Source organism: Falco cherrug, chromosome 7 (genome assembly GCF_023634085.1).
Source record: "Falco cherrug isolate bFalChe1 chromosome 7, bFalChe1.pri, whole genome shotgun sequence".
Taxonomy (NCBI): domain Eukaryota; kingdom Metazoa; phylum Chordata; class Aves; order Falconiformes; family Falconidae; genus Falco; species Falco cherrug.
Genome location: NC_073703.1, coordinates 51431702 through 51552108, shown reverse-complemented (window position 1 = coordinate 51552108; position 120407 = coordinate 51431702). Strand labels below are relative to the sequence as shown.

The following is a 120407-nucleotide window of genomic DNA, read 5'->3' as shown; positions in this document are numbered from 1 at the left end:
CGCTGCCTGCACAGGGGAGCCGCACCCCGCTGGTACCCCCCAACTGGGGAACCTTCCAGGCATCAGAGAGTGTCCACCCATTTTTCAGCAGCATGTGGGAAAACCTGGATCAGGAAAGTCAAAGCCCCCGCGCGCTGGTGCCAGGGCAGCAGATGGGCCTGGCTGTCACTGCCCTGATGCAGAGGGCACGGTGGGTTTGCTCGCCCGGCAGTACGGGTACCCACAGCCCCGCACCCCGGCGGGCCCTGGGCTGGTGCAGGTCGGGAGCGGCTACTGGTGGGGTCCGGGAGAGGCCAGGGCAGAGGAGAACCTGGAGTGAGGAGGGGGAGAGGAGGAGATGGGGTCCCAACCCGAGGACAGGGGGCATGAGAGCGCGAGGCGCAGGAGGGGAAGGGACCCGGCTACCGGGGGCCGGGGGGAGCCCAGTCGCGGGGGCCGGGCGTCGGGCTGGCCAGTGTGGCGAGCAGGGGTCCGGGCACGCACTCGCCCCTCGCCGGGCCAGCGCGGCGAGCGGGAGCGGAGCGGCGCGTCCCCGCACCCCGGGCTCGCCCCCGCCGCCCCTTGCCGCGCCGTGCGGGGCGGGGGTCGCGGCGGGCGGGGACGGCGGTGCCCGCGGCGGGCGGCGGGGGCGGGCGGGGGCGGGCACCCCGCGGGCTGCGGGCGGGGGAGGAGGAGCGGCGGCCGCCGGAGGATGGGAGCGAGCGGCGGAGCCGGGGAGCGGCGCGGGGGCAAGGCCGGCAGCGCGGCGGCGGGCGCCGCGGCATCGCCCGCGTAGGGCGGCGCGGGAGCCGGGCGGCGCCGCGGCCATGGAGCGGGCGAGCCCGGCGGCGGGGAAGCTGAACGCCGGCGGCCGCGGGGCGGGCGATGGGCACGGCCCCGCGGGGGGAGCCCAGCCGCGGGCGGCGGCAGCGGCGGGCAGCGCGGAGCCGGGCGAGCTCATCGGGCGGGCGCTGGATTTCAAGAGCGAAGGGGCGCAGTGCTACAAGGACAAGAAATTCCGGGAGGCCATCGGCAAGTACCACCGCGCCTTGCTGGAGCTCAAGGCGCTGCTGCTGCTGCTGAGCCAGGAGCCGGCCGGGCAGCGCCCTCCCGCCGCCGCCGCCGCCGCCGGGCTCAGCGAGGAGCAGCGGCAGGCGGTGGAGGCCATCGAGGTCGACTGCTACAACAGCCTGGCAGGTCAGCGGGGCCGCGGGGCGTGGGGCGGCGGGTCCCCCCTCGACCGCACACACCTCCCTTCCCCTCCGCAGAACAGCGCTGCATCGCTTCTCCGCTCGTTTCGTCGCCCTCCCTTCCGCCGCCTTCCATTTTTATTTTCGGTCTCACGCTCGGCACAGCAGCGCGGCCGGGCACGGCTGGGCGCCCGGCTGCCTCGGGGAGCGCTGGGGAGGGGGCGCCCGGCCAGGCCGCCCCTTGCGCGGGCTTCGGCTGCGGCCCCCGCCCTGCCCGGCCGCCCCGGCCGCTCCCCCGGGAGGCAGGTGATGGGCGTGGGGCGCGCGGGGCGCACTTGGGGAGATGTGGCTCGTCAGCCGGCCGGGATTGCATGCTGCGCTTCCCCTCAGCCCCAGATGTGTCCTTCAGCCCCTCCGCCACAGCTGCCGTTCTGGTGCCTGTAATTACCAGTAGCACAGAGGGAGAGACTCCTGCTGCCACATCTCGTGTAAGCAAGGGGAAGGGTTTGGGCGCTGCTGCAGTAGCTCCAAATAGTACTGGATACAAAAAAAATGTTGGCCTCTTAGCAAGGAAAGTTGAAAGCGAATGCAGCGCTGGCTTCCCACTAACTGCCGGTCACCACGGCGGTCAGCAGGGGAGCACGCCCTTTGCTCCCTGCCAGCTGGTAGCAAGTGCTGCAGGAGGACGGAGGGGAGGGCTGGGGGGGGGGTTAACTACTTTGTTAGTCTGATTCTGAAGTCCTTACGGAGCCAGAACTCCCGTTGACTTCAAGGAACTTCACCCAAGCGAGAACTGCAGGATCAGAGGTTATTTTTGGTTCCTAGCAGCGCATGGATTTTTTTTCTTTCCAAGCCTGAAAGCGCACCTCTAAACCAAAAACTTGTGCCTGGGTACATACAGGGAAGAGCACGTTCATAACCTGGACAAGGTGCACAAACTAACAACGTTAATAAAGTTCTGCTGTTTTCCAGAAGGATGAAGGGTCACTCGTTGGCCTTTCTGTCCTTGAGGGGGAAAATGGCAAAAATCAGGACATTAGTGTGTCAGCTGTCACCATCACTTGGCTTTGGGCTTTCCAGACAGAGTTGGTTAGATTTGTTTCCTGTTGCCTAGCGCTAAAAAAGAGGCAGAATAAAGCGAATGGTTTGAAACACCAAGCCAGCATTTCCTCTTGTCTTAATATATGCCAGTCTGTTATACCTGACATGCCTTTTGGGATGTAATGGGGGGCACAACTTAGCCCCCTTTTCATCTTGTTTTCAAATACTCTTCCCTCAAAAGCCTGTTGAAATTGCATAGAGGGAGAGGCAGGTGAGATTCCTGAGCAGTACCACAATTGCACAGCTGTAATTTTGTCTCTCCAAATTTCTGTTCACAGGTTTATTAAAACCTATTGTATTTGGCAAGGATCATTTAGATTGGCAGGGTTATATACAAAGAGCCCATAATACTCTGAACAGTATAGCTTGGTGAGTTCCTGGGCTTGAAAAAGTACTGATGAGCAGTATCTCTGCTAGGCACCGATGAGATGTGGTAGGTAGAAGGTAAATGAAGTGGGAGGGTTGGATGGGATTTGCTTCTGTGGCACTTTCTGCTGAGTACACAAGTTCCACTTGCTAGAAATGTGTCTGCTCCTGCTGACGGAGTTGGCCTGTGTAATGGTCATCGTCCAGCTCATTTATTTACCATTTGGGGTTTGTGGGGGGAATTTTTTTCACGGTTGTTTATATTTGATCTTGTCAGCAGGATCAATCAGTGTGAGAAACATGCTCCATCTTTAACCTAGATTTGAACAGATTTTTTCCTAAATTTAACCAGCGTGAACACAGGAGGAGATGAGTATAATTAACCCTGGAGTTGCAAGCAGTGCTTTTCCTGAGATAACCTCACAGCAGGTCAAGCTGTCATTTTACACAGACAGTTGTCACGTGTTTTCAGTAGATGGCACGCACAGAGCAGAGAACAGCATTTTTCTCGGAAATGTGTGGCTTCATGTGTGTCTGCAGAGCTGTCTGCAAGCAATTTTAAAGAAATGCCCTGCACGTTGGAGAGGGGAGTGTGCAGTTAAACTGAAATTGCAGCATTGCTACTCCTAGCCCAGTCTCAGAGCTCCCATTCTAGCAGGAGGATCTGTGAATTCGTGTCTGAAGAGAAGGGAAGAGGGGGGATGAGTTTCCCCAGCAATGCCATAATAATTGGTATACCTTTCTAATAGCAACTTGAAGAGGTGGAGCAGTGGGGCTCTATTTTCTAAGTGTGGTGCAGCGGAAGCCACCAGTTTCTTTACACAGTGGGTGCTAGCGGAGGCACCAGCACATGCTGTTAGAGCTGAGGTCAGTGTTACTTGACATGGGGAGGACAGGAGATGCATGGAGTTCTGCTTCTACACACTGAATGAGTGCCTAGAGCTATTTTTAAAATAAATAAATCTGCATAGTGCAGAAAGCATAACAGGAGTACATGTTAATTCTAGAGAAAGCAGTTTTTCACTTAGCTCTGATATATACCCGGTAGCATTAGCAGCTGTCATCTGAGTGTCCTTATTAGCAAGTTCTTTTAGCACCTCCGCTTACTCTCTAAGCTTGGCATTTATGAAGCCCACCTTGCTTTTGCACTGTCATTTTGCATGTGGCCACCACACAACCACCTGTCAGAGATGTTTTGCATCACAAATATAGATGCACACACACACAATTTCTTGTTTATTTGCAGCACACCAGTCAGGGGAGAGCATCCACTATAGGTAAATAACGCACTAAGCCAAGTAAGTAGGTGAGAAATATACACCCAAAGGGGATTTTGGGCAATCTCATGGGCGAAGGCTGGGGTTGTTTGGTTGGTTTTTTGAATCTGACTGATTACATGAGTAAGAACATGTGGGCAAACACTAAACTGTTCAGTGCCTTTATTGCTTTGCAGAATGTAAATTTAGGCACAGCCATGCACACAGATTCTTGTTTAGCTCCGCTTCTTTTGTAGAGTATGTTCAGCAGGCAATTCTCATACTGTGAGGTGGGGTGGCCAGCTCTTGTATTTAATCAGAGCCCCAAAATATTCGGTGTGTTTTCTAAGGTAGAACTGTGTAGCACCCCCACAACCTGAACTATTTAGCCCATTTCAAAGGATCCCAGATCTGCTGGGTTTTAAATTCTTGTGATTTTTTTTTTTAAATATTTGAAATCGGCCTAGGATTTTCACCACTTGCCATTGGCAGTGCTGTGCACATTTCTTTCGCTAAGCTGCTAGCTAAGCTTCAGTTTAAGCTCCAAGAGTTTTGCCTTAAAGGGACTCCTCCTCACATCTGCAGAATCCAGTGCCACCATGTTCTTACACAGGCCTGCTGATACCTCTCTGCATTTTACCACAAGTCTCTGGTAAATGTCACCAGACGCAAGGGCAGCAGCATGGTCAAGGCTCCCAGAAATTGCTAGGGTAGGCAAAGAAAAAGCCTACCAGCAGCATAGAGCCTTGCAGAATGAATGCAGGGTTGTAAGGCAAACAGTCCGTTCTTTATGACTCACTGACGGTCTCTGACCTTGAGGAAGCCACTTGACCTCTTTTTGCCTCTCTCAGCTCTATTGAAAAAGAAAGAACAGGGACCACAATCTCATCCTGATGGTGCATCCAACTGAGTTTCCCCCAAGTCAGTGGTCTGCGTTCTTTTAAAAAAAGGTGAATGTATGAAGAATGCCTGTGGAAAAGCAACCTGGCCAAATATCCCTCAGATCTTAGCCTCCTTTCCCGTTCCTACAGCATCCTTGATCTGGAAGAAGCTTATATGCTTTATGTACTGCATGCAGGTAGGGATCATTTACCTACTGCAAATGCAATCATTACCCTCATTAAACACAATTATTATTTTATTCCAGCATTACTGCCTAAAAGTTTACAGGATCAAAAGGACTATGTCTGCTCTGCAGAGAGAAACAAGTCCTAGTCGTTCCAAAGTAGCGAAATACCAAGGGTAAGCATAGTTTTAAGCTCTTCTGGTGAGGGAGTGTTGCAGTGTGATAAGCAAACCTTTGTTGGTTTTCCGAAACACGCGGAAATGCTAGAGCTAATCCTGGCAGGAGAAACAGAACCAGAGGGAGAAGTGGGTATACGAGGAGTGGCACTGGGGGATCTGGGTTTCCAGTTCCTCTTCCGTGAGCTAACCAGTTGTGTTACCTTCACCAAATCTTTCCATTCATTGAACCTCCGTTTATCCATCTGCGTTTATGATGTCTTGGCAGTACTGTAAGGCTTTGTTAATTACATGAATGTAAATTAAATGTAATGTGTTTATATCCCCTTTCAGGTATGTTTAGTTTACTGTAGGAGTCTTGGCAGAAGGGCACACATACCTGCACAAAGCATTAAAAAATGTAGCCATCCAGGATACATCTCAGCTTGGATGATGAGGTTTGGCCTCCTATGCCGGCAGAAATGTGCACTGGTACCATTCATGACTATGCGAAGGTCATAGCGACAGTCCCACAAAACATGGCACTTCCAGCAGCGTAGGAACCTCCTGGCAGCCTCGGGCTCTAGGCTGGGGCACAGGTACTACCCCCAACCATCACCAATTGCGCAGACTTTGGCGAGTAGTCACACTGAGAAATCCAAGTAAAAATATTTATAATGCTTAATCCAAATAAAAATATAACTAAACATGAGAAAAGCTGGTAAAACTTGTCTCTACTGACCACCCACTAGGACTCCTCACAAGGAGTCTCTGCTAAAATCCCACCCCAGTATATAGCCATTAACAAGCACAGACTCTACCAGGACACATGGTGCTGTGGGTGTTAAAACAGTTTTGGATTGTTGCTTGATGTGAAGTTTTTTTTATGCGCTGCATCAACAAAAAACACCCTCTGTGAGGATGCCGTGTGGTGGGAAAGACAGCAGCACAAACAGAGCAGGATGTGGTCTGCACTTTCGTGGTTTGAGGGTGGAGTTACCCAGCACTCTTGGTTTAGATACATCTACCCAGCCAGGGTGCATGGGAATATCTTGTTTTACAAGCCTGATGCACTTACTGCTCCAGGTAGGTGCAGCTGCAGCAGAGAATAAACACAGATGACTATGTGTGGGGTTTTAGTGATAGACCCAAACCCTGACATGTATTTAAGAAAGAAATGGGGTTTGAAGCCGTTGTCATGAATTAATCTTTAGAAATACTCAGTATTTACCTATTTCCTTTTAGGAGATTTACCTGTTTCCTTTTGGAGAAAAAAATTCTCCCTCTTCGTGGAGTTTCTTGTGCATTGAAAAGATGGGATGGAAATATATCCAGATGCTGGGGGGTGGGAGGGAGGAAGGGAAAGGATGGCAAGGTGCCACCAAACTTGGTTTAAGTGATGCACGTCTGACAGCATCTCTCTTGCTGAGGCAGGAGATGCATTTTGCTCTATATATGTCACTGTCCTTCCCAAGCCTTTTCAAAACTTGAGGCTTTGGGGGGGGGGGGGGGTGGTGTTCTTTGCAGCCACTTCTACCACCTGTTTAATTCCCATTGCATGAGGAGAAGCCTGTCCCAGCTGACCTTGTCATCATTTGCCTGAAAAAGAGTACTGAGAAAGCATAGATCCCCTGGCCAAACTGCGCAGAGGAGCTGCAGTCTTGGTGAATTCAGATACATCCAAGTCTAGCTACTGCTTACCATGGGAGATGAAGCAAAAGACATCAAAAATCACAAAGCTTCTTCAAGAACAGAGCAGTGGTTGATTTGTTTACCTAAAGAGTACTGATTGTTCTCTACCTTGACAACACTGGTATATTTTCTGAGAGTTCTGTAGTAGCACATCCTGTCAGCTTTACTCCATCCTCTTCTGAAATGCTTTCCTAGAGTTTCCTCCAGCAAAAGTCACAATGAGTCACACCCTCTTAGACCTCCACAGGAGGACTCCTCAATTCATGGAAATGAGTCAGGCACAGCACATTTTCTTTCTCTGATAACCCATGGCAGAAGCAACAGCTGGGAGCAATGATCTTTATCCGTCATAGCTTGATGTGCCAGAGCTCTCATCTGTTACTGTCCATAGGCAACAGCTAATGTCATGATCTTTACTTCAAAATCCACTCCATTCTCCCCACTCTCCAGTATTCTTGACATGCCGTTGCCCTGAGGCTTATAGGCTGGATCGCACCATCTGCTTCTCCTTGGCTTTGTCCCGTGCACCCGGTTCTCCCATCACGTTTCTCAGCTCAGGAGTCAGGGCTGCTTATGCAGTCTGTGTCTTTACCCTTCGAATTCCTCACTCTCCCAGATGCAACACAGCTACGTTAGACTTTCTGACCTCCCAGACAAAGTCTGTCCCTTCCCAGGCTTCCGCCATCTCTCCATTCTGCCAGTGAGGCCCTCTCATCCCCTTTGTTCTCATACTCTGCTGCACAGCGCCTTGTGCCTGATTCCTTTGAGGTGATTTTTCCTGCAGTATATTAGTGCAGGTTGGACCTTCTTGCCCTTCCTGGCTCTCTTCAAGGTCCATCTCTGCTGTGACACCTTTTGGAAGCCAGTCAGTTGGTGCTGGTTACCTATTTATGTATAAAAAGGAGGAGCACCTTTCTGCAATGGTGTGTACATGTGCAAGCACATGACTATATTCTGTATCTTCACATCCTTTGTCATTCACAGTGATAAAATTACCAACTCTTCAGATCAGGGGCACGAATTGTAATACATGCCTGTCCTGCGCAGCCATGATCACAACTTTGCTCATCACAGCAGCACATACTCATCTTGAAAGCCTTGGGCTGTGTAAGTCACCACCCCTGAATGGTTCTGCAACAGCCTCCCAGCCAACAGGAGTCATGGGAAAAAAGGCAATCTTGTGCTGTTTGCACCTCTAGCAGTTGTGGATCTGTTTGCCAAAGAATCCAGAATTGTCTGACAAGCTCCTGACTATCACAACATCTCAGTCCTATTCACTCAGATACACCGTGAACAAGGCATGAACTGCAACTCTGTACGTGTTCCTAGGTGCAGAGAATAACCACCCTTACATTGCTGCCTAAGCCCTTCAGGATACAGGACACTGTTGGTTGCAAGGCATTGTCATGAATTAATCTTTAGAAATACTCAGTATTTTTCTTTCTCCAGCACATCCATGTTTGACAGGTCAAGTCTGCCCTACTAAAGCGAGTACTTTCCTAGCCACTGCTCAGTATTCCCTTTCTTTCTTCAGTAGGCGCACTGCCCATTGCATTTACTTGCTGCCAGTTTAGGGGGCTGTCATGTAGATTGTTCTGCATCGATGGCAACAGCAACTCCTTTCGTATCAGAGTGGCAGGCAGCAAAACTCTGCTAATCTGGCCGTTGATCTAGTTGCCTGGGAGCTGCTGGAAAGGAGCAGCTGGGTCAGCTACCAGAGCCGCCAAACCAGTGTTCCTCAAATTTTGATTCCAAAGATCCTGTGATGCCCCGATTGCAACTGTCAGTTTTCACACCTTGGGTGTTACTTTAACATGGACACATCAGAGACATGTAAACAGCTCATTACCTACCTGAGGAAACTCAAGTGAGGTATCTATCTTGCTATAAGTCATCTTATTCTGTAAAGCAAGGGGGTTTAGGGCCCTCTCGGTAGAAATTCGCTACCCATCTGATGCATCTGTAAGGCTTAGCCTGACATGCAAAAACTGATTTCAAATCAGCCCAGCTGGACGCTGCTTATCTGAGGTCTTTCCCAACTTGAAAGACTTCAGTCTTGACTCCAGCCAGCAGAGCTGTTTACTACTACCTGAAGCAGGTGGAGAGGAGAATACAAAACAAGCAGTGGGGTATCCTTGCCCTGCACGTTCCCCAGTGTAGCATGTGAGGGAGGAAATTTACTCCTGGAAGCAAATAAAAAGCAGAGGAAGTGTCTGGGACTTAAAAATTTATGTCAGACCTTTAGTGCTTCCTTTGGCTATTCCTGGGCTGATGTGACTAACAAATGTCTGCCTCCAGTGCGCTGTGCTGTTCCTACAGTCGCCATCTAATGCACAAATTCACCCTGATATGAAAAGCATCTTTATGATACAAAGAAGGATCTTTCAAGCAGGAAAGAGGCTGTGAGAATTCACATTGCTCTGCCCTGTGCCCGCTTCCAGAGAGGGAGAGGGCAGAAAGATTGTGTTTCATCCACACTTTCAGGGAATAAGTCTGTGGAATGGCCACAGCCTCTCCCAAACAGGAGCTGTCCAGGGAGGTCATCACCCCATCCAGAAGCAGAATGATGAGGGAAGGAGTCTGTTATGACGCTCTGGAAAATCATTGTAAGTCAGCCCTAGCCATTTTTCTGTAAAGGCGCCTTTTTTCTTGTGTAGCGTTTCAAAATGAATCAGATCAGAATATCTGCCCCATGCTGTAGCAACGATTCGCTCATCAAACAGCATGGTGCAAAGTTAAGCCTCAACTCCTTTAGTCACCATATTTTTTTAATACTAGCATAATTCAAATCCTAGATTACTATGCTCTTAAATGCTTTGCAGTGATTAATTGCTTAAGACATGTTAGTGCATTCATGTTGCAAGGAAACCAGAGCAGCATAAGATCCTCACCTATACTGGAAGTACAAAGAAAATGTAGTAATTTTCCTTTTTACATTCTCTGACTACTGTGATGGAGTTCAAACTGAGGCAGCTCAGGAGCTTTGCTCATGGGGTGGGGTTGGGTAAATTAAATTCATAGTTTAATACAAAATAATTTTTAAAACCCAGGGCTGATTAACTTGGACTACAGTGCCAGAAGGTATCATGGAGTTAAAGAACCTAATAAGGTTAGAAAAGAAGGCTTAGACACATAACTAATCAGAACATTCACTGCTGTATTAGGATAAAAACTGTAAAGCAAGTATTCCATTTTCATGCTTGAGAACCACTGCTAACTGGTTTGGATTTACGAATAAATTTCTCTGAGATTTCCATTTCCCTGTCCACAGCCATGTCACATAAATGACTCAGTCATCCTGTGATCATCTAGCATATTCACATCCTTTTCCTCTTTATAGTTTCCAGCTCATGAGCTCACAAATTCTAGCAAAACTTCTTTGTAGTCCCAAAGAGCACGGTTTTACATTTTGTATTGCCAACTTCCACCCCAAATAAATTTACTGCTGTGTTCTTTTTATGTCACATTGTCACCCTTGTGCCTTTTGACAGTACCTTAGAACTTCACAGTCAGTAGGGCGCTCCTACTTTTACAAAGGGGCATTAACAAAACACTAAACAAGCTCAACTCTGAAATTAATTCCTGAGGTATTCTACTGGTGATTTCTACTTACAGACCGATACTCTTGTCAACAGAACCCATTTCGGCTTCTTTAGCCACGACATAATTATTCCACTACATCTTCACCTTCCCTAGCTTAACCAAAAAGACACAGTCAAGACAGAGAATTGTATTATTGGCCTGATTCAGTACAATGATTCCGGTGTTCCTGGTGCCTGAAAACAAGTTTTCTACTTGGGGTGGAAGTTACCCTCCACGTGCTCCTGATCAGACACACAGACTCCTACCTCCTTCTTCCACTGCCAGCAATGCATTGCACACGCATGGTTTGTGAAGGGGGTGGGAATGATCTGAGACCTTTATCTGAGACACTTTACCACAGCTTATATTAAAGAGAAGACATCTTATTAGAGGACTGGCTTATGCTCCTGCACAGTTCATACCCTGACTTTTTCAAGCAAATAATACACTGAATTGTCCCTCTGGTCCTTTGTTTTCAGCCCGATTTCCAAAGGAAATGAGTCATAAGCATGTATGTTTTCCATCAGTCCCCTCTCAATAACTGTCAGACCTGTTGGCCAGCTAGATTTGATGGAGAAACAGATGTCTCAGTGGTGCTAAGTTTATACAGTATAAAGGGAGGGCAGGCAAGAGGCAAAGACACGAAAGGCCCAGCTGCACGAAAGGGTGACATTGAAGTTCACTTTACATCGCCTACCAAAGCTCAGCCAGCTGCCACAGCCAGGGTTAGTTGGCTGTGTCGCTGACAAACCGCTCTCCTCTGTAAGTTTGTTTAGAGCATTCTTTAAAGGAAAACAAGGTTGAGAGCTTTGTTTTATACCTGTCTGTCTTCGGTTAGAAAACAGTTGACTTGGGCATCCTCTGCCTATTTGATTCTGTCAGCTGTTCTCTCCATCGCTCCCACAGAGACAGTAAAGGTTTTTCTGTATTTCAAACCGTTATTAAAATGGAAAGGCTTTGGGCTACACTGGACCTAGATAAAACATGTGAATGGGTTATCATTTTAATGAAGGAAATGTTCTTCCCTATTTGACCTCTCCATCTTGCCAAATGAGTCTTTTCAGCCAGGGAGAGTTCAAGGAAAAACCAAAAGCATTTCAGTCCCTATCAATTATAGATGGTATGAATACGCAAGGAGGTGGCCCCAGAGACAGCCTGCTTAGCAGACTCTGCAGCTGTCAGCTCTTTCAGGTGTCCTGGAGGTGAACTGTGAGCCACCACAGGGCACAGCACACAGATGTTGTGGAGCCACGTCATTGTGCCTTGTTTGTGGTGCAGGATAAAGTGCTAGCTTTCAGCCTAAATTGAACATGCTGCAGTAAGCCAGGCTTGAGGCAATGCACAACTGTCAGTGACTTCATTTGAGAGCCTTCAAGCTGTTCCAGCTGCATTTCACAGTACTGCTGTCAGTTATCTGAACCACTATGAGCAAAGGATACTTTACCCTTCAGTAGAGAAGGCAGCTTGAAATCCATCGCTTCCTCCAAAATGTCTCCGTACTTTAACAAATCTCCTCCTTGTCTCAGATGGGTTTAAGAAAAAAAACAACATTCCCTTAAGACCTTAATTTCACTGTGTAATATATTCTGGTAAGAATAATAAAATATTTGATAGCACTTGTTAGAGTTGGACTGCTGCTGAATTCTAGGCACTTACCAGATAGTTGTCACCATCTGATGTTCCTGATCTCTGATAAAATTCTATGTACTTTTGCCTTGTGAAAATGGCTCAAGAGATGAGATTCCCCCAGTGGGTGGCAATAGCAACAGGGAGCCAGACGAAAGGGTACGATGCAGAGAAGGTGCCATAGTGAGAGAGTAAAGCAACACAAGGTGAACAAAAGCAAACCATGAGGAAGAGGCGATGGACCAAACAACAGCTGGAAGAGTAGATCTGAAGGCCAAACTTATCCCAAGTCATATCGACTAGGTGGATGAGTACTGATTTTAAAAGATAATGACAGATCAAAGATTACTAGATAAAGAGGAGGAGGAAACCTCTAGGGGATTTAACCTGGCAGATTAACAGTAACAGCCTTGGCAAAAACAAACAGGGATGTCCACCTCTTCTAATGTGGCTGCAGGAAGAGCTAGTATTTATAGCTATTATAAAATCAAAATGATCTAGTAGTTAAAAGTTGACTAAAGCTTTTGCTCTACCAGTGCTTTGCTCAGACTTTGCTCCTACTTCTCCTGGCTGGGAAAATCAAAGGCATAGAGATTAGAAGATGCAATATGAAGATCATTTTCACCTTAAGCGCTTTATTTTGGTGGGATAAAGATTTGCTGTTACTCAACTGAGAGCAGATTTTGGCTTGAACAAAAAAACCCAAAAAACAAGAACAAAATTCTTGTTTGCTTGACATCTAGGTTTTAGCTACTTCTTTAATATTATCATAGCTAGGAATTTTCAGTAGAGCCTTTGGTTTTGATTTGAAGGACCAGTAACTATTGGAACTGGTAGGTCACAATACTTTTTCAAAACAGAAGCTATGAGGATCATATGAAAAATTTGCTAAAATTCCTTGTTTCTCAAAGCTTTGATCCTTTGAAGGAAAACTGCAGTGTTGTATCACTGGATTTGTGACAAAAAAAGAAGCATAAATCACTACAAACTTGCCTTAGAGTAGCTTAAGAATCATTTCAAGATAACACTTCTAAAGAACTTTGTTTTTGAAAATTAGAAAGTCTGAAATAGGGGAACATAAACACACAGAAAAGGCAGAAATCATTCATGCCTGCTGTTACTTACATATTCACATCTGGCTAGGATGTTGCTCTGACAGGGCCTTCCGACAGGGATTAGCACTAAATGGCAGCCATCAAGGAGAACTGAAGACCGTTCATGCTCTGCGTGTTACAGAGCAATTAATAACAGGACTGCAGATCTGAACAGCAATTCCAGAGTCTTCTGCCCATACCCATGCATGGTACAAGGGTACAGATAAGACATATCCTAGGTAATATTTGCTTAGGCTGCTCTTAAACACTTGCAGAGCTAGGATCCTTCCCAAGTAGTCTCTTTCAGTGCGTCACTCTCCACTGCTAGAAAGTTCTTCTAGCTGAGATGTAAGCTCTCTTCTTAGTTCCCAAGTACACGAACAACAAGTTGTATCCTGGTTATACCCTTCTTTGCATTACAGGTGGGTTTTTTTCTTTTTACATGTATGAATGCTGTTAACTTACCTTCCCTCACTGTCATCTTGAAGGCTTATATTCTGACTTCTCTGAACCACTTGTTACTGTCAGGGTCCTCCCATGGATTACATCCGCAATTTATTTCAAGATTGGCTTCCAAAATGAGACACTGTACTCTCACGTGTCTGCCAATGGCTTTTCGTACATGCCAGTGTGCTTTTTTTTTTTTTTCATTAACAGTATAGCCTTGTTGACTTGAGCCGGTGATCCTCATCACTCTTCAGATCCTTTCCAGCAGAATTCTCCACCCAGCTGTTCCCCTGCTGGACTTACACAGTGGGGTTTTTTCCTGCCTAACTGTAGGACCTTTAACTTGCCCCTGTCAAATCGCATCCTGTTTTTATTAGGACACCACCAGTTTGTGGGGATCGTTTGCAATTCTGCCCATGTCTTCCAACTGAGGCCAGCTCCTCACATCTTGGTGTTTTCTGTGGATTGATGAGGCAGTCTGCAGTCTGTCATTTAGGCTTTTATTGACAATACCAAATACCATGGGGCATAGGACAGATCAGTGCAGAACTCTACTTAATATTGTCTTTCACTTTGTTAACAGAGTTAAGTCTATTCATTTAGACTGTGCTCCTTCAATCTGCTAAAGAAAATGTCACTTAAGTTTGTCATTTGACTAGAGTAAAAGCCAACATACGTAACATCTACTGCTTCTCCTTTAACTTCAAGATTGATTACTCTATTGCAGACTGAAGTGACACTGATTTGTTCTGACAGCTCACATTAGCTGTTACTCATCTCCTTGTTATCAGCCCTGTGCCCTCCAAGGGATGGCGATAGGCAGAGTCCTAGGGTGGGCTGCCAGCCACAAAAAGCCTGACAGGCAGGTTCAGCAGATCCTTTAAGAACTGCTAGATACATCTTAAAATGTATGATGGTGGAAGCATCAGCATACTGCAGTCACTACTACTGTCCCTCTCCTAGAAAAGCTAATTGGAACTGTGAAGTCAGGGTCTTTCTTCTGGAAGAGGTACGAAGGGCTCAGGAGCAGCAGAGAACTGAGGGAGACCATGCTATGTGTTGGAAGGAAAGCACGGCCAAGGTGGCAGGGTCAGGAGGAATGGTTGGTATCTGTCTACAAATGGAGAGGCAGGCTGAGAAGAAGGGGAAGGCAACTTGGAAGACGTGGCTTCTCTTTGTGCTCTCCAAACATTTGTGGATCCACACCTCATTTAGCATTAATCCCTCCCTACGGAGAGAGACAACCTGTCATACGGTTTGGATTTTAATTTTCCACACGTTTCTCCTCAAGCAGAAACATACGGGCATGTTTAGGCCTTTTTGGTACCTGGAGAGGAATAAATGAGAGCCACTGGCTGGAAAGTTGTATTGTCATTCTGATATTCCCTTTTCATCCCATTAAGGTTGTCCAGAAACTTGGAGTCAGCTGTTCAGATTATTGCCAGACATTATCAAGCTGTCTATAATTAGCTTTTTATTGGTGAGAAGCCAGAAAATCCTTTTTGTTTGCAAGCTTGGACTATAGAGAAAGAGAAGAAATATTTCATGGAAGAGATTGTTTGGAAACTGCAGATCCTAATTAGTGTCTCAGCCTAGCAGTGAAACTGCATGCAGCTTTTTTCAGGGAAAAAAAAGATGCTTTAAACATCCTCTTTTGAGGAATGCTGGATTGCATTCTTGAAAGGCACAGCACACATGGAGCTTTACCACCTCAGCTCTGTTCCTTGGTGTAGGCTTCTTACATTCCTGCATGTCATATTGGCTCCTTCTAGTGCCAATCTGGATTGAAATTTTAAGACAGGTTAAAACATAGTTTCAAAATTGAGCTGTGCCATCCACACGTAGCCTGTGCAGCCTGCACACTCAGGACCAATAACCAATACTTAAGAGAAATTTGGATAAGCGTTCCAGTAGTCCAGATATTTTTACGCTGTACATGAAAATTACACTAGTTTCAGTCCAAGCTGACACTTAATCCAAGATATCCCTTTACATTTTCAGCACAATCATATGGGACACATTTTAATTGTTTTATTTTAGAAGTTAATTATAATTTAAATTACTAACAGTGGACACCGTAAGCTCCATGCGCTTTCTGTAAACACCATTTACACTGCAGCATGGAGAGATTAAAGATACATCCATTAGTAGCATGGTTAGGAGATTGCTGTCTATTCCAAGACAAACATTATTCCTTTTTCTCCCCTCCTGGTTTTCTTTTTTCTGTTTCTTTTTTTTCCTTTTTTTTTTTTTTTGTTTGTTTCCTTTTGTTATATTCCAATAATTTTTCTTCCCAAACACTTTAATCAAACCAGAACTTACTACTATCATGTTTTATCTTTTCTGAGGAAGAGCATCTCTATGAAGGATGCTAAGCCTTCTGACATAACGGAAGTATGAGACTCTCCTAGCCTGTCCTACTATTTTGAGTCTTAAAGAGATATGAGAACAAAGCCTGTTCAATGATATATAAAGGTCTTAATCAAATGTCTGAATAAAGCCCTGAAGCAGTAATATCAAAGCATCAATCATATGTTTTCCAAAGTAGAACCAGAGCAAGAATACACACCATCTTCCTGCAATTTAAATAGATTGTAAGTGAGCTGTGGGCTGCTATACTTAGGGCAAGATCATATCAGAAAGTGAAGTACCTTGCAGAGTTTAGTTATGGTTATTTCTGGGAATGTCACTGTCAGTTTGTGAAATGCACATTGAATTTGTAGTGGTTAGAGTACCTAGCACTTGCTTAGGAGTAATAATCCACACAGGCTGTTAAACTCCAGTGGTGGAGTCAAGAACAAGTACAGTAAAGAGGGAATATCTACTTCAGGTTTAAGCAGTAATGGGTTTAGCTACTTCTCTCTGCTTTGCAACCAAATCAATCAATACAAGCTGGTTTTTACAGTCTAAAGGGTGGGAAACAAAGGTGGTTTGGATTCAGACCCTTTTGCATGGGTACATGAGTGGTTCAGCCACATGACTTGCTATTAGCTCTTGCACAGGACACATGCTCCAGCCTCCAGGGGGTATTTGCAAGGAGTAGCTTTCAGCGCTGCAGCCCAGTATCCCTTGGTGAGTATATCCAGCAGAGAAAAAGATGATTCAGAGCAGGAATACGATTGTGGTTAAGTGATCTGCTAGAGAGGCTGCTGCCATACACACCTAGGGAGATTAGGTTCTGCTTGGATTTCACGATTATATAAATGCTCCTCTTGGTCCCCAAGCTGGCAGCACTGCGTCTCTATGTCCCGAGCACCTTGTCCCAGACTCTAAACTCCTCTTCTACCCCCAAACTTTGTCTTCTCAACAGACCTCATCTCCCCACCCCAGTGGGTCTGTGCCTCTGTCCCCACGTGGCCCTCAGCTCCAGCCTCCTCCTTGCAAGAAGCATCAGTCTCCCTGCCTTTCTGTCATAACTGAGACAACCCCTCTCAGCTTGGTTTCCACTTTCTGCTCTTCTTTCTTCCTGTGACCAGTGACCCAATAAGAGAATTTTTTTGCTCTCTTAAGTTCCCAAATCCCCACTTTTTCCTAGATCAGATCGTGCCGGGGGTGGACTGAATACTCAGAGGATTTGGGTACCGAATTCTAAAGCACCTCTATGGAGTACTACGTGCAGTACTATACTGGTTTTATTTTCAGAAGGTTATCAGTTGCCAGCTATACATTACCCTGGGGATAACAGAAGGCACCTGCTTGACACAAATGATAACTGCCAGATTACAGTTTGCAAAGTGAAATGATGAGAGGGCATGAGACAAATCCAAGGAGACAGTCACCAGAGATCTTTAACAAGGGAAATATATGTTTTCCTAGCCTGTTTTTCCAAAATACCCGAACAGTCTTGGCTGACATTTTCCAAAAGCAGACATCAAAGGTAGACATTTCACATGGATATTTTAGTCCAAAAACTTAAAAACTAACAAAGTTATGAGCAGCTGACTCCTCCAGTGGAAGGCACAAGGCAGTCTTAAAAGTAGGCAGCACTACCGGCTTACCTGGGTGACGGAGAACTGCGAACAAGACAGGAGTTGTGAAATAGGAGCTTGCAACCCAAGATACTGCTGTAGGGCAAGAACATTTTCAACAACAGCAAATGAATTCCTGTTATGACTAACAGAGTGTGCTGAGCCCAAGGAACTTGCCATGGGGAAGGGATATGCTAACATTGCTTGCGCAGTAATTTGGCTCACTCTCTTAAGTGTTCTATAACATGGAGAGGTCTTGAGCCTTGCCTACAGCGGGAATTTAGCCACCGGTATAAACTGTGTCTGGAGGATTGTTCTGGCTCACAGATTTACCCTTTGGTGAAAATTGCCAGGTGGGCAAGGCTTTAGATATTGTTGTTCCAAATCTCCATGTTAAAACCTGTACATCCTACTTCCAGACCTAGTTCTTAGCTCAACCAAAATTAGCAGCCAGAAGTTTGGGCCAAATGGAGCTATATGCATAACCTGCAGAGGTATTCATACAGAAGAGGCTTCTCTAGTAAGATGCTAACAGACAGCTTCAGTTGAACTTCATTTTGAGGGCTCAAAGAACAGCTATAAAAGTGAGAAAAGCTGAAAACCAGGGGTTTTTTTAGTAAGAGACTCCAGGCACTTCTTTATGCAGGCTGTTAAAGGGAAGATGAAGGAGTGACTTGACCAGAATCTCAGAGTACCAATGCAACAAGGAAACACAAGCTTTTCAGGGTAGCAAAGGTGTGGCTACTAATTGCACCAGTGGCTGGTAATTGCAGCTAAACAAAAAAATCAGTATAGAACCATAGCGATGTTTCTTAAACAATGAAAGTAATTAACCTTTGGGAGAAAAGGGCTGTCATGGATCCTTTCTCACACCTATCAAGCCTAGATATCTTTTTGAAAGACACTCTGGAATTCAAAATTAAGTCAGGGTGCACTAAAGTAGAATCCAAAACCCTCAGCTGTCAGGATTTTAGTTACAACTTCCCCCCATTGCTAACCACCGCTACTGGTTACGATTAAAGGTGTAGATGTGTTTTATCTCTACAGGGGCTTTAATCTTTGTTTTGCCTACCCTTGTGCTGAACAGTGTCACACAAATTAGTTCTATTGGTACAGTTATCTACTGGTACCAAATCTGTACTGCACCTCTCCGATTGTTGCAGCTGATGGAACTGGCTGGCATAGATCGAGTCCACAAATTAAAACTTAAAAATTGTCACCCGATAGTTTAAAATGGCTTATTTTACAGCAGGCAGGGACTCTTCATGACCATGTGACATATATGGTTTCAAAAATTAGGAGTTACTTACTGCTTAAGCTGACACAGTAAATCAGCTGCCAAATTGAGAATGATAAGCAAGTATGATGGATAACCATCACAAGCTGCGGGAAAGCAGGACACCCTGCATTCTAGGCTGGAGACATGTAGCCACCAGATGCTGTATTACAATGACAAGACCTGCAGGGAATGGTTGACTATAGGTTTGCATCTGCATGTAAAGGGTACCCTTCTAATGGCCAGCAAGCTACTAGAGATGGTGCTGTGTGGGATCAAGCCCATTCACTTTCAAGAAAGCAGCAGCAGGAGCTTCATAAACCTCTCGATGCAGTCTGAGTGACGTCTGTTCCTCAGAAGGATTCACTGCGGGTGCATTATGAACTAAGAAGGGGGGTGATGAGGTGTTTGATGTGGTAAACACTCCCAGCCAGAGATGCACATGTCTGTTTAGGAAAACGTTTTCAAAACAATTCTCCCCTGACTGCATTAGGTAGGAAGTACAGGGATTCCATGTCTCTCCCATTTCTGAAAGCTCAATTACTAACGGCCTCAATATTTGCACAGAATCACAGTCCATTAAGATAATTTCAGTCCACCAAGAACTGAAAGCACGCACCTGTAAATATTTATAAGGGAGATACTCCCTCCAGGTTCATTTCCAGCAGCCGCTTCCAACGCTGGCTCTCCAAATGGCCAGCTCTTTTAGCAGAACCGTTTCCTGCACATCCATCTGCTCGCTTTGTTCAGATAAACACGTGTCTCTCCTGCTAGCCATGTGGTACTGACTTCTCTCTGCTTTATGCACGGTTAGTGGGGATGCCCTGCAGAATCTTTACTGTGAGTATGAGTCACAGAAAGAACCCAGCTGGATATCTGGAAGCCCATTTGGATTTATGAATTAGCTGGCTGTGGGAGACTTTTTCTTTTCTTTTAAACCAACCCATGAAGCAAGTCCAATATGGAATTACTGAGTTAATATACATGAATAGACTGCCTGTCATTTTTCACAGTAATTTCTGTGACTCGAACTGGAAATACCAAGTAGTAAATGAACAGAGAGACTGAAATCCAAATCCACGCCCCATCCCCCCGGCTGCACTGAAAGGCAGTTTCTCAGGACGCAAAAGGCTGGATCAGATTGGCAGAGTGCAGAAAGCTACTGCCACTGCTGTACATGCCACTGGTCAGCAGATAAACAAAGCAATCCCATTCCCAGGGCTGTGAAGCCAGCAGTAAATTTACACAACCATCTTTTTAATAGCTTTGAAAAATAAAGGAAAACAAGGCACAATAATTTCAAGCTCCATTAGAAACAGAGTGAGAAAAATCAATGTTTGACAAATAGGAAGGGACAAATTCTGGGTAAGGAAATTCTACTAAGCTTTTAGAAACATATGTGTTTTTTAACTGGCAATCAAATAGCAAGCGACAAGATGCTTTTGAAATACCTATGCACTTTAATAGCAGGAGCAGTTAAAATATATTGAAAGTCCATCATTAAGGCAAATGGAACGAAGCTCTCAGCAATTACTGCATCGCTCAACCAAATGTAGCAGCAGTGGGGCTAGTTCTGCAGTCCTTGCTCAACACATCTGTACCATCAGTTCCCTACTGGTAAAAAAAGCCTGTTTATGATTGTTCCCAGCTAGCTATTTAAGCTTTAAACACATACTTGGGTTAGGAATGTGTTCCATCCATGTTAACTGATGGTTAATATGATGGACATGATGATGACTTGGACCAATTTAGATCAGAAGGAATATGTGGAGGTCACCTAGCCAAACTGCTGCTCATGAAATATAAAGTGAGATACAGAAGGGGTGCACAGCTTACTTCAGGGGTGCAGGGGAATGGGATCCAAAACTGTATCATATGCCTGATGCAGCATTGTATCCTCTCAGGTGCAGGCTGCAGTTACCATGCGAAAAAATGAAGTCTGGCTATTCATTGGTGACACCTGAACCGTGACAACTTGGATTTCCAGGAGCAGTGAGTCTCCTTGCCAGAGACACACTGAGTAACACCACCTGCCATGGGAAATTTCTCTCCATGCCCTGGCACTTACCACTGCCAGCCTCTGAACTGATCCTAGCAGCAGCATCCTGCCTTACTTCCCCCTTCCCCAAATGGTGTCATTCCCAAAGTTGCCTTGGGTTGCAGCATCAGGTGGGCTTGCTGACAGCACAACTTTATGCATTTCCCCAAAGACTGTGGCTGCACCGTGTCCTATTTATGTCAGTGTTCCCAAAACTATTTTTAATGCCCTGTACACCTAGTCAAGTTTAGCCCACCAGAGTGAGCGCTACAGGAAGCCACAAACAGCTGTAGAGCATGCCCCCAGGATCTCCCCCTTTCCTCTTTATTTCTTTCCTAGTTGCGGGAAACTCACTATGGGAATTTTCTTCAGAAACTTGACATTCATGCAACAATTGCTCTTCAGCGTACAGCCCTCAGCATGCTGTTGCTTCACTGTGCTTACCTTTTCCTTTAGGAGGTCCGCAGAACTGACCTCTTGCAATGAGCTTGTGTTGCAACACCTCGCAGGAAGCACGCAGCCTGGCACATGTGCTCTCTCTCCTACAACTCCAGGTGTCTCTGGTTTGCTAGCAGTGCATTCTCTAGCAGAGCGGAGCCCCTTCTTGTTTCATATAGCAGAACTCCATACAGGACCTCTTGAATAAAAGACAATGACATATTATTTGCAAATGTAACAGCCTTAGATTAAGCCAAATACAAAATCTGATCCACTGTAGTCCCTCTTTTCCTTGTCAGGTAGGTGTGACTGCCTTTTTGTACTTTCCTGAGCTCCAGCCCTCAGACGGAGAAGTGATTTTACTACAGATGAAGCCAGTAGCTGCCACAAGACCATTCAGCATTCCCACTCTGTGAAGGGATGTTTATGTTCTCACACTCTCCCCCTCCCTGGAGCAAACACAATCCCTTCATTTTGCAATGCCAAAAATAGAAGCATTGGTATTTCAATTGCGAACAATCGGGTCTGGCAAACAATCCCTATGACCAGACCCTTTCTGAAACACAGGTCTGAGGAATTTCCCTCACCTAAGCTGCTCTTTTCCCCCATGCAGATTTCAGGAGCAGGGAGATAACACAGCACTAACGTTCTCCTGTGTCTGTCTGTCTCCCCATCCTGCCCATCCCCTGCAGCCTGCCTGCTCCAGGCGGAGTTGGTGAATTACGAGCGAGTCAAGGAGTACTGCCTCAAAGTGCTTCAGAAAGAAGGTGAGAACTTCAAGGCACTCTACCGATCAGGAGTGGCATTTTACCACCTGGGTGACTTCAACAAGGCCCTCTACTACCTGAAAGAGGCAAGATCCCGCCAGCCGACAGGTATGGGGAGGGGGAGCGGGGATGTGGCTTTGCATTGAGCACTTTTCATGAGCTTCAGCGTGTCCCTGGACTTGATTGTGTTGATTTCCACAGGGATGAGCATGACCCACTGTATCCTTAGCTGTACCCCTCTTCTACTGCCGAGGCTGCAGCACAACCTGAAGATGACAATATTGCTGGAATGCCATCTGTGTGGAGGGGATCCTGCCTCTCTTTCCCTCCCTAGTTTATTTTTGAAGAAGAAAGCGGGATGGGGAAGAGTGTTATCCCAACCATTACATTTCCTGACTGAGAAAAAGCTTTTTCCCCTTAGCAAAGCCAGGGGACTATTTGTAGACCTCAGTAGCCATGCCTTCCACCATCTCAGTAAAGGGTTAGTATTGTAGTCAGATCAGAGACAGACATTCACTCACAAAGCTTTCATCAGGGTGCTTCAACTTTCACTGTGAAATCAGCCACTTGCCAGTTCAAGTACCTGTCCGTCCATATGTCAAAACCCAAGATTTCATTTTGGGACAGCAAAGAAATTATGTATCCAAACAACTTATCCTTGCCAGAGCAACCAGCTTTACGCTAACCTCCTCAGCCTCAGAACAGGGGGTGGAAGGCCACAATGCAGAGATGGTGCTTTTATTTTTCAAATAGTAATGGGGACATAAAACCACGCTATGGCTTAAAACATTTCTGCTAAAAGAGAATTTTTGTAATACTCAAAGAAAAAATAAAGGAGCACAAGAAACCAAAACAGAAGCCATGTGCAAAGAAAACCTCACAGAGCAGCTCTTCCACCTGGATGTGAGAACTGGTCATGAAGCAGGAGCGAGCCTGGGTCCTGGCAGAGCACAGGAGCTGATGTTCATTGAACTAGAGGACGCAAGGGAGGCTGTCAGAGCTGGCTGTGCTTGATGTCCTACAGGCACTGGCTCTGCAAGGCTCCTGAGGTGGCTGTGCCCTGGAGGAGCACCAGGGAGGGTGTGCTTGGGGATGTGCTGGGATCTCCTTCCTCTTCCACCTCCCCTAAGAGTGCCTGGTCCCATCTGTCACGCTTGGTCATGGGCTCCAGGCAGTCTGACAGCACAGCTGTGCACCCCACACTCCCTGAGCAAATGTGCTTAAAAGCTCAGTTTAGCCTATTTGAGTTTGCAGTGTGCCCTTCTGCTTTCAGCCCTTGCCAGAACCAGGGAAGGGAGAAGCCTATGCAAGAGAAAAATAGTCAGTGGAAAATAAGAAGTTATCCCAACCTTGAGGGTCTGACTAGGCTCAAATTGAAACAGTCCTTCTAGCTGAACCACTTTGCTTCCATTTTTTTTAAATATGTATTTCTATGCTCCCCTCCTGCCCCGATACTATTTATTTGGTATCCCTCACTGCTTCTTGAAATAAATACTAATTTATTCAACAGCAACAGCTTCAAATACCACAGCTTGCTGCAAAAACATACCAGAAAGTGTCTCCAAAGGCCCTTAATGTATACAAAAAAACAGTTCTGGCCTTCAGCTCTGCATCAGAGACTCTTCCCTGTTATTGTTAGACCATTCAGGGCCATTATTCCACTGTTTTATTTATGATTATGGAAAACCTGAAGGGTATTCAGGGGGAAAGAAGTGAATACATACAGTAAGAAAGGATGTGACTGTTAAAACACAGTAGCAGGAATCAGGTAACACTATCAAGAATTATAATAATTATTGATATATATCAAAATATATTATTATTATATATCTTATTTATATAATATATATTATATATATTAACGAATATAACAAAATATATCAAGACAGGAATAAGTCAGTCTCTCCACTTTCAGTGTTTCCATCTGCAAAATCTGATTGTTTTTCTTTATCTGAGTTTTCACAAGGCTCACTGGTAAAAGCACTTGGACATTATTACAGTCATGTTCTGTGTGTTCTTTTTTTTCTAATAAGGATGTTTTTGGCACAAATCACTGGCAGTTACTCTCTTTGGTGGGGGAGATTTTAAATGGTAAAGGGGAATTAGCTAGCAAAGGGTTTTACTTTTCTAAAGGGCTGTCAGCACAGCAAATCCCTTATGGCTATTTACTGTCTGTTAAGGGTGAAAGTTCAGTTTGGCCTGATTTCTTACGCTACCGCCAAACAAAAATCACAAAAGCAGATGGAAATAACACAAGATAATTGTATAACTCTCCTCACCAAGGGAGAGGGAAGCCACAGTTAAGTTGTGCAAAGCATACATGCAGCCCACCCTGAACTCTGTGTCAGAGGCTGGTGCAGCACGGGCAGCCAGATGGACACCTGACCTTCCAGCCTTGCTCAGCTTTTTCCCACTGGTGGGGCCACATCGTCAGGGTAGGTGCTGACTGGGATTGAGGCTGAACCAGCATCTGGCCTGGTAATACCAAACACCCACAGCTGTCTCTGCTGGCCCCGCACTGAAAGCTCACGGTCAGACATCATGCGGGCTGCACGTACAAGCTGGATTTCCCATGCTGCATGGAGCTGGCTCGTGGCTGAGCTCCGCAGCTGCCTTCCTGCATCCCTGTCACTCAGAAGTCCTGGGAACAAAACCCAGGCCACAGTGTCTGCAAAGCAGATGGGCACCTGAGCTGTGAAGCTACAGGGAGGAGCAGAAATTACCTTTAAAATGGCAGAGGGCCACTCTGCACCAAGGACACAGGCACGGTCCTAACAGCCAGGAGACATGTTCCTATTGCAGCTCTGCCGGCATCTCTGTACAGGTCTGACCCCATCTGAGTTGTCCTTGCCTGTTATTTCCACATCAGCAGAAGGGGATCACTTCTTCCTCACTGAAAGATGAAAATCTTCTCTTCATTAACATTTACACGTAGCTTTGAAATACTGCTGCAGGCAGAACTAGTGTGGTGCAATAGTATTTGATGGAAAAGACTTGACAAAGACAGGGGCTCCACTTCTGTAAATGGAGTGCTGCTCTTATTATTCCTCCTTGGTAAGATAGGAAGGAAGGAAGCACAACATCCCCAAACATGCCCAGATTTATAACTGGCTCTCAATGGGAGCATCTCCCACCTTGCTTTGCCCCCAGCTTCCTGGGCGTGTGGCAATCTCCCAGGCAGGTGAGGCTGTGCTGCCAGCAGCTAGCTGCCTTACCCGCAAGCTAGGGGCAGCTGCCAGCCTTTCATAGCCCAGTTATGCACCAAACCCACCGCCACCCCCTCAGCCAGACGCCGAGTCCCTGCAAGCCTGGGCAGGTGGGATTCCCTAATGTGCCCTCCCAGCTACCACTTGCCACCCACGCCAGGCAGACATCCAAAGTGCAAACCGCAGCAGCGGGGACGGGTACCCAGACCACAGCCTGTCAAAGCCTGGAAAGGCACAGAGCAGAGAGATTGCAGGGTTGTGCAGGCAGCACAGCAGGGCTCTGCCCTGGCTACATGCCCTACCCTTACACCACTAGGAGCTGTTAGCCACCTCCCTGCCATGTGCACTGATTTTATTTCAGGGCTAAAATTGAGGGCTATGCCCTCAATTGAATGTCTACTCCCTGAGGCTGCACAACTGAAACCAATTCTGTTTTTAAGAAAGCTGCTTTTAAAATGTGCTGGGCTGGTATGAAATGCTGGTGCACAAACAGCCCAGGATGCTGGTGCACGTTGTCTGACAACAGCAGAAGTCCTTGGCTCATTAAGAATGCCCCAGGTGGGGCAAATAACTTAATCATTGAATCCCACCCTCCAGACTGACTAGGATGATGCAGTTGTACCTGCAGAAGACAGCAGGGAGACCCACCCCGCCAGAGACAGCTTGAGAAGTCACAACAGCATTGCCTCAGCCCATTGCTACCCCATGGCGTGTTTGTGGGGAGTTCTGTGTGAAGGGAAAGAGAACAGTCTGTCTCCCACTGTTTCAGCTGTGGCTGAGAGCACAATAGAGATGTCCCCTTCTCATGTTTAAAGGAAACTGCATCCACAGCTGCTTTGGTGGGTGCAATACCTACACTTGCTAGTGCTGGACAAGTTACTAGTAATTTGTTCATCTCTTTGAAAGCCAGGTGCTTCTCATTTCCCTAGCTGGACTGGAGCACATTGCTGTTTGGGTGAGGAGAAGACAGGATTGCCCTCTGACTGTGGACTGCAGTGTGCTTCAGATTAGTTTCTGAGGATCTAATGGCTTAAATAGACTAAGATGGCCCTGGCTGGCTGAGTAAGGCTGTGAGAAAACAACCATTTTTCAATCAATGCATAAGTGAAAGTGGCTATTTTTTTTCTTGCTTGCTTCTGATACCACATGGCTTTTGCTACTATGTGGGTGGCATGTGTGTGGGAAGTCACCCTCATGATAGTAAACCAATGTGATTTGAGAAAGGATTGACCATGAGTGCAGAATTGTGGGGTCTGTCTGGAGACACGCTTGTTTAGATCAACCTGTGCTTCAGGGTGAGCAGTTTCACTCATTGCTGAGGCCAGGTGGTAAAGCAAAACTCACGTGTGAGTCTCTGTTAAACCATGACACTGTGTCGATGCACTGAAGTACTGGAAGGAAAAAGAGCACTCAGCTTACCACTTGCTCAGTGCTGGGACCTCACAGCTTTCTGCAGGGATGAATTGGTGGTTCCCTGCCCCTAGGAACTTCATTAGACAGGATAGACCAAGGCAGTATGCAGCATATGACCAAAATGCAGATAGAGTGTCATGGTGGAAGGACTTCCAAATATGAAATTTAAGGAAAGCAAGGGTACAAAGAGAACATGAAGGATGCATTTCCCAATTCAACTCATCATAAGAAAATAAGAGGAGAGTGAAATAGGCTGTAAAAGGAATAGGAGGGCAAAAAGGCAGAGGATAACCGTACATAAAATGCCTTTAGGGGCTTGTATGCAGGCACGGAGGGAAGGGAAACCAGTGAAGGTGCTGTTCCAAAAGAACAGGCAGGGATGACCTGGATAGTTTCAACTGTGCAAATTCAATTGTGATGACCCAGAGTAATCAAAGAGAAGATAAAAACTAGCTGAGGCAAGATCATGCGCAACAGGGATGGCGAGCACAAATTGGGTCAGGTTCTCCAAAACCAAAGCTGCAGGGTTTGGTTCAGAGCACCTTTCAAATCATGCTGTTCCTGCAGGCAGTGTGGGAGCCGTGTTGCTCCCCGGGTGATGCACCAGGGATGAAGGTGCAATGTGTCTGTCTTCCACAGGGAGTTGTAACCAATGTGTGCGTACATGTGTGCTCTTTCCCTGCAGATACCAATGTCATACGATATATCCAGCTGACAGAGATGAAGCTCAGCAGGTGTTCCCAGAGAGAGAAAGAAGCCTTGTGAAAATGAAGCCGCTTCAGCTGAAGTGCCCAAGGGGGAACATTTCCTTCCTAGAAACTCATTTGGTGGATTTTCCTGTTTGCTCTGCCTCATCCTCATCTCCTCATCCATCCACTCCCCCTTGCTCTTCATTGAATCCCAGTTTTGAAAAAAAAAAAGAGACTTAGACACTGGATATAGCTGCTTGCCAACAGTGGTAATACCCCTTCCCCGTGGCAGGAGAGCACAATGGCTACAGCCAGCCTTGTTCCAAGACAGTGTCACACACCTGGAGTAGGCAATGCTGGGGGACCTTTCTGGTCCTGAGCTGACTGCCTATTACCTGTTAGGGAAGCAACCCCAGAACAACGACTTCCTGACCAGGCAAGCTGGAGACAGTTTCTGCTCTGAGTGGTCAATGGAGCTTGGAAGAGCTAAGAAACTAAGAGAGCTGCTGGTCATTTCACAGGGGATGGCAAATGCCCTTTTACCATCAGTTCCCTCTGCCTGCTTCTCCAGTGTGTGTTATCAGTCTCCAGTGAGAGCTCACATGCTCCCAGTCTAATGCCAGTGAAAACTGTTTCTAAACATCCTCTTAATGAAAGCACAGAGCACCCTACAAACCCCCTGCAGAGCTGTCCCAGCGCTGGAGAAGAAGGCTGTGGGCTACCACAGAACACTGAACGGACTGTGAAAGCGTGGTGTACAGTATGAGGGAAAAACTGTGAAATAATTCATTAAAGGCAAATAAAAATTATTAATAGGCAACAAGTCTAGGCATTGCTTTTCAAAGGGACCTCTTGGGTTCCCCGTGTCCAGACAGACAACATTGTCTAGTGGGGGGCAGCATGGGGTTGGGAACAAGAGACATCTCCATTCTTATCTTGCCTCTGCTAATGCCTTGCTGTGTGATCTTGGGCAAGTCACTTAGCCTCTCTGTGCCTCAGTTTCCCTATCTGTACACTAGGGATAATACTTCCCTACCTCGCAGGGGTGTTGTGAGGATGTATTAGTTAATGTTTGTAAGTAACAGTACAGTGATGTACAGTGCTAAGTATTATTAGTACACTGGATTGAGGTCTTGATTCTCCCACCTTGTGTTGGTGCTTCGTGTGTCCTGTTTTTTCTTTTGTAGGAGAACACAGTGCTGGCAAACAGGGCAGAGCTTTGGAGCCTATTTCAGCAGCCCATAGGGCCTGTTGAGACCTCCACCAGCAGTCTGATCACTTCTAAGAGCTCAGGCTCCTTGGCTCAAGGGTCCTTTTCTGAAACTGCTAGTAATGGGATCAGTAAGTGCCACAAACACATTTCCAGTGGGACTGCCCCATCAGTGGCCCACAGGAGCCGGCTCCCAGTTGCAGGATGTGCACGAGTGGTCATCCCACAGTGGTCAGTGTGAAGCGAGTTTACTCAGAGATACTTCACCGGCCCTCAGCTGAAACATGGAAACAGAAGCACAGAGAGTTGAACAGACCAAGTTCAGCCAAGCGTTGTGTGCTTCGGTCCCAGCAGATGTGGTGCCTGCAGACAGTTGGCTATGGCATCCCACATTCCAGCTGTGGTATCTTGCCATTTTTCTCTAGCCAAAATTTGAAAGAGTTGATAGAGAAACACGAAATAAAAAGGCAAATCTCTATCATTGTCTCTGAAAAAACTGAAGTCATATTCTTTAGTTCAGGGACACATCCAGCCCGCATTGGGGGTGGGGAAGGGACCATCTTGAAGTGGCATATAAGTCTCTGAGATAGCATGGACCTACATCACTTGGTTGAAACACATTACCTGGGATGGCACCAGAAGTTTGTGTTCCTCAGGCGGGTGGCAGAAAGCAGCTGCTTCCCAAAATTTGGAACACTGTGTGCAGCTACTGTGAAGGAAAGGACTGCATTCTGGAGGCAGCACAGTCACCTTCCTCAGATGGCCTGTGGTTCATACATCTGTGCCTGAAATAGCAAGTGCCTCTGCCCACCACTATGTATGTCTAGGCAATAAATGAGGCTACAGCTATTGCTAGGACAACAATTGAGTTAAAGACAAAGAGGACAAGTGAGGGAAATTCTGTAGGTGGTTGTTAACTAGATCAGAAAAAAAAAATGTTTAGGCAGAGATGTGCTTGTAAGGTGTACCTGGTACTGTATAAAATACAGAGCTATAAGGTTCTGGTTCTCAGAGGCATGCAGTCCTCCATATCCTAAATATATCACAGCATGCAGCAAATTCAAATAGAGGTGACTCCCCGCTACTTCATATTGCTAAAGACACTTCATCCCCACAGCTGCATGTGTTGCTTTGCTAGGAGTAAAATGGGGATTCATCCTGCAGGCCATGTAGGAGGAGAGGACACCACCTACACTAACAGTCTCTGCCCCAGGAAAGCTCAGGCAAGCAGAGGCAGGCTTGTTACTCATGACCTTAATGCAAGAGGAGGGCATTTTCCAGTCACGGGAGATGTATGTAGGTCCACGGACTGTCACTTTGTCTGGAAACAATTTTAGCCCTTGCAGTGGCCTCACTGACATACTGTCACTGCATCAGTCCCATGTATACATTAGCATAGAAAAGGCACAGCGGACTCCAAAGTACAGTCTCCTCAGTTCTCAGCCACTTCCCGCCCAGGAGCACTGCAAAGGGTGGGGGAGAGAGGGAAGTTTGTGAATGTGCGTATGCAAAAGATCTCAGAGAGCCATCAGGTGCTATGCGACATCCAACTTTCTGCAGAAAGTGGTTGTCCTTAAGTACCTTGACATTCAGAGTACCTGCAAGCAGTGCACACTCCCACCAGAGGCTAGAAGAAGGAAGTCACCAAAGAGAAAACAGTCATGGACTGTTTAGCCAGCTATATAGCATCTGTATGTTTCCACAGTGACACAGAGCTTGAGAGAATCATGGACAAAACTCCAGGTGGGGGCCCTCCACATGTCAAGGAGAGAGACAGCAGCAATGCCAGCAAAGCCAACAGAGCTCCTGTGGACTGCGCTCTCCCCACAGTAGCCAGCTCCACCTTGCAGTATCAAACATCCCAGCAGAGTTTGCAGTCCGATTGGAAAGATGTGCAGACACATCGCCACTTCTACTGCATGTGCCAGGGGTGTAAGGAAGAGCCTTGGCAACTTGCTAAAAGGCTTTGTCTTCTGCAGAAAGAGAAGGCATAATTGTCATCCAGCACATCAAAGGGCTCTTCAGCTCTAATAGAGCAAGACCCTAAAAGACCACGGGCAAGTTTCTCTCCTGGCAACTGCTGAACATAGGAACACCCAAAGGGAGAAACTCGTGTTACTGTCCAAGAACTGCCTTAACAGGAAACAGAAGAGAGAAACAAGTATTGGCCATAAAGGGAGAACCTAGTATCAAGCCCTCAAGAAAGAGGTCTTTGTATACAAGAAGACCCTTCAAAGTCCACAGTTTATAAATAGTTAAATAGCTTTTCAAGTGAGTTGGTCCTTAACAGCCAGATGGGGAGGTGTGGGCAGAAGCCACCCAATCCCACCCAAGTTACCCACTCATTGCTGTAGGGAGTTGAAGAGACAGAGAAGGACACCCTGTTGGAGGTGTTCATGTCCACTACAAGTTGGTGGTATTTTTCTGTGAAGCAGTCAAATGGCAACGTGCGAATACACATCCTGGAAGCCAAAACAAGCAAACAAGGCTTTAGCTCAACCAGGTGGTATATGCATATGTCCTCAACATGCGGCACGTAGGGGAATAAACACATGCCCCTCCACATACCCAGCAGGGCTAAAATGTCTCCAGAGCAGTGGGAAGTGGGCCCATTCACCCATCACATGTGAAAACAGCAGGAAGAAAATGGCAGATGCCAGGCAGAACAGTAGGACAGCAAGCAGGAACTGAGGTTGAAATGGGAAAGGGATGAGCTGATCATGGGATGCAAAATACAAGCCAAACCCAGGTTCATGGGCAGAATGAGAATTGAACTAGAAAAAAACACGATGAAAGGCTTAGCCACATTATTTGCAGTTCATAACAAGACCCAGTTTTAATTGGCAGGATACACAGCAGGAAAAAAGGCAGTAAGATTAGAGGTGATTTTCCAGCTAGAGAGGGCAGAAGAGGGGGAGGCTTCCTTCCTCCAGTACAATCGTATTTGAAAGTGTGAAAAGAAGACAAAAACATGCTGGCTGCAGAATTTTTCCGAATATGTGTTAACCATTACAGTCAGCAAAAGTGGCCTGGATGGAGTGGAGAAGTCTTTGGTTAAATTAAGAAGAGGGTATGACTGGTTTCCAGAGCTGGCAGGAAGGCAAAGGTCTGGCTAGTCTTGCTTGCTAGTGAACCCAGGAGTCCGTAAAATGAAGAGTGCAGAGCAACTTCTTTAGCCGGGCATCTCCTCTCTGCTTTCCTAGAATTTCCCTGCAAGTTTCATCTGTGTAAATGTTCTCCCCAGACTACAGCCCGGCAGGCCCAGGAGTGGCTGTGTTCTCATGATGCTTCGCATGAGGTCTCCAGAGGTTTTGTCTGCATTGTGTTCTTTATGCTCAATCCCGTGATGATACCCTTTCTCTTTTCTTTTTCCAAGGGGCAGAAGAAGGGAAAGGGGAGGGTATGCACTAGGCAAAGGGAAAATCAAACCAAATCCACACAGGACCTGCTGACTACCCCTCTTCTCTGCTTGTTTATTCACCTTTCCTCCTGCACCCTGAAACACACTGATGTTCCTCCCAAGTTTCTACTGCAAAACTCTGTGCAGTAGTTTAGAGGCTTGGGCAGGGGTTACTTAAATAAGGAGGAACAGTGGTGGGCCAATGTGCCACCCAGATGGGATGTTTGGGAGGGTACAGTAAATTATCAGGTTCCTTAATACCACCCATGGGTTCCCATAAGCAATTAGTAGGACCTTGTGTTGCTGTAGCTGGTATGAGGTGGTTTCCAGAGATTGTTCTGGGTTGATCTTCTTAGGAGTTCCTCAGTTACTAAGTGCTATACTACTGTGCCAACAACAGCCTTGATGCTGCGTCAGTGAAGGTGATGAAAAGACAAGACACCCTCCCGGCTCCTCTCACATCTACAATTGAAGCAAGGTAAATTCATGGGTACTTCATAAAAACACAAGAGGAAACCTGGGGCAATATGTGACTTTGAGGCAGTCAGCAGCTTGTGAAGTGGAAGAGGGTGTAAGTGGTCCTACAGATCACAGAATCATAGATTCATAGATTCATTTGGGTTGGAAAAGACCTTTAATATCATTAAAGTCCAACTGTTAACCCCGAACTGCCAAGTCCACCACTAAATCCTGTCCCTAAGCACCATATCTATGTGGTTTTTAAACACCTCCAGGGATGGTGATTCCACCACCTCCCTGGGCAGCCTGTTCCAATGCTTGACCATTCTTTCAGTGAAGAAATGCTTCCTAATATCCAATCTAAACCTCCCCTGGCTCAACTTGAGGCCATTTCCTCTTGTCCTGTCCCTCGTTATCTGGGAGAAGAGACTGACCCCCACCTCACTACAGCCTCCTTTCAGGTAGTTGCAGAGAGCAATAAGGTCTCTCCTGAGGCTCCTTTTCTCCAGGCTAAACAACCCCAGTTCCCTCAGCCCCTTTTCACAAGACTTGTGCTCCAGACCCTTCACCAGCTCCATTGCCCTTCTCTGGACACGCTCCAGCACCTCAATGTCCCTCTTGCCGTGAGGGGCCCAAAACTCAACACAGTGTTTGAGGTGCAGCCCCACCAGTGCCCAGTACAGGGGGACAATCACTCCCCTTGCCCTGCTGGCCACACTGCTTTGGACACAAGCCAGGATGCTGTTGGGTTCTTGGCCACCTGGGCACACTGCTGGCCCACGTTCAGCCGGCCGTCAGCCAGCACCCCCAGGCCCTTTTCCCCCAGGCACTTTCCAGCCGCTCTGCCCCCAGCCCGTAGCGCTGTGTGGGGCTGCTGTGACCCACGTGCGGGACCCGGCACTGAGCCTTGTTGAACCTGGTACAACCGGCCTCGGCCCACGGGTCCAGCCTGCCCGGATGCCCCTGCAGAGCCTGCCTGCCCTCCAGCAGGTCAACACTCCCCCCAGCTCGGTGTCGCCTGCAAACTGGCTGAGGGTGCACTCGATCCCCTCGTCCAGATCGTCGATAAAGATACTAAACAGAGCTGGCCCCAGCACTGAGCCCTGGGGAACACCACTTGTGACCGGGCACCAGCTGGGTGTAACTCCATCCACCACCACTCCTTGGGCCCGGCCGTCCAGCAGCTTTTTACCCAGCGCAGGGTGCACCCGCCCAAGCCGTGAGCAGCCAGTGTCTCCAGGGAAAGCTGTGGGAGATGGTGCCAAAGGCTTTCCTAAGGTCCAGGCAGACAACACCCACAGCCTTTCCCTCATCCACTGGGCAGGTCATCTTGTCACAGAAGGAGATCAGGTTCATCAGGCAGGACCTGCCTTTCCTAAACCCACGCTGGCTGGGCCTGACCCCCTGGTTGTCCTGCATGTGCTGTGTGATGGCGCTCAGGATGACCTGCTCCACAACCTTCCCCGGCACTGAGGTCAGGCTGTGACAGGCCTGTAGTTCCCCGGATCCTCCTTCCTGCCCTTCTTGTAGATGGGTGTCACACTGGCTGACCTCCAGGCTGCTGGGACCTCCCCAGTTAGCCCAGACTGCTGATAAATGATGGAGAGCAGCTTGGTGAGCTCCTCTGCCAGCTCTCCCAGTACCCTTGGGTGGATCCCGTCCGGCCCCATAGACTTGTCTGTGTCCAAGGGGAGCAGCAGGTCCCCAACCGTTTCCTCCTGGCCTGTGGGGGCTTCATTCTGCCCCTCGTCCCTGCCTTCCAGCTCAGGGGCTGGGCACCCAGAGGGAAGCTGTTCTTGCTGTTAAAGGCTGAGGCAAAGAAAGCATTAAGTGCCTCAGCCTTTTCCTCATCCTGCATGGCAGCGTTCCCCACCGCACCTGATAAAGGATGCAGGTTCTCCTTGGCTCTCCTTTTGTTTCTAATGTATTTGTAAAAATATTTTTTTGTTACCTTTTACAGCAGTGGCCAGCCCGTTCTAGCTGGGCTTTTGCCTCTCTAATCTTCTCCCTGCATAACCTTGTGACATCCTTACAGCCCTCCAGAGTTGCCTGCCCCTTCTTCCAGAAGTGGTAAACTCTCCCTTTTCCCCTGAGTTCCAGCCAAAGCTCTCTCTGTTCAGCCGAAATTTCTCTGTTCAGGCAAATGACAATGTAGGGATGGGAAAATGCTCCCTCTGTCACAGCAAAGGACCAGCTCAAACCCTGTTCAGCCCAGACAGCTGTGCCAGCAGCTGTTCCCAGTAGCAGTTATGGTGGGGAATCAGGAAACAGACAGACTGTATAGTGCCCAGGGAACTACCTTGTTACCCTGCTTTCATGCTCACTCTTGATCCTATGGAAAGCATCTGTTGTGTTACATGGATGGATAAGGGGGTGTGTATGGCACTATTCAACCATGGTAGTGGCGAATGAAGCTGCTTCTCAAGAGAGACTGACTTCGCAAGCCCTGCCCACAGCCTTTCTCCTTCCTTTATCACCAGCCAAGTTTTATAAATAGCAGCTCTGCAAACTACCACAACTTTTGTTTCCTTCCAGAGGTCTCCTCTTCACTCTGTTTTGCCTGCCAGGGAGTGTGAACCTGTGCCAGCTCATAGCTACTACCTCTGGCAACTGCCCATCGCTGGTGAGGGGATAACCTATAACATAGCCAGGTAGAACCAGCAAAAGCATTAGGAAATCAGAGGAGTTTGGCTGGGGCTTTGGGCCAACACGGATCTTCATACAAGTAGTGCCACCAGATCTGCAGTGATTCCGCATGCCCAGACTCCTGCTATACACAGCACTCACAAGAGCTCCCTGTTCCCCACCACAGCCTACAGAGGTGATAGGAGATTAGCTCAGAGGAAGGGTGAATCACCAGTGTAAGCTCTTCATTATACTATTTTCTCCCCAGAGCTGAGCTAACAGTAGCATATGAGCATATGTTCCCTTGTCTATTGTCAGAGCTACACATCACAACTGTGATTAATCTGGAACTGTATACTTTCTGTATTAGACCCCAGCTTACCTCAGTGCTGTAAAGGTTTGGTGTTAACTACTGTGAAATACTGACATCCAAAATGCAAAATATGAGTGCTGAAGATGACAGAAAAGGTTTTATAAAGATCTCTGCCAAGTAAAAAGAAAACAACAACACTTTGAAATGAAAGGGAAAAGATGTGGTTACTAGTAACAGAAGCTAGATGTATTACTAAATTATCTGAGCCAGCAGCTTTGTTCCCAGCGTTTGTGGAGGCATTCCTCAGCCTACACCTATGTGAGTGTGCGGGTGGGTGGGTGCACAAGGGGGCTGTGGGGTGCAGCCCCAAAGGCAGAAATGCACAAGACAAAGCTGGACCAGACCTCGTCCTGCTATCCAGCCCATCCCACAGCAGGACCTGCTCTGGCTCAACCAGTCCTGACACATTTTTACTGAATACTTGACTCTTGAAATGAGAGCAGGGCAAATATCTAGTTACAGATTAATGCTTTTATGAGTTCCCAGCTCCACAGGCTTTCATCTGCCCATGAATCTGCAGTGAACATAACTGGTTACACATGCTCCCTGTGGAGGGAGAGGAGCGAGAAGATATGCAAAGGGAGCAAGACCTTCATTGAATGTGAAAACCAGCCTGAGTGAAAAGTCTCCTGACAAATCAAAGCAGATCCAGTTCACAGCCTGGGATCCTGTTTGGGTGAGAAAGGAGAATGAGGGTATCTCAAAGGACAGTTTAGGTGGGAAAAGGAACAGAGGAGAAAGAGACACAGATACCCATAGCTGAAAGTGTGAAGGGCCTCTGACTCCAAGGCCAAGGAGGAGTTTTTGGAATGAGAGACACGAGGAGTGAAACACAAGAGAAAGAGGAAATAGAACGTGGTAGAAAAACTAAAAGTTGGAGCTGGTAGCAAGTCTTCCCATCCGTGACACAAGTAGGACTTGTGGCAAGAATGACTTGGGCATCAGGGTGACCAGACCCTACCATGGCTCTGACCCTGGAGGGAGAGGGAGAAAGAGTGAGACCGGTATCTTCCTGAGGAGACTTCAAGCAGTGGCTGTCTGTCACCTTAAGAAAAGGGGCTTCCTCAGACCCTTTATATTTGATCAGCCTGTCAGTTTCCCAGGAAAGATGAGACCCTTATGTCCAACCAGCCTGTTTGCTACCTGCGTTTTGACAGCCCACAGTATCGGAGGGCAATTCAACTAACCTATTCGGAGACCCTCGCTGCTAGCATCACTGAGTCAAATCCCTTACAACAACTACTCAAATCTCCAGAGATTTATACAAAATGAATCTCAGCTGAAGATGTTTATTATACAAAATGCAAGTTTGTGACAGAACAAGGTTCAAAGATTACTGGTGATAATACATTGACTGTGAAACAAGCTTAAAACAATACACCTAACAGCAGCTAGCCTGAGTTAGCCATAGAATAAAGTTCTTACCCAGCAGCCATCCCTATGGGGGAGAACAACAGTGCAGCCCATCAACTGATCCCAGAAGTTGCGATGGAGTCTCCCTTAAATTCTCCCCTCCATTGCTTACTTTTTGTACTTCACAGTACATTCCATATTCATTATCGTACACAGGACTGGTTAGCAGTTTCCCGCTTCTAATGCAAATTAGTACGCATCCTCAGATAACTCTGCTGAAGTTTTTTACTAACTATGCATGCTCCCCAGGCGGGGGTTTGCCCTCTCTTGGGGCAGGGGCTATTTGAGCTGGAAATTGTAATCTCCCATTACCACAGTTACATTTGTCCTACTTTCAACTAATTTTCTGTGGATTGCAACACTTCATCAACTTGTCTCCTCTTGCGGCCAGAACTTTCTCACTTGGAGGCTTCTTTCTGCATAATTTAGATAACAGCCTTCCTTCCCCCATCTGTTCTTTTGTTTCCCAAGACTGACTCCCTTGATTAGAAATCCTTTCATTCATCAGTCTTGACAGTTTTAGAGGGTGGGTCAGTTTGACCTAAACTTTGTGCACATAGACGTTTAACATATAGTTAAAGACTAAATTAGTTTGGTAATTCAGGAGTTTAGACAACAATTGCCCCCTTTTGGCCTTATTTCAGTCCATTTTCTCTACATTTAGGTGAGCTTGAGTGAGTCTAGTCATACATATTCTTGTTACTGATTGGTATCATATGCCCAGTGAGATATGGTAGCACCATGGAGGTGGGTAGCTTTGGGATGGAGGTGTGTGTTGGTATTACAATGAGATTATCTCATCTGAGGAAAGCAATTTCACCACAGTTGTTGGCTCAGCAGCAGACATCTTCTCATCTTATCAGCTGTGTGGTACCATCAAGTTCCCATTCCCACAGGGAGTATGACAGAGCCTGGCCACCATATCGTGTCTCCGTGTCTCCGCTCTGCTCCTCCCTCTGTTACTCCTATCAGCTTGTGCTAAAATAGCAGGGTGCGTTGCTTAAGAAGCCATGGTAATGTAGATTTTGTGCATGCCAACTATCCTGAAAGTGATAACTGTATTTTGCCCTAAAAAGCTTTCTGTAGTACTACCCTTCTATAGGTCCCAGTTTTCTCTAATTCCTCCCCAAAGAAATTTTCCCACACTGTCTGCTGGACCTTTAAATACTGATCCCTTTCTTTTGCCTTTGTATTGCTTTCCATATGGTGAACCAAGAGACAGACTAACTGCCTTGCCTAAATGCCTTTCAACACATGACAGCAGCATTGGGGCAGGGGGGATCAGGACAACAGGGTCAGCATTTTAAGACCTGTATTAGCTGGAAGTGGTAACCCACCTTCATTATGTGTTTTGGAGATAGAATTATTTTGAGACCTGAAACAAAGCAAATGAGGGCTTTTTTCCAAGGCTGGTAAGGGAGTTTGATTTTCTTGATGACTTTAGGTGCCAGCCCTTTTGCCAAAGCTGCCCATAAAGAGGCTGCTGTTCAGTTTGGTGGAGGGGAGCTTTTGCTGCTAATGCCTCTGCTTCAGCGATTCAAAACCAGATGCTTGGTTTTGTTCCTCTTGCAGCAGCATCTTTAACTCTTATTCTAGACAGAAACTGTTGCTGAGCATGTGATACTAAAATTAAAATGTATTTTAATAGTCACTAAAAAAAAAAAAGTATATTCAGATTACCCACAATGAAACAGATGGACTAAGTGTTTCTCTGATTTTGCTTAGCAAAGACAGCTGGGGCATTTACAGTTGGGAACACAAGGATTTTCACTTTCTTAACCAACAAAGGATGGTTTGCAGCCAGTCTGGCTGCCAGTGTTATTCTCATTTTGTGATGGCAGCCCAGAGAAAGCAGCTTAGTATGGCCTGGAACAACCTCAGGGGAAAGTTATATGCTGGAGGGACTGTGGTATCAGCTCATTGAAAAGAGTTGGTGATAAAGCTACAGACCCTGCAGACTTCCTTCACTTCACATAGCAGCAGCACCAGGTTACAGTAAATCTTTCGGCATCAGATAAAGACCAGCTGTTTCACATTACCGCCTACAAACTTCTGGTTATAAAAATGGCCATATGCAAATAGCATATTCCTTCACTTAGAGCTGCTCTTCGGCATCTTGGTGGGGCTGAACTAGATCCAGCCAACAGCTTGCTGAATTCAGCAGGTTATCTTTGAGGCTCTGCTGCCTGTTGGCAAGCTCTGAGCGTTGACTCAGGGAGAGGATATAAGCCCATTCCCTGAAATAAGCTTAGCAAGCCATGATGCAAAAGCCCTTTCATGGGGTCCTTTAGATGGCCTCTGGCTGAGCAAGATACAGAGGCTAAGCCAGGATGCTCACAAAAAGTCAGGTCTTGGCATCGGCCAGGCAGAACAGATGTGTGACCCACTTGTGGTCAGAGGCCAGGCTCTCACATCAGCTCTGCAAGCTGTGAGAGTGGCTCATGAAGCCCGGGCTGACCTCTGACTGGTACATCCCCACTGCCAACAACACTCGCAGGTTTTGACTCCCCTGATCTTTCGTGCTGGGACTGCACTGTCATCCTGAGGTAGAGGTAAGTCCCTGTTTCTAAAACCCCTTTAAAACCCGAGGAGTAAGGACTCCAAAGATCAACAGGCAAACTGTAAAAATCCATGAGGTTTTTTTGAGCTCTCATTTAGAGGGACTCAGCTCATCACTTCTTAATGTTTGCGGCAGGCAATGCTGCCTGCTGATATATCACACAGGCCTGGGCTTTCACATAAGCACAGAAAAATAGTTACCTAGCCAGTGGCCCCACAAAATGGAAAGGCTGAAAAAGAGAAAAGCCTGCCTTGAACATCACCAAACCAACATGTCACAGCAGCACCCCAAACTTAAGTATTCACCTCAACCTGGCAAGCTCAAGTTGCTGTTCAGCAAACTTAAGGCTGTCGGTCGGGGAGATTAGATTGATTTCTGGAAAATTATTTCCATATGAGAGAAGAAGATGAAAAGCTGCACACAGGATAGGGTCTGAATCTGCAGATTACAGGTGACTGCACAGCTTGACACTCAGATCAGTGGCTGGGAATACAACACTGCCAGTTAGGAAAGTCCTAAAATTTATAGCATACACAGTCAGAATTCAAATCAACAGAAAAATGAGGAACCCCACAGCATCATAAGTACAGGTTGCCATTACAAAATGAGCTCCGTTTTATTTCTCAAGCAATGTATCTTCTTCTAAGGCACATGCTATTGTTGAGAGACATCTTTCTTATTTTCAGTGTTCTGGGACAGCCATTTTCTAGTCCACCTGTTATTAGTCTAAAGACTGATACAGAGCTCTAGGGACCCTAAATGTTTGTATCTCTGTGATTCAAGGTCAGATGGACTCAGTTAACTAACGAAAGATGGCTGTCTAATAAAAGATGGGATCTCTCTTTCTCACTCATCACCAGTATAAATACAGGTTCCCTGCAGGGACTTGACAGCTCTGTTCATGATGAGCAAGCCAAGCCAAGTCATCTCATGCCATAAATCTGAGGAAGTACCAACTCTGAAAATAGGACTGGAAAAGATCCTTAAGAGAGTACATCACCCCATTGCCTTGAGGCAATTAGGTCAGATTGAGTTAAACTGCTCCTGAGAGATGTTTATCTAACCTGTTCTTATAAGCCTCCTATGAGAGAATACCACTGCCTTCATAGAAGAAAAGTTAAGAGACTTTTTACTAAAGCTTAAACTAAGTCTCCCTTGCAGTGATTTAAACCAATTACTTCTTGTTTCAGCCTCAGTAGATAAGACCAAAAAATTATTCTCTCACTTTACAGCGATTCCTGACCTTTGTGAAAGGCTCTTCTCTAGAACTCTGATATTTCAGCTCCCATCAACATTTCTGAAACTCAGCAAGTTTTCTGGCTCCTTGCTTGTTCTTCTCACTCTCCTCTGGATTTCGTCCAGGTGGCTTACAACTTTATCAGAACTCGGTGCTGAAAGAAGGACAGTTCTCCAGGTGTGGCCTTCCAGCACAAGACAGAGCAGAAGCATTATTTCAGAAGCTCTATATACAATAGACCTACTTATATATTCTTTGCACTAGCAAGACATCATTGACTCATTTTCAAGCCCCAGACTGCTTTGACTTACCCCAGTTTTTCTTCTGCTTATGCTGCCATCAGTTCCTTTCACTACCTGTGTGGCCAAGCGCTCCTTACCGAGTTGCATTCTATTTGATTGAGAGACAGATTCCAGGAAATCAGATATCACAGTTCTTTTTCCACAGAAAGAACTGATCTGCATGCCTCTGCTTTTTAAAGGGTACATGTGGCCAGATTTTAAGACAAAGCAAAAATAAGATTTGGCATAAAGTACCATAATTTGCGTGGGGGAAAAAATCAATATACCAGTTCCACTTTTCTAGTATTGCTACCAAGTTCTACAGCTGCACAAGCTCTGCAGTGCTTCAGCAGCTAAGGAAAACACTACTTGACAGCTGAGAGTCACAGTCTGTTAGGGGCATCACTTACAGTTGTCTTTCATCAGGCAAAGCAACTCCTTCTGCTTTTTTATATTACCTTGGAGAGTCAGGCACATTCAGATCATCCAAATCAAGTAGGATTAATAATGCCTGAGCAAGATGGGAACACTGAAGAACAGTGGCACAAAAATCAAGAGTTAATGTGTTGTTCATCACACCTTGCATGTTCTTTCCCCAGCATTCCCATCAGACAGAGGAAAGGTGTTTCTTTCATAACCTTCTAAGCAGAGGTCACAGGCAGTGCAGCCCATAGATCTGAATTTCCAGCTTTCCTGGTGTCTTGTGTTTCTTGGCAGCTCATTGACCATGAATAGAAAACCAGAAGATGCTCGGCAGAAATTAAAATTAAGGATGAGAGATGGGGGGTGGGTGGGATGGGACGACGCACATGTTAATGAGTGCTTTTCCAGATTCCAGTGAAGGTTATGGTTTGGATTCTCTTCTTCATAGGTTTTTATTGTGTATTCACAGATAGTGAGTAGCTCAGTGGCATTGAGAAAAATATTCTGGATGTCTGGCTTGCTCTTTGCTCTTTCCCAACAGGAGAAAGCGTGTGCAACAGAGGGCTTGCCTTTGTAGATCATGGGATTTGAATGCACACATTCCAGTGTTTCCTTCTTTCCTTCTTTAACAAACAACAAAGAAATGTGCTGCACACACGCTGCAAGAAAACCTAACAGTTTCTGAAAACCTTGAAGTGGTGTTACTGATCCTCTAACATCACTGAACACCTAATTCCAAGGCAAAGCCTGCTTTGAATTGGATCTGACACTCCATGGGAGACCTGTTGCAAGAGCAGAGTCAGATCTGTAGCTGCTTGGTTACATCAAACCAGGCTAGGACACTGCTAGAACTCCCTACCCATTGTGGGCTCCTTGCCCAGGTTCACATTAAAAGGTGTTAATTGCTGAGAATGGATCATGGCTTGCAGAGCAGGTGAGTCCCTGACTCTCCCAGACTATCAGTGATGGCATAAAGCCTGTGGTGTATGCTGCCATGTGGGATCTTCAGGCCAGCACAGATTCCAAGTGTATCTCTGAGGTGCAGGTGAAGTAGCCAGGCACAAACATGCAGCATCCACCTTCCTTGAACAGTTTGTTGCACACACAAACTCAGTCTGCCCTCATAACCCAGCTTGGTGGGGTTCAGCTTCTGCCCAGAGAAGAAATAATCCAAACACTCACCACTCTCAATGGCAGCAATGAGCTAAAGACATGTAAAAAAATGTTAAGTATCCATAGGAAATCCATGGGAATTTAGCCTGAGAATGTGGGCTGGATCCAGACAAATGCCGGCATCTCCCCAAGGCGTTGAAGGCAATAATGCTAATTAAAGTAGCTGAGGATCTGGTACACGGCTACATCACTGAAAAGTAGATCAGAGGGGAAGAAAAGTTGTGTAGAGCAGTAGAAGCTGGACTTCTCTCCCGGTTGTGCAGCTCTCTGTTTTGCTTGGCCCATGTCAGAGAGCTGCGTGATCCCCATTTCTCACGCTGTTGAACTAGCCCCATCTTCTACTGCTGAGTATGGACAAGTTCAGCAAATGTTCCCAGCATGCTTTTGAAGGGACTCTGTGAGCATGAAGTACTGCTGCTGCTGTTGTTAGAAACAAGAACACAGCCTGCTGCTGAATAATTCATTTGATGTGAAAAACAGCCAGTGAGTTGTTGAACAAAAACGCTGCACAATGAGACATAATTACGGAGCAGTTAGAGGGAGCAGGATACAGCTGGGGCTTGCCGGTCGGCTGGCGGCGACACCGGCCGCAGGCAAGCACGGGGGGGTGTTGGGTGGCACGCTCCATTTTCTCAATTGTTGTAGCACTTTGCCTTTAACCTTTGAGATATCCAAGGACTACCTGATTTGGAGGGACCATCTCTTGTGGAGAAAGGGGATCCGGTGTCCCCAGCTTCTTTGGCCTCGGACCTTTCTGGTAAGACAACAGTGGCGGTAACTAGAGCTGAACATCCTGTCACATCAATACTGTTTTTCTCGACAGCAGGAATGGGCAGAGCCACTCATTCCCCACAAACACACCACGTTGTGGACACCAAAACTTTTGCAGGAGTTTTTTGAACTGGGAAGGAGGTTCCCTACCTCAGAGAGCTGCTCGAAAAAAGGCACCAGTGTTCGCAGAATCCAGCCCGCTCTAGGGCCAAGTCTCTGTTCTTCATCAAATCACACAGGAAAACCTACCTCTGCTCTGGCTTGGGAAGCAAACATGTTCCTGTCCCTAAGGCTATATCCTTTGCTCACACATAGTCAATCATTGGCTTGAATATCGATGCAAAACCTGAAAATCTCTGCAAAACCGTATTGTCATGTCTATGCACAGAGCTGCAGTGCCCTTATTCTTGCTCAGAGAGTGTGAAAGCTTTCGGTGTGCTAGCAAAAACAGGCACCAAAGCAAAAACTAAACCAGAAACTGAGACCTACTTCAGCTTAACTGCCATCAGAGTTAAACAAAACCCAGAACTTCCAGGTACTACTGACAGATTCAAGCCCGGCTTAAAAGACAAGAGTCCCTCCTGCATCCTAGGTCGCCAGCTAATTCTGGCCTGTGAGACAGATTCAAGGGATGGGGAGCCTGGAAGATATGGGTGGCTTGGAGCCAAGGAGAGAAAGTGGAAGATAAAAAGAGGCTTTATCACACATTTTCCTTATAACAGCCAAAATACTCTTCTGTTCTTTCTCATATATCCTGGAGAAAGCACAACTGAAGTGTGAAGAACTGTTTAATGGATTTAGTAATAGTATCGATTTTCTGTCATTTAAAAAAGGACTTGGAGCTTAATCAGATCTGTAGAAATATCTCATTATTTACTTTGCTGAAGGAAAGGATTAGATATCAGAGAAAGAAAAGGTCCTTCAACAGGCATGGGATTGCTCTGCAAGATGAAAATCCATCCACTTACTCTTACCCACATACGTATTTAAACAGGAAAGAATCCAAACAGCTCTCCATGAGATTCTGCCTGGAGGAATGAATACAGCAGCAATACACAGAGGCAGTCTCAGCAATGCAGCAAACCAGTTCTTAGGTTTTCAACAGCCTGATTTAGCTCCACAATCTGGTCACCTAAGTATTAATGGTAGAAATTGCATTGCTGGTAACAGAGACAGACTGAACAAGTTTTCACCTTCTGAGGTGCTTCCTGCTACCAAGACACAAAGCAATGTTTACTTGCAGGCTAAACACATCTGACTGGGAAGCAACACTGAGAAAGAATAAGCCAGAAACCCTCCGATGCTGTTTTTACAGTCACCTTTGAGACAACAGAAAATTGGCTCATAACACACACCATGCCCCCGCTGGAAACACTGCGATAGTTACATTTCCTTGACACTTGAAGCCTTAACTCCCTAATATGTCTTTCAGGGTGGCTGCAGATGAGATGGCAGGTTTTGTACCTGTGTTGTGGCACCAGTGAAGCCATGCTGACAACGGTGTAGAGGCTGGAGAATTGGCTACTCAACAGGAGTTGGCTGGACCAGCAGTGAGCAAAATATTTCAGGTTGAACATAAACAGTGACTTTGCAGTGAGAACGTTTTTATCAACGTCTCAGAAATTCTCAGTATATCCCAGATAGGCACCCACCACACATATAGACATATATATATATATTTACTTGCAGAATAACTACAATGGGTAATCTGGTTTGATTTGGCTTGCAGGAGATACCTTAACGAGCTAATCCAATTCCATGCAAACTCTATACCAGTTTCGACCACTGAATCCCACAAGCAATAGAGAGAATCCAAGAACTTCTGTATTTCTCATCACTGGAAAGATTTCTCATTAGTTTTCTTTCACATACTTCTTTTTGGAGACTTTTACTTAAAATACCTCACTATTCATTACAGGAAGCTTACTTTCTTGGATCAATATTGATCTACTTTGATCAGCACTGCCATTGTACCTGTTCATCCTGATCCGCAGTTGCACTTAGTCGTGGGTTTGCTATTGCCCTGGCAGGTTTGCAGAGAAGATAATGGAATGTTATTTGAAACCTGGAGGTTTTGAACATCCCCTGCCTCCCAAACATACACATGAGGAAAGGAAGGTGCACAAAACCAAATGACCAAGAAGGGGTTAATCCTTTTATTTTCTAACCAAAAGGAACTTTCTTCCAGGGCAGAGGTGGGTTAGCAGGCGAGCAGAGTATCCGCCTGGAAGCAGCACAGGCAGGCAATCCCAACATGGCCTTCAAAGCACAGGAATGTCGTGCTCTGAATCACAGACAGCTTCAGCGTGGCAGGAAGAGCCACAGCCAAATTTTATGAGAAGCCTGAAAGCGTCTGTCAAGCCTGCAGCCTGTGCCAGCGTGGCGGAGAGCAGCAGTGGGTGTACCGCTCTGCCATGGGACCTGTGGCACCTGGGAGATGTCCCCCCAGCCTGCGGGATGCTCCCAGGGCAAACGGGCAAGCTGGCAGTGACTGCCAGGGAGGTGCAGGGCGAGGAGGAAGGGACAGTGGGAGTGTAAATTCTCACTCCTTGTATAACTAGTGGATTTCACCCAGCAGTCACTGACAGATGGTAAATTTAGCAGAAAAGGAACATCATTTATTTTTTTTAGTGTTCCTATTAAAAAGGTGACAGCATTGGAAAGGCACTATTGATTATTTACCTACACTGCAGTATGTTACATACTTTAGTCTGACATTAGAGTCCAGTGTCTCAGAGGTATTTTAAGAAGTCTATATCTTTGAAATTCTGACATAGATCCAAAAAGCTGGCAGAGGCACGAGTATCCTGCAGCTACAAATACATTTTCTGATTACACAAGTCCCAAGTGAAGAGTAGCTTTATCTAAAAAGAGAACTTTCCTCTTATGCTCAACCATCTATTTCGTGCAATAATTGAATGTCTGCTGAAAAACTGTCTTGTCATCTGTTGCACTAAAAAGAATACATTTGATCCTAGCTTGGGCGTGCTGGCTGAAATGCTGCAGCCCCCGGCCTTGAGGGCAGAGAACCTGACAACTTCCTCCTCAGAGCACCTCTCATTCATACAGAAATGTTTTGACCCCCTAGCATGTTTTCCCTGCTATGCCAGAGCCCTTCCCTTCCTAAGGCAAAAGTCTTCCAGCTCTCCCTCCTCTGTCAGAATATTCCTTACAGGGGTACCTTGGGCTTTCTATCAGGTTTGTAACCTCCCCCCCCCCCAGATTTCATGCTTTGGACTATATCTGTAATCAATTACAAAAATAGATGGAATTTTAGACTTCCAGAGTTCAGTCTGAATCCTAGTGACCTAGCAGGAGTGGGCAGATGTGGTGAATTCATCTTAGCCTTGTATTGTCTCTGCACTGCACCTTCTCAGCTGCAGGAGGACCTGCCATTTTATGAAAGCAAACTACTGCAGCACGATCCAGAAAGCAGCTAAATGCTTCTATTTTTTCATTTGTCATCACGTTTCATCTAAATCAAATCTTACAGCCTGAAAACAGATACGCCCTAGAAGCATAGAAAATTCAGGAAAATTAAACTGCCCTTTTTAGAATTGTATTCTATAATAAGCAAGTGTTATTAAGAGTGCTAACATCATTAGGAGGAGAGAATTTTTGTTTTGGTTTTAATTCAGGATTTTGTGATGCTGAGAAGCGTACCACAGTTGTGGGTTGTTCTCTAGTGGCTACAACACCAGCCATAACTCCCTCTGGGAAACTATAAAGAATGGATGTGCTGTTCTGAGCTGGGTGTGGATGCCTCCTCCAACACACACACGCTTGGGTGCACGTGTGGGAAAGGACATGAATGCACAGGCACATACGCACTTTTGAGGTATTTTATATTTCCCTCAACTTCATCCCGTCTGCAAAATGAGACTGTTGAATCCTGGCCTCTGAAGCTCTCAGTACGTAGCTGTTCCAGACTTTCCTTGGCTATTTGCTGCCTCACTCAAACTGATTTTAATTCTACATCAGACTTCCCCTCATGTAGATTAAGTTCATCAATTCTTGTTTGGATCTGGGGGATCCGATGACACCAATAGATCCCTGGTCTCTTGCATGTCCCCTGTGCTCCGTCTTGGAGAAACACGCCTCTCTTTGGCTTTTTTTTGGCTGTTTCACCAGCTCTGCTATTCCCACTCTGCCCTCAGTCTTAGCCCAGCCCCAGGCAATGTGACTGTAGTGCCAATCCTTTTACTTTTTGTTGCTCTTTGGTACAAAGAGGTTGTTTATTGGAGTGACGCCCAGAATATCATCTTTGTTGAACACACATAGGTAAGAGAGGGCAAGGGCACAGGGAGAGAACAACGTGACGAGGAAAATAGGGGATCTCTTCCCTGCCTTTACCATTCAAGGTGAGATAATTCTCTCCTCACCTTTACCTTAAAGTTGTGCCAGGGTCTTGACTTCCCGCTGTCTTTCTTATCTGTACAGGAGAGTATGTTATCTAGCATGCCAACCATCTACCTGTAAGGGGGAATCAGAAATTTTTTTCCCCTCCTTGCCTCCACTGGAGCTAGAACAGCAAAAAGACTGCATATGAGAAGGATGTATTCACCCCGTCATGCCAATCAGAGGGGCATTAAATGGGACCAGGACTTAGAAATCAGCACCAAGTAGCCGTTAGGAACACCTGGTCCTAACACAAAGTGAAGGCCAATGTGCAGAAGAGCATTGAAGACCAACTTCCAGGGGAAGGGCAGTTCCAGGATACGCTATGCATTAAGGCAAAAGCACGTTTAGTTCCCTGGGCTCCTGTCCCCTCACTCATTTCCCCATCAGTGGAGGGATGACAGCTCACAAATCCACCTCTATCATTCGCCTCCTTTATCTGCTATGCTGGGTCCTAAGTGCTGTACAGCAGAGCAGAACTTTTTTCTTCTCCAGGTTATGAGAAGAGCCCTGTCCCTTTCTCCACCAAAAGGTATTTTGCCATTTTCCCTTTTATGTTAACATTCAATGCTAATCCATAGGCAACTTCCCTTCCAGGCTGAGATCCTTTTCCAAGGTTCTGCTTCTCAACCAGCATTTCCCTGCTTCTTTCATGTCTATAAAGCTTATTCCTTTCCTTTGAATCAATACAGCTTTATTTAGGATGGCACCTTTCACAGAAGCCGTATCCTCAAATGCCTGTGAATAACCTCAGATCACGGCCTGTATCTGGGACAAATTACTGCAAGCAGTAACTATTGTATGGAGTGAAAACATTCTGTCACACCATGTTTGTTTCACTAAACCTCATGTTATTGATTCCTTACCTTTTCTGCAGCTCATAGATTTCATATCTGCACGCTTTTCCTCTCCCCTCAAATGCTGGTGTCACCCAGCCTTGTCCTTTGTGCAGGTCTGATTACAGCCACATGAAATCCTGAGGAAGAAAGATGCTCTCAATTAAAATGCGTCCAGCCTATATTTGCAATGGGCATTTGACATGCTCAGCTAGATCTCTCTCTACCCCCCAGTATATCCAATCTCATTAGTTCCATCTAATTTATCAGAAGTATTGCTTATTGGGAAGAGGTTTGGAGCATTGGCTCCAGGATACCAGCACTGCTGTAAGGACTAGTACCTGCCCCAGAATGGACACTTTAAGCCCAGCCTTGTCTAGTCTTCCCAGGTCAGTAACATCAGGCAAATGGCCAGACTGTAGTAGGAAGAGAATGAAAAGCATACAGGTGGCCTCTTGGAGGGCACTAAAAGCAAAAATGATGGTTCTTCCTCAACAAAACTTCAGGCCCATCTATATCCTTTCCCTATACATCCTATGGCAACCTCCCAGCCCCTGCCTCCCTGTCTCCACACGTGCTGATGCAGAGGTACCAATATGGACTCTTCCAGAGGCATCTCCTGTATGCTGAAGATTGCCCTCATGAAATATGAGCAAAAGAGGGCAAAGTGGGAAGAGCAGCCCCTGGCACTAAGATTTGGTTGGTTTTATAAGAGCAGAGTGTGTGAGAACAAGGATTAAAAAGTATTAGCATATCTGGTGAAATCTAGAAGAAGCAAAGACCCCACATATTCTGATCCCAAAATAATTTGGGTCCCCTCAGGACTCACCGCTGTTAAGGACGGGCTGCTCGCCCTGCCCGCCAGATTGCGCGGCCGATACCACCATCTGCCACTGGCAGCACCCAGCTGAGTCCCCAGGTCTGTTGGGCTCAGGAGACCCAATGCACTTCTCCGAAGGGCCGGGAGACCCTGTCACCCCCAGCATGCTGCCGGGGGACAGTAGAGATCATCTGCACCGAGGTTATCTCTGGTGGTGTGCACAACGGAACCCACAGCTCTGATTACCTGGGCTCAGCACTCCGGTTCAGATTGCTGATGGATGCTGACACTTGCTGTATATTTTAAGCTTTAACCAAGAGTAATGCTTTATCATTCTGCACTCAGACACCTGTCAGCAACTTCCCTTTTATCAGCTAAAGCCCACAAAACTCACAAAATGTTTGACTGATCCTCTGAGTAGAACACAATATTTTCTTACAAAACAATTATCAAAACCCAAAAATAGCCTCAACATCTATATGTAACTTTTCTTCTTAACAGGCCATTAAAAGGCTCGTCCTTGTGCTACATTAGTCAGTACCTAGCTGTAGCATTCATCGCTTTCCTGGTAGTGCTGCTTTTACTGGAGCATCCTGTGCTTCCCTGTAGACCTCTAGGGATATCCAGCCATTTTTTCTTAATATCGTTGACCTTGCTAACAACTGAATGTCATTGTCCAAGAGAGAAAACTAACGTATACCTCAAGCAAAAAATGCCTGTAGAAAATCAAAGAGGAGAGCTGTGGCCAGAGAAGGGAATTAGGGGGCAGGACTCCCAGGCTCTGCTTTCAGTTCTGCTTAGAGCTTGCACCTTGGGAATGATTTTTTTACCTCCTTTTGCCTCAGTTTCTGAACTGTAGAATGAACCATGGAAGAGGCTTGTTTGCGATATTAAACAGTGTTTGCAAAGATCCCGAATTTAAGGTGTTAAGAGTGTAGACAAAACAAAGGTGGTCTGCACTACCTATGCCCCTTAATCACAACACTTTTATCCCAAAATGTCAATTCTACCTATTTCCTTCTCTCACTCTCCATTCTCAAATTTTTCTTCTTGTGAGTTTTTCCTCCCTTTCAGTTATTATGTGCACTCATATAAAGTGCAGCCAGAGACACCCATAGTGGAGTTCGGAAAGCAGTTCTAACTGGGAAGATAGCGAGGTGATGACCATTTTCCCCATAAGGTGTTAAAGGAAAGCAAATGATCATGCAGAAATGCCTGCTCCACAATTACTCTGGGTAGCTGCCAGGTGTTCCCGATCTTTGGACCACAGGGCTGGAAAGGAGGTCACTGCATCGTGCTGCTATGGTTTCATGTCCTCACTGCCAGGGTCACTTTGTTGCCGTCTCTCAGCCTTTCTCCCTGCAGCACGTGTCAGTTATCTCTCGTCCTTCAGCTCTGCTTTGCCTCCACCAGCTCCTGCACCCAAGGCCAGGAGCGCTGCTGTGCTGCATGGCCTCGCTGAGTGAGAGGCTCCATCCTCACGCAGACGTGTGTGCGCAGCTCTCTTCCTTGGAGGAACGCAACTCATTTCAGCAATCTGCACTTATCTGGCTCCCTCAAATCTAGAGAAAGAAAAAGTTGTTGGTTTTGAGATGTGTTATAGCTTCAACCACCTCAAAGATGTGTCAGGGTAGCCAAAACACGATTCACAGCTCACCAAGGTAATTTAACCCGTGAAGAACTTACAGAAGCCAGAAGGGCCAAGAAGACATTTTGCATTTGAATCATGATGCTCACTGCCAGACAAAATCAGCACAAGCCTTAGCTGGTGCCTGGGACCAAGCTGACAAAAGGCTGAGCTTTGGTAGAGTGAAACAGAAGGAAAAACTCCGAACAGCCATTACAGAATCAAATGTAAGCAGCTGCAAGGGAAAGCTCAGTACTGTAACGGCGATACGCTCACCTTGGTTGCTGTTTTGTACCAAGTTACCAGTCTGTGATTGGCACCTATAAATACAGAAATTCAGCTCAGCTGGAAATATATGTGATCTATACCAATTAGTATCTCAGCCACTTGAAAATACAGAAAATGCAGCTACCTGAGCTGCAAAACTGAGTGCTGGCAGGTGAGGCTCTGGAAACACATCCAAGAAGGTCGGGTGGGAACTGGGAAGCTGAATGGGTACACATGGGAGCAAGAGAAGGAGAGCAAGGGTGTACAGGGAGCGCGTGGGGAGCTCATCACTCCCAGAGTTAGCAATGGGACACATGGTGCTCAGTCACCAGACTGGGACACACAGTCATCCTTCTGTCTGACCTCTCACTCGACCCATGTGTTAGGCGGCTTTGCAGGAGACACCAAAAGCCCAGCAGCACCAGGGAAAGCTGACATTTTGCAGCTTTTGAGGGCACTAGCTGCAGGCTGTCGAGCTGCTGGATGCCTGCTGTAAAATTGCCCTCTGTGCGATGCAATTTCTGCGCAAGCTGCGTGCTGGATGACAAGAGGGCAGCAAGGCGCAGGGACCAAGCACACATCCCCTCCCTGCTGACCCACAGATCCTCACCCTGCCCGGGTGACACAGGCCAGAGCCCAGCCGATTTCTCCAGCTGATCCTTTATAGCACGTCTCCTCCCTGTGGAGCCCCGCTCTGGTGCAGCTCAGGCTGCAGAACCCAGATGGGAGCTCTGGATGTTTTCCTTTCTATCCACAGAAGCCCTTTTATGTTTCAGCTGCCAAAGAGGCGTGTGGATCCTGCAGGGACAACAATCAGCAAGTCTCTCTGTCAGCCAGAGACATCAGGGACACGGGCACATTTAAACCTCACTCCTGCTCCCAGCCCTTATCTGGCTGTATGCAGCCATGGGACCCCTTCCTCACCCCGTGCTACATCCAGGGTGAGGGTCAGCGAACTGCCCCGATCTGCTGTGACACCACTGCCTGGTGTAATGCCCTGGGAACTGGGAAAGAGCCCTGCCCTTTTGCCAGCCACCTCGGACAAGTGAGAAGGGGTGTTGAATGGGAAGGGAGCTGTGACACCCGTGGGGGCCCTTGTGACTTGCCACCTGCTAGTGCAGTTTTTCCCACATCCCCTTCATCTGCACTGAACTGGCACCAAGCGAGCCACAGCAGAAACTGCTTCTTGGCTAATAATTGTGCAAGAAACCCTTAATCTTTTTCAAAGTAAAGGCTGAGTACTCTGAAAGATGAGGGGCTGGGGAAAAGAATGTAACTAAAACCATAACATGGGAAAGAAAATACACACACGTTCCCAGGGTCTTCCAATACAAGCTCCAAAACGGGCACCAGGATATTCATATTCACTTTCTGCTGCTGTTCAGAGCCGCTGCACAGCCCAGGAGATGAGGAGCTTTCACCCTTGGGACAGATGCCTTCAGCCTGCCTGGGCAGTGCCCTTCATCCCGCCCAGGAGCCAGGCAACCAGCAATAAAAAGAGCACATCAGCAGCTGTAATTAAAACCCACCGCTGGCATCGCACCTACCAGCCAAGGGAAAGGCTTCAGACAAGATGTCCCCTGCTCCTACAGAGAAGCCTCTGTCCTCATTAGCCTCCTGGGAGGGAGCAGGAGCCCTTTTCTTGCAGGGAGTAAAGCTGGGGAGCATGCGTGTTAACAAACGGTTACCAAGCACTTGGGTGGCTGGGCTGGGTGCAGGTCTGTGCAGTGCCCCAACTGTAATGCCTGGGTAAAACATCCCTCAGGCGCACAACAGCTCTTGAATAGTGTAGTGGCTTCCACTGACTAAGGGAACCAAAATTAGTACAGTGCAGAGCCACCCAGTGCTCGATGCCTGAGGGTGGCTGCTGCTTACCGCATGACCTCGAGCAAACTAAACCCAGTGACCTGTCTGAGCAAGGCTGCTTTGCCATGTCGTCTAAGAAACTGTTTTATTTTTGGCCTGCCACTGACACAGCATAGCACTGAGATGCAGATGTGGTAAATTTTCTCAGGCATTAAAGTGCTAAAATGGAGCAGTCATTGCAGCAAATTTTGTCCTTCAAGTTCTTACGCAGGACACAGACCATCACAGCCTGAATCATCAAGCCTCACAGCAGCACAAACTTGCTGTCTATATCCTGGGTTGCCTTTTTACAGTAAATCCACTTCCTTACCAACCTGTCATGGCACAAAGCATTTAGCAATTAATAATATTTCTGCACCAGTAGGAACATCCCCTGCAGTTTGAGGATGCAAACGATTTCTTCCTGGCAATCCACAGTGCAGCTGCCAGAGGCTACCAATCTGAGCCGGAGCCTCGGTGTTATTTTAAGCGCTGTTCCCAGCTGCAGCAGCCCTGTGTTCGCCAAAACCATTCCTTCTAGAAAGGAATAAAACTAGCCAGGCTGTCTGGTGACTTTCAGGGAGATCAAGTGTTGACTCTTTCCCAGTATATCGTGAGGATAAAATTAATCCACACTTTAGCACAGCCAGTGAGGAATCCTATACACCTTACACGTTCAAATCTGTGTGTTTTGTCTGTCCCTTTAACTGTAAATTTAATACATGTCCCTTGACCTCCAGCCTGACGCCAGGACCTAGATGAATACCTTGTGTGTTCCTATCACAGAACAAGTACGTGGCACAGTCACCGAGCTGTATTAAAAGCCAAAGTGGGGACCCACCTGTCAGCAAGGACGAGTGAGGCTGGTGTCAGACTGACACAGAGCACAATGCCAAGAAGGATTTGTGCATTTCTGGTTCACCTGTGGCTAGGTAGCCAGCCCCCTGCACACCTACACGGACCCAAGTGTGGGCTGCAGAGTGACTTCCCAGTTTGTGGTCTTCCTGATTAGAACTGAGATCAGGGTAGGGAGCTCCAGATACACAGAGGAAGCGTTGGTGCTATGGGGTCAAACTGGCTGACAGCGACACCCCAGGAGTACAACCCATGCCGAGCGCCATACACACACACGGTTTATCCCAGACATAGGCAAGAGCATGCAAAGGAAGCACAGGTGTGCTGCACTTACTGAGAGCCCTGTACCACTTGCAATCTTGGTGATGCACACCTCTCTCACACCAGATAGGGTGTGAAAACCCTAGGTTTGGTCTTTCATGGAAACCTCATTTTTCTGGCTTCAAAATCACCCTGAGCAGACCAGTGTTTCAGGGCTGGCTTGCTTTTCTACTCCAGCGGAGTGGGAAGAGGACTCTCCTCCTCAGATGCTGCAACACACTGACATCAGAGCAGTTACTGGTCACCCGTGAGGAGAGGATGGCACAGCAATGGAGGCAAGCACAGAGGTTTTAAGGCAAGGGACCTAGAAGGCTCATTTAGGAGGGCTCTGGGAACAGAAGCTTTGGACAGGGTGAAAGATAGGGAATTTGAATGGAGTGGGCAAGGTTAGTCCTGGAGAAGGGCACTCCCTGTGAAGAGTGAGGATTCTGTCTTAGGATAAGGAGAAAAAGGAGACAGTGTTGAACGTGGAGGTCTTCAGGACAAGAGCAATTGCAAGTTAGGACCCCAAGTTCTGTTTTGCTGCCAGAAACCAGCAGCATGATCAGGTATCAGCCAGGGTATTGCCTCTTCTGTAGCAACTCCGCAGGTGCCTCCTTATTTCCTGCAGCATCCCAGCAAAGCTCTGACCCACATTCACCTCATGGTGGTTCCTGTTTCATCCATCCCTTCCCTGCTCCACGCAGACAAGAATACAGAAACCTCCCACCTTTCGCCTCCCTCCTTCCCCAGCCCTGCATCTGAGACATCTTCCTTTGCCCCAGTTTCTCCAGTCACAAATCATCATCACGAGCCATTTCAAGCACAATTCTCCTTTAGAATACACACCAGCTTAGAAGATCCTCTTACCTCTCACTGAGTCATGCAAGATCTGGGGGTATCTGTAGAAAAAACTGAAGAGCCAGATACAACTGCAGAAAGATCACCAAAACCAGAAGTGCTGACTGCTGCAAAACCAACAAGCTTTTTGTACAACCTGTTCAACTACAGGCTCAGGGTCCCCTTGGAGAACATGATTGTGTAAGACATTCACGTCCATGAGAGCTGGTTCTTTCACCATTGGCTGCAGTCTGTGACAGGTAACCCCATTTGTGCTTTTTTTTGGCATATTCAAACCCATGCTTCATTATTAAAGTTAATCTGCTCAAGCATGGTTTTGGGAGAAAGGAATAAACTTCAGAGCAAGTTTTGCAGGCATGAAGTATACAGGCTTCAGTTACATTTAGTAAAGTGGTTATAGTTTTGTTCTACTTTGTGTTGGAGTGCTATCAGTTGATCCTGCCTCTTTTCATACCACTTGGATTTGTTCTTTGTTAAATTAATGAGGACTTCAGAGAAAGTAAATCACATGCCGTTTAACAAGATTTCAGATTAGGTAGCGAAGAGCCGTATGCTGAAACCTACCTGAAAGCCCCAGAGTTTTGCTCACCTTTAGTCACAATTGTTTCCTCTTTCCCTGCCAGAGCAAAATGTAGTGTCGATTGTGTCCAAGCATGACCATAAATCTTGTTAACCTTTGTTAAGATACTCTATGTTGTTACCATCTTGTTACCATTTTCACCCCAGCACTTTTTCTAAAGCCTAGTCTGCTTGAGTGTGACACCAACATGCCTGCAAGCTTTTCATGTTATAATTAATTAGGGTCTCGTTAGGCCTAGCTTTAGCAGGACAGCCTCTCCCTTTTCTTCCACATAAGAAGGGCCAAGCATGTCAAAATTTTGCTAGAAACAGCAAATTGTTGCTGCAGCTGCACAGTACAGGCAAGCCTGCCTTCTTTCCTGTTAATCTGCTCAGCCTTGGAAGGTTACCTGAACTTGTATCAACGTATGCAATGAGCTTTCAGAGCACCACTTACATGTACTATTCCAGCATGTGCCCTCTGAGGAACAAAATGTAATGCATGATGATTTCCTCGCTTGGGTCTATTACAGCTAAAGGCCTACATAAGATTTACACTGTAGAGTTTGCAAGCCCAACCCTTGCCTACACTTCAACAAATGAAAAACTAAAGTTACTCAGCCTAAAGCATCTGCTGGTGTGTTCATTCTGCATCCGTGCTGACCCTAGCAGTTTCCATTTAAGATCCTCCTCCTCTGCTACAAGTGGTTGTATTTCCCCGCTTAGAAAACTGCTAGTTTCATTTTTACGTTCTGCCCCGGTACTTTGTGTTCCCGTCATTTTCTGCAGAGACTACATTTGCTGGCAGAAATTTATCTGCCATGATAAGTCTCCATGTTTGTTCCTGATGAGGCCAGCTTGAACATTCTGGTAACCTTGTGGTTGCGACAGGCGAGTAAATTCAGGTAGAAAATCTGATTCTTTTAGGACAGAATCCTACTCTGGGGGAAAAAAAAAAAAAAAAAAAAATCACAGAAGATAGAGAGGTATTTGTTTCAGTTTGAGGCAGGCGGGATTTGGGGAGAGGAAGAGGAAAAACCGCTTTAAAGATAAAACACTGCAAGACTTGTGTTAAAACAAGTGAAAAGGTGATATGTTTTGCATGCTATTATTTCTAACTTAACTGACTGCCTCCTTCCACTCTCCTTCCAGTTTATCACAAAAACCATCACTACAACAGTCTGACTAGAATATATGACGAAAGCTAGTCTATGTACACATTGTTTGGTCTCTGTATCTGCTGGCAAGGGTGTAGGATTTCTTGCACACACCCATGTTAAAGAAAAATCTTTTCAAAGGAAATTATGAAACTCAAGTTCTTGCAGTGCACTGTCCCATCAGTGTAGCTGCATTTCTTAAAGCAGAGAAATGTGAAATGATGGCTTGGTGGCAGAGAAGAGCAAAAGCACAACCTAGGAATCAAACCGATGTTGTTCTGTTCTGGCTTTCACACCAACAGTGGATGAAAGACAGCTTGGAAAGATCCTTCTTCAAGCAACTGTCTCACTGAATGATGTGGCAGGGACAAAAGCACAGCACCAGAAGAATCTAAACCATCTGTTAAATGTCATCATGCACAAAACGTGTTACAGCACTAGCTCCAGATCCAGGCATTCAGATTCAGTCTGGCTGGGATACTAAATAAAGAGTAGAAAAATCTTGAGCTAACAGAACAAAAATATTAACCTTAATAAAAATGATATGCAATTAATTACCCTGTTCAGAGAAAAGCCAGAACGGGGTTAGTAGACAGGTACCGTGTGCCAAGGCTGATACTAAGCTGTCCAGGGTTTTGCAAAAACAGATTTCAAAAACCCTGTGGAGGACCCAGAGCTGGAACAGCTGATCAGGACTGAGATACCTAGCCAAGAAAAAAAATAGACTTCTTGGGGCACTGGGAAAAATTCTGAATTCCTTGGAGCAAGGTAATGCCACTGCTAGTCTTAAGTATGTGCTCAAAACTATTTGAAGCATAAAGCCAAGAACTCAAGGCCTAAAGACGATCACTTTTGTAACAGTTTTATTCAAGTCTGTGTGCTCTAGTGTTGAGACAAGGCCTAGATCAGCATTACACTGTAATACAATAATTTTAGCCATTGAACCAAGCCTGCTTGGCATCCTTGGTTTACAATTTACAGTACATCCAAAAAAAGAGCAAAGAGAAAAGAAATCCCAAAACGCCAACAACTTTCATTAGCTCTTTGCTTCGCTTAAATATTGTTCTATAACATAAAATAATTTAATACAAAAAAGAACTGTAATCCAAATACACATAATACATTGACACAGAACAGAGGAAAGATACAGTAGATTATGCACAAGAGTATTCAGCTGATGTGTTACCTACAGTGAAACAAACTGGACATTAATATAATTTAACTATTTAAGCCCAAGAGGGTCAGAGGCAACAAGTCCGGGTCACAAATAAAGCTTTTAAAAAATAATGCAATCTTCTTTTCCTCTAAGCTTACTGCTGTACAGAAGTTAAAGGAAGGCTCCAACAAATCACTTAATTTGACAACATTTCATCACACAAACAAGAAAAACTTGGTGGCCTCCGTTATGTTACTCAACTCTGGGGTACATTACCATTTGCTAATGTAACTTAATAATGTAATGTAACTGCTTCATTGCAGGTTCTTCGGGCAAAACATACCTTCAGGTGCTACTTCCATAGCAACAGACTTTTGAACATCATGAACAGAAGAGAAGACACACAGAGGTCTCCAAAACCAGACTGAAATACTGAAGCTGTAAGATGAATCCCAGTCCTACAGAGTTTGGAGTTCCTTATGAAGTACCCAACACCCTCCACAGAGTGATTTTAACACAAGCAGGAACTACCCCGTATCTTAAAAGAACAGACATGGGGGCATGATCTTGCACTAATCTACTCACCTGGTTCTTCAGATTTACAACATTGTACCTAGGAAAGTCAGGTCACTGATTTTTGCATCTGGCTTTAAATAGAAGCAGGAGCAGATCCACAATTAATAAGGCAAAAGAAAGAAGTAGCTTATAAAAAGGAGGAAATACATTCTCTGGCTGAGAAATTTTCAGACTTTCAAAGCCACAGAAGAGACATTGTTAAAAGCACAGGTATTTTCCCTGATTTTCCCACCACTGTTGCCCTGCCCACTCCATATAAGCTTCTCAACTTAAGTCAGGCAAAATATCTGGTATTTCCAGCTTGTCCTGAATTCATGACATAAAAATCATACATACCAGCAGAAGGTGCTGTGCCAACAGCTGACAAAACAAGAACCCTAGACCTCCAGTAACAGTGGCGGATGTTGATCACTGCTGAACTTGTCAGGTCTGTCTACCAGCCTGGAGGGATGCATTTTTAAAATAAGAAAAAACACCTGAGAAAGGCCTCAGGTTAAACTGCCATTTGCACATACAACCTCCACGAACCGCTTACTGCCCCTTTACAGCTAGCCATCTGCTAAGGCAGAAGTTGCTGCTCTTCCTTCCTGTGTTAGAAAACATTCTCAAAGCTTACCCAGCTTACGGTAAGAATTCGCAGTCAAATAGGCATGGCATGTGCAGTCATGGAAAGGCCACAGGAGTCAGCAATGAAACCAGCGTTCACCCAGATAAATTTACCTTTCCTCAGGTAAATTGACTCTTTCCTCTGACAATCAAAGTACAGAGCCTGGTCCTTCACCATCAATCGCTGCAGCACAATCCCCCAGTTTAGACCTTTGCTGATTTGGGGTCTTGTGCATTTTGACCCACAGATAGATACATTCCACTGACTTCAGTGATGTTTAAGTGGATGACGAAGAGCTTTCTTGAATTGAGGCCTCTTCCCTTCTAATGAGAAAGATTACCCTAAATATGAAATTTTACTACTAAGCGGTCTTGGCTTTATGTGGTTTCTTATAACTACCAAACACGGGCACTGGTGCCTACTGACTTTAAGGGGATTTAGATACATACTACTGAATTTAGCCATCCCCCAAACAGACCTGGGTTGCACAGGAACAGATTTCACTCTGCAAACAGCACTGGCCAAACTCAACTGTTCAACTGGCACACACTCATGTTTTCTTCCTCGCCCCGCCAGCTTTACACTTGAAAGTCTAGGATGTCTGGATGTTATGGTTGTCACGGTAACCTTGAAAACAGAGCAATGGTAGAACTGACACACTAATGCCTGCTTGAGATACAGCGTGAAAAGTCAGCTCAGAGGTATCAGCGGCCCTGTTCAGATACAAACGCTAACCTTGCCGACGTTGTAAGAGCTGTTCACTGAAGCATGCAAGACAGAGCAAGCCTACTATGAGTATCTGGGCCATCAGTCCTGGGTGACAACTCATTTTGTGATACAGACGGGGAGAAAACACATTATCCAAGTTGAGAAGTGGCCACATCCAAGTAACCCAAGTTGAGAAGTGGTCACGTTCACAAATTCCAGAAAAACCCAAGGAAGAAGCTCAGTTCTCCTTCAGATATAGTTAACCTCAAGCAGCTCAGGGTGCAACTGAGCTATGCCAAACAGTAATCAGAGGCCAGGTTTGTTCTGAAACTCAATGCAGAGAAACAAGTACAACGGCTCCCAAAGAACTTGTTAATTTAGATACTGAAATCTGCTGTTAGCAGCATTCTTATCAGCGAAGCTTGGAAAAACACCAGCATGCCTTCCTGCTCCATTATAACCTCCACTGTTCAGACAGCAAGACACAAAAGCATCAGGACACAGCTAAAAAAAATGTTTCTTCTTTCTCAGACCCATATATGTCTCTTCAAGACAAGGAGGTTAACTTTACCCAACCTCAGCATCTGTTCTTGAGAAATGCTAAACTGGAACAATCAAGAACAGGGAGACTGTATCAATGGCTTTGAAACAGCATATATGAAATGCATTATTCTGGTCTTATTTTGGGGGTTCAGCCAACAACTTTTAAACGCCATGTAGGATCTTGCTAGCTGCCCTGGAAGCTAAAATTTGAGCATGGACAAGATCATAGGAAAGTATTTCTGAATAAGGAAGGGCCTTGCCCGTCCCCACCCCGATTATTTTTCAAATAATTTGTTTTAAGCAAATAAAACTTTGGCATTCCTCCTGAGATTTGTTCTAAGCCCCCTTTTTCTAGCTTTGCATCCATCTGACCCACCAGCTACAGACCTAACAGTAGCCTACTTCAAGCTGAGCTTATAAATCCACAACACTATACACTAAAAATATGTCACGGTTTCTTAACATGAGCTACATTGGGCTGCCTGCACATTATTAGCATCCAGATACAGTATAGACTGTATTAGGATCTGATACGTTAGGAAAACAATACTGCAAATACAAGGAAACAATCGGGATTGTGTGTAGGTCCACTTTAAGAGCACATGAGATTATTTAAAAAAAAAAAATCATCTGTTTTCAAAAAACAGACCTTCACTTCTAAAAGCAGTAGTGACCAATACAAAATCACCACCTTTTGGTCTGTGGACAATCAGCTCTTCCACAGGTCAGAAACCATCAAAAATAATGCCCTGCCTTGTCATTTCTTATTTATTTTGGAAACATACATATTAAAAGCAAGTATAATCTTAACTTATAAAACAGAATTGCTGGTTTTATTTTTCCATCAGGAATCTGTATGTCAAAGAGCCAAATATAAGTGTTTGCCTCTGTCTTCCCATCATTCCAGCCTCAACTGCCTACCTAGAGTAATTCTTACCAAAGTCATGCTTTCTTCCCATTCCATCTCTACGAATGAGGTAGCTCAGGGTAAAATAAAACCAATCCAACCAGAAATTAAGTAATTACACATTCCTCATTTTTTTCTTTAGGACCTAACTTACCTGTGATGCCAAGAGATTACCATGCAGCTAGTATCCCTCTGTCCTCTGACTGCTTATTACATTAAGAAGGATAATTTCACTTTTTTATTCGCTATTGCCTGTCAAACTCTGCTTGCACTTCTCCCAGCTGTGTGTATAAAGCTTTTAGCCTGGAAACATTTTAAGTCAAAGCACACCTAAAACATGTATTGGTTTCTGTCTTATGCCCCCAAGTACTATCGTTAACAAGAATTAATAAATGATAAAGATGGGATAGAGGCAGAGAGATAAGGAGAGCCAGTGATAGCGCACTTCTTTCCTCAGGGGTGTACACGCATCGGTAAATGGGAGGATGCAAAATGTTTACTGTGCTGGTATCTGGCCTGATGTGTGAAGAACACTACAGTACTGAAAGCTACAACCAGGAGTTCCCTCCAAAAAACCTCAGGCCCTAGCAAGGAGGCATGTGAGATGGAAGGCACCTAGGAATACATGATGCATCTAACAAATATATATATATATTTTACAGGCTTAGAAAAACATAAAATCAACAAAATCCCAAAAACTCCAAGAAGCCATTCTCAGTCGGAAAATTATGTTCCTGGTCATTTAGAATCAAAGAAAGAAAAGATTATTTTTTTTCACTCATGTACAGAAGGAGATGAAATGCATTTCTTGTATACAAACACTGATGAAATGCTTAAGACTTTCCAGCTGCAAAAAGACTTGAGATTCTTCCTAGAGAGAAATAATTCTGGTAGCTACATCAGATTCACCACCCTGTCACCAGTGGCAAATTACCTTTCAGTCAAGCACACGTACCTCTTAGCCTGGGAATTACTGTTTTTAACACACAAAAATAAAGCTGATGTAGGTAATTTCAGAAACTCTATTCATCTCTGACCAATGGCAAAGCTGCCTAAAAAAGCTGAGCATGAGAAAAAACAAAAGCAAATGCACATTTAAACTGCAGCATCTGATTTTCTACTAGTGTGTTCAATAGAAGGAGCAGGAGAATAAGTCATAAATGCATTTCCATACTATCTCACAAAACTGTGTAAGTAGGGCTGAGGAAACAATAAACATAAGTTCTTCTTGAGACTCCTGTTTGTTAATCACACAAAAAAAATCTAAACCACAAACTGGACTGGAAAAAGAGAAAAAAAGACAGACATTTGGTTAAAAGATCCTTTCTGTCCAGCTAGATACAATACCACTGGCTGTGCAAACCACCATATTTTAGTCTTAAAATAGGAAACTTCACAGAAAAACATAGGAAGGCATTCTTTCCTAAAAATATCTTAATTATATGATCAACGAAAGGTTTATGAAGTCTGAATGGTATTCTCTGTGACAGCATGAGTATGTTTTGGTTCTCTTTGTACATACATGTTATATTTATTTGTTTGCAAGTATGTTTTAACACATGCCTATCCTCTCGCTCTTGATGTCCAGTTTTACCCAAATTATAGCCTTAAGTGAGTTATACATATGGAAGCTATGAAACTGTTCTGCAGCAACAGGAAAAGGATCAGAAATCTTCATTTGCAAACACAGGCATCCTTGTTTCATACTAAAAAAAGTGAAGCCAAAAGGAAGAGCCGTATCACTGTGCAAGACAAGCCTCCTTATTTGCCAGAGTTGGTAAGAGTTTATGAGAGTATTTCCAAAATGCATGGAAAAGGTTAGAAAGCAATAAGCGCTTTTTCCAAGAAGAAAGGTTTCAAAAAACCCAGAAGAAACACACACATTAATATTAGCTTAAAATTTCTTACAAAAGTAACAGGCTATCATTGCATTTTGGGATACAGTGTTAGGTTTGGTTCCATACATCTAATGGGACCCCAACTCCCATACCATCCCACAGAGATGAATTAAGTTTCAAATAAAAGTTAAGCTCAAGATAGAAAAGTGACTCAGGATGGGAGGCTTCCTGTTATTTTCTGTTTGACAGGACACTCCTGATGGCAAAGACCTTTCTTTACTTGCCCATTACTGCCTCACCTCCAGCCAAATGAGAGGTAGCCAGTTTCATGACAAACAGAAGCAACATCTTTATGCAGTACTGTCCATAAAGTCGTAAAGTAACAGCATGCTATGAAGAGGAAGGCAACTACTCCCATTCCTAGAGGTACAGAAAAATAGTTCAACATAAAAGCATGCCAAACCAGCCCAGGTTTTTCCACATCAATGATGAAAAATTCACTTTGTAAATACTCATTCTGTTAGAAAACCATTACAAAAAGAATATTTTCACTGAGGTTCCCTGCCCTATACTGAACATCAACCCACTGCAAAAATAATTTAAAGGAGAAAAAACCCTACAAAACCTTAATTTGTACCTTTGGAAAGGATTGGAAAGAGGTAAGACCTACTTGCTGGCAAAACAGAGCATTGCGCAGTCCATAGGAAGCAACAGTATTAGGAAAATAAAAATAATCTGTAACTTATCAACTTAGTTTTGACACAAAAGCTTTCTTTACTTGTCCCACACTCAATTTCTGTGAAACCAGCCAAAATTTATTAAAAAGAATTGTCATTTTTTGCACTGGTTGCTACATCTATGCTTTCGCCCCAGTTTTACAGGAAAAACAAACAGGCTCCAAGGATAGCATATTTTGAAGGGCTGGCAAACTTGTTTCCGTTTCCTAAATCAGTACATGAGTTACATAAATTAGTGACACACATTGCCAGCTGACTAAAAGGAAATACATATGTATTTCCAGACCAGAAAAACTTATCTCTGCAATATTACTACTATAACTATCCATTAAAAATTTGTCATTTCCTCTTTGTGAGCCCTGTAATTACTTTAACAGAGTTTATCCCATTCTTCTGTCATTATGTTTTAGACTGCTCAGTAATTCTGTGCTCTCCTGTTACCTGTTTCTTCTTTTTCTCAGAGAAAAAGAAAAGTGTAACTTATTCAGATATTTAGGAAATAATACATTTATTACAATTTTTTTATAGCAAGATTTTCACCATCTTCTTCAAAAACTGCTAGAAAGTTATGTCAATCAACAATATTCTGAAACTTTTGTCTCCCTGACAAATGGAAATATTAGTAACTAGTAGAACAAAAGATTTGTGAGCTGACAGGCTTCTATCTTCTCAGTATCTAGCGGACTACAGTCAAGCACTCCTTTGGAGATTTGGAGGACCTAAGCTCCCAAAACTGGGAAGGAAAAAAACTCAACAGATTAAGGAAGTAGAGAAATCAAGCCAGGATGGGATAGATGGATACAGGAAGAGTTATGAGCTAGCTTAAACGTGCACACAGCCTCTGGGCCTCAGGACACCAGCTGCAACAGCTTCTGGGATGCAGAAAGTAGAACACCTGACAACCCTTTGCCTTGAGAGCCCCCTCCACCTGTCAGAGAATACCCCACCACCTGCTAAAGCAAATAGCTTTGTTTCTACAACTAACTCTTGCCTGATACCTCAGGTTAGCCACAGGGCTCCTACCTAGAAGACAGTTACAGGCTGATGTTCAAAGGCTACCTCATTTTCTTTCAAATGCTAGATTCAATGAAGATAATTGCATCCAAGTAATGTTTTAAAAAAAAAAAAAAAAAAAGACACAAACACACCCCAAACATCATACTTTTACCTAGTCTTTCTAGCAGCTTTGTAATAGAGAACATCTACATTGGAAACCCTGATCTGGGTCCTTGAATCCTTGTTATCTGTCCTGCCTAGTTCCTTTAATGCAGCAACATCCATTTGGTGTTAGGGAAGATGCTCTTCAGAGCAAAATACTTCTAACAGGTCAGCTACACACCACTTTCACCAAACGGTTATCTAAAAAGGGAAGGAGGAAGGGGTTTTGAGACTTCATCCTCAACTTTCCTAAGTAAAAGAGGTGACAGAACAACTTGCCTCTACAGCTGCCTTGCCTGCTGGGAACTTGACAGAAACCTTACGGTTCAATTGGTGAAAGCAGCCGGCCAACTATCGAAGTTTAGTGGATGAAGTTAAAACAGTGTGACCTAGAAAGGTAACCTCGCATTCCATGCAAGTAAATGGATTTAAGAGATTTCTGTTTGAATGGAGCTATTCCAGGTGACATCTTTGCAGTGTAGATGATGCTACTTATGACGTTTGTAAGGATACTTTTTAGATAGAAAACATTACATTTCAGAACAGCTGATGCAGTTTCGTATGAGACTTTTTTAAATGTTAAGGGAGGCTACGAAAAACTATAGTTTTAATCTCCTGCTTTTAAGTCCCTATGACACAACCTCTGATTGGGCTTTCCTTGAGCTTGTTTCTACAGCACAATCAAAATTAACCATTTGTTGGGTGGGTTTTGCTTTTTTTTTTAAGTCTCTGGATCACAAGGTAAGTTTTCAGAAATGGAAAGCAAAGACATGAACACTTAAGATATCAATAATGCTAAAGGTCTACATTTAACAGAAGTGTCAGAAATATAAGTTTTCTTTTTAAAGTATCTTAGCCCTACATCAGAATACCTTGCCTACAAAGTCAATAGTCCATCCAGGTTCAGCAGATAGTGTAGCACCATTAAGGATAGCTCTGGAGTACTCAAGGGGAAGGCAGCAAAAAGTAGTTCTGCCATTTAAATATGTTTCATGGAATGTGATAAAAAGAAATGTGTGACCTTTCTACACAAAAACATACTGTAACTGCTTGAAAAAATGGGTGCACTTGACTAATGGCAACATGCTGGTTTTAGCCCTCAAACAGAATTAAAAATCTTTAAGTACAGTACTTCCCCACACATGCTGGTTTTTAACATCAGGTTACAAACACCTAAACACACAGGTTCTCTGCGCTGACAGCTGCAAGAAAGTATTCAGCTACACTGCCCTCACAACAGGACTGGACCGCCCTAACACAGGTTGAGCACTGTACTGGCAGCAGTCAAATCAGTTATCTGTACCCAAATGGTCAGCAGATTAACAAAATGAGCAAGCAGATACGCTGAACCCTGCAATAAAGCAGACTACCCTGCTACACTCATATAAAGACCGCATCCCTTATTTGTAATGCCAAAACCGGGGAAGAGTGAAGATCTCATTAAAGCCAGTAAGGTATATCTGTAGAGGCACAGACACACTTGTAGCCTCTGTACAGAAAACTGTGAGCACAGGCACACCCTATTTGTGTGACTTCCTCCTTCAAGACAGGGGTCTGTTCTAGCTCCAGAGTTAGGAGTTTTTACATATTTGAACAAGAATAAAGTTTTACAAGTCTATAGTGCCTTTCACTCACTCTATACCTATTTCATGTCCCAATCCCTCCCGCTGTGAGGTAGGTATTATTCCTATTATTTACAGATGGGGAAATTCAGGCACAGAGGTTACATTATTTGCCGAAGGTCACACAGTGAGTCAGTGACAAAATAAAACAGAATCCAGATGTTCCGATTCCAGTTTGCACAATCCAGCTACTCACAAGCCTCTATTTCAAAAAGAGCCTTAAACAAGCATCAGTGTGCATAAAAACAGTCTTGAGTTTCAAGAGCCACTCCTAAAAAGCAAAAGAAAGGAGAAAAAAACAGGAAGGAAAAGAAAAAAAAAGAAAAAAAAAAAAAGAGGTACACATAACTTACTTCTGCAAGTCAGCCCAACTTTAAAGAAAGACTTCCTGCTAATCCCCTTCCCAAAGCTAAGGCAGCTTGACTATGAGTCTGAGATACAGGGGGCAGGAAAAGGAAACCGATGGAACCAAAGTTTGAAACAAAAAAACAAGCTAGAGTAAACAGCCATATCATATGTCTTCATCTTTTTGAAAGCACAGGGTCATAGAAAAACAGGGCCAAGAGGGACCTCGAGATCACTGAAGTCCATCCAACCTGCCTTGAAGCCAGGATCAACTACACCTACTTGTTCCCAACAGTCTAGTTAGTCTGTTCTCAAGGACCTCCATCAGTGGAGATGCCATGCCCTTCCTCTGCAATCCGTTCCACCTTGCACTATCACATGAGCAAAAGAGGACAAGTGATTCTAACATATCTACTTCTGCTCCTTCAGTGGGGGGGGCACCGTGATTCCCAGGTCTATCTAATGATCTGAATACATTTCAGAGAAGGTAGTCTCCAGATATTTACTTGTTTCTGTCCTGGATCCCTTGGGAAAACATCAAACACTGGTGTCTGCTGTAGTGTAATATTTGAGTTCTGAAAATACTGATTAATACCAGGATAGATATCATACTTACTGCAAGTGCCAAATCCTACAAGGTCAGTTACAAAGACTTTGATATGATAATTTTAGCTCATTGCAGATTCAAACTGCAGTAAGAGGGCAGGGAAGACTACAGAAAAAAAACCCCACAGCAAAAGTCAGCAGCTCAGAGTTGTCAAGTTTCATTCAACTGCAGATAAAAATCAGGCAGTTGAACACCACATCTTCAGCAGAGGCAGCACCATATGATCTCTGTAGCATCCCTCCATCTCATCTGTCTTCAAAGTGCATTCTCAGTGCAAAAAGTAGGATTGAATTTAGAGGGGCTTGCTGTCCCCAGTGGATTTCATACTAAGACCAGAATTCTTGCTTGAGTTCATATGCTGCAGGTTTGTGTGTGTTAAGTTCACTTCTGCATAGCGGAATGGTGCTGTCCTGGCTCTGCCCCTCAGCATCTATGTCCAACAGTGTCCGCTCCTCTACAGGAAGACCCACCTGGAAAGGAAGCAGTGCAGGCAGTCCAGGTCTCTCTTCTACAGTGCTGCTGCTACTAGCAAAACAAGAGTCCAGATTGCTTGGAGTATCAGTACTTGAACTGTTGGCAGAAGATTCACCCTTGGCATTGCTGGGTGACACAAACCACCAGGGATCAAGCCGCTGCCGGCTGGCTGCAGGACGTGGCCGGGGCAGGAACTCCAATGTTTTGGGTCTTTCCAGTGTGGGGTCCTGCTGTGCATTCCATCGTCTCGGAGCTGGAGGAAAAACAAGGTTGGGGTCTGGCAGGCGAGGGACCTCATTGGGATCTCTACTTGGACTAGGTGTTTTTAATACACCTACCCAAAACAGAGAATGTAAGAGAAGAGGGAAACATGTTAGATGTCACTGCCAAACGGTTCCAACAGATCTTAGTTTATTGTACACCGCGAAAAAACATTTTCAAAGCAGAAAGCCTCCATTCAGAATATACATACTCCGTATCTTCAAGACTACACCAGAATAACTGGCTTCTTTATCCCTACACTGTCCTCAACACGCTGCAAGACACCTGTTTCACTGATCTAGCACAAGCAGGCAGCTTTGTTCATTCTCTCATTTGCTTTCTTCAGTTTTCAGACTGGAGAGCATGCATTTGACCTCCTACCAGAGGTGAGGACTCTCCAGATCCTTTGGAGGGAACAATACCCATTAACGGCTTGAATGGATCAGGGAGACACTTGCACAGCAGGATATGACACCTGTTCGCAGTGAGCAGGACCAACCTTCTAGAAGAGCCATTTAAGACTACCTACTGTGGACAACTCCTGATTTGTTTTAATTTAGACGTGAGGGCTGGTGTTTTGGTGGGTTTGTTTTTTGGGTTTTTTTTACTAATAAACACAACATAACTTTTAAATTTTCATGAATACCGTTTTAATTAGTATTCTCAGCTGCATTAACCCACATTTTACTGCAGACTGCCATTCAACAGACAACCTCACATTTTGTGTTACCATTGGGAGAAGTCTAATTAAATCAGATTCTGATTATTATTCTAGTCCTTTTTTTCCCCTCTGAATTACTAGGGCAAGAAAACAGGAAAGCATTTTCTAAGTTAAAGTCACAGCCACTCCTAAAGACTGCATCAGTGATAACACTGCCTACATAGGAAGGTCCCTCTTGCTTGCAAGGGACTAAGAGCAACAGTAGCACAACCCCAAACTGCTTTAGAGATCCAGTCTTCACTGCCTTAAAGATCAGAATTTACTTTGAAAGTGTAACAGCAATACAAACAAGTGTATAAAGGCAATGGAGATGGAAACGGGAAGAACTGCTAAAAATGCATAATACTTGTACTTTGATACCATCATTGTCTAAGAAACAGCAATATGCTCTGCCTCACAGCACAGGGGAGCAGAAGGGGTTCCTTAGTGCAGAGATGCCGGAACAGAGGCCATTACTGCATTATTCTGTTCATTATTCATGTAAGACAGCATCCATAAGCTCTTCTTGTGGGCTGGCTGTCACAATGGATGCTGTATAAGCAACATGCTTACCTCCTAACAAGTAATTATACTGTTTGGGTCTTTATTCTGAAGAGGAAAAGGAAGATGGCTGAAAACCTACCTGCTCCCAGTGCTCCAGTTAAACAGCTACTGGAAGGGCATCCACTGGTTGGGCACCCATTGACAACTAGTCCACTCCCTTTGATGGCCCCATCAGAAGGTGTGCGCCTGTGCCCGCTTTGCTGGGTGTGGGAAGAGACCGTCACATGTGTGGGAGTCAGGGACTGGTTGGGGTCTTGTTTGAACCTCTCAATCTGGACATTGACTAGTGGGTTGGTAATGGCTGGCAAGGGAGCCTTGACTGTCACTGGGCTGACAGGCATTTCATACACCACAATCTCATCACTGTCTGAGCGCAGCAGGGACCGGGTGGAATTACATTCGGAAATGGAAGACAGGGAAAGAAGGGTGAGGGATGTGGATGGTTCGCCTAGCAACAACATGGGATCCTCCTTCTTGAAGATCTTTCGTGAAGGTGGACTAGTGCTCCTGCGTGGGCGTCCAGCTCGCTGGAAAATGCTGTCACGCTTCTTCTTCTCTTCCTTGGGTGCCTCTGGCTCCTCCTCAATCAGCAGCTGACACTTCCCAGCTTCTAACAGGTCAAACCCCAGGCCTGCAGCAGCTAGCACAGCTCCACAGCCAAGCAATGCAACCTCACATCGTTTGTGGTGGGAGCCACTACGTTTGAGGCTGTTGGTGGGTGTCAGCTGTGGGGTACTAGTAGCAGAGTTCACAGGGGTGGACTCCTCATTGGCATCACTAGAAGGACCATCCCAGTCATCATTCTTCTGAAAGGGGATGCAGAGGTACGACTGATTGTGCCCAGGTGAAGGGTGCACTTTGCCCTCCCCATTAAGACATTCACTGTCTTCATCATCTGGAAAGCAAATGAAAACAGACTTTGCATGGATGTAATATTTTCACCAGCAAATTTCACTCTCTTACAAGTACACATGAAAATAAGCTTCTCCTCAGAAGACGCAACTGTCCTTATCGCAAGCATCATTCACCAACTGTCAAATACTCACAGGTTATTGTCTCCAAAGCAGATAGGCTGGGACAAGTAACGGGAAACACTATCAAAGTGGAAGGAATTAGTGACACATTAATCTATTTGGGATCACTTGCAGAACAGCATTTCAGAAGCCATCTACAACTCATTTACTTCTAGAGTAAATTTATATGTTTGAGAGTGAGGAGCAAGAGGTAGGAAATTATAAGGTTCTCTCCTTGCAAGTGAAGGTGTAACCATGCTGCATATCTAAATATCATTAACAGGAAAGGAGCTGAGAAGTAGCATGGAGCTAGAGGGGAATTAAGAGCAACCTGCTAGTTTGACAGATAAGAGGCACAAGCAGAGAGGTGAACAAAAAGAAAATCCAGAAGTAGAAAGTAGTTACTTCAAAGAATAAAAGAAAAATGGATAGCACCAAAATGAAAACATTGCTGAAAGGTACCAGGCGAAGGTCAGGAAAGGAGAGGTTCATTCAAATGCAAATGAAAGTGGGGATGAGAATACAAAGTCCAGAGAATTCCTTTACCCATCTCTGCTAAGCTGGTGAATCCTGGAAAAGCAGGTGCAGTTCTCTGGATCTTCCCAAGGTTTGGTGCACTGGATGACCACTGTTTGTATCCTTCTACCAGAGCTTTCAGACTGAAATAGTAGAAAGATGGGAGAAAATGTACTATGCTCACAACCAATTTTCATTCCCCGCTTCTATATTCTCTGTTGCTTTACTCAGGGTGTGCATGTGTCCATCTTAATTACATAGATCTGAAGTCCTCCCATAGTGAGACATTTTGCAACATCTTTACAGCACCTTAAAATACAAAAAAAGTCACAAGTCCCTCCCTTGTTTGTTACACCATGCCAATGAAAAGACCTCTGCTGATAACCAACAGCTGTGAATGCAGAATAATAGGAAGCACCACTACAAAAAAATCAGATGAAACATTTTTCTTTTTAAAACAAGGCAGGTAAGTGCTCAGAAGGAAGAGGGGGAAAATACCTCCAAAAACCATTTCCATATGAAATACAAATGAAAGTTAAAGATCACTCATTAGGACACTAATATGCTAAAGACACTGTAACAGCAAAGTCATGCCTCTGTATTATAAACCTCAATATTACTCCTCTAAAGAAAACACTGCATTGAAGTAGAGAGAGTTAAAAGCACAAGTTCTGGACTATGCAAAAACAGGTGAATTGTGTCACTGTTTCTTTTACTTATAGACAAAAAAACCACCCAAAACCCTCAAAAACAAACAAGTAAAAAACCCCAAACCAAATTCCTACTTCAATGTCACCTGCAGTTAAAGGTATGTCACTAGGCAACTGAGCTTATTATTAGTAGTCCCTATTCATAGGTATTTATTACACCATCATCGTATCTGTTCCCTGCAGTATTTTCACATCATAAACAACTTTAGGAAGCAGCACAACTTTGACATATCAACACTCAGCAAAGTTTTATTGTTCAGTTATCAGTATAATCTGAACTGGGAGATGTCTGGTGCCTTTCTCCAAACTCCAACATGAAACAGTGTCAGTGAAAAGCTAACATACACTTACGTTAGACAAAAATTGAATGAACGGAGTAAAAAGATCTGTGGATAGGCTGAACAATCTCAACTGGGAACACAAGACCATTGACTTGTTATTGAGAGAACACAAAACTTAGGAGATGAGACATCTTCCAGCTCTGTTACTAACTTGAACTGCTCTTTGGTAAGACACATAATTCACTAGAATCCTTTCCTTACAGAGAAAGAAGGGTATGAGCATACAGAAGTTCTCTCTCATGATTCTTATTTTCCACCAGAATCACTCTGCATTTGTAAGATGGCTTCCATTGCAGGATTCCAAAGTTTTTAATTATACCAGGGTTCTTTTGCCATGGTATGTATTTTTCTTCTATTCTCTACCTAAGTGGGATGCCCTTCTTGTCAGAAAACTATGTTGCTATAGCAGGGTCTAAACTTGATTCAGCACATGTTCAGCTGGTCGATGACGGTGCTATAGGTGTTACACTGGAAACGTCCTCTGCAGCTCTCAGCTGTCTGGGAAGTCCATCATTTTCCCCCCGCTGATGATTCTGGCACACGTAGTACCCTGCTATGAACTTGAATCCAGACAGCATAGCGCTGAATGCTACTTGTCAAGACAGACAACCACATGGCCACATGGTTTTACAACAGAGATGCAATTCAGTGTGTGGGTCTGTTCTGATTTTCTCCCTCCATACTAGACTATGCTATGTAACACAACCCACCAAATAATATATGTTGTATCTACATCACCCGTGTGTACAACATGCATAGTTAGGATAAATGCTATAAATAGAGCAGCATATTAAGAGAAAGATGGCGAGTGAAAACGAACCATGTTAGCAGTGTGATCACCTCCAAAAGCAATGTCAAAGCTCCTACAATACAGGTAGACAACTACTGAGGAAGAGGAGATTTCCATGGAGCTGGGAAAACACATACTCTGTTCTCTGTATGCAGAGACAGCAAAGCTGTAAGTGATAGGCAGCAATAATCTTCATTTTAACGTGAGGGCTATCTAAAGGGTCTTGGGAATTGCCCTTTAATGTACAGCAGGAAACATCAACTTAGCTTGTTTCCTTATGCCTTCTCAAAGCAATCTTCCCTTGCAAAAACCAGACTGAAGATTTGCTGTTACTGACAAAGTGCAGCTCAATCTGGAAAGATAAATGGCTACCAGAATAAATTCAAGGTCTGCTACATTTGCCTCAAGGTTGTAAAAATCTTCATCTTTCCCTTTTATTTTGCACTCCTCCTCTCTCTCCCCTCTAGATTACAACCTGTCCAGAGGATAGCTGCACATCTTCTATAGTAGTGTGCATTTGAAAACAATTCAAACATGCTGACTTAAGAGTACATTCCTACTACAGCAGTATTCTCTGTTACTGCTCCAAAGAAAGAGCAACTCAAATGATTTGCAAGCACTACCAGCAAAACTACCTAGTTCAGTCACCAGCAAGACAACTCAGGAACCTAAAGACTTCTTACCTGTAATTTATTCAAATTTAATAACAGGAAGGTTATTACTCTGTCTGTTGTATTGAGTTACTTTTCCCAGTAGAAAAAGGCAACGGAGATCAAAAGCACCTCTCTTTAGGAGTGACAAGGTGACAATGCTTATTTGCTCAGCAAATTGCAAAAAACTTCCCTACAACTCTAAAATGGCATCTCTAGCATCTTAATACCATTCTGTAACACCATGTTGAGGCATGAATACAATACCATTATGAATAGTAAGTGCCTGTTCCCAGGCTCACCCCTGTTTAGCTTGCAAGATTTTAAAACTGTGAAAGGACTATGACTACACCCAACATCCAGTGTCACCCTCTGTAAAATCAGTAACACCAGCAGGAAACTTAAACAGGGTAAAGATCATCCATGCCATAAGTCACAGTTTGAGACTAATCAATGCCAAGTTTAAAGACAATTAAGACTTCACCATATATCCTTGAGAATACACCATAAGATCACTACTGCACTGTCACAACATTAGTCCAACATAAAGCTTCATCCATTCTCTGCAACTCAGCACAGCAACCTCCTGCTGCTGTGCATATTCGGTGTGCTCAAAGGTAAATGCCAAAGGGTAAATAATCACCGTATAATCTTTTCATGACTGCCTTTACCTGATGTTAATTATAGGTCAGTTTACTTGTGTTAGAGAATTTCACTGCAATTCCTACAATGTAATTTTTGTATAAATTTGGAATTACATCCTGTGGAGAACACATGGAAAGTGTCAAAAAAAAAAAAAAATAGACTCAAGTTCCATTGATCAGACACATGCAAGCAGCTGGAATAGCAGCACTACTGCTACCAGAAGAGTGTCATGGATAAGACTTGAACTGGACTTTTCTACCTTAAGTTTAGCTCTTCACTTTACCCCAATTTTTACCCCCCTACTCTACAAAATTAGAATTAAAAAAAAAATACTAAAAATAGCAAGAACTCTATCTTTTCAGTCACTAATGCTTACTGCAACTCCGCTCCCTTTAAATCAAAGTCCGCAGTCCGGCATGATCTCAGCAAGAAGCTGCAGTTCACTGTGTATTAACCATACTGCTCCCTCAGCAACACTATCATGTTTCAGATACTCTGCAAAATGCCGTAGTTGTATTGAGCATTCCTGGAAAAGGTGATGAATACTACAGAACATCTCAGTTGTAGCAAGAACAGAGTAGTTTTAAGAGAATCCAGTGTTAGCAATCAACTCTTTTCCAGCTGTCTATGCCCAAAAGCAATTCAGTGCTTCAGACTGTACAGCAAGAGCTTTATTCCCAGAATTCTAAGAACATGATTTCAAGGTGGAAGTGTTTTTCTAGCAGCTTCAATGATCTCCTGCCCTTTCAAATAATTAATGATTGTAAAGTGGTTTAGTTTAGAATAGGTAAAGTGTAAGCAGCAAAGAAGCCTCCTTCACATTGCCCGGTTCACACGTCAAGAGTACCTTTGAGGGAGAACCTACATTAATGGCATCACAACACTTAGATTCAGGCCCTCTTGCAGAGGACTGCAATTGTGATGCATTATGTGAACGCCTATTTTCCAGGAGTTTCACACTTGAGTACATAATATTAAAGATAAATTATAACCAGTTATTTTCCCTGCTACAAAATATAGCAAGAGTCAAACTATGTATTTAGCAGGGGAAAAAGCTTCAAACTCCACTAAAAATCACAAGGCATTCAAGCCTCTTAGAAGATCAAAATACTCCTATTTTTAAAGCAGCTTTTCAGCAATGACCCATTGGGATCCTGGTATAAATGATTCACACACACACACAAAAACAAACCCAGAAGCCACAGAACTAGAAACTATAGAAATAGAGCTACAACCTGTATCTCTGCAAAAATCACTTTCAGGATGTATTAGCTCAAGGTACATGTCTTTTTCAAAAGCCTGAAGAGAAGATATTTGCCTGGCTCTACCAGGTACTTTTTAAATAATAGCATTTAAGACAGAGAAAGCATCGCTGAGAATTGTAAAAGAGAAGTCATTTCAGATATGATAGGAAACTACAGAAAGTTGAGCCTGAAAATAAATAAAAGCTACTAAAGAAACAGTTTTCACAGTGAAGAAGTTCTACTGCTTACAAATAAATACAAGTAACAAGGTAATAGCAGCCAGTGAAAGCGTCAATCAGTGCTGAGCCTCTAGCAAGGGACTGATGGCAATGCAGTTTTGTAATCTGTTCTGAATTTCTAACATCTTTGGTACAGCAAGTAAGTTTGGAAGCAGAAAAGTGTTTGCAAGAGAATAGGCAAATCTCCTGTGAGCCAGTTCATAACCAGTTTTAGAACCTGGAAACTAGTCTGGTTCCAGGCCCTCTCTTACCCATCTTCTCCTGCACCTAGCTCCTTGTGACAAAGTGAGCTCGGTCCCCAAGTGCGCCCCTTTTTCTTCTGACCCCTCTTCTCTTCTTCCTCTCCTTCCTCCTTTGGAAGGACTGAGCTTCGTCCCCATGTTTTACTGCTTTCAGCAGGAGTCACTTCACAAGTCGGAAGAACAGCGGGAAATGGGAAAGAAAAAACGGATACATAAATTGAAGAATCTGTTCCACAGCAACATAAAGAATAAAATACAGGCCAGAGCAGGAATAGCAAATGAAAACATCCATTCAGGCTTCTTTCCCATAATTCTGACCATTTATCAACACAGATCTAACCACCAGATGCCTTCAAATTTAGGATAGGTAGGCTTTACAGCTTTATTCCATTCACCGGTTTCTCTTTAAAACCCCCAGTTTGATACCAGATGCACAAATGTCATGATATCTAATACAAACACTACACATTAATTAACATCCCTTTCATACTTCTAATACATGCTTGTCTTCCTAATTCTGTTTTATTATGGGAATGCTATTTTCATGACAAGTGCCTGTGTTTTTCTTTCCTTCCAACAGTAACTTAATCCACTTCAATAATGTTTCACAGATATATTCTGTAAATTAGTGTTTTTAAAAATCAACCTGTACACCTAAGGAATGTATTTTCTATACAATCAAACAGCAGTATTTCAAGAACTTGGGTAAGTAAGGTTTGAACTCCAAAGAAGGTGACACTCTCCCCATCACCAACACACTCCACTTTTTTTTTACACAACACTTTTTTTACAGTCCTGTCCTACATAGGGAATCTTGGCATCTTACCACACACAGACCGCACGTTTCCCAAATTCAGTACTACATTGAGCTCCTTACACTGTATGGCCCTGAGCCTGGGAATAATCGTAGGACTTGCAGGAGGGCTGGAGCAGCTACTGATCAAACTCTTCCTTTTATCCATTGTTGGAGAAGCCTGCACAGTGAATTTATGCTGGAAATCTGTTTACCAAAAGCGAAAAAAAATCAAAACAAAAGCAGAAAGACATAGTTAAAATTCTTCTTTTAATATAAGAAAAAACCCATAATACAAATATATCTTTCTATGTATGTGTGAATTACACATACACACATAGATCCCCATGTGTTGACTGACATTTATGTCAAAGTATATCCCTGTATGAATTCCTTTCACCTTATCTCTCGGTTTAAGCTAAGCAAAGCCACCAAGTGTTTACAGACCTAAAGCCAGGCGTAGTTAACAAGCACATTTTATCATCATTGCTCTTCAAACAGCCAATCTCTTTCAGAGAACAAAGAATATAGTGTAAACCATCATCCTTGAGGCAATGGTAAGCCTTACAAAACCCACCCTTTTGTTCTTTTACAAATTTGAATCTTTATACAGAGTCTACAGCAGAAATGCCAAGGATTCAGTACTTCTGAAAATCACCATCTTCACTCTTAAGAGTGAATTCCCTGACACCTCACCAATATTTAACATTTCTTCCAGAAGGGTGGTATTAGAGGTCACTTGTGTGTTAATATGAGTTCACATGTGAACTGGCAATATAGGGCTGTAGTCTCACAGCTATCAAGGTATTTTTGGTAATTTTTAGATTCCTGCACCAAGAAATCCAGATTATGGTTTCTGTTGCAACATTATGTAAAATATTTCCAGAAAGAGAACCTCCATGATTTTTTATGTTCATCCTCTATTAAACTTATCATTTTGAGTATTAACATGTTAAACCGCAACACCAGCATTTTTAGCGTGAACAATATACAGCCACTGACTAAAACATATAACATCTCAAATTTATTTCTGGCCTTTCTGCTTGGAACTTTGGGGAATGCTAGCCACAAGAGCATCAAATTTAGTTTCTTGATCCCAAAGAGGCATCTTTTTCCCAAAGTACATCCAGTACTTCCTAATGCGTAAGCATCCGTAGAAAGCAACTACCAGAGCTACAGGTTCACCTGTTCCTCCCATTTCACCCAACAGAGCCTAACTTGTCACCAACCTGAAGGCAGGCTGATATGATTGCCATCTTTTAACTTGAGCCTACTCCTCTTAAACTTCCCCATGCGTTTCTTCACCCGAGGCTTCTCCTGACACAGCTGGTGGATGATGATGTTGAGTTCCCTTTCCAAGATGTCTATCTCACGTTCTGCCAGCTCCTGTTCCCGCCTTCGCAGCAACTCCTCGTGGTTCTTCTGTTCAACAGCAGCACGAGTCAGCTCTTCTTCCCATGTGCGCAGCTCCTGTGGGGAGATAAGAAAGGAGAAATGAAAAGCTACCTTGTGACCTGGGGGTTAAGACTAACATGACCTATTCTGAAGGTACAGCAGCAATAGCTTGTGTTCACAGCACTATTAGCACCGCTGTTTAAAGGCTCAGCTGAAAGCCAAAAACCTAAAACAATCTTCAAGAACTTCTATGCTTGCCATTCAAGGCCCTTCATATCAGTACTAAAATTTGGACATCAGCACTTGTGCGGCCACACTTGGAATCTGTGTTCAGATTAAAACCTGAAGGAAGGGTGCAAAGAAAATAAAGCCAGGCTCTTTTCAGCAGTGCTCAGTGACAGAACAAGAGGCAATGGGCACACACTGAAACACAGGAGATTCCCCCAACACTTTTTTACTGTGAGCATTACTGAGCACTGGCACAGGGTGCCAAAGAGGTTGTGACGTCCTTGGAGATATTCAAAAGCCAGCTGGACATGGTCCTGGGCAACTGGTTTTAGATGGCCCTGCTTGGGTAGGGGAGTTAGACCACTGAACCTCCAGAGGTCCCTTCAACTTCAACCATTCTGTGATTCTATGAAAAGTCACTGAAACCTAAATTCAGTGTCATGAAAAAATATGCTGGATATCTGACATAAACACGTTCACAAAAGCCATTTGAGAGCACCATGCATACGGGAACCCATTTCGGAAGATTTATTCATAACATTGAAAAGAACTAATCTTTGCTTTCCTCTTCAGTAAGTACCATGTTAACTTCACTATTGACGTAAACTGTTTAAAAATAACCTTGTCGTCTCATGCATCATCAAATAGCTAAAGACCACAGTTCTAACATAAAAAATTAATTAAGAAAACGTCATCAGGAGGTCATTCTCATAATTTTCCACCAAGCATGGCTGCTTCTTAGGCAGAAAGATGCATATGGCAAGCTTTTCAATCTTTCTCTTGTTGACAAAATGAATCAACTGAAATTGTCTTTGAGATCTCAAAATGTCTTCTCACTGTACTACTCTCACCACAAGGACAAAAGAATTCAGCACTCAGAATAATTATCTCCAGCTGGCTAATTCCACTGCAGAAGGTAAAAACTGAAAAATTCAAGTTAAACTTCAGATTGTCAGAGAAATTTTAGCGTAGATTTTTAATTTTTTTTAATAACATCATTGTTACCTGTCCCATCACCACAGAGGTTTGGTACATTTTACTCATGAGATAAATAGGACGTAAAATCCTCTTTCCCCATTGCTACAGAGGAATACAGTACTCAAAACCTGAGGACAGTCTAGCTACTACTGTTTGGTCTTCTGTTTGTTGAAGTTTCTGGTTTTCAGAAACTGTTCCAACACAGTTACACCACAGGACAACAGCAGCTGGGAAATGCCTATCAGCTACTGTATTTTCCCCAAAAGCTACTATAATATGTAAATAGAAAAGTATTGTTGTGGGCCTTCTCTCCCCTGCCCCAAAGTTTCCTTTTCTTTCTCTCTGCCTTCTAACCCCAACTGCTAAGCCCGAATCAAGTTGGCTGCTTATTAAGACTTCATTTTTAGGCAAGAGACTGTGAACTTGGAAAAATATTATTCCTTTAGTGATTCCACTGCAGTATTTCATACCAACAGCTGCAAAGACCGTCTCAGTAAGGAACTTAACACAGATGCAGCAAGCTGTGCTTTCTGCAAGTATGCTTGAAGAAAACATCAGCTTTTTCACTTCTACTCTTTGAAGCTGATGGTCACAATTCCTTTTATTCCTGCTAGCACTTTTGTTCCCTGCTACTTATCCAGATAGACTTCAATTATAATAGTTACTGGATGATTCCCCCGGTAGCACTCATGCTTATTATAGTCTATCCACTTTGGCTGTGCTCAAAACCCGAAAAACACAAACCTGACAGAAGCAAGGCTGCAATGTTTGCTAGAGCATATATACCGAAACTACCCCTCCTATTTTCACTGTTAACAGTTATCATTTGGCTTCTCAGTTAAGATGCTAACAGTGAAATAGTTATCAGACGCATCAAACAATGAAGATAACTCATCGTAGCAGTTTGCACAGTGTATAGTGGAAGTCATTACAATATTAGAGAGTAGCAGCCCAGGATGCAGATATTTACGTTGCTCATGATTCTGTCCCTCTGTGCATCATAACCTGCCACTGATTCAGGGACTTATTATAAGCTCCAGTAAAGCACATGCAAAATTAACTCTGGGATGCACTACACAACAATTTCTGTTTGAATTGTGAAATGGGGAAATTATAATCCAGAGAGCACAAGAATGGAGTGTTTTTCTCTACCTACCTTTTCTTTGGCTCTGAGCTGATCAAACATCTCTTGGATCTCTTGTTTCCAGTCTTCCTGCAGGGAGTGGAAGGAATCTTTGGGCATTTCAAAGAAACCAGACTCTTCTATGGCAGTGAGATGGCCTAGGATACTGGCAAAGGAAGGTCGTGAGTGTGGGTCAGGGTTCCAACAATCTAGAATAGGACAAAGACAAGCAAGTGTTAAATATCTCTTAGTATGGAGGTTTGAGAGGATGAATAGTACTTTACTGATCCCCAGTGGCTAAGAGTGGCATGCACACTGTGTTACCCATCTTTCCCATTTTCCACTTGCACAGACAATTGTCTGATCGTAAGTATGGAATTCATGCTTTCATAGTATCCAACATTGCTTAAGATCTTGAACTACCTGGTCTCTAGGTTCTATTCCAATAATATGCCAAGTAAAATAAAGGTTTATTAATTTTACAGGAAGTTACATTTTCAAGCATATATTAAAAAATCATAACTAACTTCCTTAAATATTTTGCTTTTAGTTGTTATGTGCTCACAAGAGTGGAGATCCTATGCAAGACTCTTGCAAACAGCTCTTTTATCACAATTACACTGCAGAAGGATATCTATCAGAATTCTTTCTAATGCCAAACTCTAATACTAAGCTGAGTCATTATGAAACTCTTCCACAAAACTGGAAAACTTTCCTGAAAAGCAGACTGGGCATAACTTGAGTGAAAATAGGAGATTAGAGTAGCTAATGACTCAATCAAATTGTGCATTTTGAATTTTAAAGTGTTCTTTTTTAATATTTCAGAGAAAATTGTTTGATCAGGCTTTTTTCTTTTGCTTTTAAGAGAAATGACAAATAAACAATTTTTTCATTTACAATCTAATGCAATGACTTACCCAATTACAGAGCTCTAAAAATGCAGAATTTAAGGTACCCATCTTACCATGAGGCAACTCAACTAGCAATAATATAGAAAGGTACTCCCTTTACAGTGATGGGAATTGAACATAGAAAAGAAAAATAGGAAATGGTATGAAGTAACATCTCAGGGTACAAAATCATTAAGAACATGTTTTTTAAAAGCCATTAAATGTTTGACTTAACACTTTTGAACAGGAAATTCTTACTTATTCAGTCCTCCTTCTTACTTCCCCCTTATTTCTACTCCTGCAGAAAACATCACTTTCTCAATCTACTTTGTCCTGTACTGGCACTTACACAGGTTCTTGTTCAACAAGTAACCTTATTCTCTTTAGTACTTCAAGACTCCTGCATGCCAAAATATGAGAAGCACCAAACAGAAAAGCAAAACATTCAAGTATATTTCTACAGAATACAGCTTTTGGCCATGAATGGAAGAAACTAACGCATGGGTCTCTCTCAATATGCTCATACTATCATTGCTGTAAATGGTCACTGGATTTAAGACACACATTACTGCAGCACAAGGCAAGAGTTACAAAAAGGCCTAAAGTTTCCTAGACCTTACAGTTGGAGAAAACCAAACATTCTTAAAAAAATTTGTGGTGATGTCCTGAAAGACAGTAATTCATCATTTTTGTGGATTGCAATATACCAAGAAGCAGCTATAATTAAAAATAAATAACACCTGACAAATCTATGCAGCTGCTGAGGCTTGGTTTTGCAGGTCTTGTCTTTGATATTAGTGTTACTGAGATTTTGCATTTGGGAGCTTTGGTTTCAAAACTGCTGGTATCAACATGTTGGTATTTAAGCATCTGATCAGGTTCCAGGAGGCATAAGCTGGAACACATTTGTGTTTATGGGTTTCAAATTGCTTCTCTTACCAAAACAGAGAACTGAGGATGTTAAAGAGGGCACTGCAGGTCCCCTGCTGCTGACCAATTAGCAGCAATGGGTGACAGAGCTGGAATGTCAGTGCCATAATCCCTGCCTCTTTACCCCAGGTTTCAAGCTTGGCAAAGCAAACATGACCCGAAGTAAAACAAAATGCTGCAGCCAGCCAAATCCATGAATGAGTGAGCAGGATAACTATGCAGGTGGCCCATGGCTTTTATTTTCCCAGGCCTAGATCTGCCATTATTTGCACTAATGAGGACAGTTGTAACACACAAGTCTTTTCTGTGAAGAGGGGAAGCTCAGCTTTGTTGTCTCAGTGAAGCCCACCAGGGCAGCAATTCAGAAGTAAAAGTAGCATTAGGGGAACAAGAGCTCACCCGAGATGGGAAACAGCCCGTTTGAAAAATAGTTTCAGTGAAGGGGCAGCAAGTAATTGTTTTCTTGTTCTCCTCTTCCCCTGCACACAGAGAAGCCAAGCGTTCCAAAGCCATGTGGGTGCTCACCCCTGCACTGCTGGGTTCAAGCGCTGGCCATGTGCCTGTACCCGACTTCCCCGACAGAGGGCACTATTTCTAACACCAGCAGCAGACACTTCACATTTAAGAAATCCAGGATCCTTGTTTTAGGGAACCACGTCAACATAAACTGCCTGGCACAACACTGAGCTGGTAATTCCATTAACTCTTTCAGATGCAGTTTCTTGCTTTACATTGCTTCCAAGCTACTATACCTGCCACTATTGCTGTTTACTGTCCAGTAGGATATTTCTTTTTTAGCACAACAGTGCATGAAATTTTCTGCTTTAACTTCACTGAAGCCTGTAACCTACAGAAAAGACCAGAGAAATGCGCAAGTATTCCAAAAGCAGAAAAATCCATCAGAAACATCTTCTTGCATCAATCAGATCCTTTCTTGGGGCAAAAAACCACCACCAGAGGCCACAGAATAGCAGTTCTGTGTTCAGACTCAATCTTTGCTCACTAAGCCTATAGAACATGTTTGATTTCTCTTTACCTCTGGTTTTCCTTTTCTGCTAGATAGGTATAACAATGCTTATTACATATAAACACCGGAAAATCCTTGGAATAGGGGCAATGAAAAAAACACTATAAGGTACTACTGTGAGACAGGGAAGGAAGGAGAGAGGGAGGAACAAATGAAGCTCAGGAGTTATGCGAGTAGTTGTAATAGTGAGCAGGGCAGGTCACATAAGTACACCCAAGTACCTCACAGAATTCTTTTTGATAACTACAACAGCTCTGATGACAAATTCCTATACTTCTTTCATCTCTATGTAGCCCACCTTGGACACGGACTATCTCCACACACAAAGTAGAAAAATCACATCATTCTGACTGAATAACATGGGTCGTTTTCAAATGTCAAAGCCACATTTAAAGCCCCTCCCTGAAATGTCAGTGGGATAAAATTTCATTCCAAATCAACTTGACACTGCCTAGCAAGATGTTCAAGCTATGAATTTCAAAGTAAGTTGAAGATTTCACAAACTAGACCAAAATATGTGAAGTTTTGGTGTTGGTGATCATCACTACTAGAAAACAAGGAGCTAGATGATGACAGCAATAGCCTCAATTTTCCTATAAAGCCAGCTGATAAAAAATGGCAGGAAAATTTCTTTCACATACTGTTCTTGCAATAGAGTAACTGTCATAGCACACTAACAGCCAAAGCCTAGCTCCATTGAATAAAGCCATTTGAGAAATCTGTGCTCTTAGGTACCAAAACCAGCACAAGGCGGCAATCAACATTCTCGAGTTAAAGCACTCTAGAAACAGCACAAACTAATCACACCACAGCTGGCTTACCTTCCATGAGTTTGGCAAAAGGCTCTGGACACGTGGAAGGGATTGGAAGGGCAAGTTTATTCATGGCAACACCGTATGCTACTGCAAGACCATCAATTCCTCGGAATGGTACTTCTCCTGTTAGCAGTTCCCAAAGCAGCACACCATAGCTACAAGGAAGAAAAAGGAAGAGGTCTTTGACTTCAACACATTCTTTGCTAGGCAACAAGAAAGTACCTGAACCTATCAGGGTGAGTCTGGTACACTGAAGAAACTGCTGGTTTCTAGACAAGCTCATCAGGACTGCCAAGCTGGTGAGGTGCCTTATTTTACCTGCTTTTTTCAAGAAGGCTGAAATAAAATGACATTTTTACCTTTCAGACAAATATTATTTGCTCTGTGGACACAGGGAACAATCTGAAAAACATTAACGTTGGTATTCTAACTAATTTAGCAAATTTCAAACCAGAACCAAATGAAACACTCAAAAATATGACAGAGGGTTGCTTGGTGGGTTGTATTTTCTAAAAATAAGTGAAAAATACTTCAATTAAATTGTTCTTAAGATGTTCTATGAAATATTAACTATGAAGTTACAGAAATAGTTCCAGGACTGTTCTCCCCGCAAGTGTAAGACAAACAACATAACCTCAGAATATTCCCTCTGCTTCTAGGAAACCTGAGACAGAGACTGTTTCTTCATACTTGGTGACCCGATAGTTTTTTCTTCCTTTGGTCTGTCTTATCCTCTTCTGAACCCATTTACTATCCACTATGTTCTGTGGTAGTAGGCTCCACAAATTTGACGATGCATTGCAAAAAAATACTTCTATGTGCTTGTTTTGAGCTTGTCACTTGGTAATTTCATTTGCTTCCCTGTAGTTCTTTCAATACAAGGAACAGTGAACATATGTTCCCTACTGGCTCCTTCCATGCCATCCACAATTTCACAGGCTCTTACGACATCCTGCCTAAATCATCTTCTTTCCAGCCCCCCAAATCCTGATCTAGCTAAATCCTCACCTATTTACTCTGCTGAACAGAAGGACATCTTCTGTTGGAATGACCAAAATCACATAAAGTTTTAAAGACACAGGGAGAGGCACAGCATTTCCTGTTTTTTTCTTTAATTCTTTCCTATTAAATTTTGATTTTCCACTTGCCTTTCTGACTTCTTACAAAATGCGCTAGGTTACCCACAGTAACTCCAATGTCTTTTCACTGAATTATAATAGTAAACTTTGGAGCCCATCATTGTACATGTGAAATTCTCCCATGCATACTACGCTGGCATTTATTACCATTTCATCTATTTTATCATTCATTATAGTAAAACATTTCCTCAGCTCTCTGCAGTAATTTTTTCTTATCCTGAATAACTTGGTTTCATCAACAAATGTTACCTTACCATTTGCTTTTTCAAATCACTTATGATTATGCCGAATACAGAATTCCCCATCAAGAAAACTAGTTCATATCTTTAGTAATAAAGAATTGACTAAGCCATGGGAAACAGACTTGCCTTCTTTTCCCCACATCAATTTACTTTCTTTAAAAGCTTTTGATGAAAGATTCTGTTTAAAGTTTTTAAATCCAAATAAGGTATAAGCAATCTTACCGCTTGTCCACATAGTCAGTAACTCCTTCAAGAATTTTCAGATTTCCTTCTACAAAAGCTGACTCTTACCCAGATATGCTCATATGTCCATCAGCTCCCCGCTCTTTAATGCTCTTTCTACTATTTAGTAGGACCGAAAATCAGACTTGCTGATCCTCAGAAAACTCTTTTAAGACTTTTCATCATGTTTGTTGCCTTCCATTTCTCTGGTATTACGGCAGTTTTAAGCAACAGATTACACAGCACAGCTATTAACTCAGTTGGCACTCTCATGTTCTGTTCATTTTATTAGTCTGTTTCAACACCTCCGCGGACAGTACTTCAGCATGAGATGTCCTCCAGCTTGGCTCCCTTAAAGAAAAAAATTCAGCTTAAAAAGCCTCTCTTTGCTCCATTCTAGCAGACACAAGTCACTTACTAAGGTTTTTCTGCCATAGCCTTATCTTCTTTGCCCTTTTACATCTTGGCCACTTCTCGGTCATATATTCTTCTGCAGGGCTCTCACGTGTGCTGCATTTGAAAGCAATGTATTTGTTTTTACACTTTTTGCAAGACTCTCCTCAAAAACCTTCAAGTGTTTTACATTCAACTTGCCATCACTTAAGTCCATACCTAATTTTCCTCGTGTGGATACAGGTTCAAGTTTCTGAAGGATGTCTTCCAGTAGTCTCTTCTACACAGACTTCTTTATTCATTTAAAACCTTCTTTAAGCATTTGCTCTGAGCTTTAACATAGTGTCCTTAAAAAATACCCATGTTTCATGTTCCCTTTTTGTTTTTACACAAAAATTCGTCAATGTCATCATTAATCTCCTTGAGATTAAACACTATTGTAATGGACTAAATGTTCTTAATTGCACTTGCAAAGATACTGAATCAAAGTATACATATATTTTGACCACGGTCATAGTGTACCAATTTTGAAGGCCTCCTAACCACACCTGAAGACCAAATGAAAAACTGCTTCTCCTCCTAAAAGCTCCCTGAATAGCTCCTCCATGAAACAGTCATTTCTGAAGCTTAAAGATTAATCTCTTCTTGTTTCAAAGCAATCATTTCCCTGTCCATTTAGGAGTAATCACAATTTTCATTGTCACAACCTGTACTCTTGCAATCTCCACTCCACCCCAACAAGTCTTTAAGATTCATTTTAGCTGCTGCCACCTTAGTTGAACAGTCTTAATACTACTTTTTCTGTTTAGAAATGGAATTAGTGTCACTGGAAATTCTGTCTTTGCTGCTACCACAGCTAGTTTATTAAGCAAAATATCTTATTTTTTCACCCATACCTCTTCTGCATTTTTTCTCTGTAGTTCATACTCTTAATATTATAATGACAATTATCTATTACTTCTTTCCATCAAGGTTCTCAATTTCTTACTGTTTCAAGTGCCTCATTTGAAAAAAAAAAAAAAAAACCACAGGAATTTATGGATTTCTCCTGTTGTTTTGATCTCCTAGGATTCATAAGATACTCCAAGAAAATTAATACTAGACTGAATATATATTTGGCCTGTCTAAATCTGATTGATCATTCATGTTACTCTTCAGTTTGAATGAAAGTGTTGATATCAAAAGCTAGGAAAACTACCAAAGAGTTGTGTTATTTCTTCACCACTACTGCTGGATAAAGCATGTATTTAATATTTTAGTAGCGGAATGGTTAGGAAAGGAGCATTGATGTGCTCAAAACATTTCTCCTGCATGGTAATTTTTAAAAGACAAAGGAATGGACAGATATGTGTTTCTTCTAACGTGACACTAGAAGTATATATTGCTGGGAAGGTCTCCTTGTTTGACAAAACTGAATGCCACCTCTCCCTCAAGTACTTAAATACTGCTTCCACAGAACTAGGGAAACACTGCTTTATGGCATTTGAACAATCATCCCAAGTGATTAAACAGCAAGAGAGGTGCTGAACAGACTGTTTTCACTAACTCTCAAGCAGGGGACTGGAAATTACAAAGGAAAAAGCCAGAGACAGAAGAGATTTATACAAAAAAGGCATAGGAAGAAAGAATCAAGGGCCTCTCCTCATTCTCAACAGGGAGGAAGAAAAACTGAGCAGGTGCATTTATTTTTCCAGCATCCAGTAGTAATTCTTGGACTTAAATTGAAAAATGAACCATGTGATACAGATCAAGCATCCAAGTCAACTGACACCTGTATGAATAATTAACCAACTCCCAGTGATCCAGTAATCCCTCAAGCAATTTAACATCAGGTTCAACCCTACACACTGGATTTTCAGGGAGTGGGAGGCTGCAGTTCTGCAGGACTTCACACATGATTTTGCCACCTCCCTTGTCTGTGAACTTAAGACAAAACGCCCAGTAATTTCTTCTCACTGTTATTGTTTGATGGCATTTGTACCATAGGCTCCTCTTACATATCTTCCTAGCTTCAGTGCTCTCCGTGAGCACGGAACTATCAGCCCAACAAGGAGATTCCAGCAACAGAAAATAGAACATTACTTTTGTTAAAAAACTTCATTATAATTTAATGGCTATTAACAGTTAGCATTTTGCATGTTACCAGACTGGCAGTTTCACAGATGACATTTCCTTCTTATTTCAAGTTGCATACACAGAAGCTCCCACGTGAGCTTCTATCAATATTGCTAGTCTACATGCTTCATTACACCAATGCCTGCAAGCAGTCAGTTGTGATTGTAAGTGCTTGCCAACACCTGATTGAAATGAAATATTCTAATGACTCAAGTTCCTATATCTACAACTGAATGCCTGAAACATCCTGATTTGCTAATCAGACTGTTTTAGGTAGTTCTGGTATTCCACTCCTAAATTAAAATTAAATTCCTTGTTATTTCACTGGTCTCAGAGCAGATCCATCTTAATAGCATCTAAACTGAGGAACACAGGGAACTCAGATGAAGATTGTACAGTGGCTTTAGATTCCACATACCAATCATACTGAAAACATGACTTTTAAGCAGCACAAGTCAAAAATGAAGCGTGCAGCAAACAAGAAATACATTTAAGCAGTTAAAATGACAGAGAAATTTGAATTATATGCCTACTAACATTAGCTTCCTGTACAGTACTGGATAAGCTGCCATATCTGTGCTTCAACTTCACCCCTGTAAATCCAAAGCAGATACATAACTGTCTTCTCAAACACATAAATAGACTTACAGGAACTGACATTTTTAAATAAAACTGTAGCTTCTTTGTCCTCTGTGCAATATAAGCCCAAGGTTTCTGCTGTATAACTAAAGCTTGCGTGTACAGCACAGCAAAATTCACAGCAACAAATTTTCACTAGCAAGATGTACTAAGTACTGTTAATATCAACAAGCTTTACAGTGGCCCAGACCATGATGATAGACACCAGTGTGTAGGAGCATCCCACAGCCTTGTAAGTTCTTTACCAACCCTCCTTTAGAGTGGGACAAAAAAAACCAGATTGAGTTTTTTAAATGGAGCTTGATATATGTTTTGAAAGGAATTGCATGAAGCAGCTGTTTATGATGAGATAACATTGACTCAGGAAATTTCAGTCCTGGTAAGCATCATCTTCACCTATTTGTGCAGCAAGAACACAAGCAGAACAAGATACTTGTTAAAAGGCTGGGCAACAGTTCAGCCAGAAGTATTATTCTAATGAGCTTTAAAGAAAAGGTGTTGAAATAAAAGGGTTTGTGAATGTCAGATAATTTTTGTTGATGCCGCACAGACTAACTGGAAGGTTGTCAGGTAAAAACCAGCTCCCTCTACTCCAGTGATTAACCGTGAGGCTGAAGTGGACAAGAGGTGGGGCCAAGTCTAACAGGATAAAAAAAGTTCACCCTGTTAAGAATTTCAAGTTGCATCCTTGAGTGGGGACAGGATTTATCACACGTGTCCATGATTGCTCTTGTAAAATCTAGTGCTTAAAATCATTGACACACTAGTAGTGACCACACTGGCAAGTATTTGTCCTCTGCATACATGCCTCAAACACCGTGTTCTTTTCAGTTTATTTAACTATGACTCAAGGTTTTGCCCAACAGAGAGAGGGCTTATGCAGAGAAGTGTAACAGCTCTTTTAATGCAGACGACTCTCTCTGTTTAAGGAAAAGCACTGAGAGGAACTCAACCAGTTTTCAAGGGAAACCCAGTAACTATAAAAAGAGAAAGTGATGAAAGAATTTTAAAATTAAAAATACAATATTCTAAAAAATTAACAAATAATATAAGTTATTTACAATCCTTAAGTGCTGAAGTGATTCACAGTCCTTAAGTCAATGACCAAGCTGGTAGTTTTGCACAGGTATAGAGGCACTTGAGCTACTTTCATGAAAATCACTAACTGACCTGCAAAGTCTTACCTTTTTTAAGATGAGGTCATACCAGTAGAGATCATCTACTGCTCTGTTCACAGTGTGCCTGGATTAGTAACGTTACAATCACAGGGAACTTTTTTCTCCCCTTTTTCCCCCCCTTCCCTTCTCCCTCTCCCCCAGGTTACCCTTAAAGGCCTTTCCTGGCACTGTTTCAGAGAAAAGTAAATCGAGATTTGAGCTTGACAAGCTGTGTACAAGCCAGTACTGTCATCATATGCACAAAAAAGGTGCAGAGCCTTGAGGTTTTCTTTTCTGCCAGATTTCACTCAGAATAAAAACCTTGCTCTTGCTCAGTTCATCTCAGATTAACTACAGAGGCTACCTCATTTAATTATAGAGTCAGAATTTTATCCACACCACTAGTGTGCCAAACACAAGTTCACAGACTTATCACAAGGCACAAATTACTTCTTCAGCAAAACTGGAGAAGCAAAATTAAAATCCCCACACCAAATCCCTGCCATAACAGGCAGACAATTCCACCAGCTGGGATATTTCTTTATCCTGACAGATTTCACAGCATGCACATACTTGTGTGGGAGCATTACTGGCCAGCAACAGAATCTTACTGCTCTAAAGACAAAGTCACCCTGACACTTCAATACCTCTCTCCCCACAGGAAAACCAAAATTCCACCTCCTTAATTTGTTTCAGTACTAATTCTATGTCACACAACACCCAGAAGAGTCACTGTCCTAGACCTGTTTACTGAATTCTGAATTTAATGATTCACTTAATGATCATATTCAAACTCAATTTCTGGAAGTCTATAGGCTGCTCCTTACACTCCTCCACACCAAAGTAGCTCCCATTCTCAAAAATCCCTGTGCACGAATGGAAAAGACAACATATACATACAAATTACTACTTATGCTTTACATACTCAGCCCTAGAAAAGAGATTTATTATTTTATGTGACAGACTAGAAGGGTGGAAAAAATTCGTAAGATTATCATGCAAGTGAAAAACATTGTATTCAGGCTGAAACTGCACAGGGAATTCGATTAGGTACGTTGTGTTTGTGTACTTATACATCAGTGACAGATTACTAGCAAAACATAAAATTATAAACCAGTAAAAAAGTAGCAATTTTAAATACTTCACAGATGTTTCATGGCCTTTGATCACGTCAGCCAATAGTCAAATAAGCACAAAAAGCTTGTAGATAAAGCAGAGGGAATTGGGACTCTGAATCCTAGCATAATCTGAATGTCAATTTATAAAATTACAAAAATTTAAGAGGCATGCAGGAGCTGGTCCACCACTTGCTAAAGGAAAAAACTGTACATTAAATACAAAGCAGTCAGAGTCTGACAGATGGAGAGCTGGTGGATAAAGAAATATATGTCTTAAGACCTGAATTTTAGTATTTGGTTCACCATTACTCATTCTTAAACATAAAAAGGTTTCCTGACAGGTCTAGTTATTCTTTAGTATCCAATCACTTAATGCCAAATCAATACCTCCACACATCGCTGCCTTTGGAGAACATGGAAGAGCGGATGACCTCAGGAGCCATCCAGGCATATGTCCCAGCTGCGCTCATTTTGGTAGTTTTATGCCATTCCCTGGCCAAGCCGAAATCCGTGATCTTCAATATCTTGTTGCTCAGATCTCCATTTTCCACCTTTTCGAGTATCAGTACTGGAGAGAAGGAAGGGAGGGGAGGGAGGGAGAATAAAAGATGTGCAGAGTAAAGCTAATACTTATGCAAAAAATATCCTCCAGAGGATCTCTCACATTTCAAGAGTCTCCCTGACTTTTATAGTTTTTCAACATACCACACTCTGTTACAAGTTATTTCAAGCTGATCCCTTCATCTGACAAGTGAACAGTTGTCTGGCAAGTAACTTCAATTAACCAAGATACCCAGCCCCAGAGAACAAACAGATAATTACATAATTATTTAATATAATGCCTCGTCTCATTCTGTGTAAAAATTCTCTGCTAAGAGGAAGTGAACCACTGTAACTTCTAGAAATCCAGATAAGGGAAAGATGTTTCCTAATTAATCCTCTCACAGCAAGCCAGAAAGTAACAGCATCTTTTTCTTGAATGCTTAGAGGACTTTTGTTGGTTGGTTTTTTTTGTTGTTTTTTTTTTTTTTTTTTTTTAAATCTAGATACACACACAGGCTGAATATACCTGGCTGAGAATGTGTCAGGAGTGGAAGCTCTATATAGACAGATGCTTTTTTTTTTAGTCACAATTAAAAAAAATACTTATGATCAGTAATAACATGCCCAATTCAAGACTTCACATGCACCACATTATAGATTCCCTCCCCCCTCATTATGAAACTTTTTTTAATTAAGCTGCCGAAGCTTCTACCATGCTTCAGTGGCTAAGAAGTCTACTACACTCAAGAACTTTATAAAAATCTTGAAGCAGAACTCAAGAATGCTTTGGTATAAGGCACATATTCCTCTTTACCCTCAAAGCTGTACTGTCACACCACTGCAAAATGAGTGTAAATCAGAGGTCAGAAGCATCCACTGTGATTTAGCAGCACTTTATTATCCTCTTTATCTTAAGGTAAAGTGACCACACAAGTTGTGCCAGCAACATAACAAATTGTAAACAAAGCAACAGAATAAAATAGGCCACTAAACTTCCACAACTAACTTAACCATAAGCCTGTGAAATTATTTTCAGCCACTTTGTAAAGAGCCAAAGATAAAAATATTTTATCCAGTTATCCAATGACTTCACAACAGAAGGCATCAAGCCACTGATACACCCATACATGGAAGGGAAAAAACCCTTGTTTTCTAAGAACCTGTGTCTGTAAGAATATTAAAAACAGAGTAACTGCATAATGATGGTGTATGAACTGCAAAAAACCCAAAACCCACATCCAAACAATCATAGATCATAACAAAACCTATAAAAGGCAAAAGCATTGCAAAAATTACAGTACATATAAAAATAGTCTTCAAGACCATTTTTAGCAGCCTGAAAAGACTCAAGTATCACTCTGAAGTTAACACAGCTGTTTTGGGGAAAAATAAATTTAAAAAAATCTTACATTCATTCTTATACTTCCCTGCAATAACCAAAATGGGATTTCCCATGAAGTAAAAGCCAACACATCTACATGTTAAGGTACTGCATTTATTTTTATCAAACTGTCTTTTTTCTGAAAATTAAAAATAATCAGCTACCCTTTCTACAAGGCTTCAGAATTCACAAAATACTACTTCATTAGAGATTTCTGTGGGCCAACTCAAGTTATGAATGAACTAAAAGCTATGGTTAAGCCCTTAGTTCTTACTACTTTTGCAAAATTCCTTTCTGAATTGAATTCTTGAAAGCTCCGTTTTCGTAACTGGGATAGAAGGAGGACTTTGAGGCCTATAGTTACTATTCTCTTCATTTGGGCAAAAGTATGTGTGTTTTTTATAGCCACACTTCAGGGTAAAGAAGAACCACCAAAAGAAACAAAGGTACAGAAGGCGGCCTCCTCTTCTAGTAAGTCTTAACTTTTTTCCTTCTTTCTAGCAGATGAAGAACTGCTAAGAGAAATTGCTAACAAGTCACTCATGGATTGCAAGACTGAAAAATTTCCTGGAATATACATACTAATCATCTTCTAGTATGTACCTACTCTGCCTCTAGAGCTGGCAGAATAATAAAATCTAATTTTAAATGCAGTAATATATAGATTATATAGATATACAGTGAAGTTGTAAAGTAAAACTTAAGAAAGCATGGGTTTGGGTTTTCTTTTGCTTCATAAGCACAAGGAGCAACATGCAAATTTGTAGTTCACAAGGTAGAAGACATTCTGTGTGAATGAGCTCAATAGCAGAACAGAGCACCAGATATCACAGCTGGGTTGTACATACCTTCCTTGCAAGAGGTTATTTAAATCTAATTACCTTCATTTGTATTAAGTTCTAACAAAATAATTAGTACTTACACAGATCTTTGGAATCCATGAACTTAGCCTACATCTGACAAAAGAACAAGCAAGACAAATTACCATGACAAAAGATTACAGAGAAGGACAATGGAAGAGCTGGATTTATTTGCAAGCCCTTGATTCCTTAGTTACATCCTTGGTGCCCCTATTTCCTTGTAATAACTGCTTAGGATAATAATTCTGCAACCCAAAAATGTAAAAATTAATGTTAATTATCGTATCTCTCTTCAGCATTTGTTTCAGTTCTCCTTGTCGTGGTCAGTATCAGTTGGCTCACTTGTAACTGCTAAGAGTCTCCCTAGGCCTTCCGTCAGATTTTCAAACCAAAACCCTTGATTCTCCCTCTTATGTTTGCTTGAATTCCAACAAAGAATCTGGTAAATAGGTTAAATATTAATTCCTTTCAGTTTCCTCCTTAAAAATCTCTCTTATGGAGTACACAAGCCAGGTTGCTAGGACACTGCAAATGCATTTTATTCATGCTAATCAATATGGTCTCATTTGCTTGTGAGATTTATCTAGAACCAGTTATTGCCTCTTGCTTAACACTCTTGAGTGCAAGTTCTTTCTGCAACTGCTATTTCTTCTGCACTCGTATTAGCCTACCACAATACAAAACACAAATAAGCAACATACTTCCTACACTCAGAGTTAGCATACTTTTCCACCTTTGAATAGATTTGATCACTCAGGACAGAGCTAACGGTGGCCAGATGATCAACCTAACAAAAAACTCAGACACAAATATAAAGCACCTACACCAAAAACACAGCTAATGTACCAAGGCAGTAAATCTCATTCGTCTGTTGATTTAAAAGATCTGCATGAGATAAAGAGGTTTTTAAAAAGTTAGAAAATTGATTTGAAAATCTTTCACATTCCCAGCCTTAACGAGTGAAATTGTTTGGCAGCAAAGATACTAGGCCTAGTTTTCAGGCGAGGGAAGAATGAGAGCCGAATCAGCAGGAACACACAGAACATGTCAGCTTTAGTGACAGGTCACCATTGGTCTGTCCAGCTAGGCCCATGCAAGAGATCTCTTCCTCTGTGCATGCACAGAGCCAGTCAAGTTACAGATTAAGGATGCCATCTACTACTGCTCTTACCTGCTCAAAACCTTTTTCTTCTGATCTTAAGCAGCACAGGTAGGAGCCAACTGGCAGTGTGCAAAAGGGACCAGTGAAGCAAACCAGGTATTATAAGCACATTCAGACAGCTTTGAGGATCCAACTGCTACAGCAAAACAACTTAATATAGCAAATTACCATGTTCTTTGCATACTGCAAGCGCAAAAACTAAAGCATAGTGGCTTAAACTAGCATTAAAAATTCCTAGCAACTTTAGGTGAAGGGTATCATGAACACGTGTGCTTACAGAAGTAATAATCCAGAAGTGCTCACATATATGTTCATATATTCCTGAAAGTTTTGGAATGTGTCCTCTGCAAGATAAGCATTTGACAATGAGAAATTAATTACAGCTCAGATTAATTCTGTCCACCAAGACAGCTCTTCCGTATCTTGTGTCCCAGCTGAGACAAGAAGAAAGGCATATGATCCAAACAGTCTTTGCTATCTCCCAAGCAAGCCCTTCCCTGATTCAGGGAGTCACCCAGATACAGGTTCAAATGATTTAGATGTGTAATTTCAACCACTAAGAAATTAAGAACTTTATTACCACAAGGACTCAAGAAACATTACTGGTAATGACCTGACTCCACTGTTTAATTTCTTGAGAGCCAGGCAGACTGGAAGTGCTGAAAGACAACAGTTAATCCAGACATACTAGATCTGAGCTTAGTGAGATACAAAGGTAAAAATGAATCACTGGGCCTCCTCTTAACTAGGTTACAATGAAACCCACTCTTTTTCCTTTGAAATGAAGATTTCTACTAAGGTTCCTCCACATTCTTTGAGAAAAGCTTTGGTGCCTTGCAAGAAGCATCAAAGATATTTTCATATCAGACCCACGTGAGAAGGTTCCCTGAAGTACAGAGAAAGAAGCAGGCACTATACAAACAAAAGGGTAGGTTAGGTAACCAAAGGCAATAAGCCAGTTACCGGTTTCATGACAAGACAGACTATTAGAATAGCATAAGGCAGAATTCAAAGATCATTTAACAAGACTCAGTCTGGCGCAGTCCCTTGTCATACTGTCTGACATTGCAGCAAATAAATGAACAACTGTGTATAGCTAGCAATGAAAAAACCTGTCATTATATTTTCAATACTTTTTAACACAGGTTTCCGTGTGATAATTTCACTTCTGCTCAGGACAAAACAAGTTGCAGTAACAAAGAGGAAAGGCAGCACTATGTGGCTGGCTTTTATCATGTACAGCATTTTCAGTTGTCTCCAAGTAGTTCAGTGCTATAGGTGGCAGTTGGTAGCCTACTCTCTGAAGATCTAGGATACCCTGTGCTTGGGACTTTGATACTTCATGGACAATTATCGTCATGGTCACAGTACCAACTGCAGCACCCAGGCCTGTAAGACCATCCCAGCTTCTAAGCAGCTTTTCTTAATTGTGTCCTTTCATTTGTCTTTGTTGCCATGAGTGAACTCAGCAATCAAGAACCATATTATCAGAGAATCATCCTTAGTCAACAAGTCCTGGTATTTACCCCACCAGATTCACAGTAATGTAGAAGAGTATAATTTCCACAAGAACAAGTCCAGTTGCTTATGATATGATTTGATTTAGTAGTTTTGACTACTGAAGCAATAGTTAAGAGGCCAGAACCAAAGCAAATTGATAAAGTTTACAATGAGCATCTTCTGCACACCATTGAATGCTAGCTATTAACCAGATCTCTCACCAGGTCTAATACTCCTCAGTTAGTAGGCAACACCAAATACTGAAACAGAAGCGTCATTAGACTTCCCTGATACAACTGGAGTTTCTCACTCTTCAGTCTCAGCCTGCACAGAGTGATGGGGAGTTAACTCAAGACAACGCTGGTACCATTTAAAGATAGTTTCTTAGTTAATAGGTGGGGCAGGGGAGGGGGAAAACTGATGACATACCAAAGATCCTTTTATCCTTGTTTGTGATTTGAGCTAGCAGCTTTTCTAGCAGAGCTGAAAGAAATCAAATTCTTGAGGTCAGGTGAAGGCAGTTTACCTTCTCCAGTTTAAGTATCATTCTGTATGTGTATTAATAGCTAGCAGGCTTTTGACAGAATCCGATGCCAGTCTAAGAGTAATCAAGTCTTTAGAAGTACACAGATCCCGTAACAGATCCCAAAGTGGATGATTCTCTGTTTCATGAGTCACAGTTGTATATCAGTGACATCAAGAATGAGGGTGGTTTTTTTTCTAGAGGCAGGGCCAGTTCAGATGTTTTTGTTGTTTAAACAAAGATTTGTACTGGAAATAGACCTCAAAGAAAGAAACCCACTGAAGTATGACTGACAGAATGGTATCTTACACTGAGTCAGTTCTTCCTCCTGATCCACCCCATTCCACATTACTATGCTTTACTAGAAAGAAAAACCATCAGTCTTAGGATTCAAAGCAACACAAAAAGCAACTTGATTAAGATTTCTAAGACAATTATATCCCTCAGCCTTTGTGTAGTTGCAACTACTGGATCTTCAGTTCTGTCTTGTCATCACAAGTCATTATGGAGATGCCTGCTCTGTGGGGCACTAGACAGTGTAAGATCATTTAACAGAAGGACAGAGTTAAGGCTGCTGTTGGCCTAATGAGACCTTTAAGGTCAGTTCCAAAGGTGTAGCTTCATATTAGAACACTGAACTTTCACTGCAACTCATGAAAGTGCAGTAATATGTTTAAGATTGGGACTATATGTATCTAGGACTATTCTCTATCCTTTCAGAAGGAGAAACTGCTGCAGTGAAAACACTGAAACCTGCAGCTTTAAAACTTTGTTAATGCAGACATCCTGTACTAGTACCTAAGACCACTGGTTAGTTTTAAGTAGCCAAAAAGAAGATCAAATGAATTCTGAAGGAATACAGACTGGAGTTTAAAAAAAAAAAAATGAACAGATTAAATGCTAGCCAAGTTTCAACTCTGCCAAAAACTATAAAATAAAACTACAGAAGGGCTGCCCTGAAGGCAAGTGATAGACCTTGCATGCATGAAACAGATGCACACATACCACAGCCTCACATGTTCAAAAAGTCAATTTCATTCCCTATCCCTCCTCCATTCTCATGGATCTTTACAGTGAAAGCTGGCTTGGATGAAACAAGCTCACAGCATCTCAGAAGGCAGTCTTCCCAGGCTCCAAACAGTCAAAAAAGACAAAGCCTGTCCAGAAGGGGATTCCAAGCATAAGTCTAATATACATGCTCTGAATTGCTCCCTACAGGAGCTTCTCTTGACTAGAAGCACATCTGTGATAAGTGCCCAAACTTAAACCACACGAATCTCTGTGGTCTGATATAAGTAAGCAATTTCAATTAGAGAAGTTCCCTAACACACCAGATGTTAGAGCCATCTGTTGAAAACCAATTTACCTATAGTTGCAAGATTATCTCAGTGTTCCGAACTTCTTTAAAATTAAGTTTCCAGAAATATATTGTTCTATTAGTAGGACAGCTAATGTAAATCAAACTGGTACTTCTGTTAAATCAGTCTTAAATAAAACTGTCTCTTGGCCCACAAAGGCGGCTGGAGGTCAAAATTCATTGCATCTTGCACCACTCACCTTAATGATCACTGAATCAACTGAAAAGTCAATAGCAAACATCTTTGTCAAACACACAAAGCCTTGCTGCAAGAAGGACCTAATTTCCAGATATTAAACAGCTGTATTTTCATTACTTATTCATTTACCAGAAAAACGTAAGATCAGATACACAAATACACCATGACAAGGTAAAGATGGGGTATAAAAATGTATGTTCTTTGATCTACTTGTACCTACGTTTTAATAAACTCTAGGAGGGCTAGGTCAACCACATCTAATACATCAGTATCACTCCCGCTTCTTAGCCATTGCAGTAAGAAGTTTAAAACTGCTGAGCAAACTCTGTTTTGGGAATATTGCCAACTTTATTATACTGCTCCAATGCAAATAACGGCATTGTTGATATCTTTTTCATTCTGCTTAACCAAACATTTCTATTACATGGGTTTTCTTCTTTCCAATTATGCTAGAAGCACTGATCGGTCTGAGTGTCTGTCTTTCTGCCAGAATATACCCATTTCTACCCCTTTCCTTTAATTTTCTTCTCCTCAAACCCATCTATTCTTCTTCCAAACACGTCCTTTATCCTACATAAACAGATAAAACACCCGCACTGAATCTTTCAATCTGATTACTAAAACAAACATGATAAAGCTTTACTTGGGTTTTAAGTTGGTCACTTCATAAAACCACAGGAATACACCTCCTACTTTTTACCCAGCATCATACTGCCTCCAGTATGCATGAAAAGATAGTTTGAAGAGAACTTTCACAGAAGGGAAGTTTTCACAAGGGAAATTAACAAAAATTAACAGCAGCTGTTTTAATCCTCTGTTCTGCTCACATTATACCAGCAGAACTAGAAAACACGTTATAATCTCCTCTCACAAACAAAAAATTCTCATGGAAGGCAGTAACACTGTCAGATTTTTTGCTTGTTTCTTTTAGGAGGGTTATTTTAGTTTTCAGCTACACTTTTGGACAGTTAGGACAGCATTCTTAGTCTTCAGTGGGCCAAAGCAGAGGGAAAGAACAAGCACAGGAAAATAAACACTTTAACCCATGCTGATCCAGTTGCTAGTAATGTCAAAGAACTGGTAGGAAGTGGCTCCTCACTTCACCTCACTGTCAAAATTACGTGACAAGGCAGAAAAATACAGTCATATAATTACATTTTGCTGGTTTCTCAGCCTAGAGAAAGGATTAGGTTTATCTGCATCGTGTAGTGCTGAACAGAATACTCCTTTGCTTTGCCCATGCTAAAAGCCGACTCATCACTTCAGAAGCAGAACAACATTCAGGGAGGAACTACTACAGCGTGATCACCCACAGCAAAAACAGCCCATCTTTATATATGAAGCTAGAGAAGAGGGGCTGCTGTCTACTGCACAAAATAGTATGAATAGCCACGCATACCTGAATTTTCTGGCTGTACTGGCTTCAGCTACTTCAACTAGTCTGTTGTTGTATTCCCAATTTATTTAGCACACGGCACACAAAGAAAATAAAAAACTTCCTGACTTGAGAGGCAAAAATTGCTGACAATACCAAAGAAAGCAAGATTACCTTGCAATATAATCACAATAATTAACCACCAACCTGCCCATTGCCCCCATATTTCATAACAACAGCTGTATCAGCAACTTCATACACCCTTTCCCAGTATTAAGACAGACAAAAGAAATTGCAAAAAAATACAAGACAGTCTCTTGTATGGGCCAGCTTACAGTTCACACCAAGTCATTCACCTGTGCATGATGCTGCTCTCAGTAAGCCTGGCACACAAGAACAGAAATCTATTAGCTAATGAACATAATGCCTGATGGAAATGGTTACTATCATTAAGTGATGGGAGAAATAAAAAAGTAGTAAGACAGGGACTGAGTATAATGAGAATTGAAAGCATAGAGGAAGAAATACAGAAGGGAGCGGGCTACAAGACAAGGATCCCTACTGTAGGTGAAAAAAACCCTGGATTTGTTGTCTGTGGTACACTGGGATGTATTTCTGATTTGATGGATAATTGCTGGCTTCACATTTAGCTTCCACATAACTTTTCCCCAACTGAAACAATATAGTCAGTATTTTAGTGCCAGGATACCTGCCATTCTTTTATTTAAATACTAACAGTTCTGGGCAGACCATGAAACAACAGGGTTACTACCTAGTGATAAAGCAACATTAACTCGTGTGTTCTATTATTAGATTTTGAAGCTTTATGAATGCTTCAATCAGCATGCTAGGGTGGAGCGTGGTGCTTTGAAACAGGTTGGGAGAATAATCTGAAGAAAGTATCAGAAGCTCATTTGCCAGAAACTTAAGAAAATCTTACTGTGAAGGTATTATCAAGTTAGCGTGAGCTCACATGGAGCTCACAGCCCTAGAGACAGAGGCAGGGGTGGAGGTCCCAGGTGAGGCCCTGACTGCAAAGTACCAAACAGACACAGCAACTTGGTGATGTAGAGTTGACAAGGCCTGAAAAACCCAAAGGTAGTGGAAATATTGAATACCTGTGTCAGTGCACTTCAGTAGTGCTGTTATAGTCTTCACCAACATTAGCACTGCTGTGAGTCAAACACTTTGCCATTCAAGATTCCAGGAATGAGAAGAGCAGTCATACCAAGACAAAGAAAAACTCCTGCAAAAAAATTTAGCCTACAAGCATATCCCATTCATACCCATTTCCAAAAGTCCATACTCATTGTTTTGTGCTCTACTCTGTCTCCTCAGAGCCACATCAGCTGGTTACACAGTCCAAGAGCTACATGGCAGCCACAACAAGGGGTGAGTGAGAGTGATAAAAGGAAGGACTGTAAATAGGATAAATATGTCATCTTTGTTATTTTACTTGGTGTAGAAACATTTAATTCTAAAAATTATTTAGGTAGCCATCAAACTACCTCACAGACTTTGTAAAGTTTCTTCCCCAGTCTCCTATATTCTTATCTGGACTCTCAATTATATTTCTGCTTTAGTCCCAATGCTTTAAGGTATCTATTCTTATTTTGTTAGATTGAATAGAAGTGAGAGACCACTACTTAAGACCTCAAAGGCTGAAAAATTGCAAAGGAACTCAAACTCACATGGAATGACACCATTCTATTTAAGTTGTATTTTCTCTCCCAGAATAATACCATGCATATTTGCTGCAGGGGGATGTTCTTGCAGATCCCTCCAAAGCAACTCAATCACCTACAGATACAGCAGCCTAGTACCAATTTGTTTTCTCATAGGCCTTTACTCCTCTGTTACTGTACAATCACTGTTTTCAACAGCAGTAAGGTCAACAGGCAGCTACAAACAGGGGAACTAATGCTTACCCTGTTATAGCTGGAGTGTGAAAGACCATTGCTGTTGTTGAGTACTCACTGTGGGTGGAAATACTGGCCACATTTTATTTCTTTCTCCATCCTGCAAACAGAACAGCTTACTGTGGCTTCACTTACCAAAATGCAAAATGGCAAAAGTTTTGTCAGATCATGGATAAGCATCAGCCCATCCACTTCCTCCATTCAGATAATTCAAGTACTGTAAGGAGATGTATCAGATACAAAGTCCATCAAATCCCAGGTGCAAGAGCTTTACAGAAAGAAAAGAACAGAGTAAAACCTTTACAGAAAAGAATGTTTTTGCACTCAGAGACCCTTAAATGCAAAACATGAGCAGGGTTTCAGTTCTAAAAGCTGCAAGTCTCTTTCATGGTAGGATTCAAGAGCAATCCAGATCTGTTATGAGGAGGTACTACCATTAAACTTCTCCCTGCCAGCAATGCAGCAGAAGTCTAAGTGCAAGAGTTGAAGGAACCAGAATATTTCCAAACAATTCCAAATTTATAAAAAATTTGCTTTATACAACTTTCAGAAGTCAGCTAAAGGCTTACCGAAGCTGAAGGTGTGCCAGAGAGGAAAAAAGTCTGATTAATATCACAGGATCCAGACTCTCCCACCCACCCATGGCAGCACACATCGAAAACCAAGCCAATCTGTTACAGGAAACCTTGTCTTGAACAAAGAATCTCCTTACTCAACCTCGTATGTTTTCTAAGGGTTTGTTTTTTCAGACCACAGGACAAAGTTATCTGAGCTAGGGCAGCTTTGAAGGCACTTTCTGAAAACTTCTACTCCTAGTCCACGAACACTGAAATATTAACACTACAATTAAATTTTAATTTCTTCCCTGACCCCCTGGAATTTCACATCTGGGACAGCCAATTTCAGTTTACAGTATTTTTTTGTATCAAATCCCCACAATCTAGGTATAATCTTTGCTTTGTCCAAATTCATTTGACTGCCTTCTAGACCCATTTCCAGCCCAAACACTTTCAACTACTGAGAGGCTGTGAAATTAATGCAAATGTGGTTTTGGTTTTTTTTTTTTAATGGAAACTAAAATGAAATAAATATCTTTCACCTCTTGCATAGGCTAATTACTACTTTTTATACTTGCTTTTATCTGACAAATTAACAAAAACTTCTACTGTACTCTGAAGAAACTCAGTGCATTCTGAAATCGTCAAGGTTCTTATTTAGAAGGTACTATAGTAATAGCAAGCATTAGCAAGTCCTATAGTTATTGAACAGTCCTCATTTGAAGGACAAAAGTATCCATACATCAAACAAAAATGCTCTTGCATAGAACATGGCTTCACTGAACTTATTATGATTGTTCCAATCCCATTTTCCCCTCCTATGAATCAGCAAAGCTTCCCAAGATACATTTCAGCTCAGATGGTCGTGGTGGGAAATACTGGTTTTAAGATACAAAGATAGCCTTAACGTACTGCTTCATGCTGCTGCATTGTCTGACAGTCATGACCTCAGAAAGCCAGAAAGTGGCTAGTAAGTCTGCAGTTTGCCTAACAAGTCAAAAAAGCAGTGTTATTGCTAAGGGGACAAGGGACTGAACTTGCCAGGCATTCCTTTTTTTAATTATTAAGGCCTATTGGCAGTATTCTGGCATGCTGCCTTGATGACAGAACTAAACTTTTGGGAAAGGATTTCAAAAACTCACTCCAAAATGAGACCTTGTATTGTAGCAGTTTGCCAAAATCTAATTTGCAATTTTTGCTCTACCTTCCATAGTCAGCCTGCACAGCTTTGCTTCACAAGTATCCAGATAATGAGCAATCTGCTCTTGATCCTGCATTCCAAGTACTTAAAGTGATTAACAGATCTGCACATGGACTGAGTCCGGGCTTTCCGCATGCAGCCTTTACCTACCTTCTGTTGGGTACTCTGCCGTTCATTTCGGTAGGACTGCATCTTTATTCTAATATTTGTTTGTGGTGCAGAAGGCTAAGTGTTGCATAAGATCCTGTAGAGCACAGAATTTAAGACTCACTCAAAATTTCACATCTTCGAAGGAAAAACAAAGAACACAAATATTGTCTTTAGTAATAAGCAAATATTTTCTCTTTCATTACTAACCATCCAGCTACAACACATTTAAAAAAATACATATACACCTTGGAAGCAAAACCTTTTTAATTACTGGGTACACGTGAGGGTTCAGCAAATCCATAAAGCTGGCCAACTGTCCTCTTCTATCAACCTAGAGGAGGTGATGGATGTGACAGCACAGCAGTTCTTGGATTTTAAGCCATGCAGTACAGTAACTCTAAAGAGCTAATGCATAATGGGGGAGGGGATAGGAAAGGCCTCCAGAGCTATGATATATTTAGAATCGATCCTTTCACCTAACCAAGCTGAAAAGAAGTCTTACCACTTTAGTGATCTGGTACAAAACACTTTGAATGTTACTAGAGAACAAACACTGGAGTCTCCTGGAAAAATGGGGCTGTTCAGCTCTGATTTCAGACTAAATTCTACCATACTGCTTACACAGGAACACCCTTCTAGCTCAAGCATGGGTTATTGCACTCTTCATAATCAGTTAAATGCTCTAAAGAAAAAATACAACTACATCTGTACCAACACAGCACTTTGCCAAATCATATCAGTTTGAAAACTTGCAACAAATCAAGAACTGCATTAGGCAACAACAAAAAAAGCAAAGGGAAGAGTAGAATCACATGAACGACATTCATTCATTGTCACTCAAAAGGCTGTCTGAAAAGAGATTTAATAATGATGCTGGTTTGGTGGGAGCCATTTCCAGGCAAATAGAAACATTAAATTCATGATGAAAGAAGTAGCACAGAACTGTTCTGCTTTAGCTTCAATTTAGACATCTCTATGAAACAGTCAATAACACCAAGTACTATTAATTCCTGGAGCAGGCTGGTACTCCGCAATCTAGAGAGTAAGGAAGACAAAAAATTCACAAGCAGTGGCACAAACCATACCAGAAGCTGGGCTTTTTGGTGGCTTGTTAGTGTTTTCTTTAAAAAAATCAGATATTATTTTAAAATCTCAAGAAAAGGGAGAGATGTATTCCCATTCATCAGAACAAGTGTTAAATGTCTCTAAGATGCACAATCAACACCAAGTTAGTTTCAGCTGACAATAGTGAAATTCAGACTTTGAGTACTGCAGTTTTACCTGAAGCTGAACAGAACAAGTTGCCAGCTGCTGAGAAAGACAGTAGTCCTGTACTGTTGCACACGGAAATCCATGCAAGATAACAGTTCATGCAGTAAAGCTATCAGAAAGCTGTTCATTTTTTATGTGTTAGATTTCTCTTAAGTATTCTGACCCAGCTTACTCCATCATCAAAGAGTGTAAGTGGTTACACAGTACCCTGATCAAGCATTAGGAGTATCCACCTGTTAGCAGATGATCATAACCATATTAAAGCCATACGCTGTGTGACTGATTACATGAAACAGAAAAAGCAAATCAATAAATCCAAGGGCAAGATTGAGAACAGGTCAACAAGCAGAGTTAGGCATATAGAGTTCTACTAATCAAAGTTACAGGATTTTTCTTATTTTCAGAATCCTTGAACAATGCAAAGTCAAAAGCAAATAAAGACTCTTCACTGTAATATCTTTTCCTAGGTCTATACTCAAAGAGGAGACAATAGGAAACCCTGGAATACTTTTGTGACAGGTGGACCATGTGGCCTGGTTCACACACACCCCACTGCCCTTACACATCTTTATAGCAATTATCCACACTAGCACTGAACTTCTTTTTAATACCCCAAGAACTCCCCTAGGAATCCCCAATTAAACATAGCAATTGTTGCAATAAGCAAAATCTTAGTGGCAGAAATACTTATCTGTTACTAGTAAATGGAGCTATTAGCACACTATCATTTGCTACCCATCTACACAGTAAGTCTATAATCAGCAAGGTTGAAGCCACACTCACATTTTAAGTGAGGGTTTCCAGTTGTAATACAAACAGCAAATCTTAACATTTCTCAACAGCCAAAGCAAATTCCAGAAGCCTGTTTGATGAAGCATCAGAGGAAGATGTAGAGCTAAGTAGGAGCTTGGCTTATAAGCTCTAAAAATCATCCAGGACTTAAGTAGTACAGCATTCAAAGTACAATACAGGATTTCAGAGATAATTTGGAATCTATTAGATAAAGTTTGGTGTTTTGGGAGGATACTTCTGCTTTTAATAAAAAAATGGTGTTACAAAAAAAAAATCCTTGAGTAATACAGCAATGCTTTTAGAAAGCGGAGTGCAAGGGCTGTGTGTGGTAGTAACACAAACAGCTCACAGGAGGGCTGCCTGTCCTCTTGCTACTTCCTTCTGAAAAGAACCCTACAGGATGCTGCACCATGCTGCCGTTACCACCAGAGCAACTCTTCTACAGGTTGGGACCCAAAGATTTGCTATTATGTGAGTTGTCTTCTCCCAGATCTTAAGAAACAGTGATGAAACTAAACAACATAATTATAAATCCTGATACACGGCTATAGTTTCTCCTTTTATTGCATAAGGTTCTGTTACTATTTCGTTTTCATCTGCAAAATGTTCAGGTCTGAGGAAGACTGAATTTACCTTTCCATTAGCAGCTGGACAATTAAGAAACAATTAACAGATATGCCAGTCAACTTTGGCAACCTTTTGAAAATCAGTGTCACACTGATCTAACCAAAACTATCCTAGAATCAGACAGTAAATATGTACTAAAAAGCATCTACTTAATCACGAGCTATATCCTGTATTCTTTCCAAGAGCTTAAGGCTTTCCTTGTCATAAGGGAACATGTGCCACCTTCAAGATGCAATATTACTTAAAATTAAGGAATCATCTTGCGTGATGAATCATCACTTCAAAGAACAAGATTGTGCTTAACTTCTGATGCTTCAAGAGCGAGTTTGTTTGCTTCAGAGATGTTGAAATTCCGAAAGGAATCGTTTGATAAGAAAAGCAAAAGTGAAGCTGCTGACAGAAATCTCTCAGAATTCAAACTCAGTTTATCGATGTGGGAGCAACACACACACACAAAAATAAAAAAAAAAAAATAAAAAAGCAGAGCTGAAGAAGTTATTCTAGCTTCCCAGAAGTGCCACAAGGCTGTTCTCACTCTTGACTTGCTACTTCAAAATTTCAGAAAAACACAGATTTATCCCAGCTCTGTCACAGATGGTCAGACAGTGAATTCATGGGAGCAGCACACAGATGCCTAGATACACCTCCTGCATGATGGTGCTCAGGTCTGCTTGTATCTATTCTATGGTCCCATATGCACAATTTGGAGAAAGTGCTAAGTGTCATAACTCTTGGTTATTTTTTTCTTAGGAACAGAAAGAACCCTGCAGAAAAATATATGCAGTGGCACAATGACATGGAAAGGATATTAGCTGAGTTTTTAAATGTAACAGACACAATTTCACTTCTCCAAAATTAGAACAACTCTTTCCATTCTTGTCTACAAAGATAAGGGATTCCATCTGTGAAATTGCCTTTTTGCTATTCGGTGTGGTCAGGAGAATATCAAAGTGTTCTTGTGGACATTAGACTGATTGCATAAAGCCTTTCCATTTTTTACTTGCAATTAACAGTGAAGACATCAATTAATACTCAACTAAAACAAGCCATTTACAGGAGATGTATATTTTCATTTTGGAACTCTCAGAAATCTACTAAAACATACTGAAAGTAAGACTGCAACATGAAAGTATCTGTCAAACTTCTTGCAGAAGAATGCAGTTGCTCAAATTTAGATAAGCTAAGGAAAAAAAACCAACCAAAAACTCACGAAGTAAACTGTTACCTTACTTTTATGAATTCCCGATGTCTCAACAGCTTAAAAATTAGCATCACTTTCAGGTATAATTTACATCTTCTGAACTAATAACACATGAAAATAAAGCATTTTTTTCATTCTGTTCAACAAAATGTTGTAGTTTACTGGCATGAATTTCCTATTTCCATGCAAAAATATTATAGCTACTTGGAATTTTTTTAAACCACAATACGAGTAACCAGGATATCAGCACAAAGGCTGATACTCTGGGGAGACACAGAAATAAGCACAGAACCAGATTGTATAGTGTGTCCATAAAATCAGATAATTGCCTAAGGGCAGAACCTGAAAAGTCATCTTTAATCACCCTTAGGAGTATATTCAGGCTGTTTGAAAGGCTTGATTTCTATTGTACACACTTTTTAAATCTAGAACAAGAACAAAAAGGAAAAACAGAGGTTTACATATTCTTGCTCCCTACACTGAACCAGAGAACATCTGCATAAAATTAATCTCCCAGCTGCTGTCCTCAAAAAAGAAAAAAAAATCTCATGTTCTTATCACTTTCTTATTACAGAGCAAGGGAGCACCCAACTAAGGCCAGAACAATTATTCGCCCAGTGTAAAGCATTCAGATGCCATTGAAATAGTTTCACTACACTTTACATGAAGCATTACTCACACTCATTTAATTGCACTGACAAAGGAAATCCATTCTGATAGAAGGTACAACATTGGAGAGTTAGTCAGCAAATTACACTGAAGTACCAGAAGCAGCAACAACAGTGCAGCCTTACAAACTGCTCTTCCAACATACTTTAAGCAGACCCTAGAAGAGCACTCCTCTACAATGCTGCCAGACAGAGGAAGAGGTTTACATTAAGTACTTTTCCTTCTCTGAAAGGACCCACAGAATAGTGGCAATTATGAATGGATTGGGATGTGAATATTGCAACAAGGAAAGAGATAACTAATCACATGTTATCAAGACAGGTATGTAACATTCAAGTCCTGTTGTCCTTGGGTTGGATTTCAAATAGTTGCAAGGAATCCCTGCTTTAAATTCTGCCTATACTTTCCACACCCCACAAAAAAAAAAAAAAAACAAAAAACAAACCACCACACCAAAACAGGAATATTCCAAGTTCTAGAAACAACTGTCCTGAGACCGTTTGAAAGTCAGCTCTATTACCACTTTTTACAAACAGAAAAGGCTTAAGAACTGCATCAAATAAATAAGCAAAGCTATAGCAGAGTTTAGAATTCTTCAGAAAGTTAAAGCTTTGAGTATCAGGGCACCACAAGCTTACTTTGGTGGTCCAAAAAGGAGGGGAAGTGAACACCTTCAAAGAACAAGAACGGTAGAACTACTGACTTGACTCAATCAGAATTGTTGGCATTTATTTTAAGCTCTGTCCTTAACTCTTTCTTCGACCCTGGCCATGTCACTTTGCTGCTAATCTTCTGTGCCACTTCGGGCAACACAAACATGGTAACTTTTATAAAGCACTTTGCTAACTGGCATGAACAGCCCTCAGCAAAACCTTTCAATGTAGTGCAAATAACAAATGTATTTTGCTGAGCCAGTTTAAAAAAAAAAAAAAAAAAAAGAGCAAATATGCTTTTGCTAGTTCTCTGCAGCATTAGTTAATTGGCATCATTCCTATAGCAATGCTGGCATATCTAACACTGACAAACAGAAACAAACAGGACCAGTTTCATTATTTACAATACTTCACTAAAACCAACAGGACTGACCTTTTTGATCCTAAGCATTATATGCCAAGCATCTTCCTCCAGTCAGCTGAGACAAGAGAAAGGGAAACTCCAAGAGCTGGGCCAAACACAATGATGTTGACTTCAGTGGGCATTCCTAGTTGCTTTTTTTCTAGAGCTCAGCATTTAGATTATTTAGGAGCCTTCACGTTGGGAGAAACCTACTACCAAATCTGTAACATATGCTCAGTGAAACAACAACATGTAGCTGAAGAAGGAAAGTTTAAAAGTATCACCAGATGAAGAGAAGGAAAAGAAGCCAGAGAGGATTCAGTCAGATTTATAAGATTAATTTTCATATAGAATATGTTGAATCTCTTGAATCAAATGCACAAAAAAGAAATACTTATCTCCTCACACAGCAGAACAAAACAGCTTTCCTTGGTTACCTTCTTTCTCTTGTTTAGTTACATGACTGACACGCAAGTTGGTAATGTCACTGGTACACTCACCTACCAGACCCACTGTCCACTGAACTTGACAGTTTAAGAATTTCAGGGTCCCTAAAAATAAATCACAGGTGTGCAATTTGTACTGTAAAGATCTTTAGGTACCCATTTCCTGATAGCATCCCCAAAGCAGTGAAACAGGCAGTCCTCAAAACCTCCAAGATTTACAATAAAAGTCTGCCTCAAACAGAAACGGTACTTAAAACATACAGGGCACTTTTCATTATCATAACTTTATATTTAATGCTAATATATTTAGATTGTAGGGAAAAAAATGAAGAAATTAACACCTTTTTGGTTAAAAGAAGGAAAACAGAACAATTGTTTTGGACATTGCTTTTTGACAAGCAAAATCTCAAGAAACAGATACCTCCAGGATTCTTCAAATAATCCCCTGAAGTTCAGTCACTATGTAAGAAGTTGTTACCTCCCAAAGTGACCAAACCCTTATGTTCTTTACCATGTCATCAGAAATATTGGTAACTACTCTGAACATTCTTTTGTTACCTACTACTTGAGTCCACAAAGCTGCAATAGTTTAGATTTAAAAGGTGGGCTTCTTCAAATCCTTATACATATATAATAGAGTGATTTTTCAGATTTGCATTAAGGTGCCCACTTGACTTATTACACAGTCCAAAATATAACATAAACTTCTTAAAAGGTTCATCATTAAATACTGTCCTTATGCATTCTGTGTCTGACTAAATATAGGCAGGCATTTGAAAGCACATTCTCTGATTTTCTACCATTCTAGTAGAAAATTTGACTTTAAATAAGGCAACTCAGTTCTTTCCCACTCCTCCATCTTGTTCCCTAACTCTCAAACTAACTCATCCTGCAGCTTCAGATGGATAGTGCAGGTCGCAGCTGGTGCTCGAAGGCAAGAGGAGATGTATGAGAATCACTATCTATTACTGAATGTAGGCAGTACCAATCAGTAGATCAATACAGCTGATGCTCCCATGACAGCTCTCAGTACTTGTAGATGTTTAGTACATGAAAGAATTGTGCCTGCAAGAATCTTTTCCAAGTTCTTGCAAGCAGAAGCTGTTCCTTCTCCAGAGACACATTATGGCCTATCAGTTGGTGGGTGGTAACTTCTATAAAGAAAATGCTACAAGCTTGTTAATTCTACAGGCACAAAGCTAACATCACCTGTTCTTGATTATCCACAGTAACTGAAAAAACTTATTTACATCAGAATAACATAGAAAATGCAAACCAGATATAAATCAGGATGCAATAACATCCTTAGTCCACTGATCTTTACCAAAGTTGCTAAAAGCTTTCCATAGAAAACAACACAGAGAAATTTCCAAGATGCTTATTACATAAAATGGAAAAGGGATGTCAGAAATGCATTGACAAATCATTCGAGACAAACATTGGCAGTCCAAAGTTGTTTATCCTGCAGATAAACATGAGTTGGGTCTGTCTGCATGTATAGGTAACATACACTTTTGGAGGGCAGGGGAACGCCACAGAAGAGACCAACAGTCCCTCCCCCTCTAAAAAAGAAGCTCCATCATTGTCATGATCTAATACCTATGATACTTGCTTTATAGATACACCCAGAAGAGAACATACATTTTCATATCTTTAAAATAGTAAATTTTTTTAAAAAAAAATTCTCTTCCACCACACAGCACAGAAAGAAGAACTCTATGTTGCCAAACCAAAGCAAACAGCTGTTGTAATATGTCAAGCCCATACCCGAGGTTACTAATTCATCTTATTGCAAAACAGGGTTACAAAACAAAGAATTTTCCTTAAAAATATCTGAAGTCCTTCCCTCCAGCACCAGCTCTTACATTTAGTTTCCCAGATGTGTAACTGCTTTCTGTAGACTTAGCTGGGCTAGAATTTTCCTATACCCATCTCTTCTCTACTAGATCTGATGGTACCTTTGGTCAAGATTACCATGTAAATTCTCTACCTCTCCCCTCCAAACACAGGACATCTTTGAATCCTTCCATAGGCATTCCCACTCATTCTTGCTCTTTCTTTACTATTGCTTCCTCCCAAGTGAGGAAAATTCTAGTAATATCTGTAGCAAAACCCTTAACTTCTCACTGGCACTTTACAGTGCAGCACAATTATGTACTGCTGATTCACTGTGACAGGAGACATTTACTCTTGCTGCTGACAGCACAGATGTTTCCTAGCATCCATGCCTGTGTTTGGTTGGTGACATTGTGCACTGGTGTCCCTCTAGTTGGGCTGGTTCTCTAGTTGATACATTTCACTTTTACAACTAGCAGTCTCTAGTATGAATAAAGCAGTGAAATACTGGGAGCTAACAGCTTTTTATCTTAGAAATAACTTCCATTCTAAACTTCAAAAATGTTCAGATAGCATAAAGCAATAAAATCTTAATGGCCTGTTAGCAAAATGGGCAAGTAAATATTTTCTTAGGTAAGGAGGAAAGGCCCAACACTTAAATACAACTATTTCTTATTCACAGATGCAGCCAGTCATCCTTTAACCAAGCCAATCAATCCTTCATTTTACAGCACTTATCAATATGCCCATATATGCTGCCATCTGTATGGCAGTACATCAGGGTATCAGATTGCCTTACTGTAAGAAGAATAAGTTTGATAGTACAAGAATAATAAGGTAGATACTAATTTGAAAGCTCCCATAGTTCCTACTTTCAAACTCACTAACAAGAATTAATAATACTTTTTTTCTTCCCCTTCATGACAAACTATGTAAAACCACTGCTGAAAGATTTGAGGTCAAAAAAAAACACAGGAAGATTCTGCAAGGCCTGGAAATTTACAGCATTGTAATGGTTAATGCTAGCTCTAGTGAATCTATTTAAGATATTAAAATTCCCATCTGTCAGACCTCTTTGCTAGATGTTAATGCCCTCAAAGCAAAAGAGAACATGTGCCTGCATCCCAGCCACCCAGTTCACAGCGCTTCTTATTAACTCAAGCCATAAATGAAAATGAATTCATACTAACACACCTATCTAAACCACTGCAGCCAACATGCAGATGCGTGTTCACTCTTGCCATCTAGACACAGACAAGCAGAGAGAAAGGCTCAACAGCTGCATGCAGGCAACAGCAAAGGAGATTATAATCTTCAAACCCCTGCAGCAGTTTGCTCCCACACTCATAAATAATGTTCTATACATACCTTTGACTTCGAGGCAATTTTAAGTTTGGGAAAACAGACACACTAGAAAAACAATACCCAAGTGGCAGACAATAATGCTATTAGTATTACAGAGTAGCTATTCACCATGATTTCCAGAATCATAACTACCAAAGTTGACTCCCCATGCTCTACTGCATCAGCTGCATCCCATGTAAAGCACCAGAAACATCAGCTGAAGTCCTTGGTGTACTAGGACAAACACTGGGACACTTGATTTACCTGAGTTAATGCTTCTGTCAACACCAGCTCTATGAGGGATAAGAGAAAAGATCCAATTCAGCAGGGATGGGTTAAATCTCCCATAAGGAAGACTGGCTTGCATCTCATCTATATGGCAAAATCTAGCAAGTAAAATGAAGGCTTGGGAGCATTTATCCTTGCATTTATCCTTCCAAAAAGTGGAAGGCGAATACACATTTTAAGTTCAGCAAGACTTCCTGACATATAGGAGTCTGCTGAAATGCCAATAAAACTGAGACACTGTGTGTATATACACATATATGAACTGTTAAAGAAGCATGCTCCATTTACAGTTGCTTTTGCGTCCAATCAAGTTGATTCTACAAAGTAAAAGCATTTACATGTTTCCTATGGTCTGTAACACCATATTGTAGAAAAATAACCCTTCTGGGATTGAATTAGAGGATACAGTGGTTCACAAGAAAGGATCACCAAGTTAACATTACCACCTCTTTTCTTTATATGATTTTTTTCCAAAACCACATCCCAGCACCCTGGCTGTTCACTGTGTAGCACTTACTGTTGCTGGATTTCAGGTCACGGTGAATTATGGGTACAATTGCTTCCTCGTGCAGGTAGTTCATTCCCCTCGCAATCTGTACTGCCCAGTTCACTAGTATGTCAGGAGGTATCCTTTTACCAGACAACACTCTATTTAGCGATCCTCCACGGGCAAACTCCATGATCAAACAAAGATTAGGCTCCTTCAAACACACACCCCTGAGGGCAATGATGTTGGGATGCTTTAACATCGCAAAGAGCTTGGCCTCTTGGCGGACATTCTCAATGGTCTGGCTGATGTCCTCATCAGGGTCATAGCGAGCTGCCTTGACAGCAACCTCATCTCCTATCCATACAGCTCGATACACTTTTCCGAAGCCCCCTATGCCAATGATTTCCTCCAGAACAAGCTCTGAGAAGTCGATCTCCAGGACTACGGGGGGGGGAGGGGGGGGGAAAAAGGAAAAAAAAGTAAACATTTAGCAACTATGCAGCCTGTACATCAGCTGAAGGTCCATGTCGCCCAACCTCACCCTTACCCTTGGAGGAAGAACCAACTCTCACTCCGAAACACCTCAAATGAAAGCAGTAGTCCCTTCTGACAATCCTTCATTGCCAAATAGTGTGGTAAAACATATCTTGCAGTATCATAAAACCTGTATGAAGTACTCACTGTGAAGTGTGATAAATTTGACCAAACGGTGGTGCATTACACACTTAATAAAGTCACCTCTTGCCACACTTAAGCCCTTGTAACGCTGATGCCACCTTAAGTGTGAACCCTCATTTCCTGCCCTTGATGACAGTACAAGATTCCCAGAAAGAAAAACACACCTACAGGCTAATCTTCACTGGACTTCACACAGTGTATAATGTGACATAGCTAAAATTCAACACAAAATGCATCTGCTCCTGCATTGGTCCCTTATTTGAATGGCTCTTACTCAACTGCCACTAACAATCTTTCAGTCCCTCCCAAGTCATGCTTACTCTTCCACACCTTTACAAGCTTTTCAGATTCGTTCCCCACAAGAGCTCTGTTAACCAATTCTGACACTACTGATAACAGCGTGACAAACAGATGGATCAGACCACATACTGAGTATGCAGAGCTAGCAATAAGAAAAACATTTTTTTATTAATGCATATTGCATTTTTATTACAGAAACTATATGAAATAACAGAATCATCACTTTCCATTCCTATACACTCACAGCTATACTTTACAGGCTGCCACAGCAACTGGTGGCTACATCGCATTGTATACTAAAAATCTACAGATACAGATGTCTTAATTCAGCATATAAACTGCATCTGGAGCAAAAGCTGTGAGAAAATGTATCCTGTACCACTGTACACTAAACACAGTTTCTGCTCACAGATGGCCAAAAGAACCCATCCAATACTGACTCATGTAGAATGGAAAACCCACATACTGACCAATGAAAACATGCTGACATGGCTGAATTTATGGTTTTGGTAGGCCAGTGGCGAGATACCATTGATGCTATTCTGCCGATATTTTGGTGGTTACCAATCACAGTCAAAGAAATTTTTTACCATTTTAAAGGAAAAATGCCATAATGTAAGGATTTAAGCAGAAAGTCCCCAAGACTTCTAATACTTTCCTGCATTTGACATGCCAAATCTGACATGGTTCCCCTGCTTTGTCTAGCAGAAAGGAAGTTAAGTCTGTAATGGGCTTACTTGATGTAGGTACCAATTCAGAGTACTGTATTATATTACTGGGGTTTGTAGTTATCAGCTGTATACATTCAACTCTGCACTATATTTAAAAGAAATTACAAAAATTGTCACAAAACTTTATGGAGTTAATACGAACTCTGCTGTCCGCAGCTGCAGACTTCTGGGTTTTTTTGACTGAGTTCTGTCTTCCTTGAACATGATTTACACAAGCAAGCAGACTTTTAAAAGTCAGCTAAGCCTATGAGCTAGGACTGACTACATATAGGGATATCATCAACCTTCCTACATAATACAGCCGAATCCTTAGCTAGTATAGTAAGAATGTCTGTGCTCTTTTTTTCTAGTGTTACATGAAGAAAAAGACTAATGGGAAACAAGACAGAAAACGGACCATAAAAGTCTTCCAAAAGGAGGAAAGGCCCTTTCCAGTCCAGAACACAAAAAGAATTTATTAATCTGTTACTGTGAGTACATCTTTTGGGTAACACTGAACTTCCAAGGATTTACACAACAGAGAAGGTTTCACTCCTACAGTAGCAGCCTTGGTGTTTAAATGCTTGTGAGCTACAGATTGCTAGAAAAGATGGAGTAGATTCTGACCAGAAACACTGACATTTTAAAACAAGACTGCAACAATAACTCCAGACACAAGACTCTACAGAAGGAGCTGCCCTGGTATTTCTCACTGATAAAAGAGCTAAAGAAATCAGATGCTGAGGCCTATTGCCTTCAGCCGGTAGAATTTCAGCACCGGTAGAATGCACACTTAACCTGCTCCTAAGGACAAGGTCAATCAGAAGACTGAAAGCGAACACACAGGTAAGCCACAACGCCAGATGGACAGCCCGTCCCCCGAACTCCCGACACCACCAGCGTTCCCCGCGGGCGCTGCCGGGGTCCGGAGGGCCCCGAGGCCGGCGGAGCGGGCGCCCGGGCCGGGCCGGCGGCGGGGAGCGGCGCGGCGGTGCTGAAGGGACAGCTCCGCCGCGGCGGCCGGAGGGCCCGCGGCGCCGCCCCGGCCCGGCAGCGTGAGGCGGGCGCAGGGAGGCCGAGGGCAGGGCAGCAAGGCGCTGTGTGCGGCCACCCGCTTTACCCCGGAAAACGCACCCCCATGTAGGGGGCACAAAGGACCTAGACCAAACCTGGGACATCGTACCGCGAGAGGTATGCCTCCAGGTGAAAATTTGCATGTTATGCTGCAATTTTTTTTGCAAAGACAGTTTTATTTGCGAGTGCAACCTTAGCTTAACTGTGAAAACTGGACGTTTCTTTCAGGCAGACTGGCCAGCTCACCCTCATGAGTAGCTTAATCGGAAAAAAACTAACTCATATTTAGACAAGTTTTGCTTGGTTTTTATTTTTTTAAAGGTATTCTGTGCTGAACTGGTTTCTTCTTTTATACAAAGACTGTGTAACTGCGTAACGACTTAGTTACACAGCTACACTAGCGCACAAACTATTTACCTCATCTTTCTAAACACACTAACCTCTTTTCTCAACTCCAGTTTAATCTGGTCAACTTGCTATACTGGACTGCAAGGGCAACGGGAATGTTTAACATGCATTTTTTGCCTTTGAATCTAAGAACTGTAGTGCTATCATTCCTCTGGGGACCAATCAGGAATTACAGAGCCTGTATACCATGAACCAGTGGCCATGTTGACAACTACAAAGTGCTGTTTAATCAGCATTTATTATACCATATGATTAAGCTATTTAATTCCACCCATAGTGTGTAAGAGCCCATAGCACAGATGAGGGTCCTTCAAGCCAGCCCACTGCTGACAAGCCTCAATTGGCTATTTTCATCACTCGTGGTACCCTCACTAAGGTAAGATTCAAGGACACTGCGTGGATGGTTGAAAGACAGCATGCAATTACACGCTATTACTAGCAGAATCTCTAGGACTTCCACTCCAAAACCTTCATCAAACATGAAGAAAGCCACTGAAAATAGGTTCTGTGCCAAGGTGCACGTCTGGAATCACATCTTGCATTACTCCTGCAAAACTTTAATATTTCACAGTCCAGTAAGTCAACAGGAGACTGTTATTCCAAACAGCTATCAAACTAACATCACCAGCTCTAAAAGTGGGTATCATTCCTTGCAAACAGATTTCTAACATTAAAGTTGAAAATTCAACTCAACAGCAACTCGCTGCACCCCATGTCCAAATTGCACTGTTTCTTTAAAAAAAGAAACATACTCCTTTACCATATTAAAAACTTGTCGGAAGGCAATAAATTCTACTCTGTCGTGAACATATGGCTGGTGACTTGACAGAAGTAGCATAGTCCTGTTGTGGCATTAGAAAGGCAGGACAAGAGTAAAGGGGAAGGTGCAACTCCACAACTGTCAAACCATAGAAAGGGCAATAAGGCAATGGAATCTGTAGTTATAAAGCTTGTGCTTGAACAGTCAAAACAGGAGTCGAGCTGAGGCTTCAAGAAGTTCTGCAGAAATGGTTCTCCTAATCATCTTAAAGGCAAAATTTAATAAGCATTCACAGTATTTTCCACATGTGGGGAAAACCCAAACAATTTATCTATACTGTTCCAGCACAAAAGAGAGCACCACCACTGCCCAACCTAGTCCCTTCACAATCCCAAGGGCACTACTACGAATTACTGAGTTTTCACCTAAATGCTTTCAAGAAGAACACAGGATAAGAAAAAAGCTATTAGTTGTATTCCTTGGAGATACGTCCTAGATAGGACAAAGAACTTTTTTACTCCTTTTACTTTCTAGAAAAGCCTACTAATCTGAAGATTTTTCTCGGCCACTCCAAAAAGAGCTTTATTCTTGCCTGAATTGTCAACAGTGATAGATAAACAGGATCTAGAAACAGTCATTCCACACTGTTTCTCTTTCCACAGTTGTACATAGTGGTTAAAAAAAAGCGTAGAGATGAAACGGCCCTATTCTCTGGCTCCAACAAAGGCTTCAAAACTGCACTGAAGTTCACAGAAACAAACCAATCCCTTCATGCCTTCATCATCACAACTTAGTCGAGCAACCCTCAGGTAGGCCCAGCTGTCCAAACTTGGATAAAACTCATTCACAGGTATCTCTGAACAGGACTTGTAAGAAGGCAAAGAGATAAGGAGGAACCTGGTAACACAAGCCAACTTAGGAATTTTTAAGTCAGAAATAATAACCTTTTAATTCGCAGAAAGGAAGATATGGAACAAGTATTAGCAGTGAATCAACCCGGCAGAAAGCAACTGATCCCTATCCAGCAACCTCTCCCTAAGGATATTCCTAACAGCAGAGTCACCAGAGCCCCCCGGTGACCCCACCACTGCCTAGCCACCAAGCTTCAGCCGTTTGGTGAAAATTTATCAGCCCCTGGAAACAGGGCTTAACAATGGGAAACGGCTCCCGGCGTCAGTGAAACGCCACCAGGCCGAGCTAGGTTTGGCCTCCCCGGAGAGGAGCGCCAGCCAGAAGGCAGAAGGGCAGCAGAGCAGCAGGAATGTGGCTGCGGGTGGGAAAGGGCACGGACCAGAGAACAGGGCCGGGGCGGCCCTGGCCCGGTCGAGCGCGGCCGCCAGCCTGGGCCGGCCCAAGGGCGCGGGGGTCCGAGCCGCCGCAGCCCACTCTGCTCCCGCGCCGAGGGCGGCCGCGGGGCCCGCTCGCCCCCGCCACCTCCCGCCGCCGCTCCACACCGGGCCGGGCCTTTCCCCACCGCGGCGGTGCCGGCTCCCCTCAGGGCCAACGGGAGGGCCGAGCCGCCCTCCGCTCCGGCGGCGATCCCGCCTTCCCTCAGGGACCTCGGGAGGGCCGGGCCCGGGCTCCCCCCACCCCGCCCCGGCAGTCCTGGCTCCCGCCGGTGCGAGTCCCCGCCCCACCGAGACCGGGCCTCTACCCCGGCTCCCTTCCGCCGGGTGGCGGAGAGGGGCCGCGCCGTGACCCCGCCCCGGGCCCGGGCCGCCTTACGCTGTATGGCGGGGGGCGGCGGGTAGCGGGCCCGTAGCTCCGGGCCGGCCCCCTGCACGCCGCTGCTCACGTAGTTGCTGGGGAAGATGCCGACGCGCTGGTCGATCTTGCCCGTCCACCAGCCCTCGTCGCCGGACACGTGCGAGTCCCGGGACAGCACCTGCACGACGTCCCCCGGCCGCAGGCTCAGCTCGTCCTCGCCGCACGCCTCGTACTCGAAGACGGCGGTCCAGAGCGGCCCGCCGCCCGGCGGCTCCCCGCCGCCCGCGCCCTCCTGGCTGAGCTCTGTGAGGGGCTCCATGGCGAGGCTGCTCCATAGGGGGAGGCGCCCGCGGCTGCCGGGCGCTGCGGGGGGCGGCGGGGCCGGTACCGCCGCCTATTGTTCATGCGGCCCGGCGCCCGCCGGCAGCAGGTGCCGCCGCTGGGGGGGGGGGGGGGGGGCCCTGGCGCAGGGCCGCCTCAGCCCAGCGCGGGAAGAGGCGAGGGCAGGCAGCGCGTGCCGCCGAGCCGCCGCCGCATCCCCCACCTCCTCCTCCTCCTCGCCCGCCTCCGCCTGCCGCCGCGGCCGCGCATCCCGGAGCCACCTGACTCTCTGGCAGCTTCGGCGGCGGGAGGGGAGGGGAGGCTCCGCCTCCTCGCCCCCATTGGCCGCCTCTACCGCCCGTCATACGCCACCCTCACCTGATTGAGGGCCTTCGCCCTCTTGGCCACGCCCAGCCCCCGGCCTCGGAGCCTCGCACTCACCGGTGGCCCTCCAATTGGCTCCCGCCTGGTCAGCTTTCGCTTCCCATTGGGCCTCGCGGCGCTTG

The 120407-nt window shown here is 43.2% G+C and overlaps 2 protein-coding genes across 5 annotated transcripts; one reads left to right on the top strand and one right to left on the bottom strand.

Moving 5' to 3' along the window:
• The first annotated feature begins 650 nt into the window (after positions 1 to 650).
• On the top strand, positions 651 to 28494 carry TTC9 (tetratricopeptide repeat domain 9). Its single transcript, XM_055716813.1, has 3 exons — positions 651 to 1176; positions 21967 to 22149; positions 27346 to 28494. Exons 1-3 carry the CDS (start codon positions 807 to 809, stop codon positions 27423 to 27425), a joined length of 633 nt encoding a protein of 210 aa, XP_055572788.1. The 5' UTR covers positions 651 to 806; the 3' UTR covers positions 27426 to 28494.
• A 29150-nt stretch (positions 28495 to 57644) lies between these two features.
• Positions 57645 to 120198, bottom strand: MAP3K9 (mitogen-activated protein kinase kinase kinase 9). 4 transcript variants are annotated; one of them, XM_055716020.1, is made up of 11 exons: positions 119599 to 120198; positions 113971 to 114384; positions 91583 to 91763; positions 84177 to 84325; positions 80542 to 80717; positions 78014 to 78254; positions 76869 to 76991; positions 76001 to 76154; positions 71161 to 71273; positions 69681 to 70496; positions 57645 to 68410 (listed from the first exon to the last, which is right to left on the bottom strand). In XM_055716020.1, the coding sequence occupies exons 1-11, from the start codon at positions 119897 to 119899 to the stop codon at positions 67929 to 67931; spliced, it is 3150 nt and encodes a 1049-aa protein (XP_055571995.1). In that variant the 5' UTR covers positions 119900 to 120198; the 3' UTR covers positions 57645 to 67928. The 4 variants fall into 4 exon arrangements, with proteins under 4 accessions (XP_055571995.1, XP_055571997.1, XP_055571998.1 ...); XM_055716022.1 differs by having other exon boundaries at positions 57645 to 68329; XM_055716023.1 differs by lacking the exon at positions 113971 to 114384.
• Positions 120199 to 120407: the final 209 nt, after the last annotated feature.

Excerpts from the sequence above, each read along its gene's own strand:
- TTC9 (XM_055716813.1), top strand. The coding sequence starts at position 807 with ATGGAGCGGGCGAGCCCGGCGGCGGGGAAGCTGAACGCCGGCGGCCGC. Across the intron at positions 1,177-21,966 it reads CTGCTACAACAGCCTGGCAG|CCTGCCTGCTCCAGGCGGAG; the intron begins GTCAGCGGGGCC and ends CATCCCCTGCAG. Across the intron at positions 22,150-27,345 it reads AAGATCCCGCCAGCCGACAG|ATACCAATGTCATACGATAT; the intron begins GTATGGGGAGGG and ends CTTTCCCTGCAG.
- MAP3K9 (XM_055716020.1), bottom strand. The coding sequence starts at position 119,899 with ATGGAGCCCCTCACAGAGCTCAGCCAGGAGGGCGCGGGCGGCGGGGAG. Across the intron at positions 80,718-84,176 it reads TTTTGCCAAACTCATGGAAG|ATTGTTGGAACCCTGACCCA; the intron begins GTAAGCCAGCTG and ends GTCCTATTCTAG. Across the intron at positions 76,155-76,868 it reads CAGGCTCAGGGCCATACAGT|TGACTCCTGCTGAAAGCAGT; the intron begins GTAAGGAGCTCA and ends CGACTTGTGAAG.